Source organism: Protopterus annectens, chromosome 8.part0 (assembly GCF_019279795.1).
Source record: "Protopterus annectens isolate FY-2018-M chromosome 8.part0, PAN1.0, whole genome shotgun sequence".
NCBI lineage: Eukaryota > Metazoa > Chordata > Ceratodontiformes > Protopteridae > Protopterus > Protopterus annectens.
The window spans coordinates 290,009,114-290,153,292 of record NC_056741.1 but is presented as its reverse complement, the minus strand read 5'-3'; positions in this window follow the sequence as shown (position 1 = coordinate 290,153,292).

The following is a 144,179-nucleotide window of genomic DNA, read 5'->3' as shown; positions in this document are numbered from 1 at the left end:
TCCTACCTGACTAATAATAACCTTATTCTTACCTCTTCTCTCTTCCTTAACACCTGGCCGCCTTTGGATCCTCATCTCCTACTGCACACTCTAAGGATTTTTTGAATTGCTAATTGCTCCTGCCATTTTTTAACCAGACTTGTGGCCCTATCTACCTGACCTGAATTTACTCCTCCCTGTTTCTACTATTTTCAACCATCACCTTTCCATCCCTTCTCCCTGAGAGTCCTCACCATTTTTCTGTTCACCTAATTTTTGCCTCCCGATTAGGTAGGTTTCCAGCCTTTTCTTGTCCCTCTTTCTTTTGCTTTCAATACTCCTATTTTGCCCTTAAGGTTTTCTTCACATTTTTTTCTTAGCCCTAGGTTCTTTTCTTTTCTCTTCCTTCCCTTCTTCTTTTTCTTTTCAGGCATACAACCTTCCTATCCCCTCCCTTTTTCTTTCACCTGCCCAGCCTCTCTTCTTTCTTCTGATTTCTTTCCTCCTACCTTACTTCTCCTTCCCCTTTTCGCTCCCCTCCCTCCTCCCTCTGCCCCTACCTGTATCACCCTACCTCTCTACAGTCCATTGCCTCCTCCTACCACTCCTTCCTCTCTGATTCCCACAATCCCTAGCTTTCCCCACCTATACTTCTGTATCCCTAGCCTCCCTCTTACCTTACCACACCCCTTCCCCCCTCATTGCCCTTTTCTACTTAACTAGCCTTCTAGATTACCACTGTCAACTTCCCTACTCTACCAATCAAACCTCCCTCCTTACATTCCCCTAACCCCTCCTCTACTCTCTTCATCCCTTATTCCCCAACCCTCAAATAGCCATCCATATACCTCTACCCACTTACCTTTCCCTCTTAACTTCACTTCACCTAGGCCTATCCTGCTCCTCACCTCAATTCTATCTTCATCCAACAATCCATCTATTCATTAATCAATAATAGAAACATCCTACAATCATACAGCACTGTCACTACTATTATTTTTCACTTCTCTACTCCCCTTTCCTATCTCCCTCCACTCCTCATACCTACATCCCAAACTACCTATATATACTCTCATATCCAAAGATTCTCGTACTCCCATCATATCACCCTCTTTACACAAATCCAATTTAACCCCATCGCCAAAATTCATCTCGATATACATCCAAACCTATGGGCCCCTACCTACCTCTCTACCTAAACCTCTAAAATATGCACCCTTTACCGCACTCCTCCCCCTTAACCATCAATACCCCTTTATCCCCAGACTCACATCTCTTATGGGACACCCCGTGTTATTGACAATTCTCTCCTGACCCATTTAGCCCCTCTTCCTCCTCCCATCCCTCTTTCTCTAATCTTCTGAAAACCCAGTTCACACCTGCAGATAATTAATTGTTCACTCAAAAGTCACACCATTCTAATTCTAGATGTGATCTTCATATTCTTTGTCTCCTGTAGCCCTGAATCAAAAAATACCCTAGACATAACTTAATTCTTATAGCAGGTTATAAACTTTCACAGAAGATCGATCTTGATACTCAGTGGGGCTGTAGCCCAAATGCTATTACTCTTAAAAACTGCACAACCTTGGTAAATCAAACTCCAATACTAACATCAGGACCAAACATCTTTAAACTACTAAATCTTTATAAATCAAAAAATCACCTCTATCATAATTATAATGAAAACTTCAATATTATTGGTCTTCAATAATAAACTCAATAAACTCCGATACCATATTAATCCCCATGGCTATTCTCAATATTAGGAACACATTCACCACCTAATAAACCAACAATACTAGCCAAACCTACTAACCCATATTAATCTACATGGCTACATTAACATACCAACAACACCAATACCTTACCTGACAACACCTATAATGACCACTAAAATTTAAGTGACCACTAACAAACCAATATAACATTACTCCTTACCTCGCCCTACCAACCTCTACATATTAGTGACTACTACCCTCTATATCTCACTACTTGAAACCTCAACTAATAACTGGAACTCTAAACCTCGCCACTTACGGTCACTCTCACATGCAGTAGATTCTTACCATCTTATATCAATCTTATATTCTGCCCAATCATGAAAAACACTCACCATTAAAAAGAAGCGAACTAAAGAAACCAGAAAAATATCACAAAGTTGAAAAAAAAAAATCAGCTGAAATCTAAATGAAAATCAAATAAGCCCTGGCTTGATCTTTAGGCAAAAAGGCATTCTTAGAAAACACCAAACAAAGGTGACCAAAAGAATCAACCTCAAACAAGGCAAATCAACATATCTTAACTAAAGCAATAACAACAATGAAAAACTATTATAAAAAATGGTAAGAAAAAGATAACTATTATCTGAATCAGAATTCAATTATCCAAAACATCTAGCCTAGCTCTGACCTTTAATACAAACTCCTCTCTTACTGGAAATTTACTGAAACTAACTCTCTACCCCAGAAAAAACACAACACCTTTGAGCCTCAACTTGAATTCTACCAATCCCCCTATAAACTACAACTCCTCTCCCCTCTCATCTAAAAAAACTCCTCCCTCCAAACTTCTCTCAAAAACTCAAACCCTCCAAATCCTTTCAAACAATCCTCTCCTTTATCCAATTCAAATCCATGTCTCTACCCTCTGTAGTATCCTTCCACAAACTATACCCGACAACCCCCTCATGATCCTCCATAAATCCCATACTCATACACCATCTCACCGAACAGCCCTATGAGTACTCTTACTCAAACCAACCTTATCATCCATCTTAATAAAGCATCCCTACAACCAATGTATACTATAACATAATTCAAATCAAAAAATCAAACAAATAAAAAATAATTTATCAGATAATAAAAACATAATTTATCAACCAATGAATCACCAATCTTTTACCCTCACTGATCTTATCTTTAAAATCTTTGCCTTTTAACAAGCCTATTTTCCTCTTATCTTTCCCCTTCAAATCTCTTATCTTCAAATTCCCATCTATAACCTCTTGGAATCTGTCTCTCTTTACCTACCTTTCCAACTTGAATCCCTACTTCCACCCTCAACCCTCCTACCTCAACTCTATCAAGTCTCTACTCCCTCTGCTACCACTGGTCCTCCTCTCCTGCTCACAATAGAAAGCAGGTGCTCCCTCTCTCCTTCTATTCTCCTCCTCTCTCTTTGAGTTTCCTCTAGCCTTACAACAAGGCCTTGCACTCCAATGACCTTTCACTCAATTCATTCAATTAATCCTAATTCAAGCAACTTGCAGATGACTTGCTTTCACTCCGTCTTACAAAAAACTCCAACAACTTTCTCAAAACTTCTGAATTGGAGTTCTGAAAACTAAACCACTTAAGTCCTCAACAAACTCTGTCCGCTTGTTTTCTGCAAATTCTTCTAACAAACCACTAATATTTACTTTCTCTCCCTACTTCTGGGCTTCTAGGATTCCTGACTATAGACAACTGCCTCTTCTATATCACTCATATTAACAATACCATTATAATAGTCAACTAAAGACTAAACTATCTTTAGAATAAACTATTTCCTCTACAGAAAAAAAACAGTCTTAACTCCCAATGCCATTCATCTTGTACTCCACTCTCTCCTTCTGCTTCTTCTCTCACTCTCACTCTCTTCTACTTCCTGCTTCATCCTAAATCTGCTCTCTAAACCTTAAACTGAATAACTTACAAAGACTAAAAGGAACCCAAATCCAAATAATTATCTAACTTGAACAACTGTAGAACCTAACAACTTCACTGACCACTCTCAAACATTACCCTTGTCTAGAGAAATTGCATGCTATTACTCTCTCAACTTACCCCTCTCTATACTCTTTCCCTCTCACAAACCTTTCTTCCTACCTCTCTAATCTCTTTCCCCTGGTCCTCTAACAAAATCTTAATACTATACTGGCCTCTAAATACTCAGCTGGTGACTCCTTGACTCAGCCATGCACTCCCTTTCTCTTGGAACTTCCACTGACTCTATTCTCACCAAACCCACTTAAAAACACACTTAACAAAAAAACACTCTTAAACAAACACAAAACACACCTAACACTGGCACTGGCTGTGACTACTCTCACTAGTCCACTCTCTAATCTCAGTCTCACCTTTCTTTCTCCCTACCTCTTTCTTCCTTCCTATACACTTTCCTCTCTCTCTCTTTTTCTATCATCTTCTCTTTTTTGTTCTTTTTTTTCTCCCATTTCTACCATATTTTAGTCCATTTTTGAAAATTTTATAATTTTTTTAATTATTTTTAATTTTTTATACTTACTTTACTTATCCTTATCCCATCAAACTATGTTTTTGTTTTTTATTTTGTGTCTGTACAATTTTGTGGAGCTTTTCTTTTCTCCCTGGCTGAAAAAAAAAAAGGAGTTGTCTCCAGTTAGACTAGCCCGGTTAACAAATGTTAAATAAATAAAATAAAATAAAATAAATATATCTGACTAGATTGAAGCACCAGCTGTCTGCACAGAATCAACAATTATGCAGGACAGAGCCCAAAAATGGTACATAGTAATTTAGGCATGGTAACGGTATTGTTTATTGCTATGCTTGCCTGCAACATAGACCTGCAGATCTAGAGTGTGTAGGTTATGCACCTGTATACCTACAGCTGTGTCAGAATGATGACAGCTCACTGCAACAGTACTGCCACCCCTCCCTCTCCATTCTGTTCTAGGCTGTATTACACTGCTGCCATTTATCTGTGTACCTGTGCATGGGTCTAGGCAATGGTAATACCACTGGATATGCAATAACGTTATTGGTCTGCATTGACATGGCCTGCAACAGACAGCTGCAGACACCCAAAGGACTGCACCCCCAGCCTGCCCTTCACATAGTATAATAAGCTGCCATGGGTACACTTGCAGGGGACAATTATATGCAGTACCCTGCCATTATATCCACTACCACTTTGACGTCCATGTACCTTTGTGAGCCCTTATGCATGCTGGCAGGGAAACCTCATTGTCTACAGCTTCCAGAGAACCCCTATACATTTAATACTCCAGCTATATGCTTGCACAGGTGTGCCCGGCCACATATTGCTAACCACTGGGATACTACAGATTCTAGCATATATGGCACCCACTATCTACCTATCCCTGTCCGGTTCTGTCATGTGCAGAATAACCAGGCCAACATATGTGTGTCAGTGCTACCACACTGTACTCACATGTCACATCACCTGTCTATTAATATGGTTTACTTTCTCCCATATTGTAACCATGCCTTCAAAAGGTGGGAAATGTCAGAGGTTAGAAAAATTCAGTCCTTCCAGCAAAGGAACTCTACTACATGCACACATAATTCATGAACAATGCCAGCTTGATAGAAAGGGTGCCCGCCAGACTCTACTGTACCATATGTGGGACAGAGTCATCCATTAAGTCAACAACATGGGTAAGAGGAACTGCCAAACACAGCAATGGATAAAGCATGTCAACAACATGATAAGATGAGCCTCACAGAAGAAACACAACATAGTGACAGAAATGACTGCAACTGTAAGGGGAGTCATTCACCACTGCTAACTTCACAAATGAGGAGTCATTATTACAAAATGTAAAGAAACAGTAATGGGCTCCAAAAAATCATATACTATGCCAGAGGATTTGGACACAAATTCTATGAGTGGCCAGATGTTGCATATGTCACTCTGAGACCAGGCAGGTTAGCATTCATGCTACATATGCTATACAGTGACTCTGCCCAGGCTGAATCAGGGAATATACAGTGACAACTGCCTATGTAGGAACACTGGGCGTTTAGACTCATAGGAACACCAGTACAAGTAAGTGTCTGATAAATACCAGCATGTGTTGGCAGACCAGAGCACTGCATCTGACATGCTAAGACCCACAGAATGCTAGAATTCAAGTGTTTTGAGATGCCAGCTGCTGTCACAGCAAGCTCCAGACATGAGTGGCAGTAAGCTTTGGTCATTAGATGTGCAGGGCTATATTCTGGGCACAGCTGATAACTACTAATACCAACCTGGAGATTATTGGTATGGTGAATGTCCTCCAGGAAGATGTTGCTCAGTACTGCCAGGCCATGGGAGGCAATGCAGTCCAGGGACTATGCCATGGTTGGACTCCTGTGGTCAAAGGTGGCATATGTTGCATCCAGGGCCACTTCCAAACAGATGTTGGGCAGTGCCACCACAGGCAAACTATAGCTCAGTGCTGCTCATGGCCATTGATGTGTGCTCACCTATGGTGACTGCATAGGACGACCATTATAGGGAACACAAATTGCACCTGCTGCAGTCAGGGTATCACCATACTCCACTCCATGCTGGTTGCATCTACTTCATAGAGCCACTCAGGTTGTGGTACCTTGTGTGAGTACCTCTTCAGGTCCTATTGCACCAGTGTCACCACATATATATGTCTTGGGGGCCCCTCTAGATCAACTATTTCCATGCACCCAAGAGTCTCATTGTACAGGTCCATTGTGGCTCCCCTATCCAGTGTATACAGCCATTTTGTGGCTCCCCTACCCAGTGTAGACAACCATGTGGCCATGTGTTTCTTGGAACCAGGACAGATAATGATGGCTATTATATGAACCACCCAGTACCCTGTAAGTAGAGATGTCTACTGCATAGTGTGACTCAACCATGCGGTGCCCAACATAGCTTATACAGAACACTATATGTGTCATATTTACTTATATTTTGCTGACCAGGATGGAGCACTGATTCCCAAGGGACCCATTTCAGGCTCCTCTCAGGAACAATATATCATGTGACATAAGCTGCGTTGCTTGCAATGCACAAAGAAATTCACAAATGAAAGCAATGAATACAAAGTGGTATTTGATGTATGCAATCAGAGATACAGTCATTAGATGCAAGACATGATACGATGAATAGGTAGTTAACATTTAACAGTGAAAATCTTGAATGTCAGGTGTTGTAGAGGAAGGATAATGTATAGGGGCACAGATTTACTGTTCTCAAAAAAAAAATGAAATTATGTTTTAATGAGATGAAATTTGAGAATTACAGACTTGATTTTTAGATGTAATTTCTGTTAATTACTGTGATTTCATTATAATTTGTAGTGCATTTATATAGGTGCAAAACTGGGACTGATTCTAGGTATAAAATAGACAATAAAGTAAGTTTTCATTACCAAATATGAGAAAAAATAGAGATTGCGGTGAAAGAATGCTATTGCCTAGGATGCCAAATTCCATGGAAGTTCCATATCTATCCAATATGCACACAACCCAGATTTGGGATTTAATATTTTCCTCATCCATCCATCCTCAACAACTTCTTCCCATTTTGTGCATGAGGTTGGGGTGCCAACTCAACAGTAACAATCATCAATTGCCAAGGTTTACACTGGTGAGTGACTATCCCTACCGTGGTTGTTCTTCCACACCACACACTCACGCACTCACACCTATGGCCAAATTAGAGTGTCCATGCTGGTGTGAATGACCTGAGATGTACCTCCCTGGACTACATGAAAAGAGACATAAAGGAGCTCTCTGAGCATGTAGCCCAGGCCGGTATGACCCTAACCTTGAGTAGCATCTTACCCTCACCAAGAATGATGCCACAATATGAAGACAAGATGATCAATTTCAACAATTGGCTTAAGTACTGGTGTCATTCAAAGGGGATCCAATGCCTGTCAGCTTGGGATGATATGCTCAACAAGCCACGATGCTTCGCTAGGGATGGCTTGCACCTGCCACCCCTGGGCTTTTGGATATTGGCAAAGGCTCTTGCTACCACCATAGTGCCTTTTTAGGCAAGGCTCAAAAGACAAACCCACCTCCATAGGTATCACAAGGGATAAGAAACTAAGAGTAATGCTACTCAACGCCAGAAGTCTAAACCTCAAGATGCACGAAACTCTCCTTAGCATGGAGAACATCGATATCTGTGCAGTAACAGAAACCTGGTTCAGGGCTCGAGAGCACCCCAGCACTACCAGGTTATACCTCATACCATGCTTTTCGCCCCAAAACTTAGACCGAACCACAAAAGGAGGGAGTATCGATATTCATCAAAGATACCCACACCTCCAGGTTGGTGGCAAAGCATGAAGCATCAGAGAATATCCATGTGCAACTAACAGTGGGTAAAACTGCCTTCCATTTTATAGCCTGCTACAGACCACCCTCCCAAACCCAGGAACCCCACTCGGCCTTCCTGAGAACACTGGAAAATATGAAGGTCTCTCCAAACACCATTATATTGGGCGACTTCAACTACCCAAACATAGACTGGGAGCATTACTCTAGCTCCAACACCCTAGCCCAAAGGTTCCTAGAATTTATAAATTCAAATGCTATGGAACAACTTGTTACCACTCCCACAAGAGGGGAAAACATACTGGACCTGATCATCACCAACATGGGGACTCTATGCTCCAGACCAGAAGTGTATCCCTCACTGGTAAGATCAGACCATAAACTAATCTCACTGGATATTCACATCCTGACCCCACCTCCTGCCCAGAAAACCACAGTGAAAAACTTCTCTAAAGCAAATTTCACACTCCTCAAAACTGAGGTGGAATCCTTCAAAGCGCCCGGCCTGTGGAAAATACGGCCCAGACCGCAGAATCCTTTATAAACGCATTCTATGAACACCTTCAGGAATGCATGGATCATGCGATCCCAAATAAAACCAAGACCCAATCCTCCAAAGGCAGACGTCCTGTCTGGTGGACCCCAGCCATAAACAAACTATACAATAGAAGGAGGAAGCTACTAAATGATGGAGCAAAATCCCAAAAAGGGAAGGCATCACTGATCAGTATTAGCAAAAAACTACGGGCACACTTAAAATTGTCTAAGGCTAGCTTCGAGAGAAAAATTGCACAGGACACTAAGGATAATCACAAGGCTTTCTTTAGTTATGTTAGGAACCTGGGTGGTAATTCCCAGATATGCTCAGAATTAGTCCAAAATGACAGAAAATAGACCGAACCCACAGACATTGCCAACATCCTAGCTGACAGGTTCAGCGCAAACTTCTCCCCGCGCACCAAAAGGGCAAATATCTATCCCAGCAGAGTGCTGTCCCCCTGACATCTCAGATGCTCAGGTAAGAGCCGCCATCTCCAAAGCAAAAACACAGCATCAATGGGACCAGATGGTGTCCCGGGCCCTACATGAACTCCAAGAAGAGCTAAACCCAAACATAAAACTACTGTTCAATCTCAGCCTTACTACAGGATATGTGCCCAAAGAGTGGCGACAGCAACAGTGGTCCCTCTCCACAAAAGTGGTGCCTCAACGGATCCTGGAAACTATCGCCCATAAGCCTCACTAGCTTGGTCTGCAAAGCTATGGAAAGGATCATCATGGACCTCATAAATAAAGATATTGGGGACCTACAAACACTGGATCCTACCCAGTTCGGCTTTGTTAAGGGCAGATCCTGCCTCTTAAACCTGGTTTATTTCTTTGAAACAGTCACCAAGGCCATTGACGAGGGGAAGGTGGTCCACACAGCCTACCTGGACCTCAAAAGCCTTCGATACAATACCCCACTCGGGCATTATAGATAAGCTCACCAGCTTAAATATAAACCCCTATGTCACTAGATGGATTGCAAACTGGCTCAAGGACAGAACCCACATGGTTAGAATTGCTGGAGCCATGTCAGACTCCAAACCAGTTACAAGTGGTGTCCCACAAGGCTCAGTCCTGGGACCTCTCTTGTTCGGTATATATTTCTCGGAGGTACAGGCCAACACGGAAGGACTGTGGCTGACCAAGTTCGCAGATGACTGCAAGCCATAATCGACTCTTCAGTCGACACAAGCATCCTCCAAAAGGGCCTCATAGAAACAGACAACTGGTGCCAGAGCCATGGCCTCAAGCTAAATGCCAAAAAGTGTATAGTCATCCCCTTTGGCAAAAAATTACCACATAGGTGGTAATCCATTAAGTACGGAAGAAGTAATTAGGGACCTGGGGACCCAAGTTGATAGCAATCTCTCATTTGACAACCATGTGGCCAAAGTGGTTAGAAAACATTTTATATAGCCCACCTAATCATGAAGGGATTCACATCTAGATCAGGGACGCCATCGTGCCACTTTACTCATCCCTCATCAGGCCCATAATTGAGTACAATGCCCCTTTTGGGATGTACCTTACCAGACACCTGCAGCAACTGGAAAGACCCCAAAAGTACCTCACCAAGAGGATCAAAGGGCTCAAACAGATGCCATATGCTGCCGGTTAAAGAAACTCCAGCTCTACTCAGTGGCATACTGACTGTTCAGAGGCGATCTGTGCCTGACGTATAAATCCATGTCCAACCCGGAATTAATGGACATGCTGCACCTCAGAAAATCCAAATCCCATCAGAGACTTGAACCTCAGCACTGAAATAAATAGGACATGCTGGAGGGACAGATTCATAACCCAGAGGCTCCCTTCACTCTGGAATAAAATCCCAGTCCAGGTTAGGCAGAGTCCCTCATTGACTCTCTTCAAGAGGAATCTTGATGAGTGGATGGGAGATCGTAGGTTTACCCCGGGTATCACTTCTGTGTCACTGTTAGACAGAGGCACAGTATACTAACCTCGAAAAAGGGCATAGCAAAATAAATTTAAAATGGGTGGCGAAAGCCAAACACATTCAGGCTAGGCTTATAAATGCCCTAGGGCAGATAGCCTAGTATGAACCTATGAACCTATGAACCCATCTACTGCATGTCTCTGGAATGAGGGAGATAACTGGAGCAGCAAGAGGAAGCCCACATGAACACAGAGTATGTACAGACTCTGCACAGATGGCACCTCAGCCGAGAACTGAACCAGCGAATCTCTTACTGTGAGGTGACAATGCTCTCCAGTGCTGGAAAATCAGTATTCCTGTTTAATGTGGCATAACATATAAAGCAATGAGCTTTGAATAACTGAGTTAAATTTACATCAGGTGTTTCTCAGTAGAAGTCTGCTGAACTTGGAAAGCTGGTGTATTGTGAGCAGATGTTATAGAGGAAGGTTATACGGAGGGGGTAGGAGAAGTCAGTGGATGGACAAGTGGAATGAAAGATGAGGTCTGAAATAGTTACTCATTTGGAGATTCAATGGATGGAAGAGTGGCATTATGAGCTGGGGGAGAAGCTTATTGGAGAATTTAGGTTTTTCTTATGTGGGACTAAAACAATGACATTGGGAGGATTTTAGATGGAATTGTTCAAGCTTTTTCCTAATTCTGAAGTCAAGGGTAATGGACTCCAATAGTCTGGGATCTAGGATAAACAGGCTTTGGATACTGAATTTTTTTTTTTTTGTAAAGGGGGTGTGTTGGCAGGATGTGAGCTGAGGTTGAAAGATGAGGTTATTATGAATTTGTTAATGAATGTAGATGAGTTTTGATTTAGTACTTTAAAGAGGAAGGATCCCAAAGAAATTAACTCTTTGCTGTATTAGTAGCCAGTTTCCTTTAATGATCATTGCACAATGGTATTCATTTCTTGGAAACAGCTAGATAAAGCAGCCAGTCTTGCTTGTACTTGCTTAAAGTACAGAAATTGTTTATTTGGCCTCAGCAGCAAGTATTGAGAGGCTATATTCTTGCTGGGGTTCAATGATACATTTCCCAATGGCTTCTTTACCTGATGATGGCAGAAAGTAGGAGATTTTCCATGTCCCAAAGAGAAATTTGTGGGATTTTTGTTTTTCTTTTCTAGATGAGGAGTTGAAGGATTATGATTAGGTCTAACCAAAAGGTAAGGTGTTTAAAGGATGAAGCAAGTTCTTCAGAGTGGACATGGATGAAGCAGTTTGCTGTTACAGGACATAGTTTTTGATGGGCTACAAAAAATCATGACTTAAGGTTTTGCTGACATATCAATCTGTGTCACAGTGCCCTGTCACTGTGTTTGTGTCAGCACCTAAAGACATGGACCTTACTACATCACCTGCACTGCCACATACTGTATGTAATACTATCATAGGATGTGTGGTGTGGCTGCTGGTTACTCTCTGTCATAGTCAGTGTTGCCACTGGAAGAAGTTGTGCTGGGGATTGTGACAGGTCCTACGTTTGTGGGTGTGGAGGGTCGTGCAAGTGATGGTTGGACTGCTGTCTTCCTCAGAATGATATTATGTATCATGCTACAAACATCTGATAGGCTGTGGTAAGGGTATACCTTAATTCTCCCCTGCCCCTAGCAGACGTGTCTAGGCAGAGGAAATGAGATGTCAGCAGTCCAAGCAGATGCTCTACTATATTCCTGGTTTGGAAATGGACAAAGTAATATTGATACTTGTCTATGATCAGTGGGTTCTGTATGGCTGACATCAACCAGTGCTCTAGGAGGGTATATCTTGTATCATCTGTACACTAGAAACATACAGCAGAGTAGAGATGGGGTGAGAAATGTATATAGTGCTTGGTTCTTTAGACTTGTTGTTGTACCAGTGTGACTGTGTTTACCTACTAGATGGCCTTGTGGGATGTCACCATGCAGAAAGTTGTGATACATCTGAATTTTATGGCATATATGGGGGAGCACTGGCATGGCCAAGTTGCTGTGCAGACACATACATTATGAGTCCCTTTGCATTGCAAACTACCTGGTAGTTAATGGAATGTCAGTCCCACCTGTTGATGTAATGCTGTCTATGGATATCAGGTAGGGCATTCATTGCCACATGGGTGCAATCTATAGCTCCCAGCACTTCAGGAAAAATCCCAGCATGCAGAAATGTGAAACAAATGTGCTCATCCATGGGGACAATTTCTTGAGGACTGTCTTGAGTGCTCTATAGGCCAATACCTGAGATATACTCATTGTGTCTGCTCTGGAAGGACTGGAAGGACCCATTAGCTAGAATGGCAATACCTATACATTGACCTTGACCAGTATGTGGGATGAATGCATTCATTGAACAAGCATCATTTGTAGCCATCACAGAACACACACCATATAATAGATTAAATTGACCCCTATATATATAAAACTGCATAAGAAAAACTATATATAATATAGATACTTTACAGAAGCAAAAAAACATTACAGAGATGCTACTACTACACTTTCCACTACTTATCTCCCTGCACTTCTTTTTGAGGAGCTTCCTACTTACTCTATTTTTTAGGCATCAGAAATTTCCAATGCTACAAACCTGCTAAATCTAAAAAAAGGCAAAGCAAGAACTTTTTAGAAACCCACCACTACTGCATATAAAACTAAACTAAATTGGAAACACTCCCCACCACTAAACGCTACTAAAACAAAACTATACCTCCTATAAATCTACGTAAAATCACTCTCCTGTCTTAAAATAACTATATAACTCTCATGAACTGTGTTCCTAGTCAGTCATTATGATCCATTGATCAAAAACAGTCTGTCCACAAACCTATAAAATTGTGGGGCATAATTCTGCACTCTATATCAATGTTGTTAATCTGGCACTTTCCTTATCTCTATCCATCACATATTATCAAATCCATCTCTCAGTATTCACAACTTGAAAGGCTTCCTAGCCAAATGTGCTGCTGCTCACACCAAGAATCTCTATATCCTGACTTGTGGAACCTCAAACATACTTACTCTCATCTGACTTCTCTCTGCTCTTCACTTCTCTTAACTTCTGTCCCCTGGCTGCCTTCTATACCCTACTTGCTATCTTTCTTCTCCCTATATTTCTTCCTTCATATTCATAATCCTGCTGACTTACTTTGTATTATTTTTTGATTTCTGTATAAACTGGCTAAACTTTCTAACTTTTATCTATTCTATAATTTCTCTTTTCAGTGTTTTCATATAAAAATTTTTCTAATTTATTTAAATTTTTTATGTATGTATTTTTTTTGTTTTTTTGTAATATTTTATTATTTTAATATTTATTATTTATAATTATAATATTTTAATATTATTATTTGAAATTCATAAAAATATTTGTAAATTTTTCTCTTTGGCACTTCTTTGAAAATAGGTCCCTACCCTCCCTACTTCCTCCCCCAATCAAAATCAGCAAAAAAAAAATCAATTTGCTTTAATTTGGGAAGCAGTCTTGGAGCTGCTGGTCTGTCAGCTTGTGCGATCTTATTTTTTCTATTTTTTACTTCTTTTATTTTTCAGCAACTAATTGCCATGAGACAGACATCCCCAACCACTCATGGTGGCAATAAAATGCTGGTTATATGAATGCTGTTGCCCAGCATAGCATATTCACTCAACATGCACACTGCCTACCTGTGATTTTTTGCTTTTATACTTATACACAACCTTGTCACCTCACAGTAAGATGTTCCCCGTTCGATTCTTCAGCTTCTCGCATTCTTCTGTGTGAGATCAATGATCGGTGTCATTGCTTCATGTAGGGTTGGTCAGCAACCGGCAACATAAGCACATAAAATCTTCTGCCAATCATTCAATCATTAGCTGTTCTGAGTTCCCTGTGTGAAAGCTAAAAAAAAACAACAACAACAACAACAACAACACACACACAGCATTTGTGCAACTTTGTACATGATAGCTGTGAGTCATAACCTGCTTTCCCTGAACCTCATTTGAATGTTGTTATACACTCATTAGACTGTGTTTTTTAATTTGCATAACCTTTTTCCACATCTTCTATCTCATTGCCCTGTAGTTCTATATCATCTGTATGGTTCTGTGAATCACCACTTATCTTCACATTCTCAGTTTTAGTACTAGAGAGGAATGTGTACTTTGCTACCTGACTATAAATAAAATACCTAGTTTTTCTACCAGACACTATTTAGAAAGATACATTGAATATAAAAATGCTGGGAATGGTGTTAGACTGACAGTTGCATAAGTTACATAATTAGTAATAATGCATAAAATGTATTATTTGATTTTCAATGTGAAGAAATAGTGCCATTCTAGACAGAAATAAAAAAGTATAAGAAAATCAACAGAGTCTGACATTATAGAAGGGAAATATTTTTAAAGAGAATGCCTTATGTCATTTCAAGAAACCATGTGGAAATTTCTATAATTACTCACCCTCATTAGGGCAGTCATTGAATATAATGCCTTCATTGGCATGTATCTGTCCAGACACAAGCAAAAAATGGAATGCCCACAGAGATGTTGTTGTTTGCCTTTTCGTCTTTTCCTGGTTAGGGGTCGCCACACCGGAACTCCGGTCCGCTAATGATTGGCAGTAGATTTTCATGGTGCCGAGTTGCCAGCCCGATGCCCAACCTTCAGCAAAGGCATGCCCATTCATGCATGTCTTTTGAATGCCACTCGACCGCGGGGAGGACATGCAGACTCCACACTGAAGGCACTCCAGCCGAGAATCAAACAGGAGAACCTCTTGCTGTGAGGTAACAATGCTACCGCTGCACCACCTTACTAAAAAGATACAAGACCTAAAGAATATGTCCTACATGGACTGACACAAAGCATACCTCTCAACCTGGAATCATCAAAAATCTGGACAAAGGCCCATGAAAAGTAGGTATAACTGGCCAAAAATTGGTATGCTAATTAACATAAAATTTGCATAATTGGTCATGTAACCCCACCCATGCCAATGGACTTGTGGGATATCAACATAAAAATTGAATGGTAGGCATTTGAATTTCAGACTTCATATCCCTCAGTAAATACAAAATTATGCAAAACCTGTTATTCTAGCAACTATCTGAGTTTACAAGAGCAATATTTAAAATCTATCCCTATTTTTAGGCTTTTGTCCCACCATTACTTTTGGCTTTGTCCAGATTTCTTGCTCTGAGAGATTGAGATGTATGTATATGGGTAGTACACTGGTTGCCAGGAGTGGAATTTAAAACCCCTCCAGTGCCATCCTGGTCGATTACATATCATTTTTATTTATTTTATTTTATTTTACATTTGTTGACCGGGATTGTCCGACTGGATGCATGTCCATTTTCAGCGGAGGCCTGGGGAGAAAAGCTCCAAGCGTAAGCAGATACAGCATTACATAATACCAGCATTACATATTACAAACAGACTATTTACAGAGATTACATAAGTAAGCAAGTTAAACAAGTTCCACAGGTTACAGTTAATCCTGAGCACAAGTCAGGATTAAATTAAATTACACAGTAAACTGGTTAACAGATTTTTACACATTCTAGAGGGTTAGCCAGGCATGATACATTGACATAGTCAGTTAAGTGACAAATGTTGTTTGAGTCTAGTTTTAAATTGACCTAAGGTGGAAAGTAAGGTAATATCAGCTGGAAGAGAGTTCCAGGATCTACTTACAGAGTTTGCAAAGAGAGAATCACCGGCTGTGCTATTAATTTTGCTAGTCTGAATTAGTAGTTTGTTAGATGATTGAAGCGGTCTAGGATTGTTATAGGGGGTGATAATATTTTTAAGTGCAGGAGTATTGTCCAGATTATAGAGGATTTTATAGGCTATAATCAGTTGGTTATACTGGATTAGGCTGGGTAGTTCAAGCCACCCAAGCTGATTTAGATTGATGCAATGATGTGTACTAAAAGGCAGCCCAGTGGCAAACCTGGCAATGTGTTTGTAGCAAATTGAGAGTTTGTTAAGGACAGTCTTGTTTAAATTCGAGAGTAGAGGGGATGCATACAGAAGGGTTGAAAGAAGGTGAGAGCGAGCTATGGCAATTTTAGCTGGAGGGGTTAGGAAGGCTTTTATTCTGTAAAGTGACCCTAGTTTTTATTGATGGTTTTGATAGTTTGGTTAACGTGTAGGTCAAATTTTAGATTATTGTCTATGATGACACCTAATAGTTTTGTAAAAGGGTCAGGGGAGATTATTGTGCCATAGTTTGATTTTATGGTAAAGGTGAAAGCGGTAGACCTACGTGTTGGTGAAAATAACAGCATTTTAGTTTTTTTGGGATTTAGGATCAGACGATGTTCAGAAAGCCAGTTTTCTATTGTATTAAAGGTGATCTGGGTAGCTGACCATAACTCTGCTGGAGATGTGGCTGAGAAAATCAGAGTAGAGTCATCAGCATATTGGATACAGCTGACTTTTGGGATGACAGTATAAAGGTCGTTAATGAAGATGGGGAACAGCAAGGGCCCTAGTATAGAGCCTTGTGGTACTCCAAGGGTGTTAGGTAGAAGGTTAGAGAGTTTGTTCTGCCAGAGGACAGCCTGCTGTCGACAATTCAGGTAGGAATGAAACCATTGGATGGCTCCAGTATCTAGACAGAATGTTTGCAGGGTGTGGATTAAAAGTTGGTGATCAACCATATCGAATGCCTTGGAAAGATCCAAGAACAGGGCTGAGGATATATAATTAGCAAGGAATATCATCCATTATAATGTACACCCAGGGTAGAACAGAAATGCTACACTGGAATGTGTGGATTAAAGACAGCTAGTTGGCTGGAAAGCCATACATCTTCACTAAATAATCAGTTAAATACACATTTGTGCTGTTATTTTTTGTATTACTGTATTGCCTTTCTATATTTTGAATACTGTAGTTTGTTTACTTTACCTTGTGTTTTGCTTGCATTCTGTTTTAACAGCATATTAAAACTTCAAAAGAGACCACAGCTCTCTCTGTTCTGAGTCAGGCAGAATTTTTTCCCATCCTCCCACCCATTTAAGTTGTCTTGTTAAATACCACTGTCTTTCTAGTTGCCCGCCTCTTATGTTAATCTGACCATATATCTCATTTCTCTCTACTTTCACTGGCTTATGTGAGTAATCACAAAATCATCATTTTTGAAATCCCACCCCTTCAATTATTTAAATTTATTGGCCATCCTACAGTATTTCATAGTACCAAAATGCAAAAGTGACCAACCCTTTCAATCCATCTTGCTGTTTTAAAAATAGTAACTCTCCACTAAACCTTAACTTTTTAAACAGGTAAAACTCAAGTTACCTACTTTCACATCTAACTTCTCTAGTGCACACTGCAGAGTGCATTCTTTTCAATCTTACCTTTAAGCATCCCTGTGACTAGCACTTTCTCTAATACCTGCTGGAAAGCACTAGGAAGCCTTAAACTCATACAAACACTGAACTCTCCTTGTTAACAAGGAGAAATTAATAGTAGGCACTAAACAGCCTATAATTGCAAAGTACCTTGCTAAGGAAACAGCTCCTATACTTTACAAAGAAAAAAAAAAGCCCCAAACCAGGCATGTCCAAGGGTCAGCTTCCAGTGATTTCTCCTGTCCACCTGGTGAATCTGGGCATACTGGGGCAATGCAGCAATTGCCTCATGTACACAGACAACCCTCTCCTCCTACCACCCAACACTACAACCTGTGAGAGATGCACTTACATAGCCAAAATGGAAGCAAAGCTCTCTCCACCCAAGATTGTGCTAAACAGTCAAGAGGAGAAGGTTAACACCCACATTACACCTCAAGCAACACATAGCCCTTCTAAACCCGCACCACCAACACCCACATATAGCAACACTAAATCCACATATGCAGAGGCCCTTAACTGTAACCTGCCCAAGCAACAAAGACCTCTGAAGCTGAAACGCAAACAAACACCAATCACAACCAATGTGTCACATAGTTCACAACACCAGTGTGCCAACCAGCAACACCCCTAAGGCAAGACAATGTACCTAACACTTTAGTCATAGGTGACTCTATAGTCCGGCACACTGATGTCCCTCTCACCAGGTTGAATAAGGAGAAAATTACAGTCAGCTGCCTGTCGGGTGCCAGGATCCGCCACATAACACATGCACTCAAGTCACTCCACAACAAGTACAAATATGACTCTGTCATTGTCCATGTTGGAGTGAATGACTTGAGACGTACCACCCTGGACTACATGAAAAGAGACATGGAAGAACTCTCGGATCATGTGGCCCAGGCAGGTATGACCCTAGCCCTGAGTAGCATCCTGCCTTCGCCCAGAATGATACCACAATATAAGGATAAAATGATTGACTTCAACAATTGGCTAAGCTTATGGTGTCATTCAAAGGGGATCCAGTATCTGTCTGCCTGGGATGACATGATTGACAGACCACGATGCTTTGCCAGAGATGGTCTGCACCTGTCGCCCCTGGGATTCAGATTACTGGCTAAGGCTCTTGCCACCCCTATAGTGCCTTTTTTAGGCAAACTTCAAAGGACAAAACCACCACCGTAACAGGTACAAGCATGCAAAATCTGAAGGTAATGCTACTCAATGCTAGAAGTCTAAACCTCAAAATGCACACTCTTGAGGCACTCAAAAAAATGGAGAACATCGATATCTGTACAGCAACTGAGACCTGGTTCAAGGCTCCAGAGAGCACCCCTGCAATACCAGGCTACAACTCTTACCACATTTTTCAGTCACCAAACCAGGATCGAAACACTAAAGGTGGAGGAGTGTCAATATTCACCAAGGATATTCACACCACCAGGCTAGTTGGCCAACACAATGTGTCTGAAATTCTCCAAGTGCAACTAACACTAGGTAAGACTGCAATCCAAATTGTAGCTTGCTACAGATCCCCACCATACCCCAAGATTCTCACTACACCTTTCTAAACATACTGGAAAATATTAAGATAGAACCAAACACCCTAATACTGGGTGATTTTAACTACCCTGCCATTAACTGGGAAAACTACTCATGTCCCAACACCTTTATGCAACGGTTCTTGGAATTCATAAATTCCAACGCCCTGGATCAACTAATCCATAGTCCCACCAGGGGCTCCAATATCCTAGACCTGGTCATTACCAACATGGGAAATCAATGCTCCATACCTATGGTCACCCCTCGTTAGTCAGGTCTGACCATAAGCTAATCACCCTTAACATCCACATCCCACCCCACCCCCAGTAAAGAAACCACCATAAAAACTTCTCCAAAGCCAACTTCATGCTACTCAAGTCAGAAGTGACAAACTTCATGACACCCATGCAGACGGAACTGAAAGTTCAACTGCTGAATCCTACACTAAGGCACTGTACGAGCACATCCACTCATGCATGAATCGTGCCATCCCAAATAGAACCAAAATGCTCTCATCCAAAAAAGGAAGCCAATCTGGTGGTCCCCTGCCATAAACAAACTTTACAACAAAAGGAAGAAACTTTTGCAGAAAAGAGGAAAATCCCAGGATGCAAAAACTCCCTTACTAGCCTCAGTAAGAAACTGAGATGCCTCATAAAATCCTCCAAAGCTAGTTATGAAAATAAAATTGCCAAAGATTCCAAAGACAACCACAAAGCATTCTATAACTATGTCAAGAATCTAAATGGCAATGCTCAGATCTGCTCTGAGCTAAAACAGAATGGCATTAAATATACTGATCTGAAGGATATTGCCAATATCCTGGCAGATTGATTCAGTGCCAACTTCACCCCTCTCACCCCCTAAATGGCCCATCTCAATACCGGAAGATTGCCAAATTCCAGTAATAACGGCCTCACAGGTACAAAACGCACTCTCTAAAGCCAAGAATACAGCATCCATGGGACCAGATGACATCCCGAGCTGTGTACTACATGAACTACAATATGAACTGGCACCTCACCTAAGTGTCATGTTTAATCATAGCCTCACCTCAGGTTTCGTGCCCATTGAGTGGCGCAGAGCTACAGTTATCCCAATCCACAAGGGGGGATCCACCTTGGATCCCAGAAACTACCGTCCCATCAGTCTGACAAGCCTTATCTGCAAGGCCATGGAGCGTATTATCATGGAACTTATAAACAAAGACATTGGCAACCTTCAAACACTGGACACCACCCAGTTTGGGTTTGTGAAGGGCCGATCTTGTCTCCTGAACTTGATTGACTTCTTTGAATCAGTCTCCAGAGCCATGGACAAGGGTAAGGTGGTCCACACAGCCTATCTAGACCTTGCCAAGGCCTTTGACACCATCCCCACTCTGGAATCATAGATAAACTTACTAAGTTGGGCATTAATCCCTATGTCACCCAATGGGTTGCTAAATGGCTTACTGATAGAACCCACACTGTAAAAGTAGCCGACTCCAAATCCAGCTCCAGACAAGTGACAAGTGGAGTACCTCAGGGTTCAGTCCTGGGGCCGCTCTTGTTTGGCATCTACTTCTCTGAAGTACAGGTCAACAGTAAGGGACTCTAGCTAACAAAGTTTGCAGATGACTGCAAACTGGGAGCCATTATTGAATCCCCAAATGATGTGGATACTCTACAAAAGGGCCTTACAGAAACAGATGCTTGGTGCCAGAGCCATGGGCTCAAGCTCAATGCCAAGAAATGTATTGTTATCCCTTTGGGAAAAACATGTATCCATGAATTACCATATAGGTGGCAGTACACTAAACACAGAAAGTGTGATAAGAGACTTAGGGATACAGGTGGACAGTGGTCTCACCTTCGATAACCACATCGCCACAACAGTCAGGAAATCCTTCTATGTGGCACACCTCATCACGAAGGGCTTTTCATCCAGAAAAAAGGAGGTCATTGTCCCACTGTACTCATCCCTCATTAGACCCATTATAGAATACAATGCCCCATTTGGTATGTACCTCTCAAGACATCTGCAACAACTGGAAAGGCCTCAGAAATACCTCACTAAAAGAATCACAGGCCTAAAGCAGATGCCCTACGCTGACCGCCTTAAAAACTCCAGCTATACTCTGTCGCATATCGTCTACTCAGAGGCGATCTCTGCTTAACATACAAGGCCATGTCAAACCCAGAGCTGTTGGACATGCTACAAAAATCCCAATCCCTCAGAGCTACACGCTCCAGGGATCTAAACCTTGTCATCACAATAAACAAAACATGCTGGAGGGATAGGTTCCTGACCCAGAGACTCCCCAGACTCTGGAATAGATTGCCCATACATGTCAAGCAGAGTGCCTCTTTGGACCTCTTCAAGAGGAACCTTGACGATTGGATGGGAGAAAGGAAATTCACCCCAGGGATCACGTCAGTCACCCTGCTAGACAGGGGTCCAGGAAAGTAAATAATGTGGGAAGAAATAGCCAGGGAATTGTTATGGCTAGGCTTGTATAGGCCCTAGGGCTGATAGCCTAGTACCAACCTATGAACCTATGAACCTATATGCTCCTCCTCCCTACTTTGTTAAATCTGCCACACAAGCATAATGGTAAAGTATTTTTACTGATCATACTTTGACTTAGGAGAAGAAACATACATGAATGAAGAGCTTCTGTTTTCAGTTTTTCACAAATACAATATAAGAATAAAAATATAGTCTGAATGTAGACTTGTTTCAGGGACCTTGAACTTTTCTGCAATACAGAGAAGAGCTTTTGCCCTTGTCCAGTTTTATGACTGTAACCAGAAAAACATATCCTGGATCTTTAAATAACAGCCTCAGCCTCATAACACAGATTCTCTGAAAGTCTGCCAGCTGTTATACCTTTCATTACTGAATACATTTATGTACAAAATAAATACTGAACTACACAACAAGTAAGTACAGGAACTATGAAGAACTCCATTTGCTACTTGCCCTTTTGACTGAGTGCCATTTCTTCATAATGGTGCTACTAACACCTTTAAGTCAATATTTTCAGTCCTGAAGGCAGTACAGTAATTCCATCATCCTCTTCCAGATTCTAATTAATTGGACTTTCCACACTTGTTTAGTGACTAAAACTCTAAATATCAACAAGGGCTGGAAAACATTGAGTAACGTGAAGTGATCATGCACATACTTGTTCCACTGTCCACATTTCAGCAAGCAAGGCACAGAAAATAGTCTCCCCTTCCCCATAAGTGCTAACACACCCTACACTTGTATTTATAAATAAACAAAGATTTGGAACAACCAGGAAGAGGAACATTATCACTGCTATACTTTTATTACTTCCCCTACATGTTCAAACACCACTTGTAAGTTAATAGATGACACTGACTTCCTTGTTGTTGTTGTCTTTCAGCTTTTCTCGGTTAGGGGTCGCCACAGCAGAACTCCGGTCTGCTAATGATTGGCAGTAGATTTTCATGAATGCCGAGGTGCCAGCTCGACATTCAACCAACGCATGCCCATTTACACGTCTTTCGAACACGCCCACCCAACCGCAGGGAGGACATGCAGACTCCACACAGAAGGCACTCCCCGCACTCCAGCCGAGAATCGAACGGGAGAACCTCTTGTTGTGAGGAAACAACACTACCATTGCACCACCGCGTGACTTCCTAACAAGCTAAAACAAAAGTTGGTTTCTAGTTCACAGGTTTATGATCCTCATCCAACCAAACAAAGGAGATGGCTAGTACATCTACAGCTTAGCTTCACACACAGATATTATTGTTCTATAAAATGCACACTGCTTCTGCTGCCATCTTGACCTGACCAGGAACACTTCTTATTGGCACACCACCTCCATCATTTCTGGCATAAAAAGCTACTGATCCAAAGCTCCAAGCATGTACCCACCAGGTCCAGCCAGCAGCTAAGAGTTTCAACTTTCAGGCCCAGTCTACCGGCGTTGTGGCCATAGTTTCTAGGGCCATGGTATGATCCTGTGCCAGGACTCACTAGTCCTTGAACCTTGCTGTTTCCCCTGCTGTTTGCTTGTCTGTAACATGTTTTTCAGTGTGGAATATTGGTAGATTTATGAGAAGGCTAATATGCAAACCAGATTTAATAAACTTGGGCACATGAGGGTTTTGTAATGTGCTCATTTGCTACAAGCTAAAACTCATTTTGGGATACCAGTGACTTGCTGTTCAAATTGAGTAATCTCTTTTATTTAAGCCATTCAGATAGATTTTCTAGGCATATAACATAAAAGGTTCATAGGTAGGTACTAGGCTATCAGCCCAAGGACCTAAGTAAGCCTAGCCAACAAGGTTCCCTGGCTTACGCCATCCAAGAAAGTTATTTTCCTGTGCCCCTGTCGAGCAGAGCCACATCAGTGATCCCCAGGGTGAATTTACTATTTCCCATCCACTTATCAAGATTTTTCTTGAAGAATGCTAATGAGGAACATTGCTTGACATAGATGGGCATCTTGTTCCAGAGTATGGGAAGTCTCTGGGACAGGAATCTATCGCTTCAGCATGACCTGTTTATTGTGGTGACAAGGTTTAGGTGCCTAGAGTGTGTAGCTCAGAGGGATTGGGATTTCTTTAGGTGTAGCATGTCCAACAGCTCTGGGTTTGACATAGCTTTATATGTTAGGCAGAGATCATCTCGGAGTAGGCGATATGCTATGGAGTAAAGCTGGAGTTTTTTGAGATGGTCAGTGTAGGGCATCTATTTGAGGCCAGTAATCCTCTTTGTGAGGTACTTCTGTGGCCTTTCCAGCTGCTGCACTCTATAATGGGTCTAATGAGTGTTGAGTAGAGGGGAACAATGACCTATTTTTTCCTAGATGAGAACCGTTTTGTGATGAGGTGTGCCATGTAGAAGTATTTCCTGACTACTGTGGCAATGTGATTATCAAAGGAGAGACTACTGTCCACCTGGGTCGCCAGGTCTCTTATCACACATTCGGCGTTAAGGAGACTGCTGCCTATGTGGTAGTTCATGGGTACAGAGTTTTTACCAAAGGGGATGACAATGCACTTTTTGGCACTGAGCTTGAGGCCATGGCTCTGACACCAGGCATCTGTCTCAGTGAGGCCCTTCTGCAGGATGTCCACATCATTTGGCGCCTCAACTATGGCTCCTAGTTTGTAGTCATCTATGAAATTCATTAGCCAAAGGCCTTCTGTGTTAGCCTGTACTTCAGAGAAGTAGATACCAAACAGGGGAGGTCCCAGGACTGACCCTGTGGTACTCCACTTGTCACTGGCTTGAAGTCAGATTTGGAGTCTGCAACTTTTACAGTGTGGGTTCTGTCAGTGAGCCAATTGGCAACCCATCTTGTGACGTAGGGATTTATACCTAGTTTAGTGAGTTTAGCTATAATTCCAGAATGGGGAATGGTGTCAAAAGCCTTGGTGAGGTCAAGATAGGCTGTATGAACCACCTTACCCTCGTCTACAGCTTTGGTGACTGCCTCAAAGAAGTCGATCAGGTTCAGGAGGCATGATCTGCCTTTCACAAACCCGAACTGGGTGGAGTCCAGAGCTTAGAAGTTAACAATGTCTTTGTTTATGAGTTCCATGATGATACATTCTATGGCCTTACAGACCAGGCTCATCAGTCTAATACGGTGATAGTTCACGGCATCAGTGGTGGCTCCCCGTTTTTGGAGTGGGATAACTGTTGCTGTGTGCCATTCAGTGGTCACAAAGCCTGATATGAGACTATGATTGAACATGGTGCTTAGGTGGGGAGCCAGTACGTTCTGAAGTTCGTGTAAAACGCAGTCTGGGATGCTGTGTTTTTAGCTTTAGAGAGTGCACCTTTTACCTGCACAGTTGTGATTACAGGGACTCTCCATTCTTCCTGTATAGATATGGGCCTTTTAGGGTGTCAGAGGGTGGTAAAGTTAGCACTGAAGCTATCTGCCAGGACATTGGCAATATCAGTTGGTTCTGTAATTTTCATGCCGTTGTGCTGTAACTCAGAGCAGATCTGGGTGTTGCCATTGAGATTCTTGACATAGCTATAGAATGCTTTGTGGTTGTCCCTAGAATCAGTAGCAATTTTTTTTCGTAGCTATCTTTGGAGGATCTTATAAGGGAACTCACCTTTTTACTGAGGCTGACCAGGGAACTCCTCCACTCATAGGATTTTACTCTCTTTTGCAATAGTTTGTTCCTTCTGTTGTAGAGTTTGTTTATGGCAGGGGACTACCAGATTGGCTTCCTTTTTTTAGAGGATAGCATCTTGGTTCTGTTTGGGATAGCACGATCCATGCACTCGTCTAAGTGCATATAGAGTGCATCTGTGTATGATTCAGCAGTCGTAACTGTATTGTCCATCTGCATGTGTGTCATGAAATTCACCACTTCTGTCTTAAGAAGCATGAAGTTGGCTTTGGAGAAATTTTTTACTGTGATTTCCTTAATGGGGGATGCCGGGATGTGGATATCTAGAGTGATTAGCTTATGGTCTGGTCTGAGAAATGAGGAGTTGACTTTAGGTGTGGAACACCGGTCACTCATGTTGGTAATGACTAGGTCTAGGATATTGTTGCCCCTGGTGGGGGTGTGGATAAGTTGATCCAGGGCATTGGAATTTATGAATTCCAGAAAGTGTTGAGCGAAGGAGTTGGTACATGAGTAGTTTTCCCAGTTAATGGTGGTGTAGTTGAAACTGCCCATTATTAGGATGTTAGGTTGAACCCTAATATTTTCCAGTATATCAGGAAAACAGGAGTGAGAATCCTGGGCCATGGTGGGGGATCTGTAGCAAGCTACAATTTAGAATGCAGTTTTGCCCAGAGTTAGTTGCACTTGGATAACCTCAGATGCATTATGCTGAGGAACTAGTCTGGAGGTGTGGATATCCTTAATGAATATGGACACACCTCCACCTTTGGTGTTCCGGTCCAGGTTAGGTGGCTGAAAAGTGTGGTATGAGTTATAGCCTGGTAAAGCAGGGGTGCTTTCTGGAGCCTTGATCCAAGTCTCAGTCACTGCACAGATGTCGATGTTCTCCATTTTAAGGAGTGCCTCGAGGGAGTCCATTTTGAGATTTAGACTTCTAGCATTGAGTAGCATTACCCTCAGTTTTTGCTTGCCTGTTCCTGTTACGGTGGTGAATTTGTCATTTGAACCTTGCCTAAAAAAGGCACTATAGGGGCAGCAAGAGCCTTAGCTAGTATCCGGAATCCCCAGGGGTGACAGGTGCAGGCCATCTCTGGCAAAGCATCGTGGTCTGTCGACCATGTCATCCCAGGCAAACAGATACTGGATGCCCTTAGAATGACACCAGAAGCTTAGCCAATTGTTGAAGTCAATCATTTTGTCCTTGTACTGTGGTATCATTCTGGGCGATAGCAGGATGCTACTCAAGGCTAGGGTCATACCTGCCTGGGCTACAAGATCGGAGAGCTCTTCCATGTGACTTTTCATGTAGTCCAGGGAGGTACGTCTCAGGTCACTCACACCAACATGGATAATGACAGAGTCATATTTGTACTTGTTGTGGAGTGACCTGAGTGCGTGGGTTATGTGGCGGATCCTGGCACCCAAAAGGCAGCTGACAGTAACCTTCTCCTTGTTTAGCCTGGTGAGTGGGACATCAGTGTGCCTGACTATAGAGTCACTTATGACTAGTGTGTTGGGTATGTTGTTTTGTCTTTTGGGCTGTGGTTGAGTGGCACACTGAGTCTGTGGGCTATGTGTCATTTGGGTTGTGTTGGGGGGGTGGTGGTTGCTTGCGTTTCTGCTTTGGAGGTCTCTGTTGCTTGAGCAGATTATTATTGAGAGTCTCTGTGAATGTTTTTGTGTTTCTATGTGTGGATTTTGGTGCTGTAGGTTTAGTGGGACTATGTGATGAGTGTGGTGTGGTGCAAGTGTTTACCTTCTCCTCTTGACTGTCAAGTTCAGTCTTGGTTGGAGAGAGCTTTACCTCCAGTTTGGCTAGATAAGTGCATCTCTCACAGGTTGTGTTGTTGGGTGGTAGAAGGAGAGGGTTGTCTGTGTACATGAGGCAATTGCTACATTGACCCCAGATGCCCAGATTCATCAGATAGACAGGAGAGAACACTGGGAGCTGACCCTTGGAAATGCCTGAATAAAAACTACTTTCCTCTAGACAAGTGAGGAAAGTGAGTATAAGAGCTGTTTTTCTCTAAGCAAGTGAGGAAACTAAGTACAAAAACTGTTTTCCTCTAGGTAAAGAGGAAGGTTGGGTGCTGTAGTAATTTGTAGCTTATTTAGTGCTTCAATACAGTACTAAATTTTCTAGGGTAGCACTGAATTAAGTTATTCCTATTTACTTTCTCAGCATTAGGCTAGAGTAGATGATTGAATGTAATGTTACCATAAATCCACCTCAGTACGGTACTTAAAATAAGTACAGTATTTCACCACCATGATAAAAGAAAAAAAAATACAACAAATGTATTGTATAAACAATAAAACACTATTAAAACCTTAGTGTGTTGTGCCCAAAAGTTCACAAACTTCATCAGAGTGATTTACAAGCCTACGAAGACTACAAAGTACATTAAGCCATCACTTAAAGACACACTAACTTATTTTAATGAACTACAAAATGCAATGAAAGCTAAACATTGTCCCTACAATAAATTTGCTGTTTTCCTTTATTACGTTGGAACATTGTACATATTTTAAGTACCGTATTGAAGTGGATTTATGGCGGTGGCATAATACTTTCAATCAATTCTGCACAATTGTCTTGTTGGTTTGTCATTAGTTCCAGTTCAGTGGGGTACATATTCTGATCTATAGACATTCACTTGATAATAAATAGCCGTTACCATCCAGTTACATTCAGAGTTGTTAGATGAATGTCAATAGTTCCAGTCCCAGGCATCAGGGTCTTATTCAGTGGGGTACATATTCTGATCTGAAGACATTCGCTTGATAATAAATCACCATTACCATCCAGTTACATTCAGAGTTTTTAGATGAATGTTCACTTTTGTCCTCATTGCCTCATGCAAATAAAAAAAAAAAGATCAGGATTTAAAAGGGCCACTCAGGAATTCGTGGCATCCTATTATTTGTACCCCAAAAATGGTAAATGCCAAGTAATTTGGTATCGTTGAGAGGTATGACTCAAAGCCGTGTTACTATACTTGGTATCCTACAGACTACTAAGAGGTAACTTGTGCCTAGCATAAAAGGCCTCCTCAGACCCATTACTGATGGATACAATGGACATCAGCAAGTCAAGTGGCATCATACATATTCAGTATTGGGATCTAAACCTGTTATGCAACATCTACAGAACAGTTTGGAGAGACAGTTATATCTTGCAGAGGATGCTGTTGCTCTGAAACAGACTCCCCATCCACATAAAACACAGCTCATCCCAGTCCATATTCAAGCACAAGTTAGATATATAGATGGGAAATAGAATATTTACCCCAGGACTATCCCTGTGCTACTAATGGACAGAGGCAGCTCCTAAATTCATTATCCCATGCATGGGTCTCCTCAAATTATCAGTAATATGATCCAAATTATTCTCATTATTATCAACCATGGGGTGGGTTAGGCCAGTCTATAACCAAATGAGTTATTTTTATCACAAAAAAGAGAAACTGGCTAGGTATAAAATAGCCCATAAATGGCAGCTAACCTAGTATTTACCTGTGATTTATAAAATGTGAAGTAATAATAGCAGATTCATTACTCAGAGGGGATGATATATTTGTCTGTAGGTATGAGGTAAAAATAAATGCTCTGTGTTGCCATGATTAATGCTTATGACTTAAAAGGAAAAAGAAAATATGGAAACAGAAATGCATATGGACGTGTGCATTCCATATGGGATACAATATACAAGACATGCACATAAAAAAGACATGTTTAACTCAGGGTATATTAAGATACTTAGAGGACAAAAGTAGCTGATAAATGGATAATGTTTGGACTACAACAGGCATTGAATGCTACCCCTCCAAAAAAAATATTAGAAAATTAAACATGAGAATAACAAATATGTGAAATAAGTGGTCATATATAGATATACTGATATGCAACAGGAATTAATTCCATGTTAAATTTATGTCAGAGATTAAAGATACTGATTTTATTCTCAAATTGCTAGCTATCTGTGCATCAAAACTGTTCCATGCACTGGAAAATGCTAATGCAGGTCACATGGACCTCACATTCACTCATACATCCCTACTCCATTATAGGCTTCAAAATCCAGCACAATATGCCACTATCTTGAAAAGTTATTTAGCATGGAAAACTGTCAAATACAAAAATGCTTGGAAAAGAAAAGAAAAGAAAAGACACCATTAATACACATCCCCTACTCAAATACTGCATAAAAATAATAAAAATAAACATAACAAAACACAAATCAAGACTGTGTCATAAACTAAGCACACTTTGCACTAAAAAAGCACTAAAATCATAAATTTAAGTACATAACCTAATCAAAAGAGTAAAAGACATTTGACAGTGTAAAAATAATCTCAAGAAACTGAAAGCAATAACTCCAAATCATTTGTAAAAAGACGCACTGAAGAGACAAGAAAACAAAGCAAAAATAATCATCATAGCAACAAAATACGGCCACTTTAAGTCAAAAGTCAAACTACACACACACACACACACACACACACACACACACACACACTAGAAAAAAACAGCCAGGTATTGTTTGATATTAGAGATAATTTTGAAGATAAAGTACACAAAAGTAGAACACTGCATGACTAAAAACGAGTATTAAATATAAATAAAACACACATAAAAAGTACAGCAGAAACCCATTTAAATAAAGGCAATAATGCTACTCTCAGCTAAACTAAATCAAGAAAAATTACATGGGTTGGTGCAGCATTACCATTTGCAGACATTTTTTTCAGTTCCTGAGAGATGTCACCAAACGAGTAATAAATATTGTAATGATAATATAGTATAATATAGTAATAAATATTGCAGTTTAGATTCTCAGCTAGAGCGTCTTCTGTGTGGAGGCATACATGAATGGGGCATGCTTTCGTTGAAGGCTGTGCATCATCAGGGCTAAACGGTGTGTAAAAATCCACACTATCAATCATTAGACCAGAGTTCCATGAGACTAACCTAACCGGGAAAAGCCGAAAGACACAAACAAAATGTAAATAGTTCCTCTGCCTGTTTTAACTAAGTGATAGTTGTTCAGGCATATAACTTTTTAACTCTATGAAATGTGGTCTAAATTTCAAGGACATTTCTACCAAAGTATTGTGTGCAATTGCATAGTGGCTAGTAGTACAACATCCTGCAAATGAGTTCAGGCAGGTGAGTTGAGTCCAGTTGAGGATATTAGCACAGTGCTTCAAAAACATATATATATATATATATATATATATATATATATATATATATATATATATATATATATATATATATATATATATATATATATACTTCAAAAATATTCACAAGAGTAAATCATTCTGGTGGCAATTCCAAGAAAAGAATGATACATATAATGCAAGCAGCAATGCATCCCTATCAATTTTTAAGTTGGATCTAGCTGTTATTGTGCTTGTTACCATACATGGACTACTAAATGTAAAAGTCAAACTGGAAAACAAATACAGATGCCCATTTTAGAAATGCAATAATGCAGTTAGTTGTGTATATTGTACAGACAGATATTACCACATGATCAGGGAATGTAAATCAATAGCCCTTCGGGCTCATGTCTCACAATACCCCTGGGTATGTAATAATATCTATAACACACACCGTCTTACATTATTGTATATACACACACACACACACACACACACACACATGGGTGCTTTTAGCTTTGTCAAAAAATGGCTTTGTCAGATTGTGCTGTACAAATTTTTGATGTTGAAATGACTGAATTATGTTACAGCCATGTTATAGATTGTTAACTATAACATAATTCATAGTGATTTCGCTTTGGTCTCAGTTGTGTGGCCCTGGAGTTAGTGGGTGAAGCCCCCACTTGTGAAATAGTGTTTTACTTATCTTCATGGTGTAGTTTTAGCTATGTGAAACAGTGACAGCATTTTTCATATTTAATAATATGATGAGGTCTTTATTGAACTGTTGTGATTACAAATGCCATGACTAATTCATTTTCATCATCAGACACAGCCTCTCAATCTTAGTTACTGCTGCTTTGTTAGGAAAGGAAATGACATCATATTCTTACTTCTGCATAGCAGCATTGTAAAACAAAAGCAAGACAAAAAGCAAACAAGCAAACAAAATAAAACATACTTAGTGTCTCATTTGAAACATAAAATATCTAATTTTTATATAGCTTTTACATCTGTAATGGGATATGAAAAGATAAAAGTGCTATAATGGCAAAATTCCTTAAAAATAAAAACATTAAATGAATAAATCACATCTCTTCAATGGCAAAAAATAATGCCCCATATTTTATGCAGGTTTATATCTCTGAAAAATAAACACTGCGCTGGAATTTGTATAAAAGGTACAAAATATAGCCTTCACAAAACTATATAGATACAGTTCCTCAACTTACTAAGGAGGCAACTAAATGGGACACTAAAACAAAAATAAATAACTATATAAATATGTAATAAATAAACAATTAGCTAATATTACTGTGAAAAAGCAACATTTTCTCATGTAATCAACCAAAAATGTAAAGAGCTTTAAAGAGTAAATGTAAACAGTTTAGTTTTGCCAGACAAGTGGTGGGACAACAAGTAATGAACATTATACTGTCGAAGGAAAAAAAAAGCAGAAGACATTAGCAATTTATTCATTTATTGCAGGCCATTGGTTAACAGACTTATTGTCAACATGTGGGCTTTTCTAGAATATATGCAACTTCCAGTTCAGCTTGTTTCTTTATTTATTATTTATTTATTTATTTAGCATTTGTTTACCGGGAAAGTCTGACTGGACACAGGTTGTTTTTCAGCAGAGGCCTGGGGAGAAAAACTCCATGAGTAACAGTAAATTTTTATGCACGCATTACAATAATCAATAAAGTATAAAGTAAACAAAATGTAGTATACACAAGAACATACAAATTTGTTACATCTTGACAACAAAACCTGGTCTTTGAACATAGCTAGAACTATTTGTAGGTATGACTTATGTCAAGATATAAGGTTAAGACAGGTCAGTAGGAACAAAGGATTAAACACCAGGGGAGAAGTTGGATATACTTTGGCTATACTGTGATGTATCAGAACACTCATGAGGGGTTAGTACAGGAACATAACCACTTATTTTTTTAGATAAGCTTTACATGATGGCTTAAAGTAGTTAGTGGATGAGATTGAGAGAATGGCGTTAGGAAGTGAGTTCCATATAATAGTTGGAAAATAGTTGGAAAATAAGGATTCTCCTGCAGTATTGTTGGCCTTGGAGCTCGTGAGTAAATTCTTGCTGTTAGAGTGAAGTGGTCTGCTGGAACTGTAAGGAAGGATGAGATTTTGTAGTGCAGGGGTACTAGTTGGTTGTGTTTCAATTTTGTGAATTAGATAAAGTTGGTTGTAAAGAATAATGTTGGGAAGCTCAAGCCAGTCTAGTATCCTTAAAGTTGTACAATGATATGTTCTATATGGGCAGTCAGATGCAAACTTAGCAATTTTATTACAACATGCTTCTAGCTTAGTTGTCAGTTTTCCTTAAATTAATTAAAATTGGAGAGGCATATAGTAGAGTGGAGAGCAGATGGGTTTGCGCTAATGTAATTTCAGCCATTGTGGTCAGGAACCTTTTATGCCTATATAGACTTCCACGTTTCTTGTGAACTTTTTTTATAGTTAGGGAGACATGCAAGTCAAATTTTAGGGTAATGTCTATTTCCACTCCAAGAAGCTTTGTATGGGTTGTTCTGGAGAAATTAGTATTGTCTTTGGCTATTATGTTAAATGTTGGGCATGAGATAGATGTCTTGTTAGGCTGGAAGAGTAATAATTTAGTTTTGTTTGGGTTCAGGATTAGATGGGCATTGGCTAACCATGTTTCAACAGAAGTGAAAGATTCCTGTGTTTGAGAATGAAGAGTTAATAGAGAAGTGGCAGCACAGATAAGTGTTGAATCATCTGCATACTCTATTATAGAACCACCTGGAGTAGCTGTGTGTAAATTATTAGTAAAGAGGGAGAAAAGGAGAGGGCCCAAGGTAGATCCTTGGGGGACACCAGTGGATAAAGGAAGGCGTGGAGATAGGTCACGCTGCCATAGAACAGATTGTTGATGGCCAGAGAAATAGTTATGAAGCCATGCTGTGGCAGATGGCGAGAAGGATAGTTCAGTTAGTACATCTATTAGTTTGGAATAGGAGACCATATCAAAAGCTTTTGATAGGTCTAGAATGATGGCAGATACAAAGTTGTTGTTATTCCTGTGATGGTTTACGGTATTAGTGAAGGATAAGAGAGCTGTAGTGGTACTATGTGATGGGCGAAACCCATGCTGAGTGTTTGTGAGAAGGTTATTTGTTAGTAAGAATTTCATGACCTGAAGATGAATAAACCTTTCGAGCTTAGATGGTGGTGAAAGAATAGCAATTGGCTGATAGCTTGTCAGTTCTTTAGAAGGTCCCCCTTTATGAAGTGAGATTACACGGGAAGTTTTCCACAATTTCCTGGTAAAATCTTTATTAAAATTTAAACAGAATGGGGAGAGGAGGACTAAGAAGGGAATTAAACAGGAGGGAGAAGAAATCCAAATTAGGCAGTTTAAGCAATTATAGCAGAGTTCCATTACAGTCATCATAGTCATATACCATGCTATACAAGATAAATAAAGCAAATGCTATTTTCAGAGGCTGTCTTCAAAATTATTTATAATAGCTAAAGTTTATACAGTAGCATAGCTACATACAATTTTCAAACCTCCTACATGGACGAAATTCCCTTTTTTGAAATTTCTTATTTTGCTTTGTTATCCATATCCATTTGCTCTGATACATTGTCTAACAATGCAACTTACCTAAGCAAATAGTTAAAATTCACATTTTCAAAATCATGTAACTTTAATAAAGTGTGAATTTTATCATTATATATTTAATCATCCAAATGTAGCCACTCCTGCCTTCTTGGGACATGTACACTTTTCCTTGCCCTGCTAATATATTCCCTTTCAGCTGCCAGTTCAATCCAGTGTAAGGGGCAATGGTTGTTATTAACATACATCCTGGGATGAGGAAATTACAAAGTACTATTTGGGTTGATACAATCATGTTATCCGACCACAGGGTTTGAAAACAGTACTGAATCTGTAACTTGAAGTTATTCAGTGAAAATTAGTCAAAATCAAATGACTTCATGTACCATGTACCATACTGGCAAATCTACAACACATACTGTAACAAGTCAGGGGGAACCCCTGTATACATTTTGCAGTCTATAAAATACTCTCCATAAGAGATTTCATGAAACCTTTCTCCAAAATAAGAAGCAGGTTTGTGACATGGCTCAGTAAAGTCCTGGCTATCACTAACACTACTCAAGGCTGATTATGATTTCTAGTGATAAGGGAGCTGGGCATGGCAGGATGAGAAGGAGTGGCTGACATTCACCATTTGGGGGGGGGGTGTAGAAAATTAGGATTACTGTTGGGTATATTAGCAGTACATGAGCATATCAACAGCAACAGGGCCCTGACAGGGTGTACACATCAAACAGTGCAAACTGTAGCTGGAGCCAGGGAGCACATTAATGTACATTTATCAAGAACAGTGCTGTGGGGCAAACACATTACCTGTCATAGTGATCAGGATCGCCATATGGACAGTTGGCATATATACATACATATATATATATATATATATATATATATATATATATATATCTGTTACTGAATTGCTAATGAACATTCAGAGTTAATGAAGCTACACTGTTTCTCAAAGGCTGCAGAGAAAAGGACAGAGGAAGGGTGGGAAAGAGAGAGCGAGAGGAGAGAGATAGTGAGAGACAATGGTTTCATGGGGTAATTGTTTGGGAAAAGCTGTCCAGGAGGTATACATAAAACAATAACCTCTGTGTAAGTAGATTTCTGCCTCCCCAAAGTACAGAGAGGATTAGTTGCAAGGTCTCAGGGAAATCAGGAAAGAAGTAGGATGGGACCTGGGAAAAGTGGCAGATTAAGTATACCTTGGGCCCTAGGCGCTTTCCATCCTATGAGGCCTCATTCTCAATTCCCAGCTCTTTGCCCTACCTGACTTGTTTCTGGGGACCGCACACATGCTCTGCTGGAGTCACCTTCCTTATTATTTTAAATTTATACTAAGGTATGTGATTGTTTTTATTGTGGAAGTTCATAGGTGTTTACTAGATTAACAACCACAAGGACCTTTTTAAGCCTGGCCATGCATCCCAAATGTCTAACAAGTTCTGGTACCCTTGATAAGTGTAAGCAGTGGCTTGAGAGGTAAAACATTTACAAGCAGGGGCCTTGGAGATTAACCATTTACAGGCTGCCTGTGTCCACTAGGAAGGAACAAGGGCTCTTCTCTCATGTCCTCTCTAAGATGACTGTCATTGGCTGTTTTTCCTCTGTTGTAAGATTCAGTTTAGAAAGTGGAGTGGTATATAATGCAGCACAGAAAAGGAAGCATTAAAATTAGAAAAAAAACAAAATAAGTAGGAAGATAGAGAAAAGACATGGTACAGAGACAGTACCTTCTGAAATGGACAGCAATTAGGAGACAGTCTTTGTGAACAGGGCACGATTTGCAATCTTTTTTTTTTCTGACTCAGTGCTATTCTAATCTACTCAACCAGATTAAATTCATAACAGCTCAGTTTATTTATTTTTTTCTCTGCTCCTTTACAGGTTGTTTTTTTTCTGTCCTGATCACTGTTGGTTTCATTACAGCTTTGACTCTTTTTTGCATTTTCAGGAAATCTGCTGTAGTCAATTCATCCAACACCGAGTCTGTGAAATAATATTTCTTTCTGTCCAGGGTCTGCCTTAGAAGCTCCATGGTACCTTTCCTGCTCCCCATTGCTCCCCACCTACATACATGTCTCCAAGGACTCCCAGTTCCCACCATCCTGGCTACCCCACACCATCCATATTACATTTTCCCCTTTTCTCATACTTTGCCTTACTCTTTATCTTTTTTCTGCATCCTTTCAACACACTCTAACTAGCCATGACTGCACGGTAATAACTGAGTAGGAAGTAAATGAATTACGAAGGTCTCTAGACTTACAGAAGTCATGGAGTAAGTATCCTCTGTGTGTTTTAGAGCATTTTTAAACTTTTGATCCAATGATTTGCCTGAACAACAATCATAAGGAAAGAAATTCAGTCATATTCTTTTCATTTCAATGAAAAATAGGCTGACAAAACAGTATTTCACAATAAACTGAAAAGACAAGTGTTTGTGGGGATACCTGCCTGGGAATAGTGCCTGCCTCCTTACCACCCCCCAAAAAAAAAAAAAAAAGATAGACACCCTCTGTGTATCCCACTGTTGTAGATTTGGAAAGTGAAGGCACAAGTGGCCACAGTCATATATTTCAGGTCCCTGTTGTCATATCTATACTTCAGCTTTGAAGGTCCACACCTTACACTCTTAAAGCTTGATTTAGCTTCTGTTTCATACCATTTCATGCAGTAAATACTCACTGAAAATTTTAGAGTATTACTCTGTTTTTTTTCCATTGCCTTCGTTGAAGGTTAGGTGTCGAGCTGGCACCCGTAAAAAAATCTACCGCCAATCATTAGCGGACCGGAGTTCCGCTGTGGCGATCCCTAACCGGGAAAAGCCGAAAGAAGAACTCAGTTTTTTCCAACTTGTTTTCAAAATTTGTAACTTTTTGGACTAGGCTACCAATCACTGGTGATCCTAAAAACTGCTTCTTAGGAATCAGCTTGGGATTATTGCTTCTGTTTTGCTCCTGATGACAGAAGGAGCACAGGGACACTATTTTCTAGCATTCCTAGAGATTACCAATCACTGGAAAGCCTGAAATTGCTTATTAGGTGACATCTTGGGATTAATGCTGCTACTTTGCTTTTGGTGAGAGAAGGAGGGATGCTGGTTCCTGCTGGCCTCGGGTAGGGCAGTGTGTATGGGATTTCACCGAGTAGTCTTTTTACAAATTTGTTGATAATCTCTTCAGGGTCTTTGTGCAGCTTGGCTTTCTGTTGCATATAACTAAGAGAAGACAATAGCAAGTAACCTATAAACATCTGTGATTAGTGTAACTTCTCAGGAAGCAACTTGGGACGATTGCTACTTGTACTGTTGTTTTTGGTACTGCATTTAAATTATTGAATTCTGCATTCCTGCTTATTTTAAGTGTTTGCTGTCTGAGCTACTATGTAAACTGATGATTTCTTGCACTTTCATCTTAGATTACTGTTTAACTTTCAGTGATTTAAAGTTAGAAGGGTTAGAGCTGCATTGCAGTAGCAGTGAAGAGTAGCCTGGTCTCATTAAGGGCTGAAAATCACTGTGGAAACATTAGAGTGTCCTTATTGTGATTGTCAAGTGGGCAATTTTGTTTGAGTGCTGGTTTTCCAAGCCTGTATAAAGGAGACATGTTTGAGCAAGGCTTGGCTTTGAGCAGCAGTGGTTAGCAGTGCCTTGTATCGAAGCAGAAACTTTGAAATTAAATTTTTGTTAAACTACCTCTTACTGTTTCTCGGTACTTTATGTATTTATTCATTGCATTTGCCTGGGAAAGTCCAACTGGCCATGACACCTGTTTTCTGCAAAGGCCTAGAAAGAAAATCACCGCACAAAATTGCAATGATTGCTTACATTGGCAATAACAAGTATAGCAGATAATACAATGCAATATCTACATGAGAAACATTAGGAATACAAATATGATTACTACAGTAGTATACAAATGTGAGTATGAAATTATTGTGCGATAATCTAATATAATACAAAGAAGCAGATACAATTTCATACTATGCACACAGGTTTGTTCATATACTTTGTCATAGACAAGTGGTGGATTAGTTTGCATTTTATAATTAGAATAATTTAGGAGATTCCTGGAATAGAATAAGAATGGAACAGTAGGCTTGGTGTGCTCAGGGATTATTAGCTGTGTGGAAGGATTCATCAGGTGTCAGGAATGACTAATAAGAGGAGGTGGACTCTAAAATGCTAATGCAAGAGTTTAAGTACCGTAGTATGGTAGCCAAGGTGAGGGCTACGGAGCATATAAGTAGTAGTAGTTAGATGTGAAGATTAGGTTAGATATATACATAAAGATGAAGGGGGGACAAAGAAGACAGCTGTAACTCATTTTTTAAATATTTTAAGTCCATGTTTGCCTTAAGCAGGGAGGAATCGAGTTCTACTTGTTTGAGATACAGCTGGAGTTCAATGAGTCTCTTGCTGTGTTGTTGGATTTAGTTATATCGAGTAACATTTTATCACCAGAATGCAAGGGTCTGCTGGGGGACTAGGGATATATTAGAGACTATAATGAGATGGGTATTGCCCTGGTTTGTTAGTTTATTATTCACAGTATGTGAGCACAAGAGAGAGTTCAAGCTAGTCCAGTTGTTTCAGACCCAGGCAGCAATGGGTTCAGTTTGCTAGGGAAGCTGAAAATTTGGCTATTTTATTATAGCACTGTTGCAGTTCCAGTGATACTGAGGAAGACAGATTCACCAGAACAGGAGAAATATACGGTGGGCTTGGTAGGAGATAAGTTGAAGCGATCTTGTGTTTAGAACTGTTGGTAAAGAATGGTTTTGCTCTGTACAGTTTTCACAGTTATTGTGTCTTCTTTATCACTTGCATGATATGGTGGTCAGATTTAAATTAGTCATTTATGGTGATTGCGAGTAGTTTAGTATGAGAAACTAATTCTATTTTTGTATTATTTGTTGAAGTAATGGTGAAGAGACACTTTTTGCAGTATATTGTTTTGGTGTGACCTGCTCTCTTGAGATAATAGAGTGAGGAATGGTGGCAGGCTTACTTTGGGCGATAACTGGAGGGGACAGGAGGGTGAAGTTTACTCCAAATATGTCAGATAGCAGGTTGGCTATTACCTCAGGTTGAGTATGGGTGGTACTATCCACAACCAGTTCTGAGCATAGCTGGGTATTCCTTTTTAGATTTCGGATGTAGTTAAACAATGCCTTGTGATTATTCTTAGCTAGGGAGGCTACTTTTGCTTTGTAATTAGTTTTTCAGGAATTAACAAGATCTCAAATTTGTCTGTTTAAACTAGACAATGATTTCTTCCTCTGTTGAGCCAGTTCCCTCTTGTTCTTGGACATTAGTTTCTTTCTCTTGTTGTATAGCCTGTTTATACTAGGGGCCCAGCAGGGTGGCTTGTTTCTTTGACAAGACCTAGTTTTAATCTGGTCAGGTACAGCTGATTCTATACAACTGTTTAAGTGGTTATACAGGACATTAGTGTGCGGCTCTTCATAAGAGTCTGGGTTATCTGTGTTAGAGGGGGCTCTGAAACTTCTTATACCATCACTTAGTAGGAAGTAATTTGTGTTTGAAAAATTCTTAAGTGTTTTTGACCTTGATGGGGTATCTGGTCTTATAAGTACATTGAACAAGACTGATTTAAGGTCCAATCTTCTGATCTTACCGGGGAAGACATCATACAGTGGGGGGGTGCAATGCTTTCCCATGTTAGTCAGTACTATATCCAGGACATTTGAGCCACTTCTGGGTGTGTTGACTAGCTGTTCCAGATCATTTGCATTGAAAGAGTCCAAGAACCTCTGAGTCAATATGTTTGTGGTCATGTATGCTTCCTGGTTGATGGTAGGATAACTAAAATCACCCATGAGTAAGGTGTTGGGCTGTATGGCAAGTGACTCCAGTAAGTCCAGGTATGCGGTATGCTTTTCCTGTTTCATAGCTGGGGACCTATAGCAACTATGATGTAAGTGGGCTTTGCCTATAATTAATTGGACATGGAGTAGCTCAAGAGAGTCATACTGTCTGACCAATCTCAAGGTGTACTTATTGTTAATAAAGTTGGATGCACCTCCTCCTTTGGCTCTCTCACACTCAGTTTGCAGTCGGAATGTATGAAAGGCATTGTAGCTTTCCACACTTTTGAGCCATGTCTCTGTGATTGCACAGATGTCAGCATCTTCCAAGTGAGGAGTGCTTCTAGGGAGTGCAGTTTCTTATTTAGACCCCTAGTATTAAGGGGTAGTACTTTGAGTTTATCTAGAGAGGATTTTGATATGTTGGGAGGTTGGTTATTTTGCAACTGCCTAAAAAAGGTACAATTGGGGTGGTGAATGCCTTTACCAGTATCTATATCCTAAATGAGGCAGGTGTAGACCATCTTGGTCAAAGCAGCGTGGCTCGTCAGCCATGTCTTCCCAGGCTGAAAGATACTGGATCCCCTGGACTGACACCAGAAGTTAAGCCAATTATTAAAGTCAATCATTTTTTGTTTGTATTGTGGCATCATCCTTGGAGAAGATAGAATGCTGCTTAAGGCTAGGTGTGATGCCTTTTCTACCCTGGTCCAGTAAAGGAGCCTCAATCCCCACCACTGATACTGGTGAGAGATGGTCACTAAAAACAGGAATGGATTTACTCAGTATTTTTCAGATGCAGCTCTCTGCATCAGCAGAATTTCTCCCAAGAGCACATAGGGAACATAATCCAGAACTGGGGCTGGACTCTCTCTCTCTCTCTCTCTCCAGATCCCAAACATGACTCACTTTGGAGCACTGTGTCTGAGTTCCAAGTAGCTGACACAACCACACCCGAGTATTTATGATTTTCACACACACACACACACACACACACACACACACACACACACACACACACACACACTTATGCCCAGACTATAAGGTAACCACGCTGCCACCAGTCAACCAGTCTAAGGCTCTTACAAGGGTATCCAATTATACTGAGTAAAGTCAATACTAATATAAATGGTAGAGAGTAACCAAAGCAGCAAGGCTTTTTGGAGTGGCCAATGCAACACTAGAATAACCACCAGTACTCGTAAGATGTTAAAAGTATTCCCTAAAAGACCAGCAACAATGAAATGTATAAAAATATTTAATAATAATTAATACAATAGAAAACATGTGAATAATTAATATAAATATCTAAGTACAATGAACACCAGAGTTTAAATCACAGGAGAAATAAAAATAACACAGTTGGACAGATTGACATAGATGCAGAAAAACAATACTTAACTAATCTCACTGTATTTCCTGACTGTCTAAAGAATAACTGTTCCCTAGCTAACTTAATTAATACAACAAGGCAATATAGGATGCTGAGATAATTACTTCTACAAGACAAGGTGATGAGCTTCTAACTAACTGAACTAAACTCAGCTAACTGACTGTGATAACTGACATAGATATTTTATATCAGATTCCAAAGAAAACAAAACAGATTGCTGTGTGAGTTCAATCATCTCAGTGCTGGTTATAGAATGACATCAAATTTGATCACCTGACTCTGGTACAAAACACACTCAGAGCTTTGTTAAGATCTGTTGCAGTATCTGAAAGCTATAGAACAATTTCAAAAACTTTTACTGTTCCCTTCCAGAATTATTTATTTAAACATATATTTAATCAGACCTCTTGATACATTTTTAACACAAGGATCTCTACAAATCATGTGATAGTCAAATGACACAAAATTCTTTACAAACCTCCAGCTAACTATGCTGGCATATTTTACATATACACTGCTCTATTCTCCCTGGCACAGATGGCAATACCTCACATCATCACATCAGGCTTATACCTGCCTGTGACACATAATCTGAGAGCTCAGTCTTGTCTCTCTTCACACAGTCCAGTCAGGTATGTCTCAAGTTACTCATCCCCACATGGACTATGAAGGAGTCATACCAGTACTTGTGGTGGAGTGATTTGACTGCTTGAGTGACTTGACAGATTGTTGCACCTGACTGGCAGCTAACTGTAACCAGCTTCTTATCTAGCCTGATGAGAGGAACATCCTTGTGTCTCACAATGGAGTCACCTATGACCAATACATTAGGTTTTGTCGTATTATGCCTTATAGACTTATTTGTTGAGTCACTGGTGTGTGTGTTATTATGTGTTATAGCTGTTTTTTGTATTGCTATGTGTTCAAGTGGTTTCCATTTGGGAGGCCACTGATCTTTTGATAGGTTACTAGTGTATACCTCCACATACGTGGGTTTATGTGTCATGTCCTTATTTAGTGTGGGAAGTGTATGTGTGCTGACAACCTGTTTAGGATTTGATATGTCCTTATGCGAAAGTTTTGCTTCCAATTTCATAGTGTAACTACATCTCTCACATAAAATATTTGTTTGTTTCAGGAATAAGTTGTTGTCAGTACTCATTGCCTTAGGATATCAATGTCTATCAGGCTGGCCAGAGAGATCGTGGGAAACTGCCTGCCCATGACACCAGGCTCTTACTGTATGTTTAATTAGGGAATGGAATGGGTTAGTTTGACAGGACTGTGTTGGTAATGTTAAGAATTCAAGAAGAACCTATACTTTGTGTAGGCTAAGGTTGATCAATAAACCTGAGTTGCTCCTAGAACAGCAGAAAAGCTTGGAAGGGTTTAACTGACAGATGTTTCAGAAAAAAAACTGAGCTAGTAGGATTTTATGTCTATACATGGCACTGCTAACTGCTGCTGTGTGAAGAGCAGCATCTCACAAATGCTAGGATTACATATGAGCAAAGAGAAACAAGTTTTAAGCTAACTATCTATCAGGAAAGCACACAATAAACCTTCCACCAGCAATCCCCAACTCAGACAGGTTAGATCAGCAGACTTCTGTCACAAGGTTACAGAAAAACACCTTCTTAATGTAGAATAGCTGGTCTGGATCCCAAGTGTAACAAGAAAACACAAACTACCCACAACAGCCCTACAACTAACAGATACAATGTAATACAATATAATAAAGTTCAGTTAACTACTTAAAGCGACAGTAGACAGTACAGTTTTTCTTTTTTGCTATAAAGTGCAAATATAACAGCAAATAACTTAAGGAACTGTTAAAGTATAGTCACGGTATATAAAAGTGCAAAAGATATTTATTTTTTGTCTTTACAGTAGTGGATTGCTCCAGGTGAAAGCAAATTCTCAGCAATCAGTAGTAAAGTCACCAAATGATGAGCAGCTCTGAGTATCTATACCAAAAGCCTGTGCAAATGTGAGGCTTAAATAAGAGCAAAGAGAAACAAGTTTTAAGCTAACTACCAATCAGGAAAGTACACAATAAGCCTTCCACCAACAATTCCCAACTCAGACAGGTTAGATCAGCACACTTCAACGTAACACAATTTTACTACTTAAAGCAGCAGCAGACAGTACAGTTTTTGAAACTGCTAAAATACAGTCACAGTGTACAAGAGAAGTGCAAAAAATGCTTAGAGCCCTTGTATGTGCTTTTCAGCTCAGTTCAGAAGGATCAGGTAAACACCTACTGCCACTAGATAAATAATCCCAGCCATCCTAATGTACAAGCAGAGTAAAGGAGCATCTGGAGGGAAATGCTACCACAAACAAACTTAAAGACATATACAGCAATGTACTTTAAAGAGCTTATAAAAGCGATTATTTGATAAAAGTATTTTGTTTTCTATAAATGAGCCAAGATCCACTCAATTGCATAGAATTTATAAAGGAACTAAAATCAAGATAAGCTGATTAATAAGCGTCAAGTGTTTCCACAAGCTAAATAGGTCAGGCTACCTCCCAGTGCAGTAGGTGGAAAATCCACTGACCTCTTGATGTAAAAAGTGCTTAATAGAGTGTAAAAATATACTACTTGCCCAAAAGCTAGTTAGATTATCAATTCAGAGCAAGTGAATCAGTAGAACAGACAATGAGAGGCAAAATGCATTTTTTCAATATAAGCACAAGGAAATGGAAATAAATAATTCAATATATCAACAGCAGTGTAGAAAGGGAGGAGATTATTAATCTCAATTTACAGTAGAGGTGGGCAGCTTAAAATCACCAGGTTTAAAAAGCAGATCACTGAAGGGGAGAGTGGATGGGAAAAATAACTAGCAGGGAATCAACAGCAGTCATTTTAGTTTGTGCAGGGTTGAAGTATTTTCAGTAAAAGATAGAGACCCAGAAATTCACTGTGTATTTAAATATCACTCAGGAAGTAATTCAACCAATGAAAAAACATGTGAAATATGCAGCATAAATAATTTAAGTGTCTATCTCTCACATAGAACAAAAACACCAGGCCAAGCAGATTTATTTAAACAGAAAACAAAATGGAGACGGTAAAACAGAAAGCAGCTCTATCACTCACAGACAAAAAGAAACAAAAATAGATTTACTTTCCTCACCCAGAAGGGAATCACTGGCTCATCATTGTTATGAGTAGGACACATTTTCCAGCAGTACTTCCTATTTCCATTCCAGGAGCAGAGTTGCCATGGAGAAACAGGGAGGCAGATGGAGTGAGAAGGAGGTAATGGTGTGTTAAGAGAAATAAATAACGATCTTTGGTCTGGTTCCAAACAAATGTATTCCTCATCACCAGTGCTCGCTCTTGGTCTAACAAAACTTTCCTCCTTTTCCAACCCTGTATCTGAGATCATTGCCCTCAGTGCATTGTTAATGGTTTCACCGATACTAGTAAATCTGGGAAATGATGCATAGAAAATGGGACAACTGCTATACAATTCTTGCTACTTGCCCCTGAAGCAGGAGCTGAAATCTCCCTGGAGGCTGCATTAGATTTAGAAGCCTCTGGCTCAGGGCATGCATGCCAGGACACACAAGGAGCAAAGCTATCATTAGATGTTATTAATCCACTGCTAGTGTTATTCTGGTTAACCCACAACTATCGTTCAATGTAGCAACATTCATTGAAACATGGCCGAACTGATTACTGCTCTGAACATTATTACATGGCAATACAAAACTGCTAAGAAGTCTGTCTTAAGTTTTTTCTTCTTTTGCAGTTGCAATCTATTATCGTAGGCAACAACACTATCATATAAAGCACTGATCTTAGAGCGACAGAAATCAGACACAAACTTACTGGATATTCTACTCTGCATTCTCTCAATATAAATGAACAGTTCCATTTCAGTTGGTTTAAAGAAATCTAGCAGCAGTTTCATATAGTGAAAATTAAGTTCCAGGTTCAACTCCTGCCACCATTTAAGTAAATCAGTATAAAGCTCACCATATGTGAGCATTCTCAGAATTTGAAACCCTCTTGGTTTCACCTTGTAATGTAGGCAGGCTTCTAAATGAAGGTGCTGCCATTGAAACCTCTTCACTCCGAACATTTTGCCTTCCAATTTTTTAACAAGAGGTATAAAGGCTTCCACAGCTAATTGTACATTGTCCACATCTACCAAGGCATCCATCAAATCCATATGCAATAAAGGGTTGCCTACTATTTTCATCACCTGGTTTAAACGATCCATATTGATGGATCAACCCGAGGGAGCTGGATTGTAGTCGAGCTCAATAGTAAACCCTTCAGCCATGCACCATGGCAATATTACAACACAACAGATAAAAAAAAAAAACACTTAGCCACTGAGCTTCAACCTAAGATCACTCTGACATACTCTAGTGAAATTAATCTTGTCTGTGAGGCCATCAAGAAGAATTGGTTGATTTTGAAAGCTGATGACAGTATTAGACAGATTGCTGGAGAACAGCAGAGCTTTTGTTTTAGGAATGCACTTTCTTTAAAAAGGCAGCTTTGTTATGGCCCCAGGTGTTTAGGGAATTTAACAGCATCTATGAGAATTGGGACTTTTCCTGGTCAAATGTGTAGTGCATGCAGTGTGATTTCTTCTGAGAATTTTTTATCTATCTGTTGACTAGCAAGCGATATCTACATAAACTTTATGCTGACTGCAAGAACATTAATTTAGTCGACTTAGCTGTTTGTAATGTATATATTCATTTTTATGTTGGTAACACCAATTGCTCATTGAAAGAGTGCATTTTGGAGCATCTTTGAGACATGCACAGTGCTAATGTTAGCAATGCTTTACCTAAGTATGCTGTTGCCTTTTCAAGCCACTCTTTTAGATTTTTAAAATTGCAATTAATTAAGAAAAGTTTGAGAAATGGTGATATTAAAAATGCAATTGAGGCTGCTGAAACTAAATAGATTGTTAAGTTACAAACAGACAGACTGTGGGCTTAATGGCATGGTCCCTTTAAATCCGCTTTTAAAAGCTAGGACACTGTTGCACTGATATTTTGCATTTGTTTTAATTGTTTTTTTGATTGTTCACTGTGATTGGCCATTTTGGTATAGGTGATGAGTTTTAAGCTTTTGATGTTGACATAGTTTTTATGATCTGATGAAGGGCCTAGAGCCTGAAAGTGCTTATCAATAAATTGTATATCTGATAACCTTGCAAGTTGGCTTTTCCTTTAATTTTCTGCTACATTTTGTTTTGTGTTGAACTGACTTTTAACCACAGTGTATATATATATATATATATATATATATATATATATATATATATATATATATATATATATGGGTCTACTTCAGTAGGCCAAACTCCCACTTACCTGACCTTTATAGTGTCAAGACGAAAAGGCTGACAACCTCATATCACCGATGTCCCGGAACACTGACTTTCCAGTCCAGGTAAGTAAAAGCTTGGCCTATCTGAAAAATAAATTAAAACTAAAGAAAAGTAAGCCCGCCCATGCTTTGTCTCCCACACCCCCTATGTGGGGAGCTGCACCCCCCCATACCCCCCTAGCTAAATATACCATCTCCAAGATTGCACTACCTTGGGAGTAAGGGGCAACTTTCTATGTGGACTGCTTCAAAGCTCTATCCCTGTACTTTTTCTCCTACAGACTACTGAAAGAAAATCAATCCCTAACCTGTAGGCATACTCTGATTCTACTCTGATGGACCTATTGCACATCCACAAAACAAATACCATCAAAATTAGTCAATCTGGGGACCTAAACTACATCTGCAACATAAATAGATATGTTAGAGGGACTGGTATGTATCTCAGGGACTACCCCTTCTCTGGAATAGGCTTCCCATCCATGTGAAGCAGAGGTCTTCCCTAACCCACTTCAAGTGTAATTTTGACCAGTAGATAGGGGACTGGAAATTTACCCCTGGTCTGACATCTATGTTTCTTTTAGACAGAGGCAGCCTGTAAAGGCTTGATCATTCATGCCCATGCTTACATATACCCCTTAAAATAACCCTAGGGTATCAAAACTTGTCAGATTTGGGAATCATGGCTAGGTTTAAAAGGGGCTCCTAGGCTTGTTAGCCTAAAAATCACCTATGACTATACAGCGTGCCTCTTCACCCCCACCTCCAAAAGGCAGACATTTGCTATGTACCTCACTGATACTCGGCTGGATCAAAACTGAAAGAATAACTAGAATACAATGACATATTACAACCTGTTGTTGTCAGATGTATGTAAACAGAATTGCCCTCTAACCCCCTAACCTCTAAATCACCACCTGTGTATGTATCTAATCTGTGTGAGGAAAGTGGGGAAAATGACTTTTACAATATGGTATTCCAGGTTATATTGCCCCTATACAATCTGTAGTGACCTTCTGTGTTGACCTCTGATTTTTTGTTTTAAATAATGCTATAATGCTGCTTTATTGTCTCAGTTACATATACAGGAAGCCCAGCCCTCATGCATGGTGTGCTAGTGTAGTTCTGGCAGTCGGTATGTATACCAAAGTTCTTCCACATTCTAGAAATGCATTAACCAACTCTACATAGGATCCAACCTGGTTCCAGAACTTACATTATCTTCAGTATCATATAGTTCAGAAACCCATAAATATATATATATATATATATATATATATATATATATATATATATATATATATAAGCGCTACAGAATCCTGAAAGCCCAAAATTCTGAAGATCAAAATCCTGAGACCAAAATCTCGAAAGTTCAAAATACTGAAAACTCAAAATACTGCAAACACACAGGATACCAACACTTACTATATTCCAGCAGATGTACATACAGAAACAAATAAAACACAAACCATATTACTCTTCTCAAAGTATAAGCAGGAGGGGCAAGCCCCCTGCACCCCCCAAATGAGGGGTACAGGGAGGCTTTCCCCCTTCATATAGTTGAAAGATAATATGTTTCTGTGTGTACTTATGCTGGAATATAGTAAGTATTGGTATCCTGCGTGTTTTCAGTATTTTGAGTTTTCAGTATTTTTAAGTTTCGAGATTGCGCTCCTATATATATATATATATATATATATATATATATATATATATATATATATGTGTGTGTGTATATATATATATATATATATATATATATATATATATATCTATGGGATCACTAAGGAATATCGAAATTCCACAGTTCCGAGACTCGAAATCCCGAGGACCAGAATCTTGAGATTGTGGAATCTCAAAAGTAGTGAATGGGAATTGCCATACAGTGCGGAATGGGAACTTTGCCATTCACTCCACTGTAGTGCGATCTCAGAGTTGGTATATTTAAGTAGCAGGGGGAGTGGGCGGGTGCAGGGGGGCTTGCCCTCCTGCATACAGGTTAGAATAGTTTGTTGGATGTTTTACTTTTTTTTTAATGTTCGAGATTCTGCAGTCTTGAGATTCTGGTCCTCGGGATTTCGAGTCTCAGGATTGCGGAATTTCGATATTCTGTAGTGATCCATATATATATATATATATATATATATATATATATATATATAAAATGTTCCACTGAAACAGCTTTATAATGTTCTTATCTGTTGGTTATTTGAGGCCATACCCCATTCCTAACAGATGTCTCCCTGATTTTCTCATTTCTCTTTAACTCTTTTCCAGTAATCCCATTTGTTGTTATGTAATTTACTTGGACTACTTTTTCAGAACTTCTCTTTCAAGCCCTTCAAGCTCACTCGTCATATAATTATATCCTGTATCAAAGGCTCCTGAGATGTTTTTAATCTTCATCTTATCCCTTTCTTAGGCAGTAGCAACCAGTAAGAAAATTAAGATGGCTACTGGTTTAATTTGTTTACTAAGCCTCCCTCCCTCAGTCCAGTTTAGGTAGAAATTTGCAGTAGTCAACACAAAGTCCCCTCCTATCATAATTTTCAGTAATTTGTTCAAATCTTTCTGATATGTTTCTAATTTTCTACACCCCAAGAAAACATGTTCCCAATCTTCTTTTTCATTTTCCCTCCATCTCCAATGATTTCATCCTGTTTCTGGAAACATTTTATTTAATCTTATTGGCAGTCCCTCACAGCACTCCTCACTTTGGAAGATGCTGATGCCTCTGCAGTCTCTGAAACATTGTTCAAGGCCTTGGAAAGCATCACATCTTTGCAAGGCTACAGTGCCTTCCACACATTCAGAACTCAGAATGAGCATGAAAGAACTGAAGGTGGAGGTGTATTCAGCTTCATTAAAGCCAAGGACACCTCAAGATTAGTCATACAGCGTCACTGTCTTGAACTACTTTATGTCCAATTAATTATAGGCAAAACACCATACCACATCATTGCTAGCTCTAGGCCCCCCTCCATGAACTAAGAAAAGCACAATGCCTACCTTGACGTACTGTAGTCACTTGCCGTACAGCCCAACACCTTAGTCATGGGAGATTTCAATTATCCCTCCATCAACTGGGTAACATACACAAGCTCAAACATGCTTGTCCAGAGGATTCTGGACTTTGTTAATGCAAATCCTCTGGAACAGACAGTCTGTATGCCCACAAAGGGCTCTAATGTCCTTGACATAATACTCACCAACATGGGTGGTCACTGCATTGCCCGCTGTGTGATGCCCTACTGAGTAAGGTTGCACCATAAAATAGGTCTTGTTTGAAGTAACTATTGGTCCCCACACCCCCAAAGGAGAAAAAAAAAAAAAAAACTAAGGAACTTCTCCAAAGCAAACTACAGCCTGTATAAAAAGTTTTATAGCCCCTGCAATCACAGGTAATAATTACTCCTATGCAAAGATGTACACAAATGCCCTGTATAAGCATCTTAGCAATTGTAAAGATTTGGCTGTACCTGTCTGGATTAAAACCAGGCTCTCACAAAAAAAACAAGTCACCTTGGTGTACATCTTGTAGAAACAGATTGCATAACAAAAGGGAAAAAAAATGATGTTCAAGAACAAGAGGCAACTGCTTCTGCAGAGGAAGAATTCCCTCCACAGATTGATCAAGCAAGTCAGAAGTCTTGTAAAATCCTCTAAAGCTAATTATGAAGCTAAAAGAGCATCCCATGCCAAGGACAATCATAAGGCATTCTTTAACTACATCTGAAATCTAAAAGGGAGCGCCCAGCTATGTGTCGAATTGGTAGTAGATGGTACCACTCACACTAAACCGGAGGAAATTGCCAACCTGCCAGCTGACAGATTTGGCGCAAGCTTCACCCCCCCCCCCTCTGACCACCAGCCATACCCCAAAGCATACCTGACACCAGTTTTCTACGGTTTACTATCATTTCAGTGATCACACTTTGAGTAAATTATCATTTCTCCAAACCAGCGAAATGAAAGCAAAAACAGCGACCAACAAAAAAGTAGAACGCAGAAGTGGAGAATGTTCGAATTCGATGAAATTCAAACATTCAGCACACTTCCACAACAACTATTACTGTACAACACACAGCAAAGAATGTTTTTGCAGGGGGGGGCAAGCCCCTCCTGCACCCCCCATGTGAGGGGCTGCACCTCCACACCCCCTGCTATTTATATATACAGACTCCGAGATCACACTACAGTGAGAGAAAGGGTACATTTCCCGATCCCCACTATAGTGTGATCTGCATGAAAATGTAGAAATTCACAACAGTGAATGCTGTAGTGCAGTCGCTGTTGTGCATTTCTACATTCATTTATTCGTTCTTTCGATACTATCAAATTGGGTGTTCAGACTAACGTAAATCGAACAAAGTCCGATTGCCCATTTGATAGTAAAGCATGCTCTACCTAGTATCTCTAGAGAGCAAGTCCTGTCTGCACTCTCCATGGTCAAAAACATGACCTGAATGGGACCAAATAACATCCCAGGTTGCTTACTAAGCAATCTAAAACAGGACCTAGCTGACCCACTTGGTGTTTTCTTTAACCATAGCCTGAGAACTGGCTTTATACCAGCAGAATGGAGAACAGTAACAGTAATGCCCTTGCATAAAGCGGGACCATCAACCAACCCTGTGAACTATAGACCCATAAGCTACCCAGCCTTATCTGCAAGGCTATGGAAAGGATCATCATGAACCTTATCAACAAGGGCATAGGTGATCTTCAAACTCTAAACCCAACCCAGTTTGGCTTTGTTAAGGGTAGACTGTTCTTACTGAACCTGGTAGACTTATTCGAGAAAGTCACCAAAGCCCTGGATGAAGGTAAGACAGTGCATAGTGCCTATCTGGAGCTAGCCAAAGCCTTTGACACACTCCCCTACTCAGGTATCACTGAAAAACTCTCCCAAGTAGGTGTTAACCCTAACATCACTAGATAGGTAGCTAACTGGCTCATCAACAGAACACATACTGTCATAGTTCGTAACTCCACCTTTACAAGTAGACCCATCACCAGTGGCGTACAGCAATGGTCTGTACTAGGCCCTTTACTATTTGGAAACTATTTGTCGGAAGTCCAAGCTAAAGCAGATGGCCTTTGACTAACTAAGTTCACTGATGATTGTAAATTAGACACAATCACTGAGTCCACCAACTGATGTTAACATATTGTAGCAGGGGCTAACACAAACAAATAACTGGTGCCAAATTCACGATCTAAAACTAAATGCAAAAAAGTACACTATTATCCCATTTGGCAAAGTGGAATTCCCCACTAATTACAATATTGACAGCACTCCTCTATGTTCAAACCCAGTGGTGTGAGATCTGGGAACACAGTTCGACATCAGTCTGAACTTTGATCACCAGGTTCCACTGTGGTAAGGAAATCCTTCTACATTGCACATCTCATAAGTAAAGGCATTGCATCTAGGTCTAAGGATGTTCTAACCTCACTTTACTTAACTCTAGTCAGAAAATTAATAGAATATAATGTGCCCTTCTGCATGTGTCTCACCAGACACCTGCAGCAATTGGAGAGACCACAGAGGTTTCTCACTAAGAAGATACAGATCCTCCAAACCATGACCTATGTGGATAGACTAAAAGCCCTGTCACTGTACTCTGTATCATATAGGCTACTGATAGGCAACTTGTGCCTAGCCTACAGGGCAGTCTCTGACCCCGACCTGATGGAAATGCTGCACATTCGCAAATCAAATGGCACTAGAGCCACTCGCTCTAGGGATCTCAACCTTGCCAGTGACATTAACAGAACATGCTGGGGAGACAGGTATGTCTTCCAGAAGTTACTGCTGCTCTGGAATAACCTTACAGTTCATGTGAAGCAGAGCTCCTCAATGACTCTATGTAAGTGCAACCTGGACAAATGGATGGGTGACCACAAATTCACCCCGGGGGTGGCTCCCATGTCCCACATGGACAAGGGTAGTTGGTGCTGATTTGTAAAGAACATCCCTCTAACCAAGGACAATTGGCGCAACCTTGGATTAATGTGGCCAGGCTTATAAAGACTCTAGGGCCACTAGCCTAGTAACCTCCTATGAACATATTTGTGCAGACACTTTCATCCAAATATTCTAAATTTCCTAGACTTAGTCACTATTTTAATTATATTTTAAATTTCTCTCTCCACTTTTCTCCTGTCATATTTCCATCTAGTATTTCTTGTCAGACCTTTTTCTGACTCTTTTTCTGAGTCCACTTGCCTGCAAATAATGTACATTTTGCTGACTAGTCCCTTATTATTCAATATCTTCATCCTAGATTCTATTGATACTTTTACCATAATTGTTTTTTCCTGGTAATTTTAACTATCTCCCTTTCAAATTTCCCATATATAGTTACTACTGCTTTGTAACTGAGGAATTCCTGCTTTTCCATTTGAAACTTTTCCCTTACTGTGTCCCATTTCATCTTGTTTTCTCCATTTCACAAGATTTCCTGGAAAAATAATTTTCCATTACCTTCTTCCCATTTTTGATCCCTCTAAATTTGATTTAATTGGAGTTGATATTGCTCCTATAGGGAGTATCTCAAATCTCCAGTCTTAAAATTATTTCATCTTTAAAGCTTCTTTAAGATTTTGTCTCACCTCTGTTAAATATACATCCTCTCATCCTTCTCCCATCATTTTTTTTCCACATAAAGACCAGCCTCTTTTCAGGACTCATTCAATCCTGACCTGCAACTAAACATTTCCAATGTGTGTTTTTATTTTGTGATAAATATACAAATTTTAACTGGGAAGCTCAGTTGTATTCCTGTACATTGGGAACTGCTATGTCCCTACTTCAACTGGTCAAATCATCTGCTGCCACTGGATCCTGGAGCGTTGCCCATTTCAAATGTATGTCATGATTGCCTTCTTCAGCTTTTCCTAAATACACCATGGCTTCAATACTTTGATCCATGTTATTCAGGATCAAAGACCATTTTTTTAAGCATTTCCTGTATTTCACCACAGACATGATGCCATAATCCCCTCACTGTTTCCTGTGCCATCCTGGCTACCCAAATTCCAAACTATCTGACCTAATAATGCCCCTTGAGATATGAACAAGTCTAAATGAGATTCCAGGACAGTACATAATTTGTCCACATTGCCTTAATTTTCTTTTTATTTATCTTCTTCTTCTTTCTGCTTTTCCCGGTTAGGGGTCGCCACAGCAGATCACCTGTCCGCTCATGACTGGCAGTAGAGTTTTATGGTGTTGAGTTGCCGGCCCAGTGCCCAACCTTCCAAGGAAGGCACAGACATGCTCACTCTCATGCCTAGGGCCAATTTAGAGTGCCCAATCCACCTACAGCATGTCTTTGAGATGTGGGAGGAAACCGGAGCATCCGGAGGAAACACACGCGACCACAGGGAGGACATGTAGACACCGCACAGAAGGCAACCCAGCCGAGGATCAAACCGGAGAACCTGTTGCTGTGAGGTGACAACTCTAACTGCTGCACTACCGTGGCCGCCCTTTCTTTTTATTTATCTGATACCCTGAAATGTCCTTGGACTCCACTAATATTTTAAACCTCCTTTCAATGTTTCTATCAGGGTTTGTTAAATATAAAATGATATTGTCTGCAAATTAGCAATCTTTTCTAGACCTCCTTGCCATGGTCACTCTTTTATGTTATATTGCCTGATCTTGAGTGCCAGAGGTTATAATAAAGTGCAAAAGATTAGAGATGACAAAGAACATCACTGGCGGGTTTCTCGTTTTATATGAATCACATCTGTTAGACTAGTATTTACCTTAATAGCTGTTGTTGAGCAGTGATAAAATTCCTGAAGCAGTGCAATAAAATCCTCCCTGAATTCCATTCCCCTCAGAATATCCCACAGATATTCCGAATGGAGCCTATCAAATGCTTTCTCTGCACCTAGTTTTAAAAATGCCATCTGGTCTTTTCTCCTTTCTGCTCCACTCTGCAAAATATGAATTATTAATGTATTATCAAATGTTTGTCTGCCTTTCATAAAAAACACATTGCTCTCCTTTTATTAGCCTTGGGAGACTCTTAGCCAGTCTATTCACTAGAATGCCAACAAAAACTTTATATTCATGTTGTAGGATAGAAATAAACCAATATGGACCAGGTGTACTTGGATCTTTTCCTTCTTTAGGTATTAATGAAATGATTGTCTTATGACATGAGTAAGAAACCTGTGTAATCTGCATTATTTCCCTAACCATAACATGCCATCTCGGCAATATTTATGTTTTAGCAATCTCCGTTGCTCTGTTGGGTACCCATCCCCCTGGGGGGAGGGGGGTTACCCATTGCCAAGCAGTGTGAAAGCTTGCAGTAGCTGATTATTTTTTTCCTCTGTAAGCCTCGGCAGCTCTAACCCCCTTAAAAATGCTTCCATCAGTCCGTGACAATCTGCTATGTTCATGCTCTCACTGAATCACTTAATGTAAAATTCTTTTATTATCCTATGTAAATCCTTTATAGATCCTGTCACTCTGCTGGTTCCTGGACAATGTAGTTTGAATATCATCCCTTCTGCTTTCATTTGTCGCAGTCTACCTGCCTGCACTCTCTGATATCTGGGTGAGTTGTCATAGAATAGGCATGTTACTACTGTCTCTTCTATTCTTTCCTGACAGCAGTCCTCTAAATCCATTAATTCATGTTTTTCTCTCTCTTTATCTCCATTAGATTTTTTTGCCCTATTTTGGACGTCTTTCTTAGTTACTTTGTTATCTCACAACTTTTCTTTTCCCACCAGACTCGAGAGTCCATTCCCTTAAACATATACTTAAGTTTCTTTTTCATTAAATGTCACTCTCGCATTTTTGATAGGGAACTACTTTGTGTTTTTTTCACACTGCCTTCAAAAAATTTCTTAGCCTATCTTTTTTGACTGGATAGTTCTGAAGTTGCCTGGGTGTAGTCTGAGAGTATTAGGGGATATGTTACTGCTCCCTTCAGAAGATTTGTATGCACCATTGTAATATAGAGATGGTCAAGTCTTGCCATGGTACTGTGCTAGAGCGATTTGTATGTCACTAGTTTTGACTCAGGTAAATGCATTCTTACATCACGAAAAGCATATTTTTTCATCATTTTTTTAAAACTAAAATCTGCCCTCCTATAATAACCTGTGTTGTCTTGGTCCTCATGATACACCATGACAATCTGTGATCAGATTCCAATTCCCCCAAACAAAATTATTCCTTTCATGAATTCTAGTGTCTGTAGTAACAATTGCTTCATTTTGTTTATATTAATTTTTGTGGGCAAATAAACATTTTGTAATGTTAATCTCTTATCTCCCCAGTCACCTCTCAACAACACAAACCTTCCATGCTTATTTTGCTTAAACTTCCTCTATTTTAAATGGACTTTCCTTTCTAATTAGAATAATCACTCCTCTTTCCAGCCTTCCATGGCTTCAACCTCATACTAATCCATAAATTCCCTCTCTACCAGTCCTTCATGTTCTGCTTTGAACAAATGAGTCTCCTGCAAAAACATTATATTAGCCTCATTTCCTGCTACAGACTGTAATACCTGTTGTCTTTTTTTCTCCACTAACCCACCCATTCTTAATTGTTCATCTCAAATCTGTTTCTCACTTCTTGTATGATGTCTTTCTGTTGTCAATTTTTGTTGAATAACTCGTACACTCCTGCAGCTCTATGGTGTCTCCCACTTATCGCAGCCTCAGCACAAACTGTAAAAAAACATATAACCCAATCCAAAAAAAATAACCAATTTTTTGAAATTATATACAATCTCTTTCTACTCCTCTCCATGCACCCAGTTGAACCTGAGTATTTTCTGAGCTCCCTCTCAACTAAAGCTTCTACACAAGTTTACATATATTTGAGAAACTCTACCTTCCTATTACCCCACCCCGCACTAATCAGTTCTTTAGTTGTGCCCTTCTGATCGTCTGGCTTTACATTCTGTCTTTCCTTGTCTTCCCTGTTAGTTCTGACCTAGTGAAGTTGACAACCTCCCTTAATGCATTAGAACAAGACCTCAGCATCATTCCCTATCAGGGATTGCCATTGGAAACGGTCCACAAGAACTAAAGCAGGCTATTCCAACTCCTCTTAAGTTTTCTGTTCCCCTCTTGCCACAAACCCTCTTTTCCACTTCCTATACTTATCTATAGTTTTCAGGGAGTCCAATTCAAGAATTGTATAAGCATTTACAAGTTTTCTTTCCTGCTATTCAAATCGATTTTTTGGCCTGTGTCTTCTAAAGTAATGCAGCATTAGCATCTACTGGTCAATTAATGTGTGATCTGTGAGTTATTGTTAAATGGAATCACCACACTTTTTTTCCCCTTGGACCTCATCTTTACTGCTCTGGCCTCCAGTACCTAGTGTCCACACTGAGTCTACCAGCTAGTCTTCAGTCCTCCCCAGGACCTACACCATTTTACCTGGGGCCTGTTGTGGATCTTGATGGTGTCTTGGGGGCTCGGCTCTTTATGTCACCACATTGTTGAGTCATTATTCTCTGTATAACGAAAATGAATGTAACCCTTGATGACTATGACTCTGTCTAATCATCTAGGTCTTTCTGATGCTTAACTCATGAGACACCCCTTCTGCAAGCATTTGGGGACCACACTAGTACATCATTCTGTCTTTTATACTAAGATACTTTTTCCTTACCTTTTAACCCTAGTAACAACCTACATAATTCTCAATAAGGAGTGAATCCTGTTCCCTGAAATACAGGCATCAATGGCTTGACACACTGTATTCCAGATTAATTGTATGGTACACTTACTCTTGATTGAGGTCCTCTTCCACTGTTGTGACCAGTTGCATAACCAAATACAAGCCCCAAATGATCTGTTAAAAGTAGACTGAAGCCTATTCCTGCTGTGTTTCTAAACTTCATTTTGACCAACCACTTGTCTAATCATGTACAAGTATTTCCTGTGTTAACTGGGTTTGGCAGGTGGCACCTACTTTTGTCTGCCACCCTTTAACACCTCTGAGGTTTGTGCTGTAACATAAGCAATAGTGACATTCTGTGTACACCCTGGAATTTTTTTGAGGAAAGTTATTGCATCCCACACAGACTGCAGACCCCACACAATCTATAATGTCACACCATCCTCTCTGTGATATAGCAATTTTCTGTGCACATCTGATATAGGTCTAAGTTAGGATAGAAGAAGTTTAGAGCAGAAGCTTCCACTAAACCTTTGTCAAAATCCAGTTGTACAGTTTGGGATATGAGAGTTGCTAGAAAATTAGAAGCTTTAATTCTCTGGATGTTCTGTCAGACATACTATGCCATATTTTGTAGGTCCCATGACTGACACCAAGCATTTAAATGACGATGTTGTCAAATACAGAAAACTAATCTTGAAACATAAAAGGATGAAAAATCTGATCTTTAAGCATTTTTTTCATGGGAGAAGCCCTCCTGCACCCTTTCTCATTTGGGGGTCAAATCTCCACAAGATCCTCAACTTGTATATACCAACTCCATGGATGCACCAACCTGAAGAAGTGAGAAATCTCCTACCTTTAGGTGCACATTTAAAAATCACATGGACAATGATTTTCTATAGCAAAAGGCAATTAATGTTGTTTTCTTGGCAGCTTGTGTCGAACATCTAACACTCAAAGAATAAAAACTCAATGATGTGAAGATATTTGAAAGCTAATGATTTGTTATTTATTTATGTTTTTTACTGCAACCCAGAAAAGTGATGTATGTGCCAGGCAATACTGTGTCCAAAAATAAAAAAAATAGTGATAATATTTTTTTGCACGCACACACACACACACACACACACACACACACACACACTGACAAACCAGATTTATCACAAGATGCATTGGTTTTTCACATAGCACAGACACTCACACACACACACACACACACACACACACACACACACACACACACACACACACACACACACACACACACACACTGACACTACCCATGACAAGCAAGGTCTATCACAAGATGCACAATCACACACACACACACACACACACACACACACACACACACACACACACACACACACACACACACACACACAAACACACACACACACAGGCAAACACACACACACACACACACACACACACACACACACACACACACACACACACACACACACACACACACACACACACACACACACACACACACACACACACACACACACACACACACACACACACACACACACACACACACACACACACACACACACACATTCTTACCCATGGGAAAACTGGACGAATGCCAATTCAGCTACAGCATATCCTTTTAATGTTGGGGCAATCAGAGCACATAGATGAAACCAAACACACAGATAGAGGAGGGCATGCAAGTGCACATAGAAGAAGCCACAAACAAAACTCAACCAGAGATGAGTGCTGTGAAATGGCAATGCTACTCATTGATCTATTGTGCTAATGAGCAGTTGCATTCACACACATCTTAATCCTGCAAAAACCACCAAAGATAACCACCTGTGTAAAATGCTGCTGATTGCTATTGAAAGTGAAACAGATTAGGGCTAACTTGTTATTCTTAAGTGCATTGTAACTCTCTCCTTCCACATTCCATTTTACACACACTCTCACACACACACACACACACACACACACACACACACACACACACACACACACACACACACACACACACACACACACACACACACACACACACACACACACACACACACACACACACACACACACACACACACTCACACACACACACACACACACACACACACACTATCGCAAGCCATAGCAATGCTAGTTTTACACTGACTTCAGGAAATACAATGTATCGTTTGACACTGCTTCTAGTGCCAGATCAATGGCTGTAATAATGATTAAACAGCAGGGGTAACTCATCTCACTTTTATCCACAACTGGCCATGGTGGCAATCAGTTACAGCCACTTTACTGTCTACACCTCTGATGTGTGATCATTAACAAAATTAGTAATAACAGTCACATTTATCCAAAACTTGTTTGACACAAACACATAGTAAAGTAATCCTTTTCACTTCATACAAATGTACACTAGTCATGCAAAGGCAGATCAGTGCATATTTAAACTGAGCAAATGACAAAAAGGTCTGTTACTTTCTTCCACAGATAGCCGCCACTGAGCAATTACTGTCACTTCTGTGTACACTTCACATATCTGATTGTGACAAAAAGTGATGGCCATGTAATGCACTACATCTATGTTCCACACAAACAGTAGCCACACCTTAAAGCATTGCAAGTTGATTCACACAAACCACGTTAGTGTCAAAATCAGAATAATAATTAAGCAGCAGTTTGTCATTTTACTCAACACACAGCCACAGCAATTATAGCTATTTTGCATGTGTACACCTCAAATGTGCAACTCTTATAAAATTAAAAAATAAAAAATTAAAAGAAGGGCCACACAATAATGTCTCCAATATCTGTCACCCATTTAGCACAAGAATTTGATACAAAGGCTGATATTCAGCGACATTTTTTAAATATTGCTATTGTATATTTAGAAAGTTGCTAGAATAACAGATCTTGTATTAGCATGTACTTTCTGAAGGATATAAAGTCTGAATCTCAATAATCTGTCATTACTTAGTAAAAGCACCTTTCTGTGATTACCAGATAACCATAGACTTTACTAGAAACCTTCCAACAATGAGGCAAACTCAAGGATGGCTTGTGAAATCAGGGACAGTTGAGAACTACTTCTTTACTCAACTTTTCGAGAGAGACAGCTTGCACCTGTCACCCCTAGGCTTTTGAATACTGGCCAAGGCTCTTACTACCCCCATAGTGCCTTTTTTAGGCAAGGCTCAAAAGTCAAGCCCACCTCCGTAAACAGCACAATTAACAAAAAACTGAGAGTTATGCTACTCAATGCTAGGAGTTTAAATCTCAAAATGCACGCGCTAGAAGCACTCCTCAGTATGGAGAACGTTGACATCTGTGCAGTAACTGAAACCTGGTTCAAGGCTCCAGAGAGCACCCCAGCACTACTGGGCTACAACTCATACCACACGTTTCGGCCACAGAACACAGACTGAAACACAAAAGTAGGGGGTGTATCCATATTCATCAATGATACCTACACCTCCAGGTTAGTGGTGCAGCATGATACCTCTGAGATCATTCATGTGCAATTAACATTGGGCAAATCTGCAATGCAAATTGTGGCTTATTACAGATCACCCTCCATGACCCAGGACCACCACTCCACCATTCTGGAGACACTGGAAAACATGAAGGTCCTACCAAACACCCTGATATTGGGTGATTTCAATTACCCTACCATTAACTGGGAAAACTACTTGAGTACAAACTTCCAGGCCCAGCACTTCCTGGAATTCATCAACTCAAATGCCCTGGATCAGTTGGTAAACTCCCCTACCAGAGGTGAAAACATATTGGACCTGGTCATCACCAACATGGGCGACAGGTGTTCCACACTGGAGGTCAACCCATCACTGGTTAGATCAGACCATAAACTAATCACTCTGGATGTCCACACCCCACCACCACCCCCAACTAAGGAAACCACAGTAACAAACTTTTCTAAAGCAAACTTCACCTTACTTAAGACAGAGGCGTAAGTTTCACAGCCCTCACGGTAAAGGATAATGCTGCCCAAGATGCAGAAACATTTACAAATGCACTCTATGAGCACCTACAAGGATGCATGGATCGTACTATCTCTAACAAAACCAAGACTCACTCCTCTAAGAGAAGGAAACCAGTCTGGTGGACCCCTGTCATAAACAGGCTATACAATAGAAGGAGGAAACTAGTTCAGAAAAAAAGCAAATGCCAAGAAGGAAAGACATCCCTAATCAGTATCAGTAAGAAATTAAGGTCCCCTCATAAAATCATCCAAGGCTAACTTCAAAAGAAAAATAGCCAAGGATTCAAAAGATAACCACAAAGCCTTCTTTAGCTATGTTAAGAATCTAAGTGGCAACTCACAGATATGCACTGAACTAGTCCAAAATAGCACAAAATATACTGAACCTACTGATATTGCCAACATCATGGCAGATAGATTCAGTGTAATCTTCACCCCCCTCTCACCCCCAAAAAGGCCCACAACAATACCGGAAAAGTGTAGTGTCCCAGACATCACAGACGCACAGATGAAAACAGCCCTTTCAAAAGCCAAAAACACAGCATTGATGGGGACAGATGGTGTCCCAGGCTGCATCTTGCATGAACTACAGAACTAACTAACCCCCACCTAAACACGCTGTTCAACCTCAGCCTGTCCACAGGCTATGTGTCCATAAAATGGCGCACAGCAATGGTTATTCCACTCCACAAAGGAGGGGCCATAAATTACCCTGGTAACTATCACCCCATAAGCCTGACTAGCCTGGTCTGCAAGGCTATGGAGCGCATCATCATGGAACTCATTAACAAAGACATTGGGAACCTCCAAACACTTGACCTGACCCAGTCCAGCTTTGTTAAGGGCAGATCATGCCTACTAAACCTGGTTGACTTCTTCAAGACAGTCACCAAGGCCATAGATGAGGGAAAGTTGTTTACACAGCCTACCTTGACCTCGCCAAAGCTTTCGACACCATTCCCCACTTGGGTATTACAGAAAAACTCACCAGCCTGAACATAAACCCCAATGTCACAAGATGGGTTGCTAACTGGCTTACAGACAGAACTCACACGGTAAGAATAGCGGGCTACAGATCCAACTCTAAACCAGTCACAAGTGGTGTCCCGCAAGGCTCGGTCCTGGGACCCCTACTCTCCGGCATATACTTCTCAGAAGTACAGGCAAACACAGGACTATGGCTAACCAAGTTTGCCGATGACTGTAAACTGGGAGCCATAATTGACTCTCTGGCTGACACGGACATCCTCCAAAAGGGCCTTACTGAGACAGACACCAGGTGTCAAAGTCATGGCCTCAAGCTAAATGCCAAAAAATGCATGGTCATCCCATTTGGGAAAAACAAAACACCCACGAATTACCACATAGGTGGCAGCCCCCTTAATACAGAAGAGGTAATAAGAGATCTGGGGACCCAGGTAGATAGTAATCTCTCCTTTGACAATCATATTGCCAAAGTAGTTAGGAAATCTTTCTATGTGGCCCATCTAATTACTAAAGGGTTTGCATCTAGAAATAAAGAGGTTATAGTGCCCCTCTACTCGTCACTTATCAGACCCATCATAGAGTACAATGCCCCATTTGGGATGTACCTCACAAGACACTTCCAACAGCTGCAAAGACCACAAAAGTACCTCACCAAGAGGGTTACTGGCCTCAAACATATGTCCTATGCAGCCCGGCTGAAAAAACTCCTGCTGTACTCAGTGGCATATCGCTTACTCAGAGGTGATCTCTGCCTGAGTTACAAAGCCATGTCCAACTCAGAATTGATGGACAGCTCCACCTAAAGAAATCCAAGTCACTGAGAGCCACACGCTCTAGTGAGCTAAACCTCGCCACAACAATAAATAGAACATGCTGGAGGGATAGATTCCTGTCACAGAAACTCCCCATGCTTTGGAACAAAATTCCAAACTACATTAGGCAGAGCCCCTCACTAACACTCTTCAAGAGAAACCTTGACGAGTGGATGGGTAACAGAAAATACACCCGTGGGACCACTTCATTGGCTCTGCTTGACAGAGGATCAGTTAATTAATCAATGAGGCAGTGAAAGCCAACACACTCTGGCTAGGCTTATAAATGCCCTCGGGCAGATAGCCTAGTACCTACCTATGAACCTATGAATCTAAGATGCAGGACAAAGACAGACATAACGAAGAAACAAAGGCCCAGCCTAATGTTAGGATAGTATTCATAATTTCAGCCTATGCTTCATAGCAGTGTTGTGACAGTAAGGAAAAGAATACATTCAGACAGCAGTTGCATGACCTACTAGATAAAGCAGGACAACATGGATTGGTGTTAATAATGGGTGACTTGAATGCACATATTGGGACAGACAGAACAGGACATGAGGACTGCCTGGGTTCACATGTGTGGGGCAACAGGAATAATGAACGAGAGGCCATTCTAGACTTCTGTCTTGCAAATGACTTGATAGTAGCCAGCACATGTCTCAGAAACTGAGACTGTCACAAGATCACATACTAAAGTGGCCAACATGCAACTGAGGTAGACTTCTTCCTAGTAAGGAAAGGGCACTAGGGTAGAATCAGTGATTGCAAAGTCGTCCCCAGTAAAACAGTCAACCCATAGCATAAACCATTGGTTGCCACAATCAGTTTCAAGCAGTGGTTAGAGAAGACTAAGGTCAACAGAGCCCAGGCTGAAGACCTGGACGTTAACTGTAGGGGAAAGTATAACAGTTTAAGGAATTGCTCAGAGCTCTAGTACTTCAAGAAGAAGAGGAAATAGGTGGAGTTGAAAAATAATGGCAGCATCTCTAAACAGCAGGACTACAGAACAGATATGTGGCCAAGCCAGGTATGGAAATAAGATTCATACGGATAACTGGTGGTAGAAAGCAGAAGTCCAGGAAGTCATCAAAAGAAAGAAGGAGTGCAGAAAAAAGTGGGAGATAGAAAAGATGGACCAGGCTAGGAAGGATTACTGGTTTGGCTAGCAAAGAAACTAAGAAAGGAGATGCAGTAGCAAAGAACAAGCCATCAGAGAAATTCTACCAGCTTCTGGAAAGTAAGTCAGTAAATGGCATAAAGAAACTATATCAGGTTGCAAGGCAAAGACAGAAAGATAAAGAAAATAGTCAAAATAGTCAGACACCCTTCATAATGGATGCCAGAAACAACCTTCTGATTAGTCTACAAGACATTAAAGTCAGATGGAAAGAGTACTTCCAGCAGCTTATGAATGAAGAAAACTCCACAGAAGCTGTACTACTGACCCAGACACAGCCTACGATGAGAGCAGATGAGGAGCCCACCATTAAAGAATTAAGAACAGCACTATGGAAAATCAACTCAGGGAAAGCAACAGGCTCAGATGAGGTCACAGCACATATAATTAAAGATGCTGGCTCCTGAGGGTACTCATAGCAGTGTGGAGAGAAAGGCATATCGCAGATGACTGGAGAATAAGTATAGTAGTGCCAGTGCTGAATAACAAAGGGGACATTCACAACTGTGGCCAGTACAGAGGATCAAACCCCCTGTCACACTGCATGAAAGTTCTGGAGAAGGAGAGTGATACATGAATGCACAGAATAGTAGAAAGTAAGATGGGAGATGACCAGTTTGGATTCAGATCAGGATGCACCACAACTGATCCAATGTTTGCAGTGAGGCAGATAGTTGAGAAGAAGCTAGAGATGAGGAATGAATCCAACTGTGGATTCTTAGACTTGGAGAAAGCATATGACAAGGTCCCAAGAAAGCTGATTTGGGCAGTCCTGCAGTGATTTGAAGTCCCATAGGCATTGGTAGAATTAGTGCAGTCTATGTACAAGGACCTAATGACTCAAACAAAAACAGTGTTGAATCTCACAGAAGGGTTCCCACTGAGTGTGAGTGTGCACCAGGGTTCACCTGTGAGCTTACTGCTGTTTATATGGGTGATGAACTACATTAGCAAACAGCTCAGAGGGGATAGATAAGAAAATTGCTGTATCCAGACAATGTGGCATTACAGGCAGACTCTGAGCAATAACTTCAACAAAGGATAGGGGAACAGAATGCAAAACTAAAGACACTTGGGAGGAAATTGAGTACGGATAAGACAGTTATTATGGCAGCAAATAGAGGAGTTCAAAAGAAACTGAGAAATGAGATAGAAGGGAAAATTCTGGAATAGGTTAACAGCTTCAAGTATCTGGGAGGGGCGGTGAAGAGAAGAGAAGTCTGAATGAGGAGGTCAAAGCTAGAGTCAGAGGGGCTGCAGCCAACTGGCACAGAGTGTCAGAGGTAGTGTATGACAGAAGGATGCCAAAGAAGCTGAAAAGTAAGGTGTACAAAACAGTGGTGCAATCAGTACTACTATATAGTACAGAAACCTGGGCAGTAAAGGCAGAACAGTTGAGGAAGATACAGATGATGGAGATGAAGTGCCTGACACAGGTGGTAGGATGCACACTGTGGGACAGATGAAGAAATGAGGACATCAGAGCAGAAGCCTAAGTAGCTGCAACTGCAGAAAAGGTCAAACAGAACAGGTTATGGTGGTTCAGGCTCATGTGCAGAAAAGCAGAAGACAATCTGGTGAAGAAGATTTGTGACAGACAGGAAGAAGGCAAGAGGAAACAAGGGTGTCCAGCAAAGAGGTGGGCAGATAATGTGAGAGAAGACCTGTGACAGGCATAAGTATCAAAGAAGGCAGGAAAGTGGCACTGAATATGGAGAGATGGTGACAATTGACTTAACACCCCGACCCCAATGATGAAAATGGGAAAAAGAGGATTGATGATGATGATGATGAAAGACCCAAAATCAGGCAAAAACTAAATATTAGCTTGTTAATTAATTAAGTTTCTAATTGTTTTTTGTTATAAAATACCCTGTTTTGGAGTCATTTTTTTATACTCTGTGAAGGTGTTCAAGGTGCTAGAGTGAGAAGATTAAACATTTGTGGATATATTTTACTGCAGTTGGTGGTTTTGTGGATCTGTACCAGTTGTTGGGAAAAACTAAATATTATTCTAATTTGCTTAAAAAGTGAAAAAAAAAAACAGTTTTTGCATTACACCATGTATACTGATGGGTGTGCAGTGAGCAGTTATGAGGGAGCCATCTCCTCTTTCATGATGAGGTACTTCTCTTTGCTTTGCCAAACATGTTAACTGGTGAACATATTATTTGCCTGACTCCTGATCTTTGCCAGAGACTATGTTGTGTCAATCCCTACATCACCCCACCCCTAAACAGGTGAGCAGGATAGTCAGGACCTCATCCTATGTGACAGAGCTGACGCAGTGTATATACTGTTAGCCTGTAGTCACTGTGTTTTAAAATTAACCACTTGAATAACTAAATAAACTGCAAAAAGAGTTTACCTTTTTTTAAAACCGTCAAAAATGCTTAATGGTAATATTACCAATTAAAAAAAATCACTCATTACCCGAAAGTGTGCTGTCAACTGACTGAGATAGTTATGTTATCTCTGTTGCGCTATGTCTGTGTTCCACACAGTGCTGCCAGTAGATGCTGCATGAATTCTGTATTGTGCTGTTTGTTGCTAATTATGTTTGTAGACTGATAACATTCAGTGGGCCAGATTCCAAAAGAGTTATTCTCAGTGTGAGTTACTGCAGTGTAAGCCTGCCTCGATTCCAATTCCAAAATACTTGCTTTCGATGTAAGTGACTTATTTCAGTCTAAAGCTTATCTATAAACAGCCTTACATTAGGGATCACATTCTGGAGTAAGTCACTTACACTGAAAGCAAGTTTTCTCATTTGGGCCCATTGTTTACATCTGAAGTATTCTCAATGGGACTGAACTGAAAATAGGCTTTGCCAAGGTAGACATTTCCTGGTACACAAAACAACAAAATAAAGAAGGGACAGTGGCACATGCTTCTTTCGCTTGAGCTGTTACATCATAACAACTATTACACAGATAAGCTACACTCCTAAACAGGTATGATACAGCAAACACATTTAAACATACTGTTTAAAATCACATTATGGCCATTCTCAGTGAGGGGAAGCCTCTCACACGTCATACATTGTGCCTTGCAGAAAGGGCAGAATATCATTGCAGTCATCTCAGTCAGCAATTGTGCAGCTTCAACCAGCTGCTTATATCTCAAGATGATCTCCTTGATTTATTTTTTTTGTAAAGATGTATGAGTTTGAAAAATGCAGAACTACAGGAAATAACACAGTTATCAACTTGGAAGAGAATGCAGAATGCAGTATAGGGTTCTCACTACAGCATGTACTTCGCAGAATATGAGTTAGCAGAACAGAGACTGTTAGTGAAAATAGCATGCAACCAGCACTGGAATCACCAAGACACAAGTCCGAAGGAGCTTTAAATGTTTCACTAGGAAGGATAGGTTGTTTTCTGACCTCTTTATTCTTCTTTTCCCCTTATTTTTTCTATTATGTTTTTCTTTTCTGTCTCCATTCTTTATAGGTTCATAGGTAGGTACTAGGCTATTGGCCCTGGGGCCTATACAAGCCCAGCCAAAAAGGTACCCTGGCTTTTGCCATCCAAGAAAATTATTTTCCTGTGCCACTGTTGAGCAGAGCCACAGAGGTGATCCCCGGGGTGAATTTCCTATTTCCCATCCAATCATCAAGATTTTTCTTGAAGAGTGCTAATGAGGAGCTTTGTTTGATATAGATAGGTAGTTTATTCCAGAGTATGGGAAGTCTCTGGGACAGGAATCTATCCCTCCGGCATGTTCTGTTTATTGTGGTGACAAGGTTTAGGTCCCTAGATCGTGTAGCTTGGAGGGATTGGGATTTCTTTAAGTGGAGCATGTCCAAAAGCTCTGGGTTTGACATAGCTTTGTATGTTAGGCAGTGATCACCTCTGAGTAGGCGATATGCGATGGAGTAAAGCTGGAGTTTTTTGAGAAGGTCTGCGTAGGGCATCTGTTTGAGGCCAGTAATCCTCTTTGTGAGGTATTTCTGTGGCCTTTCTAGTTGTTGTAGATGTCTTGTGAGGTACATACCAAAAGGGGCGTTGTACTCTATAATGGGTCTAATGAGTGATGAGTAGAGGGGAACAATGACCTCTTTTTTTCTGGATGAGAAACTTTTTGTGATGAGGTGTGCCATGTAGAAGGATTTCCTGACTACTGTGGTGATGTGATTATCAAAGGAGAGACTACTGTCCACCTGTGTCCTGGAATGAGAATAAGAACAAAGAGAAGGGAACCAGCAAAGAAGAGGCAGGAAGAAACCCCTTCAACACCAACTTGACCAGGTGATGAGCCAGCGCCCTAGCCTTGAAAGAGGCACAGGCCTGACAATCTGAATCTAAGCAGACTTCCAAAAAGCAATACATACAATGATCATGGGAGTCTTGTGGATGCAGTTTATGACCACAATAAAGACACTTATAAAACACCAAAGTTCTTTTTGCTTTTGTACATGAGAAGGAAGAAACCCAAACAGTAGTACGGCACTATACCTACAACGATAATAATATAGCACTATGAAAAAATTGTATCTTGACTGGCACAATTCTAATGGTAATTTAACAAATTCATTAAACCAGCTAGACTAGAAATCACAGAAAGGGAGAATGGAAAAGGTGGCCCAGGCCTACAGCAGAGTTCATTCACTCAGAGGACAACTATTTAATATAATCACACAGGAAAAGCACACAACAGAACTTTTTTAAGGGACAGCCAAAAGACCCTTAAAGATGACTATCTATCAGAAACAAACTTTTACAAAACAGCTGAAAGAAGCACAAAAATCATTTATTTTCTGCAGAACTTTGGAGAATGTGTCCGACACTGAAGAGCAGCAAACAGGATCTGAGGTGACATAGGAATGCAAAGCATTATGGGAGGACAATTTAAGCTATGGCGACAAGATTCTGAAGTGCCAACCTCAGGTTCAATCAGATCCAATAATCCACAGGTTGAGGCCAATGTAAAAGACATCAGCGGCTCTATTATATGTCATCAGCTTTTACGCTTCTCAAGAGATGTGTAGTTAGTAACTGCTTTTATTAGATTAGTGCAAGTACAAGGCATTACCCATTTGCAATGCGATTGACTTTTTGTGGTGTTTGGACTGGGGACATAGAAACTTCAGTCACACAGCTATACTGTCTTGGCAGCAGACTGGCTTAATGTCTCCCACCTTAGACTTTGGCTTTCTGCCTCTCCGTTAAGTGTTAAGCCAAGAGTTTGTAATCCTCCTTGATGCTCCCACCCTACAGTGCTAATTTGTTTTCTAAGATAAAATTACTGATCCGCAACTGCAATGAGCATATGACTACCAGCACTGCCTCCTATCCTGTCAAAGTCATTAATCCTGATGTTTGTACTGATTTCCTGCACACATTTTCTCTTGTATAATTCTATAGATTCTCTCATGTTTGCATCCCACTGGCTGAAATTTCCTGCCCACTGTCCATTGACACTAGTGTGAGGTTGCATAACAGAAATAAAGCTGTAGCCTGCACAGAAATGACAGCAATCATGTTTAAAGGGGTACTAACTGGTATTTCTCGACAGCTTATAAATCATGAATGAAATAGTTATTTACCACCAAAAGTGGTACAGTTGAGAGCTACACTAACTATATACAAGTGTCTGTTCTCTGTTGAATCAGTGAATAGTCACTTGTAAATGGTCATTCTGCCATACTTTACAAAATTAAGATGATTTAGTATTACATTTTGGTCAACCCAGTGGACCCCTCTGAAAGCATGGGTCCGAGCTGCTGCCCGGAACTTCCCTATTATAATCTGCTACTGCATAGCTAGGAAGTAATGTCAGACAGAACAGACCAAGAGGAGGCTGGAATCAGTGAAGAAAATGTGGGAAAATGTGGAGAACCAGTATTAGACTTCAGAACTTGGAAGTTTTTATGGAAGTGTTGGAAGTCTCATTTATATCCACAACTTAACTATTGAAGTCAAACAAGAAGATGCTGTTGTCCAGTGAGTCATTTAATTCCAAAAAACTCTTACTATTAAAACAGAAAGGCATCTTGAGACTGTTCAGTAATACAGGACAACATCCAGTCTAAACTATTGCAGGAAGGACTGTGAACCTAAGAGACTGAACTGTTTTTCTGTTGTTAATTCTATTTTTGAAAAAGTATGCTTTATAAACTAGTCTGGTGAGACAATTTACTTTAAGTTAAAGAACAGATATTGTTAGTCTACATTTTTGAAGCTTGCATTTTTTTGCAAAGGTGAATGAACATACTTTTAATGGTTATGAATGTATAAAATATGTGTTACTTGAGCTAATAATGTTTATCAAGACTTTGTTCAGAAAAAAAGCACTATATATATATATATATATATATATATATATATATATATATTTTGAAATCGAATTTCAAAAGCTCGAGACCATGTAGCCAAAATCAAATGTCAAAAAGGAGGAGGGATGAGTTAAGCGCTTTTGTGGTGTTCTGGTTCAGGCATGTATGTGTGTAAGTGTGTTGTTGAGGGCTTTTAGTGTGTGTGTGTGTGTGTGTGTGTGTGTGTGTGTGTGTGTGTGTGTGTGAGGGGTTGGAATATTAAGTCAGGGGGGGGGGGGGGCCCCCACATGGGGGGCAGGGGGTGCAGCCCCCCATATCTTTTAGTGGGGGTGGTTTGTTGGTTATGGGGGAGGCTGTGTAGTGATTCCATATATATATATATATATATATATATATATATATATATATATATTTTTTTTTTTAAGTATATGTCGCATAGTAAAGTGAAGATTAAGATGCTTTATGCAACTGATGTCCCTTTACCTGTCAATGAAGGTCTTTGAATTGCTTTCATAATGACTCTCTTGAGTATGTTTGTTGCATTTGATGTCCAACCTTAACCTTCAGAATACTTCCTGCTAGTTGTTGGGTTGACTATGTTGCTAAGGTGAGCTATAAGAGGGGTTTAGCTCATAAAACACATTTCTTTTAATGAAAGTAGAGGTTTCTTAGGATAAGAAATTAATTTAAGAAGAATGATCTCAACAAAAGCTGCATGAAACCACTGTTTTATATGGCACCATACTATTTGTGTACTCATGTTTGTTAATCATTCAGTGAAGAGCACTTGTGCACAAGGACCGTTTACAGACTCAGCCAGGCAGCACTGTTTGGTTAAGTGATTTGATCTGTGGGCTCCTCCATTATGGCTACAAGATTAAGTGTCATTAATTCTTGCAAACTAGTAGATAAGGAGATCCCTAAATAATGTATTACTTACTGATACCAATTAATATCCTAACATAAGGATGTATTTAAATAATTAATTAATACTGAGAATACTTATAGATAAGTAAAGTAAATAATAATGTAATATATTTATTAATACCTGTTAATACTAGTAGTAGATAGATCCCTAAATAATGTATTACTTACTGATACCAATTAATACTAGTAGATAAGGAGATCCCTAAATAATGTATTACTTACTGATACCAATTAATACTAGTAGATAAGGAGATCCCTAAATAATGTATTACTTACTGATACCAATTAATACTAGCATGAGTATAAGATTACCTGAGGGTGAGAAAGCAATGATTAAGGTTACATTTCTAATTATTGAAATGAAGACCTTACAGCTTAGAAAAAGAAGATAGTGTTTCAGAAAGTGTATTAAACTATGTTTCAGAGTAAACTACAAAATGGGTATATCATCTGCAAATAATGAGGATTTATTTTTATTTTCTTTAATCATGTCTGGCAGTTGTCTTAGAATGCCTGGCAGATGACTTAGATGATTAAAGAGCTACTAACGAGCTGCTTCCTGTGGCCCACTTGTGCAAGGATTGATTCCGTCAGCCTTAATTGTCTAACTGTGTGACTGTGAGCAAGTCACTTAACCAGACACTGCTCTCGAGCCAAGTCTGAAAAAGAGGTCCATGGAAATCAGTGCTGTACTCCAGAAAACAAATGTAAAATAAATACATAAATAAAATGTTCAGTAAGCACCTATATAGCCTCATTTCCTAAGTACTTACTGCTAGTGGTTTTAATGACTGATGCAAAAAAAACAAATAAACAAAAAACAAAAATGGGGACAGTGAATAACTGCACCTCTGCTGATAAAAAGGACACTTGTTGTTCTGTTTAACCAGCACAGAATCATAAAAGACAGAGCCATGGCAATACTTTATTTCCACTTTAAATACATTTGTTTTAACAAGAATGAGGATACAACTTTCACTCCTTAAATACAGGGACGAAATGCTATACAGCAGTAGCAGATTTCAGGAATCCATGCTGTTATTGTTCCTGAAAGACATTTTGGTGAACACTGTCTTATGCCTTCTCTGAATCCACAGAACAGATGTAGATGGCATTGGCAGACTCCTATAACCCCTTCAACATATGTGTAAGGACAAAGAGTTAATACTGAGTTCCATGGCCAGGACATAAATCTGCATTAATTCTCCTGAATAAGAGGTTTTTGTCACCCTAGCATATGCTTTTCCAGGTAAGCTGATGAGTATTATCTCTCTATAACTGGAAAGTAGCCTCCTGTCTCTTTTTTTCAAAATGAGGCCATTAACATAAATTTTCCAATGAAGAGGTACATTAAAAAGACATGTTCAGGAAGAAAACTTAAAACTGATACGTGTCTTTCAGATTTAAGGCTAGATTGCATCCACTCCTGCAGCCTTAAGGCAACAGAACTGTTTAGAAGGAATTTATATGCTTTTCCATATTTCCAGATGGTAAATTCTTAGTGAATGATCTCTACTTAATAAATGATCCATTGAGTGAGTATTGCTGAGTTTTAATTTTTTATTGTCACAGCAAACACATTGATGACTTAGAAATCACATCATGGCTAACTACAGGATCCCCTCTATGTCACTCTCAGCCTACCTAACTAGTATGGAATCACTTTGCACTATTAGGTTTTACACCACACACAAAAAAGGGGGTGGTCCATATTTCATAAAGATACCCACACCTCCAGGAGAATATAGACTGGGATTACTCAAGCCCTAACTTTCTAGCCCAGCGGTTTCCTGGAGTTCATAAATTCAAATGCCATGGAACAGCTAGTCCAGCCATAACAAACTTTTACAATAAGAGAGAAAAGCTATTACATGATAGAACAAAATCCATAAAGGAAGTCACCCCTGATCACGCTGTTTAATCTCAGCCTTTAAGCCTAACACCACTCTCCAAGGGGACTTCAACTACTCCAAAGTTAACTGGGAAATGTATACATCCTCTAAGATATATGCCCAAAGATTTCTGGACATCAGGAATTCAAATCTGCACCCTAACCGGGGTGATAAAGTCCTGGACTTGGTTCTGACCAGTATGTAACAGATCTGCTCACTGCCAAGTGTAACTCCCTCCCTGGTCAAATCAGGCCGCATATGAGTCAAATTCAGCTTAAGAGTGAGCCCAGATGAATCCTTCAATACCTCAGTATTCAGAGATTTTGCTATGGCTCATCTACTGAAACTGACTGATGACCTCGCTAAATTCAGCATCCCCTTACAACTTGTTGACCTGGCTGCTTATGCAGAATCCTTTACTGCCAAATTATTTGCACATGTGAATAGTTGCAAAGATGTATCTGCCCCCTTCAAAGAAAAATACAACAATAGATTCAAAAATATATCCTTTTGGTGGAATCCAAATATAAACAGCCTCTATAACAAAAAAAAAAAAAACTCTTTACACATAAAAGTAAATGTAACTTTCAAGATGCAAAAAAGCTATGTCTAAACTTAACAGGAATCTGGACCCCTGTCAAATCAACCCAACGCCAGTTATCAGGTAAACACTGCCCCAGTTATCAGGTACACACTGCAATCCAGGCAAAGGACAACTGCAAAGCCTTTTCTAACTATGTTATAAACATAATAAACAATGTCTAGTACTATGCAGTGTTAATCTTTTGACAATTGCTACCCTCTATATTCCAACCACTCAAATGCACCCATATATAAAATCTTCTAGGTCCATAGGAGATTACTAGGCTAATGCTCAAAAGCCCTCACAAGCCTACCAAGTTTTACCCAGATTTTACCCAATTTTCTATCCCTAGGAGAAAGATAACAAGGGTTAACAAGTGGGGTTTTGTCTATTTTTATAGACTGCCTGTGTCCATAAGGGACATAGGCATCACGCTGGGAGTGAATTTGCAATTTCCCATCCATTGGTCCAAATTGCACTTGAATCTCTGGGACACATATCTGTCTCTCCAGCATGATCTATTCATGTCAGAGATCACATTTAGATCTTTGGAGTGGTTAACCCTCATGCAGTTAGTTTTGCGAATATGCAGCATTTCCATCAGAGCTGGGTCAGAGACTACCTTCAAGGTCAGGCACAGATCACCCCTCAGTAACTGGTAGAAAACTGAATACAGTGATAGTTTTTTTAATCAGTCCAATATGACATGTTGCCTGTACCCTGTATTTTTTGGTGTGCAACCCTTGAGGATGGCTGCAGGTGCCTGGCAAGGTACATGCCAAAGGGTGCACTGTACTCAATTATTGGTCTGATGAGGATCAAGTACAGTGGTACTATGACATCCTTAGATCTGGTTGCCATGCCCTTACTTATAAGCTGAGCCACATAGTAGGGTTTCCTCACCAGCATGGATACATGGTGGTCGAAGTTTGGATTACTGTTCATCTGAGTACCCTGATCTCTCAGCACTGGGTCCACTCTTATGGGGGAGCTATCAATGTTGTAATTTGCAGGGGTATTTGATTTCTCAAGGGTATTATTATGCACTTCTTCACATTTAGTTTGAGGCCATGGGTCTGACACCAGTCATTGGTCTGCATGAGACCATTCTGTAGGATATCAACATCATCTGGGGATTCAGTGATTGCCACCAACTTACAGTTATCAGCAAACTTGGTCATCCAAGGGTCATGTACATTTGCCTTGACATCTGAGAAATATATCACAAGCAGGAGTGGGCCAAGCATTGAGCCCTGTGGTACTCCACTGGTGACTGTCCTCATGCTGGATGTGAATTTCCCCCCTCTAACAACATGTCCCATCTGTGAGCCATTTGGCTTTCCTTCTGTGACGTAGAGATTTATGTCCAATTTTGTGAGTTTATCTGCAGCACCCAGGAGGGGTATTGTTCATAGGTTCATAGGTTCATACTAGGCTATCTGCCCTAGGGCATGTATAAGCCTAGCCAGAGTGTGTTTGGCTTTCGCCATCCATTTTAAATTAATTTTGCTATGTCCTTTTTTGAGGTTAGTATACTGTGCCTCTGTCTAACAGTGACACAGAAGTGATACCCGGGGTAAACCTACGATCTCCCATCCACTCATCAAGATTCCTCTTGAAGAGAGTCAATGAGGGACTCTGCCTAACCTGGACTGGGATTTTATTCCAGAGTGAAGGGAGCCTCTGGGTTATGAATCTGTCCCACCAGCATGTCCTATTTATTTCAGTGCTGAGGTTCAAGTCTCTTGAGTGTGTAGCTCGATGGGATTTGGATTTTCTGAGGTGCAGCATGTCCATTAATTCCGGGTTGGACATGGCTTTATACGTCAGGCACAGATCGCCTCTGAGCAGGCGGTATGCCACTGAGTAGAGCTGGAGTTTCTTTAACCGGGCAGCATATGGCATCTGTTTGAGCCCTTTGATCCTCTTGGTGAGGTACTTTTGGGGTCTTTCCAGTTGCTGCAGGTGTCTGGTAAGGTACATCCCAAAAGGGCATTGTACTCAATTATGGGCCTGATGAGGGATGAGTAAAGAGGCACGATGACCTCCCCTGATCTAGATGTGAATCCCTTCATGACTAGGTGGGCTATATAAAATGTTTTTCTAACCACTTTGGCCACGTGGTTGTCAAATGAGAGATTGCTATCAACTTGGGTCCCCAGGTCCCTAATTACTTCTTCTGTACTTAATGGATTACCACCTATGTGGTAATTTGTGGGCACTTTGTTTTTGCCAAAGGGGATGACTATACACTTTTGTCGTTTAGCTGGAGGCCATGGGGGGAGGAATGGTTATGGTTAAGGTGTTTGCCTTACAAACAAGCAGGTTACAAGCACAAGAAGGAGGGGATAATAGCTAGGCTTGTAATGGCTAGTAAGGGTAGGTAGCCTAGTACTACATAAAAAAAAAAAAAAAAAAAAAAAAAATATGGCTCTGGCACCAGTTGTCTGTTTCTATGAGGCCCTTTTGGAGGATGCTTGTGTCGGCTGGAGAGTCAATTATGGCACCCAGTTTGCAGTCATCTGCGAACTTGGTCAGCCACAGTCCTTCCGTGTTGGCCTGTACCTCCGAGAAATATATACCAAACAAGAGAGGTCCCAGGACTGAGCCTTGTGGGATGCCACTTGTAACTGGTTTGGAGTCTGACATGTCTCCAGCAATTCTAACCATGTGGGTTTTATCCTTGAGCCAGTTTGCAACCCATCTAGTGACATAGGGGTTTATATTTAAGCTGGTGGGCTTATCTATAATGCCCGAGTGGGGTATTGTATCAAAGGCTTTTCCAAGGTCCAGGTAGGCTGTGTGGACCACCTTACCCTCGTCAATGGCCTTGGTGACTGTTTCAAAGAAATCAACCAGGTTTAAGAGGCAGGATCTGCCCTTAACAAAGCCGAACTGGGTAGGATCCAGTGTCTGTAGGTCCCCGATATCTTTATTTATGAGGTCCATGATGATCCTTTCCATAACTTTGCAGACCAAGCTAGTCAGGCTTATGGGGCGATAGTTTCCAGGATCCGTTGAGGCACCACCTTTGTGGAGGGGGACCACTGTTGCTGCACGCCACTCTTTGGGTACATATCCTGTAGTAAGGCTGAGATTGAACATTAGTTTTATGTTTGGATTTAGCTCTTCTTGGAGTTCATGTAGGATGCAGCCCAGAACACCGTCTGGTCCCATTGATGCTGTGTTTTTGCTTTGGAGAGGGCAGCTCTTACCTGAGCATCTGAGACGTCAGGGGGGCAGCACTCTGCTGGGATAGATATTTGCCCTTTTGGTGGGGAGGGGGGGGGAGAAGTTTGCGCTGAACATGTCAGCTAGGATGTTGGCAATGTCTGTGGGTTCGGTGTATTTTTTGTCATTTTAGGATAATTCTGAGCATATCTGGGAATTCCCACCCAGGTTCCTGACATAACTAAAGAAAGCCTTGTGATTATCCTTAGTGTCCTGTGCAATTTTTCTCTCGAAGCTGGCCTTAGACAATTTTATGAGTGCCCATAGGTTTTTGCTAATACTGATCAGAGATGCCTTCCCTTTTTGGGATTTTGCTCTATCATGTAGTAGCTTCCTCCTTCTATTCTATAGTTTGTTTATGGCTGGGGTCCACCAGACAGGACGTCTGCCTTTGGAGGATTGGGTCTTGGTTTTATTTGGGATTGCATGATCCATGCATTCCTGAAGGTATTCATAGAATACGTTTATAAAGGATTCTGCGGTCTGGGCCATATTTTCCACAGGCCCGGGGACTTTGAAGGATTCCACCTTGGTTTTGAGGAGTGTGAAATTTGCTTTAGAGAAGTTTTTCACTGTGGTTTTCAGGGCAGGGGGTGGAGTCGGGATGTGAATATTCAGTGAGATTAGTTTATGGTCTGATCTTACCAGTGAGGGATACACTTCTGGTCTGGAGCATAGAGTCCCCATGTTGGTGATGATCAGGTCCAGTATGTTTTCCCCTCTTGTGGGAGTGGTAACAAGTTGTTCCATAGCATTTGAGTTTATAAATTCTAGGAACCTTTGGGCTAGGGTGTTGGAGCTAGAGTAATGCTCCCAGTCTATGTTTGGGTAGTTGAAGTCGCCCAATATAATGGTGTTTGGAGAGACCTTCATATTTTCCAGTGTTCTCAGGAAGGCCGAGTGGGGTTCCTGGGTTTGGGAGGGTGATCTGTAGCAGGCTATAAACTGGAAGGCAGTTTTACCCACTGTTAGTTGCACATGGATAGTCTCTGATGCTTCGTGCTGTGCCACCAACCTGGAGGTGTGGGTATCTTTGAGTAATATTGATACTCCCCCTCCTTTTGTGGTTCGGGCCAAGTTTTGGGGCCAAAAAGCATGGTATGAGGTATAACCTGGTAGTGCTGGGGTGCACTCGGGAGCCTTGAACCATGTTTCTGTTACTACACAGATATCGATGTTCTCCATGCTAAGGAGAGTTTTGAGTGCGTGCATCTTGAGGTTTAGACTTCTGGCGTTGAGTAGCATTACTCTTAGTTTCTTATCCCTTGTGATATACCTATGGAGGTGGGTTTGTCTTTTGATCCTTGCCTAAAAAAGGCACTATGGGGGTAGCAAGAGCCTTTGCCAATATCCGAAAACCCAGGGGTGACAGGTGCAAGCCATCCCTAGTAGCATCGTGGCTTGTCGAGGATGTCATCCCAGGCTGACAGGCATTGGATCCCCTTTGAATGACACCAATACATAAGCCAATTGTTGAAATTGATCATCTTGTCTTCATATTGCGGCATCATTCTTGGTGAGGGTAAGATGCTACTCAAGGTCAGGGTCATACCGGCCATGGCTACATGCTCAGAGAGCTCCTCTATATCTCTTTTCATGTAGTCCAGGGAGGTACATCTCAGGTCATTCACACCAGCATGGACAATGACTGAGTCATATTTGTACTTGCGTTGGAATGACCTGAGTGCTTGTGTTATGTGGCAGATCCTAGCGCCCGACAGGCATCTCACCGTGACCTTCTCCTTGTTCAGCCTGGTGAGCGGGACGTCAATGTGCCTGATGATAGAGTCACCTATTACAAGTGTATCAGGTGTGTTGTTTAGCCTTAAGGGCTGTGACTGTTCGGCACACTGGCTTTGTGAGCTATGTGTTGCACATGTTTTTGTTTTGGGGTAGCAGTTGCTTGGGTGCCTGCTTTGGAGATCTCTTCTGCTTAGGCAGATTTTTATTTAGAGCCTCCGAGTATGTTTTTGTGTGTATGTGTTTGGTTTGCTGTCGTGGTATTTCTATGTGAGACTGGAATTGTAGTGAGTGTGGTTTCCTTATCCTCCTGACTGGTTACGCCAGTACTGAGTTGAGAGAGCTTAGCCTCCAGTATGGCTATATGGTTGCATCTCTCACATGTGTTGGAATTTGTTGGGAGGAGGAGAGGGTTGTCTGTGTACATGAGGCAGTTGTAACATTGCCTCAAGATTCCCAGATTCACCAGTTGGACCAGAGAGGAGATTGACAACTGACCTTTGGACATGCTAGAATAATATTGGGAAATCATTTATAATTGAAAAAAAAGGGCCAATGTGGAACAAGGTACTCAAGGGGAGTTTGTGAGGGTGTAGTGCTTTTAATTTTTTAGTGCTGACTTATATAATTGCTTTAGTGAGCAAGTGTCAGGTAACTTAAATGCAACGTGTTACAGGTAACTTAAATGCAAAAATGACAAACAGTACCTTTCTTTCAAGTGAAACAAGGAAATAAGTACAGTAAGCAATGCAGATATCACTAGGGATCCACAGAAGCATTTTTGGTGGAATTAGCGTTTCAGGGAAATAACAAGCAAACAAACAACAAGCATACAAACAAAGCTAGATTCAGCAGGCCTGGATCTAGTCTATGCTACAGCAAACAAGGTGTACCAATTTCAGTAAGAAACAGTTCAAATATGCAGGCACTATAAGCCTTTAACCAGAAATTCCCATCTCAGAAGGGCAGAGTCCAGCCTCTCCTCCCACAAGAGTGCAGACCACGAACCTTCTTAATGTAAAATAACTGGCCTGAAGCCCAAGTGCTTAAACCAGAACTAATACACTTTTAGAATAACAGACACTGAGCCCTCAGTCAGCAGTTCCCAACTTAGAAGGATGTAAGCTACCTGTCCTGCCACCACAGTGCAGGCCACAAACCTTCCTAATGTAAAACAACTAGATGAAGCCCAAGTGCTTAATCCAAAAGACTTATAATGATAGCTACACTTTAATCAAGTTACTACCAAGCAGTAATAAATACAATTGAATACCTTAAAGAATGCCTGGATTAGTGCTCAAGTTATACAAACAAAGCTTGATTCAGCAGGCCTGGATCTAGTCTATGCTACAGCAAACAAGGTGTACCAATTTCAGTAAGAAGCAGTTCAAATATGCAGGCACTATAAGCCTTTAACCAGAAATTCCCAGCTCAGAAGGGCAGAGTCCAGCCTCTCCTCCCACAAGAGTGCAGATCACAAACCCTTTTAATGTAAAATAACTGGCCTGAAGCCCAAGTGCTTAAACCAGAATTAATACACTTTTAGAATAACAGACACTGAGCCCTCAATCAGCAGTTCCCAACATAGAAGGATGTAAGCTACCTGTCCTGCCACCACAGTGCAGGCCACAAACCTTCCTAATGTAAAACAACTGGTCTGAAGCCCAAGTGCTTAATCCAAAAGACCTAGAATGATAGCTACACTTTAATCAAGTTACTACCAAGCAGTAATAAATACAATTGAATACTTTAAAGAATGCCTGGATTAGTGCTCAAGTTATACAAACAAAGCTAGATTCAGCAGGCCTGGATCTAGTCTATGCTACAGCAAACAAGGTGTACCAATTTCAGTAAGAAGCAGTTTAAATATGCAGGCACTATAAGCCTTTAACCAAAAATTCCCAGCTCAGAAGGGCAGAGTCCAGCCTCTCCTCCCACAAGAGTGCAGACCACGAACCCTTTTAATGAAAATAACTGGCCTGAAGCCCAAGTGCTTAAACCAGAATTAATACACTTTTAGAATTGTGTCAAATGGCTTAGCCATATCAATGTAGGCAGTATGCACTGTCCTACTCTCATCCATGGTCTTGGTGTCCCTTGATGAAGCCGAACTTTTTTGGGTCTAGAGTCTAGAGATTTCCTATGCCATTGTTAATCAGGTCCATGGTTATCCTTCCCATAGCCTTGCATATGAGACCAGTCAGACTTGTGGGTCGGTAGTTTCCTGGGTCCATTGATGGTCTCCCCCTTGTGCAGAAGGATGACTGTTGCTGTCCTCCACTGTACTTGGACAAAGCCTGTCTGGAGACTGTGGTTAAACAGAGATCCAAGTGTGTCTGCTAGGTCATGTTTGAAGCTTTTTAATAGACACCCTTGGATTTTGTCAGGGCCCATTGGTGCCATGTTCATAGATAGATAGGTTCATAGATTAGTACTAAGCTAACTGCCCTTGCGAGCCATTTTAAGCTTAGCCAATTATCCCTTGTGAGACTCAAACCCTGCACCTTGTGTTTGTAAGGCAAACACCTTAACCATTAGGCCATCCTCCCAAGCTTTAGAGAATGGAGTGATGACCAGTTCTGTTGTGATAACAGGCTAAGGAACAGTAGGAGTATTTCATATGTAGTGAACAAAGGTGACGAGGGGGTGAAATTCGAGCTGAATTTATCAGCCAGCAGGTTTGCTATTTCTTCTGGCTGAGTACAGGCAGTGCCATCTATAGCCAACTCAGCACATTATTGAGGGTTTCCCTTAAGATTTTGGACATAACTAAAAAATGTTTTGTCATTATCCTTTGCTTCAGAGGCTATTTTAGTCTTGTGTTTAGCTTTTGCAGACTTGAATAGTTTCCTGATTTTCCTGTTGAGACTAATAAGGGATTTTTTTCTCTGTTGTGCACCTTCCCTCTTACTTCTAGACAGGAATTTCTTCCTTCTGTTGTATAGTCTGTTTATGCCAGAGGTCCACCAGGGTGACTTGTTTTTCCGGCTAGACTTGGGTTTAGTTCGGTCAGATACTGCCATTTCTATGCAGTTGTTTAAGTGGTTGCACAGGGCATTTGTGTATACTTCTGCATATGCCTCTGTGTTTTAGGGTTAGAGGGAGCTTTAATATTACCTATGCTATCATTTAATAGAAGGTAATTTGCATTGGACAAGTTCTTTAGAGTTTTAGGGTTTGATGGAGGTTTTACCATTACATTTATTTCAAAGGAGACTGATTTATGTTCCAGACTTACTAATGAGGACATTACAATGAGTGCGTGTGTGTGTGTGTGTGTGTGTGTGTGTGTGTGTGTGTGTGTGTGTGTGTGTGTGTGTGTGTGTAATGCTTCCCCCATGTTTGTAAGTACTATGCTAAGGATATTTGAGTCCCTAGTGGGAGTGCATAACAGTTGTTCCAGAGCATTTGCATTGACAAAATTCAGGAATCTCTGTGCCTGCATATTAGTGGTCGTGTATGTTTCCTTATGTATGGAGGGTTAGTTAAAATCACCTATACATAGTGTGTTGGGTTGAATGGCAAGTGATTATAGTAACTTCAGGTAGGCATAGTGGTTTTCATGGTTCATGGTTGGGAACCTGTAGCTAGCAATGATATGGTGGGGGATTTTGCCTATGGTGAGCTAAACATGGAGTAGCTCAAGTACATTATACTGCTTAACCAATCTGGAGGTGTGATTATATTTTATGCATTTTCTTCTTTTTCAGAGAGTGGTCTGAATGTGTGATAGGCATTGTAGCCTTGCAGTGCTGGGGTGCTTTTCACAGCTGTGAACCTTGTCTCTGTAACTGCACAGATGTCAGTTTTCTCCAAGGTAAGGAGACCTTCCAGGGAGTGCATTTTCTTGTTAGAGTTATAGCCTGCTAGTGCAGGGGTGCTTTCTGCTGCCTTGAACCAGGTCTCTGTTACAGCACAAATGTCAATGTTCTCCATTTTAAGGGGTGCTTCGATCGAGTGCATTTTGAGATTTAGACTTCTAGCGTTGAGCAGCATGATCCTCACATTGCGTTTGTTTATAGCTGTTATGGCAGTAATTTTGTCTTTGGAACACTGCCTAAGAAAGGAACTATAGGGGTGGCAAGAGCCTTGGCCAGTATCCGGAAGCCCAGGGGTGAAAGATGCAGGCCATCTCTGGCAAAGCATCGAGGTCTGTCAATCATGTCTCCCCAGACAGACAGATACTGGATCTCCTTAGAATGACACCAGAAACTTAGCCAATTGTTGAAATCAATCATTTTCTGCTTGTACTGTGGTATCATTCTGGGTGATGGTAGGATGCTGCTCAGGGCTAGGGTTGTACCCGCCTGAGCTACATAATCCAAGATCTCCTCCATGTCTCTTTTCATGTAGTCCAGGGAGTACTATCTTTAACACAATATTCAATGAAACAAATAAATAAGCAGAAAAAATAAAATGCAGTACTATCTTATAACACTGCAAGTTTGTACTTATCTCAGCTTGTAATAAAGTTGATGTAGGTATATAACAGTTAGCCAAACAGCTCAAATATTCAGCTATTCAGCAGAAATAAATTCAGAGATAAGTGACTAAGACTTATAAGCACAGAGAAACCCTATAGGCTAAGAGTTCAACACCGAATATCAATGAAGTGAGAACAATAAACCCCATTTACAGCAGAGAGACAGATACACACACATACACACACACACACACACACACACACACACACACACACACACACACACACACACACACATACACCAGGTGGTGTAGGAACATAGCCCATCATGTAGGACTGAAAGGCAACTTGCCTGAAAAATGTTTACATTTCTTATTTTTCTTTCTTTTTTTTAATTAACTGTGGTGATTAATTTTTAACATGAATACTCTACTCAAGTTGTGTAACTACATGATGAATGCATCTTTTGAAGTGTATATAGCTAGTTGATGAGCAGTTTTCATTAAATGTGGAATTGATGTAAATTCTGTCAATGTGGTACCCCAGCTCCATTTAGAAATAAATTAATATACTTTCAGCTAACAGAGCTAAGCACTTTTCCTGAAGAAAAAACAAGTAAAATTCTTCTCTGAGGGAATTAGTTTACTCAGTCAATTAGCAGTGAGGCACTGTTAGTCTAATCTTGAGTTTACCCTTCCAGATGAATCTACTTTTTTGTGTTGAATCACTCCTGAAATAAAATGTTTTAATTTGTTAAGTTTTAATTTGTTCATTTATTCTCATGAACAATTTGTTGTCAATATTTATAAGTGCTATTGGTCTTTGTAAGGATCATATGTTTTGGTCATTGTTTGGTTGGATAAAAATAATGACATGAATTAGGGATATATTTAGGTGATAAAATAGGTCTGTGATGATGCAATGAATCCTAAATCACACAATGCAATAATATATAAATTAACACAAACTGACTACTTAATAAAGCTTAAAATAGAATACCATAAATACATACTAAAAAATATGATGTGGTCATTCCACTGTCTTACCTTTGTAAGGCTTTGTCTTATACTCTGTTTCTTAAATATACTAAAACATGGTTGCACAACTGTAGAGAAAGGTCATACTACCGAAGTGAAAAAAAAACACTTCCCACTCCAAGCATGAGACATTCTGCCACGGAAAGAAATACCACTGTACTGCAACAGTAGATCAAAGAAGCTACCAAAAACTAAATTCCCACATCCATATATACATTCCCCCTAAATCAAAGGAATATACAAGAATTACACACACTGAATGACAATCTTCCACAAGACATAATAATAGGGGCAGGATAGGTGTGCAAAATAAAAACATTAAGCATCACAGCAACACTTGCTTGTTATTCCTATGCAATATGTATGATCCATTAACGATGAATTCAATAGACAGGCTGTTACAAAATGAACATGATCTCAATGAAATATGTTTAAATATTGTCAAAAGCTAATATTATCAAAAGCATATTCAGTGAAGAGAGTGATACATTCATACATTGTTCAGCTAGAATATCTCTAATATTATTAATATTGTAATAGGTCATAAGAATTGAGTTATCTGCACTCAATGCATTTCTTATAGAAATTCTACCAATATTTTTAGTAAGTCTAGAAGCAAAATTAGATTTACAATGCAGCCAACATGTGAAGTCAATTTACTAGACAGCATGAAGATTACAATTTATATTTAATATATTTATCTATTTTCATTTGTTTTACAGGAAAGTCCAACTGATTAGTGCCATTTTTTGAGTGGAGGCCTGGGGCAAAAAATCTCCACTATACAGACATTATGGACATCATTTACATTGTTCCATCTTTTGCAATCAGTTTCATTCATGAACAACAGTTCAGTTATTCAGACATCCTTAACATCACGTATGTCAGTTACAAACAATTTCAATTAAAAAAGTAACAGTCATATGGGTTGTATAGGAATATTTTTATGTACAGGAAGGTACATGAAGGGTAGTATCATCAGTATACATAGATCATCAGGTTTTATGTAAGAATATTTCTTACTATGAAGACTTGTTAGAAATCAGGGACATAGGAATATAAGATAAAAGAGTTAGAGCAGCCCAAGGAAAGGAAAAAGAGGAGCAAACATAAGGAAGATAAAGAAGACAAGACAGTACACGAGGGTATAGTTGTGATAACAGTGCAACCTGTTTTGTGCAGCAGAGAGTTAGGCACAAATTGATATAGCTATATTAGTACCAGTTTAATCAGGGATGGTATATCAGTTTGATAACATACACATGCAGAGTTTTATACAAATTGAGAGTCTTTGTTATCTAAATGCAGAACTGTATACAAAATTACCACTGGAATATCATTAAAGGCAGGCCAGAAAGTCACTTGAGGGTAAGTTATCTGCAGGAATCAATTTTAGTTCTGTTTCAGGAAAACATTTTGCTCTGCTCATAAGGAAGGAGAATGCTCTGAAAATGTAAGCACTTCATTATTTTTTGAAGAACAATAAGAAGAGGAATATACCAGGGAACAACGTTCTGTTGTACTGATGTTTCTCAACCAGTGCTATATGATAAGTTTCATAATAAGGTCACCACTCTTCCAGTACTCCATCTTCCAGTATCCCACTTAATGCTTGATTGCTGGGCTCTAAAGATACGATTGCATATAAAGCAATCTCTGACCCTTTTATTGGAAATGCTGCATATCCGCAAATAAAATAGTACACAGCTTACTCACTCTAAAGCTCTTAACCTCATATGTGACATTAATAGAACCTGCTGGAGAGACAAATTTGTCTCCCAGGGGTTACCAAACCTTTGGGATAGACTCCCACTTCATGTCAAACAGAGCACTCCATTGGTCCTCTTCAAACGCAATCTGGATGATTGGACGGGTTACCATAACATTCACCCCAGGGTTCCACCTGTGTCCCTCTTGGACAGGGGTAATAGGTGCTGATCGTGGAAACAAGGGTAGAACTTGCCTAGCCTTGTAAGGGCCCTAGGGCCACTAGCCTAGTAACTTCCTATGATCCTATGAAAATAACTCTTTAGTCAAATAAAGGAATAAGAAGAGCTTGGAAAGGGAGGAAGGAGTGAAGAAAGAATCAAGATAAAATAGGTGAAGGTAGGAAAGAATGGTGAAGGAGGGGGGTGGTAGGGTGTGGCATAATTAAGCAAGCCTGCCATCTCCAGAAGAAAATTCCCATCAGAGTAGTATGATCTATAAGTTTTACACACTAAGCTAGGAGTTCTGATCTCCCATCTAAAAGTGGTATGCCTCTGAACTGGGTTTTCTAACATACTTGTATAAATTGTATTTTTCGTTGAAAATAAAGTGTTATGACGAAGCATAACCACTGAACAATTGAGATCTAACAGAACCGATTATCAGTTTTGTGCTCAATACTGTCCTTAAACGTATTCTTCTAACTTGGAGATATTCTTACTTCATCACCTAATTAGTCATTGCTGTTAAAAAGTAAGAATACATGCTCACCTCAGGCAATAATGTAATATAGTGACATGAGTGTACAGAAAGGATGCTTGTTTCAGGACATCGTTAAAGTCTACAACTCAAATTTGTCTGGCATCCTTATAAAAATAGGTTAATGAGTAACAGAGCACCTCTAATTGCTGATAGTAAAATCTAAAGAAATTAATTTGGTATATCACGAGAAGAAACATAAGTGTCTCAAAAATTTCTGAATACCTTTCCATTTCTTTTTCCCCCTCATCCCTCAATATCAGTGGTATCATTCCTGAAATCAATATTGTCACTAATGATTAGACCATAAGTTTTTAACAGTTCTACTACTAAATATGAGGCTAAGCCCCTGAGATGATGCTATGTTTCATTGTTAATTTAAAGTTATAAAAATAATGGAATCAGTTAATTTATTTTAAATGTCCATACATTCCCAGAGAACAGCACACGTTAACAGTCTATGTGGTAGTTCATCAGGCTGTCTTAAACACCTCTAATTCCTAGGGTAGGTGCAACTTTTGTTACATTAATGTTTCATACTTCCCATCCAGTGTGTGTGTGTGTGTGTGTGTGTGTGTGTGTGTGTGTGTGTGTGTGTGTGTGTGTGTGTGTGTGTTTGTGTGTGGGTGTGTGTGGTTTTGTGTGTGTGTGTGGTTGGTATGGGGAAGGAATTCATATCTTAAGCAGAAATTATAATCCCTGTATTGGTAATACTCCATTGCAAATAAACTAACCCAGTAGCTTTTATTCAAATGCATTTATAGCTTTATCTTCATAAGTAAAATGGCAAAAGTTATATAGACAGTGGTTAATAAGAATTATATTGTACCTGCTTACATTTTTATGAATAAGCCAGCATTTCAATATGTTGGCTTACATCACAGTCACCTTCAGTAAACATGATGTAATCTGATTTAGATCCAGATGTAGTTTATATCAGCCAGGAAGTGTTACAAATCATAATTTAGATTCATCTGTAATCAGTTTTATTTTTGCTTAAAAATGTACTTCTTGAGATACCCCAATAACAGGAAAGATGCCTACAGGAGAACCAATAGTAATGCCCCCAGCAAGCATTCATGCAAATTAATGAACTTAAAATGCAAAGAACTGTACTATCATTACTTTTAAATGCTGTACTACAAAACCGAAGCTCTCTCATTTCCAGATTGCGTTATTATGTTCACTGATAAAAATACATCCATTTTCAGCAATTGCTAAGTTTGTGTAAACTTGCTGCAAGCAAAAGATGCATTAATATGCATCAGTCTACCATCAAAGAAGAGACATTTGTTGCAAGTTGAAATTTGCTGTGTAACTGCAGTCTAGTCAGAAAAGATTGCTGCAACCAGGCTCTCACTGGAATGCAAGAAAAAGGCTTTATTTCTAAAAGTAATTTACAAAACAATAAAGTTGAAAATTAACTTTCAGAGCATGGTAGTATGTTACTTAAAATAACTACAGCTGTGACTGGCTGATTTCAGACATAGAATTTTTACAAGGCAATCAGCTGTATGTTCAGGTCTGAGTATAGTTAACACTACAATACATGGTCACAATATAACGCATCAGTGGATTGTCCTCTATCAGTAGTATATGATCTGCACAAAGCATGACTCTGCATTCATCTGCACTGTTTAGCCTGACCATTATTGCATAAATCACAGTTAACACAGTAGTTCATTTTTTTTGTGTTCCATTGCTCAATGGCAATGCTTACTATATCTTAATGATTAAATCATCTTTTAGTATCTAGTCTACCCTTCTGCTAGTAGGGACATATTACAGTTAACACAGTAATCAGTTTTTGTGTTCCATTGCTCAAATACTTCAGTGCTTACTATATCTAAATGACTGCCATATTTTATTGTCTAATTTACTCTTCAGTTAGTAGGGATCTCTTGTATATTCTGCAGACTCTAAGTTTGTGACTTCAGATCCATATTGAGATAGCCTGGGATTCTTAATCAATTTTGCCTAGGTTGAGAAATAACTCTAGACATATGTACTCTGGAATTTGAAAACTAAAATATTTGCGCACTTTTGCAGTTGTACAGCTACAGGCCATTCTACAAATCTGTGAATCATAAGCTTTATTCTCAAACAGGAGCATGTTTAGCCAGTAATATTAAGTAACTGCTTGTCACAAGTAATATTCCAATTATGAATCTAGTTATTTTATTCAGCAGTGCTGTTATGTAGTTAACTTCTCTGCAGTAAATTTTGAAATTTCTAATCAAGCTCTGTAAATCAGCACTCTTGTTTCCACGGATGCTTTAACTGCACAGAGTACATCAAATATACACATTTGATCTCACTTGACCCAATCTGAAGATTTAACAAATTAATTAAAAAAAATCTTAAATGTTTATCTCATAAGCTTGATCTGGGGAAGGAAAGCCTTCATAAAGATTTTGAAATCTTCCTCTAAATGATTTAGAACAGTGGCTCTTAATTGATGGGGCTAGCTTCACTGGGGAGGCCCAGGCTTGTTCTCAGGGAAGTCCACACATGTGTAAAAATGTTGTATACTTGCAAAGTTAATGTTTCAGCATTCATTTGATAATAAATCAGTTAATTACAGAAGTATAACAATCAATGCATATCTGAATTTGAGACTGCAGCTGCATAGTACAAGAATAATGTGCTAAACCAAACCTTGATTATTTTAAGTGAATATATTTGGAGAAGATTCAGTTTGCTTCTGTACAGTGCAATATACATACATACAGTAAATGATATACAATGTTCACAGATATTTTTTTGGAAAGAATAATATATTTCTTCTTCAGAGTTTTAAACCCCATCTCACTGCCAAAGGGGCAGGCTATAGTTTTTTTTTATTATTTTATTTTAAGTTTTTTTAAATGTTGTAGAGCAATATATATATATATATATATATATATATATATATATATATATATATATATATATATATATATATATATATATATATACTCAAAAGACTGCTGGGGGAACACAATACACAGGAAGCTAATAGAGGGGATCTAAATATTCAGAAGTTATGAACATCCTTTCACAACTTGAACTTGCACGAGTGACAGTATGCGGCAATAACTATAAGGAGGCATTTAAGAATAAAATAATAGTTTTTACACAAAACGTTTTTAAGAGTAAAAATTAAGGAAGTATAAGGGATGGATTTTTGTCACAATATCAAAATATAATCTTTATCTCAATTACATAAGGATTATATGAGTATGCATATATATTAGTATAGCACTGTTTCCAGAGAAGGTTTACTCTGTGAATAAAACACAACCAATTTCTGAGGTAAAACATAAATTTGCAATGCTTCCTTCTCTCGTGAATATGTTTATAGTAACAAGGTACTGCACAACTGATGACTTTAAGTCATGAAGGAATTGCAGCCTATAAAAAAGAAAAGTTATTAATAAATATTTTGAGTTAACAGGGAAGGAAGGATGTCAGGGATGAATAGGAGTTAGAAGAGTTCTGAAAATTATGTATTCCTTTTTCTTATGACCTGGCACATTTTGCCAGCTATCACTAATAGCCACTTGAATTTCATTGTTTAGCACTCCATTAGCATCTTCTGTGGAGAATTTTCTCTCTTTTGCTGTCATGAATAGCTGCTTCAAGACTGTCACAAATAAAACATTCAGTTTTCAGTGTGAGTTTGATTTTAGTTGGCTATAAAAATTGAGCTTTGATATCCTTGGACAGAAAGATTACTAAAAGCCAACACTCTTCTGCAAAAGCATTGTTGCGCCACTTACAGGCTTACCATCTACCAAATAGAGGAATGGTCCCAAGCTATTCCCATCATCATTGTTATCATCATCTTCATCAACATCCCCCATTTTCCCACTTTCTACACTGGGGTTGGGGTGTGGAGTCAATTGTTGCCATCACTCTCTCTCTCTCTTTTCAGTGACCCTCCTACCTTTTTCAGCACTCATGCCTGACTGTTGCAGGTCTTCTCTCACATGATCCATCCACCTCTTTGCTGGATGTCCTTGTTTCCTCTTGCTTTCCTCCTATCTGTTCCAAAACTTCTTCACCAGGTTATCTTCTGCCTTTCTGCACATGAGCCTACACCACCATAATCTGTTCTCTTTGACCTTTTCTTGAATTGGAGGTACTCTGACTTCTGCTCTTATGTCCTCATTTCTTCATCTGTCCCATAGTGTGCATCCTACCACCCATCTCAGGCACTTCATCTCCATCAATCTCCATCATCTCAAGCCTTCTCGACTGCTCTGCTTTACTGTCCTGCTTTCTGTACCATAAAATAGTATTGGTCACACCACTGTTTTGTACATCTTACTTTTCAGCTTATTTGGCATTCTTCTATCACATACTACCCCTTATGCTCTGTGCCAGTTGGCTACAGCCCCCTCTGATTCTAACTCTGACATGCTTATGCAGGCTTTCCTTCTTCTCAACCACCCCTCCCAGATACTTGAACCTGTTAACCTGTTCCACTAATTTCCTTCTATCTCAATTTTCAGCTTCTTCTCATGTCTCCCATTTGCTGCCATTACAACTGTCTTATCTGTACTCAGTTTACGTTTTGCATTCCATTCCCCTACCCTTTGCTGACGTTCTTGCTCAGAGTCTGCCTGTAATCCCACATCATCTGCATACAGCAACTTTGTTGATCTGACCCCTCAGACATATTTGCTAATTAAGTCCATCACCAGTATGAACAACAGTTGTCACAGAATTGAACTCTGATGCATGCCCGCTCCCTCTGTAGGTCCGAGAACTGTTCATACTTGAGTCATTGGGTTCTTATACATAGATTTCACAAATTTTGCCAATGTTTCTGGGACTTCGAACCACTGCAGGACTGAACAAGTCAGCTTTCTTGGGACCTTATCATATGCTTTCTCCAAATCTAGGAATGCCCATTTGGACTGATTCCTCATTTGTAGCTTCTTCTTAAATATCTGTCTCACTGTAAACATTGGGTCGGTTTTGTTGCATCCTGATCTGAATCCAAACTTCTCATTTGCAGTCTTACTGCCTACTACTCTGTGCATTCATTTATCAGTAACCCTCTCCAGAACTTTCATGCAGTGTGATAGGAGTTTGATACCTCTACACTGCTCAAAGTTGTAAATGTCCCCTTTATTCTTGATTATTCTACAGTCATTTGGGATATGCCTTTCTCTTCATACAACTTTGAGTACCCTCAAGAGACATTTTTCCCTGTCTCACCCAGCATCTTTATCATATCTGCTGTGACCTCATCTGCACCTGCTGTTTTCCCTGACTTCATTTTCCTTAGTGCTGTTCTTACTTCTAGGGTGAGCTCCTCCTCTTCTCTCACTGTAGGCTGTATCTGGGGCAATGCAGCTTCTCTGGGGTTTTCTTCATTCAGAAGCTGCTGGAAGTACTCCTTCATTCTACTTTTGATGTTCTGTGGACTGGTGAGCAGGTTGTTGCTGGCATCCCTTATGAAGGGTGTTTGACTATCTTCTTTATCTTTCTGTCTTTGCCTTGCAACTTAATAGAGTTTCTTTGTACCATCCACTGAGTCATTTTCCAGAAGTTGGTAGACGTCTTGTGATGCCTTTTTTTTTGCTAGTTTAGCCAAGCAACATTCCTTACTAGCCTGGTCTGTCTTTTCTAGTGCCCACTTTTCCTGTACTCCTTCTTTCTTTTGATGACTTTCTGGACTTCTGCATTTCACCACCATCTTTTCTTATATACCTTATTTCCATACCTGGCCCAAATGCATATCTATTCTGTAGCTCTTACACATGCTGTTTGAGGCGCTGCCATTCTTCTTCATCTCCACCTACTTCCTGATGGTGTTAGTCATTTTCATTCACAGACTACAACAGTACCCACTCATTATAGCTACTCTATGGCCTATATGCACATCAACAATGCCAGCTGTAGACGAAATGGAATAAATAAAGGATTCCATGCCCTGTTGCACACCGGTCTGCCATGCACCTCTCCAGTTCTCCTTCTCTGTTTTCCCTCCATCCTGGACATACACATTCTTGTTATACTATTTCTTTCTGTTTTTTTTTTGATTTTATAAATGCAAGGAAGTAACTGAATTAAGCTGGGAGCCTGGGGCTCCTAGGATCCTAGAAATCATGCATTTCTTGATTCTTTGAGGTACAATCTTATAACTTTGTTTTAAACAACATCTTGATTCAATGATGGCCTGAATGAAAATCACAAGTAAGGAAAGAAATTTAGTCTTTTTTCTTTTAAGAAAAAAATAAGTTATAGTTAAAGCTTAATGTTAACATTAACACAACAGTAGTTCCCAATAAAATGGGATAATAAATGTTTGTAAAGATGTAAAAATCTTATATGGAAGAAGTGTCCACATGCAAACCCCTCCAAAACAAGATACTTACCTTTTGTGATCCCTCTAATGTTAAACTGGGATGAAAATAGAAGCAATATTGTCCACTGTCATACATTATATTGCTGATGGTCTGGGGGCGACCAGAGCACCAAGATGAATCCCACATAGACAGGGTGTGCATGCAGACTACATGAAGAAGGAATCACAGACAAAAACCCAGTCACAGAACCAAACCCTCAGAGCTGGCATTGCTACTAACTGTGCACCACTGTGCCAATGTTCAGTCACTTTCACACACACCCTACCCAGACCATCATTTATTGTGTTCAATGCTGATGTTTATGATAGAAAGTTAAAAGATATGTATGCCCAGTTTGTTACTTTTGGATATATTGCAATCCATCTTCCACTTGAATATAGTCTTTTTTATTAGTGACAACCCCCAAACCCATCAGTCGTAACAGCCTTACTCACAATGCAGAACTTGAGACTTCAGAATGTGTTAAAAAACAAGATGCAGTAAAGTATTCCAGCTGTCTTCATGTAAAAGCACACTAGAGCTGCAAAGCCAGAATAAGAACTACTTAAATTTAACAAATAAAAGCAGGGTCAGTGACTTTTATTCACCAACAGCTTCAGGGCCCAGCAATTACAGCCAAAGGAACTGATTGTATACACCTCATATATGACATTATAATACAATAAAAATAACAATTGGCTGCAATAGTTTATTTTAGCACACACACACACACACACACACACACACACACACACACACACACACACACACACACACACACACACACACACGTGACCAACAATTACATCCCTACAGCCACTCAGATTATTATGACTGTAAACCACAAAGGACTGCAATCAAATTAATGACTAATTGCATAAACCCCTACCAAACAGGAATGTGTCTGTTCAAGCCATTGTGACCTCATCCTCTTGTACAGATCTTAGCCCAAGTATTATGAAGAAATCTATGAAATAATGGGGACAAATTACTGAAATCATGGGCAAATATTAGATAGGTACTTAGAAAGTCAGTAGAATAATAGGCTTTACATTGCTATGTTTTTTCTAAGGGCTACTAAATCTGAAATTCAAATGTCTGACTTTATTTAGTGACTCAAAATTAATTTTCCAGATAAACCTTAAATATTACAGGGAATAGACCAAATATGAGGCAAAACCAGACAAATTATGTGAAAATCAGAAACATTTAATAGAATCTATGCCTTCCCACACATGCATATATTAAATACACACACACACATACACACACACACACACACACACACACACACACACACACACACACACACACACACACACACATACACACACACACTCCCACTCACACATATGCAACAAATGCAACTACCATCAGTTGAGGCTACTTGTATGACTTTGATTGCACACCCTGGATGTTCGACTGTCAACAAAAGAATTAATAACTGCATAAATTAACTGCCATACAGGAATGTGTCTTATCAGCTTACTGAGAATACAAGTTGCAACCCACTGCCTGTAACTTTTCTTCTCTTCTACATACTTGACAACCTATTAGCTAAATAATCAGTCAGAAAGCTAAAAAAATAATGAGTGACAAATGACCAAACATAGAAAGTTGCTAGAATAATAGGATTTGTATTAATGTACTTTTTTGTCTGAAACCCAAGTGTGTCATTAGTTAGTAATGACTGCATTCCATACTGATTATCCAGAAAAACACAAAATTTAAAAGTAGACAAAATATGAGGCTAAGAAGTTAAGGACAACTCAGGACATTTATGCTTCTGTCTCAGCCTATAGAATTGTTCTTTGCTGCTTCACTCAGCAACCCCATGAGGTGCTTTTTTCTGAAGATTTTGACTTCTGTATAAGGTAGGAAGAACTGTATAAGGGATGATCACCTTTTCCTAGTGTGGAGTAGACATAGTACTGGGTACAAAGTAAACTGTTTCTTTGTTTGTTTGTTTTAAGAGGATGATGGCAATAAAATAAAATAGTAAGCTATCCGACACAAAGCCAGGGTAAATAAATAAAAATGAGAATCTATTAATGAAAGGTAAGTGTTTTCGCCACTAATGTCGCTTCATCAAATCATTAAAATAATAAAACATCAGTTATAATTTAAATACAATTCTTAAAACAATTAGCCAATCATCCATTTCAATAAATGGCAAAGCAATCACAAAACAGCTTGAAATGTTTCATTTACATAATTATAGCAACAGAGCATCATAGTAAACCAATGAAAATCTTCTACAGACAGTTCTACAAGCTTCTCCTCTTATTAGATATATATTATTATAATAAGTATTTCATCATAAACTCATTGTTTATGCCTTTCAACTGCAATGTATCAAATGCAAAAATATACCAAGCTTCTTTCCTTAACACAAACTGTAAAAAAACAATTCAGGGTTCTGGCAGATGAGCTTAATAAAATATTTTACCAAATCTGGGTCCTGATGTATTTATTTTTTATTTGCTTTTGCTTACCAGGAAAGTCCATCTGAGAAATGAAATGCCTGGGGAGAAAAGCTGCAAAACAAGGATAATAATACATTTTTGATAATTCAAAACAAAAAGAGTCAATAAACATTATTTGCAAAGTATTTTAACACAAGCATTCAAAAAACATTATTTACAAAGAATATCAGATTAAGGAAACACATGTTTTCAAGATATTGCGAGTTAAATAAAAATACTATACTAATATACTTGTGTAGTATCCATAGCATTCAGAGTTAGGATTGCAAAGTTCAAACTGTATGTGTGCTGATTGCGATACTCCTTACTAATAAGATGTCCATTTGAATATCGCTTATGTGCTCCTGAACTGTCTTTCTTACTTGACATGAGGTTTGCACTATATAAATCTTCTCACATGGACATTAAAACCCATACACCACCCCTTTCTGATAACAATTTCTTTTATCCCCAATTCTAAAGTATTGACCATTAATATAAACTACATCACTGTCCAAAACTATGGACATGTAGTACAACCCTTTGACTTAGTACTCACTTGCTTAGGTTCATAGGTTCATAGGTGTGTACTAGGCTAATGGCCCTGGAGCCTTTACAAGCCTAGCCCATAGGATTACTCTGGCATCGTGCCACCTGACCTTAGTTCCCAGTGCCTCTGTCAAGTAGAGTTACTGGAGTGATCCCCGGGGTGAATTTTCTATTTCCCATCCAGTCATCAAGATTTCTCTTGAAGAGGGCCAGTGAGGCACTCCACTTGACATGTATGGGAAGTCTATTCCATAGCATGGGCAGTCTCTGGGTTATGAACATGTCCCTCCAGCTTGTTCTGATGATTGTGGTAATATGGTTGAGGTCTCTGGAGCATGTAGTGTGGAGAGATCGGGATTTCTTTAGATGTAGCATTTCTAACAGAGCTGGGTCAGATATGACTTTATAAGTCAAGCAGAGATCGCCTTTAAGTAGGCGATATAAGACAGAGAATAGTTGGAGTTTTTTGAGTCTGTCTATACAGGACAAGTGTTTAAGGCCTAAGATCCTCTTTGTGCAGTATTTTTGCGGCCTCTCCAGTTGTTGTAGGTGTCTAGTGAGGTACATGCCAAATGGGGCAATGTACTTGATGATTGGCCTAATGAGGGAAGAGTAGAGGGAGACAATGACCTCTTTCTTCCTGGATGCAAAACTCTTAGTAATGAGATGTGCCACACAGAAGGACTTTCTGACCACAGTGGCAATGTGGTGGTCAAAAGAGAGGTTCCTGTCAACCTGTGTTCCCAGATCTCTTATGACGCCTTCTGTGTTCAGTGGACTACCATCGATATGGTAATTCATGGGAACCAGTTTTTTTCCAAAGGGGATGACGACACATTTTTTGGCATTGAGCTTAAGGCCATGGTTCTGACACCAGTCATTGGTCTTAGTGAGGCCTTTCTTTAGGATGTCAACATCACTTGGGGTTAATTATGGCTCCCAACTTGCAAGCGTCTGCGAACTTTGTCAGCCAGAGTCCCTTCGTGTTGGCCTGGACTTCAGAGAAGTAGATACCAAACAGGAGAGGACCCAGGACTGAAGCCTGTGGGACTCCACTCGTGAATGGTCGACAGTCTGACTTGGAGTCAGCTACTTTCACACTGTGGGTTCTCTCTGTCAGCCAGTTTGCAGCCCACCTAGTGATATAGGGGTTGATGCTTAGCTTAGTGAGTTTTTCTATGATTCCTGAGTGGGGAATGGTATCAAAGGCCTTGGCCAGATCAAGGTAGGCTGTATGAACCACCTTGCCTTCATTCACAGCTCTGGTGACTGACTCAAAGAAGTCAACTAGGATGAGCAGGCATGATCTACCCTTCACAAAAACAAACTGTGTAGGATCCAGAGTTTGGAGGTTCCCTATATCTCTGTTTATTAGGTCCATGATGATGTGTTCCATAGCTTTGCATATCAGACTTGTCAGGCTAATTGGGCGATAGTTCCCAGGGTCTGTAGTCACTCCTCCTTTGTGGAGAGGAATGACTGTAGCAGTGTGACATTCAGTAAGGACAAAGCCTGAGGTGAGGCTGTGACTGAACAGGGCACACAGGTGAGGTGCCAGTTCACTCTGGAGTTCAGGTAGAACACAGCCAGGGATATTGTCAGGTCCTATAGAAGCTGTATTCTTGGCCTTGGACAATGCTTCCCTCCACTTCTAAGGAACGAGTCACATGATCTCCTATACTTTGCACATTCCAATAAGAAATCTTTAAGTTTAAGGGCCACAAATATTCTTCTGGGTTACTATATATCACTTTTTTTAAAATAACTGCTACCCCTTCAACAAAGGGTGCATACCATGTTACAAAATAAAGTTCTTCCTCATTTAGGAGCGGAGCTATGGCGCAGTGGTGCAGTGGTAGCATTGTCACCTCACAGCAAGTGGTTCTCTGGTTTGATTCTTGGCTGGAGTGCCTTCTGTGTGGAGTCTGCATGTCCTCCCTGCGTTCATGTGGGTTTCCTCCGGGTGCTCTGATTTCCTCCCACATTACAAAGACATGCATCTGGAGTGTTTCTCCCACTGGCCTCCGCTGAAAATTGGCTTTGTTCCAAGTCGGACTTTCCTGGTTAACAAATAATAAATACATTTATTAATTTCCTCAATCTTATAACATGACCCAATTTCAATATCTTAGTCCCCTTGTCTTTAACGTACTGTAACGAGGAAGACAATTACAAATTACTATAATCACTTGCCCCAGTCCACACATTGTATCATATGCTATATCTTGGAAAACAAAATCATCTGAACATAATGTCCGTGTTCTAAAAAAAATACCAATATGAAAATGAACTAGATGGTGAGGGATGGTTAGAAGGGTAGGGCTGAGCACTCATGACATGTAAAAATATATTTGCAGACATGGACTTTCTGTGTAATGTGGAATGTATGCTATTATCTGGTAAATGAAGACACACTAAATATTTAATCTGCACATACAAAACTCAAAAGTAAATGATAATCCAAAATTATTCCCTTGAAGACGATCTAGAAAATCTCAAAATTCCAGTTCTATACCTTAACTATAAAACACAAATCATCTCTGAAATGGTTATAAAATCTCACATTAGTATGAAATTAAACATCAGAATAAATACTCCCCCGGTCTACTCCTTCCATAAAAATATTTGCTTAAGCAGCAACAAACTTTCTGTCCATGACAGTACCTAATAACTGCCTAAAATATCTCATTAAAATAAAAACATTTATTAAACAAACAAAATTTGACTGAATCCAAAATATTATCAAACACTGCCATATCTTTTAAAATGCCTTTTAAGGCCATTATACCCAAATCATGTTTCATCATAGGTTCATAGGTCGGTACTAGGTTATCGGCCCAATGGCCCAAGTAAGCCTAGCCAACAAGGTTACCCTACACCACCCAAGAAAGTTATTTTCCTGTGCCCCTATAGAGCAGAGCCACAGAAATGATCCCCAAGGTGTATTTCTTATTTGCCATCCACTCATCAAGATTTTTCTTGAAGAGTGCTAATGAGGAACGTTGCTTGACATAGATGTGTAGCTTGTTCCAGAGTACAGGAAGTCTCTGGGACAGGAATCTATCCCTCCAGCATGTCCTGTTTATTGTGGTGACAAAGTTTAGGTCCCTAGAGCATGTAGCTCAGACGGATTGGGATTTCTTTAGGTGTAGCATGTCCAACAGCTCTGGGTTTGACATAGCTTTATATGTTAGGCAGAGATCACCTCGGAGTAGGCAATATGCTATGGAGAAAAGCTGGAATTTTTTGAGACGGTCAGTGGAGGGCATCTATTTGGGGCCAGTAATCCTCTTTGTGAGGTACTTCTGTGGCCTTTCCAGCTGCTGCAGATGTCTGGTGAGGTACATTCCAAAAGGAGTGTTGTACTCTACATGACCATCCAATCCTTCTCGGTCTAACTACTTTTCACTCCCTTTGCCATGTAGAAGGATTTCCTGACTACTGTGGCAATGTGATTATCAAATCTGTAGCAAGCTACAATTTGGATTACAGTTTTGCCCAGAGTTAGTTGCACTTGGATAACCTTGGATGCATTATGCTGAGCAACTAGCCTGGAGGTGTGAATATCCTTAACGAATATGAACACACCTCCGCCTTTTGTGTTCCAGTCCAGGTTAGATGGGTCTAATGAGTGTCGAGAAGAGGAGAACAATGACCTCTTTTTTCCTGGATGAGAACCCTTTTGTGATGAGGTGTGCCATGTAGAAGGATTTCCTGACTACTGTGGCAATGTGATTATCAAAGAAGAGACTACTGTCCACCTGGGTCCCAAGGTCTCTTATCACACATCCGGCATTAAGTAGACTGCCACCTATGTGGTAGTTCATGGGTACAGAGTTTTTACCAAAGAAGATGACAATGCACTTTTTGGCATTAAGCTTAACACCATGGCTTTGACACCAGGCATCTGTCTCAGTGAGGCCCTTCTGTAGGATGTCCACATCATTTGGGTACTCAACTATGGCTCCTAGTTTGCAGTCATCTGTGAGCTTTATTAACCAAAGGCCTTCTGTGTTAGCCTGTACTTCAGAGAAGTAGATACCAAACAGGAGAGGTCCCAGGACTGAACCCTGTGGTACTCCACTTGTCACTGGTTTGAAGTCAGATTTGGAGTCTGCAACTTTTACAGTGTGGGTTCTGTCAGTGAGCCAGTTGGCAACCCATTTTGTAATGTAGGGATTTATACCTAGTTTAGTGAGTTTAGCTATAATTCCAGAATGAGGGATGGTGTCAAAAGCCTTGGCGAGGTCAAGATAGGCTGTGTGAACCACCTTACCCTCATCTACGGCTTTGGTGACTATCTCAAAGAAGTCAATCAGGTTCAGAAGGCATGACCTGCCTTTCACAAATACGAACTGGGTGGGGTCCAGAGTTTGGAGGTTACCAATGTCTTTGTTTATGAGTTCCATGATAATACGTTCCATAGCCTTACAGACCAGGCTCATCAGGCTAATAGGGCGATAGTTCCTGGGATCAGTGGTGGCTCCCTCTTTGTGGAGTGGGATAACTGTTGCTGTGCACCATTCAGTGGGCACAAAACCTGATGTGAGCCTATGATTGAACATGGTGCTTAGGTGGGGAGGCAATTTGTTCTGAAGTTCATGTAAAACACAGCCAAGAATGTTGTCCGGTCCCATGGATGCTCCATTTTTGGGTTTAGAGAGTGCAGCTTTTACCTGCGTAGTTGTGATTACAGGGAATCTGCATTCTTCCTGTATAGATATGGACCCTTTAGGGGGTGAGAGGGGAGTAAAGTTAGCACTGAATCTATCTGCCAGGATGTTGGCAATATCAGTTGGTTCTGTTATTTTTGTGCTGTTGTGCTGTAACTCAGAGCAGATCTGGGTGTTGCCATTGAGATTCTTGACATAGCTATAGAATGATTTGTGGTTCTCCCTAGAATCAGTGGCAATTTTTTTTTCGTAGCTAGCTTTGGCGGATCTTATAAAGGATCTCAGCTTCTTACTGAGGCTGACCAGGGAGCTTCTCTGCCCATGGGATTTTACTCTCTTTTGCAACAGTTTCTTCCTTCTGTTGTAGAGTTTGTTTATGGAAGGGGACCATCAGATTGGCTTCCTTTTTTTGGAGGATAGCATTTTGGTTCTGTTTGGGATAGCATGATCCATGCACTCATGTAAGTACTTATACAGTGCATTTGTGTAGGATTCAGCAGTCATAACTGTATTGTCCATCTGCATGGGTGTCATGAAGTTCGCCACTTCTGTCTTAAGAAGCATGAAGTTGGCTTTGGAGAAATTTTTTACCATGGTTTCCTTAATGGGGGGTGGGGTCGGGATGTGGATATCTTGGGTAATTAGCTTATGTTTGGATGTGACCAACGAGGAGCTGACCTCAGGTGTGGAACACCGGTCACTCATGCTGGTAAGTATTAGGTCTAGGATATTATTGCCTCTGGTGGGGGTGTGGATAAGTTGATCCAGGGCATTGGAATTTATGCAGAAAGCGTTGAGCGAAAGAGTTGGTGCATGAGTAGTTTTCCCAGTTAATGGTTGAAATTGCCCATTATTAGGGTGTTTATTTGAACCCTAATATTTTCCAGTATATCAAGAAAAGAGGAGTGGGAATCCTGGGGTATGGTGGGGAATCTGTAGCAAGCTACAATTTGGATTACAGTTTTGCCCAGAGTTAGTTGCACTTGGATAACCTCGAATGCATTATGCTGAGCAACTAGCCTGGAGGTGTGGATATCCTTAATGAATATGGACACACCTCCGCCTTTTGTGTTCCAGTCCAGGTTAGATGGATGAAAAATGTGATATGAGTTATAGCCTGGTAATGCAGGGGTGCTCTCTGGAGCCTTGAACCAGGTCTCAGTCACTACACAGCTAACGATGTTCTCCATTTTAAGGAGTGCCTCGAGGGAGTGCATTTTGAGGTTTAGACTTCTAGCATTTACTAGCATTGCCCTCAGTTTTTGCTTGCCTGTTCCTGTTATGGTGGTGAATTTGTCATTTGAACCTTGCCTAAAAAAAGGAACTGTAGGGGCGGCAAGAGCCTTAGCCAGTTTCCGGAATCCCAGGGGTGACAGGTGAAGCCATCTCTGGCAAAGCATCATGGTCTGTCAACCATGTCGTCCCAGCCAGACAAATACTGGATCCCCTTAGAATGACACCAGAAGCTTAGCCAATTGTTGAAGTCAATCATTTTGTCTTTGCGGTATCATTCTGGGCGATGGCAGGATGCTACTCAGAGCTAGGGTCATACCTGCTGGGGCTACAAGATCGGAGAGCTCTTCCATGTTTCTTTTCATGTAGTCCAGGGAGGTACGTCTCAGGTCATTAACACCAACATAGATAATGACAAAGTCATATTTGTACTTATTGTGGAGTGACTTGAGTGCATGGGTTATATGGCGGATCCTGGCACCCGACAGACAGCTGACAATAACTTTCTCCTTGTTTACCCTGGTGAGTGGGACATCAGTATGCCTGACTACAGAGTCACCTATGACTAGTGTGTTGCGTATGTTGTTTTGCCTTATGGGCTGTGGTTGAGTGACACACTGAGTCTGTGGGCTGTGTGTCATTTGGGTTGTGTTGGGGGGTGGAAGTTGCTTGCAATTCTGCTTTGGTGGTCTCTCTTGCTTGAGCAGATTATTATTAAGAGCTTCCATGAATGTTTTTATGTTTCTATGTGTGGATTTTGGTGGTGTAGGTTTACTGGGACTATGTGATGAGTGTGGTGTGGTGCAAGTGTTTACCTTCTGCTCTTGACTGTCAAGTTCAGTCTTGGTTGGAGAGAGCTTTACCTCCAGTTTGGCTAGATAAGTGCATCTCTCACAGGTTGTAGTGTTGGGTGGTAGGAGGAGAGGGTTGTCTGTTTAAATGAGGCAATTGCTACATTGTCTCAAGATGCCCAGATTCATCAGATAGACAGGAGAGAACACTGGGAGCTAACCCTTGGACATGCCTGAATAAAAAAAATATTTTCCTCTAGACAAGTGAGGGAAGTGAGTACAAGAGCTGTTTTTTTTCTAAGCAAGTGAGGAAAGTAAGTACAAAAACTGTTTTCCTCTAGGTAATGAGGAAGTTGAGTGCTGTAGTAAATTGTAGTTTATTTAGTGCTTACAACAAGTTCTGAACAAATGCTAAGCATGAATAAGCAAATTCAAGTGCTAAAACTAAGAATCTGTATCTGAACTATACTAGTTGCAGGAAAGAAACAAGTGCAAATGCGGGCATTTAAATCAGAAAGTTGAGAGAGATAGAAAAACTGCCCAAATGGCAAATAACTACAATTTCTGGGCCAGAACCACTCCTTCTGGTATAGATAGGTTACCTAGTGTTTACCATTCCCACTGATAAACTAGAAGGCTTCCCTCTAACACAGAAAGACTTGGGGGGCTCAGAAGCTTACAAACAGTCCTGGATACAGCAAATCTGTATCTGGACTAGACTAGTTACAGGAAGGGGGGCAAGTGCAAATGCAGGCTTTTAAATCAGGAAGTTGAGAGAGATGGAAAAACTGCCCAAACAGCCAATAACTACAATTTCTGGGCCAAAAACCACCCCTTATGTGGTAGATAGGATACCTAGTGCTTACCACTCCCACTGGTAAGCTAGCAGGCTTCCCTCCAACACAGGCAGGCTTGGGGAGCTCAGAAGCTTACAAACGGGGGGATTATGGCTGGCAAAGTTTGTAGATGACTGCAAACTGGGGGTATAATCAACTCTCCAGCGGACATAAGCATCCTCCAAAAGGGCCTCACGGAGACGGATGCCTGGTGCCAGAGCCACGCCCTCAAGCTAAATGCGAAAAAGTGCATATTCAACCCATTTGGGAAAAACAAAGTGCCCGCAAACTACCACATAGGGGGAAATCCATTATGTACAGAAGAAGTAATTAGAGATTTGGGGACCATAGCAATCTCTCCTTTGATAATCACGTTGCCAAAGTGGTTAGAAAGACCTTCTATATAGCCCACCTTATCACGAAAGGGTTCGCATCTAGATCAAGAGAGGTCATTGTGCCCCTCTACTCATCACTCATCAGGCCCATAATTGAATACAATGCCCCTTTTGGGATGTAACTTACCCGACACCTGCAGCAACTGGAGAGACCCCAAAAGTACCTCACCAAGAGGATCATGGGCTACAAACAGATGTCCTATGCAGCTCGACTAAAGAAACTCCAGCTCTACTCAGTTGCTTACCGCCTACTCAGATGCGATCTATGCCTGACATACAAATCCATGTCAAACTCAGAATTAATGGACATGCTCCACCTCAAGAAATCCAAGTCCCTTAGAGCTACACGCTCCAGGGACCTAAACCTCAGCACAAAAATAAATAGGACATGCTGGAGGGACAGATTCATTTCCCAGAGGCTCCCCTCACTCTGGAATAGAATCCCAATTCATGTTAGACATAGTCCCTCGCTGACCCTCTTCAAGCGAAATTTGGACGCGTGGATGGGAAATAGCAAATTCATCCCTGGGATCTCTCCTGTGTCCCTGCTAGACAGAGGCACAGTAAACTAATCTTAAAAGGGTACCTTCTGTGACCTACTTTACAGAGGCACAGTAGGCTAATCTAATAGGGAGGCGGAAGCCAAATAAACTCTGGCTAGGCTTATAAATGCCCTAGGGCAGATAGCCTAGTATCTACCTATGAGCCTATGAACCTAAACAGTCCTGGATATAGCAAGTCTGTATCTGGACTAGACTAATTACAGGAAAGGCAGGAAACAAGCGTAATTTCTTGTTACAGTTAAGCACAACACAGGGAGATTCTAGCAAAGTTGTTTTTTTGTAAAGGAAAGGGAGAGAGGAGAAGCAAAAGATAATTCAAGGTTAGGAAACTAAGTGGGTTGGCCTTCTCAAATGTTCTCTCTGTATTAGGTAGAATGAGCTAATAACACTAGACTGGGAGGAGTGTCCCAGATCAAATTTACAGTAGGGGCAGGCAACTGCAAATCCACCAAGTATTACAGCAAGACACCAACAGGGAAGGAGGGTGGGGAACAATACTGCAGCTATTAGCCTACACTCTTTTAGACAGTAAACACTACAGAAATGTTTATTACAGAGGAAGAACAGCAGTGAGCCACAAAATGAAAGTTTTTAAACAGATAAAGGAGCAAGGAGACGCTACAGAATGCTTTTAACTGCAACCAAATCAGTTATATGATACACTCCTTGAAAGGAAATCAGAACAAACAAACAGGTGCTTAACAAGTAGAGAACATTTCCCGTTAATACCTTTCATACAGTGAAACTAGCTAAAAAAGCTTTACAAACAGTGTGACAGTAAAAACCTTATTTATCAGGCCCTGTAAGGTAGACAATTTTAGTTTAACCATGTAGATTAGTTATTAGCAATAAAATACAGTAGAAAGTATGCAGCAGGCAATAAAAAGTGCTATATATAAATTGCTAGAAGCAATAACTAGTAAAAGTAAGCAAAAAAAGGATACTTATTGTTATATATCTCAGATCAGAGCTGTAGTCAGTGCCCCTCCTCCACCCAGCTCAGTGTGTATAGACATGCAGACTCCACACAGAAGGCACCACAGCTGAGAATTGAACCAGAGAACCTCTTGCTGTGAGGTGACATTGCTACTACTGCACCAGTGAATAATCAGCCCTTGCAAGGCTTGAACCCATGACCTTTCACAAAATGAAACCTTCATCCCACTTTACTGTTTTCACTTACTGCAAAAAATGTGTGCAATCCCTATGTAAAAACATGTTTTCTTAGTGTTTAATAGTTTCACTTGTAGGAACGTAAGAGATATCACACCCATTCTCTCCAAATGTTCCCTTACTTATGACACATTTGGCCTTCCTGGTGGATCATCCTTATTTTTATGAACCTTGGGATGAGAATGAAAGACTGGTAACTGAGGATTATTTAAAATGAGCTGCTCATCCATTCTATCTGTAATAATTCATTTTCCAAACCAAGAATCAATTACATCATGTAAAATCCTTTGTATATCATCTAATGTGTTAGACTATAACTTTTCATATTCCTGAGAATTATCTGATACTCTATAATACATTTTCAATAATAACTCTCTGAACATAACTGTAATATAACCACCCTTATCAGCAGGGTAATCATTATTCATCCCTCCTTAAATTTTTCAAAACCTGCCATTTCCCTTTTATCAAAATTATATTTAATACAAAACTTAGAACATTTGTTAATATATTTAGATACTTCTTCCTTAATAGCTTCATTAAATAATACTGTTGTTTGCTGTTGACAGGTGATATAAACTTTTGCTGACCTTTCAACTGTACTGCCATAATACATCTTTCTAAAGGGGGTTTCTGTAAAGGGGTAGTCCTTACTTCTGACTTCTATGAAAAATAATACTTCAACTGTATTTTACTAATGAGATACCAAATGTCCAACAAAACTTCCTCAACTGAAACTTTCTGCATTGGAATAAATGTCAACACAATAATTTCGATATAGCTGGAGAAATTATGGTAACCCCAAAAGTCAAAACTTGCATTTCTACTTTCATTACCTTTAGCATAGCCTTTATTTTCCAAACAACCAACACTTTCCCTTGTTTCGAATTTGAAACTTCCAGTTATTCAATTGTACAACCTTATACATTTCCAAGTTCATATCATCCTCCAAATTCATCACTGAATCACTCTGTTTTATATATCTCACATTCTTCTTTTCAAGGAAATGATTTCCATGCTGAATAAGACTGCCATATTGAAAACTCTGTTTTTTAAAATCATCCTACCCATGATGCCTAAAATGCAATCATTTATGTTGCCAAGGGAACCAAGAGTGTTGTTCAAAGGTTCTCATATCTCTTTTCAGATTACATCACATTTGCTGTAACTGACCATGTTCAAACTGCTTGAAACTTACAACAAATCATCATAGCTTCCTCCAATTGTTTTACGCAGTCACCAGAAAATAAGGACTTCACATCCATCAAACTTTCAGTCTTTGTGTTAAACAGTTCCATCTGACAGTTATCATAATTAATGAGAATTTTGATAACATCTAAGGAACATGCCAATACTGTTTGCTTCCAGTGTGTTTACAAGTCCTGACAGCTATGACAAAGGAAAAATGTTTGACAGTCACACAAAAAATCTTGAGGTATCACCCCATGAAGAAAACATTATTGCAAAAGACTAACATTTATGGTATAGTGTACTCTCTACTCCGGGCCAGTAAACAAGGAGCCTCAATCCTCACCAATGGCACCGGTGTGAGACAACCGCTAAGAACAGGAATGGATTTATACAATATTTTTCAGACAGCCCTTTCTGCATCAAGCACAGTTTCTCCCAAGAGCACACAGGGAACATGCTCCAGATCTGGGGCTGGACTTTCTATCTGTCCAGATCTCAAACAAGACTCACTTGGAGCACTGTGTCCCATTTACAAGTAGCTGACACATCCACACCTGGATATTTGACTTTCACACATAGACATACACACACACACACACACACACACACACACACACACACACACACACACACACACACACACACACATGGGAAAGGCTGGCACAGATGTACTAGCTGTACACACTCTGCCCACACCAAAAGATAACCATACTGCCATCAGTCAGCCACTCTAAGGCTCTTACAAGGGTATCCAATTGTACTGAGTAAAATCAATACTAATATAAATGGTAGAGTGTAACCAAAGCAGCAAGGTTTTTCAGAGTGGCCATGGCATCACTAAAATAAGCATAAGTACTCTCAAGATGTTAAAAATTATTCTCTGAAAGACCAGCCACAATCAAATGTATAAAAATATTTAATAATAAATAATAAAATAAAAACATGAGAATACTAAATATCTAAGTACAATAAACACCAGCGTTTCAATCACAGGAGAAATAAAAATACAGTTGGACAGATTCATACATATGCAGAAAAACAATACTTAACTAATCTGACTGTATTTCCTGACTGTCTAAAGAATAACTCTTTCCTAGTTAACTTAATACAGCAAGGCAAGATGAGATGCTGAGATGTTTACTTCCACAAGGCAAGGTAATGAGCTTCAAACTAACTGAACTGAATGGAAATAACTGACATAGATCTTTTAGACTAGGTTCAAAAGAAAACTAAACTAAATAAACTTCTGTGTGAGTTTCAGCCTCTCAGTACTGGTTATAGAATGACATCACATTTAATCACCTAACTCTGATGCAATGAACACTCAGAGCTTTGTTAAGATCTGTTGCAGTATCTGAAACCTATAGAACAATTTCAAAAACTTCTACTCTTCCCTTCCAGAATTCTTTGTTTAAACATAAACATTTAATCAGTTGTATTGTAGGATGTCAAAATGTGGTAGATGTAATTATTGTGCATATATATATTAGAAGGGGATAAGATTAATCTATGAGTTAAGGATTTTGTTATGCAAGGTAGATTTAATTGTTAAACAATAGGGGTTATATATGGGGCTAGATGTCAGCTATGTGAAGGGTTCTATATGGGAAAGATGGAACGTAAATTATGTAATCGAATTTCCGAACATATGTATGAAATCAAGAAAAACAAGTCTACAAATGTTTTATTTAGGCATTTCAAAGAATACCCTGGGCATAGTTTTAAATTCAGCATCTTAGAACAAATAGAGAAGGATGCTAGAGGGGGACCATGGTCAATAATTTTGAAGCAACAGGAATTAAAATGGCAATTATGACTGGAAGCACATATATTCCTGGGACTTAATGACATGGTCAATATAGCCCCAATGTTAAAGTTAAAATCATGGAAAAGATAGGAATATCACAATAACACATGATGTTTAATCATTAAATTATTATCATAATAATGTAGTTTGTTATTCATGTATTTTATGTGTAACATTTAAACATTTTAACAGTAACAAACATTTTATATGTAAAGGGGGTGTGGATGTTTAAGGAGAGTGATTTCACTTTAAGAATTAATTTAACAATGTCATATGACTGAATTTTAGAACATAAAATGAATGACCTCATGATTTTTATGTTGTATCTGAAGAAGTTTTAAAGGCTTTAAAATGAAAGTGGTCATACAGTTCATTGTGGAATCAATTTCTTAACATAAATTGTGGTACAGATTTTCCTTTCTCCAGTTTGCCTTTGGATTTTCACACTCATAGCTTTGCTAAAATCTGTTGCAGTATCTGAAAGCTATAGAACAATTTCAAAACCTTCAACTCTTCCCTTCTTATTCTCTGTTTAAACATATACATTTAACCAGTTATAATAACACTGTTGATACATTTTTAACACAAGCATCTGTACAAACCAGTATGATAGTCAAAATGGCACAAAACTGTTTACAAAACTTCAGCTAGTTATGCTCAAACTTTTGAGGTTCTAGTATATTACATGAAACACCAACTTATATAATCTAAATGACTTAGTAATTAACTAACTAACTTACTAAATAATCTTTCTTAAAGAAACATTCCACATTTGCCATTTTTATAAAGAGATATTCTACTTTTTAAAATACCTTATCCAATACATAAATCAATATTTAAAAAATAGTTGCAAAGTATCAAATGCAAAACTATACCATGCTTCTCTCTTTAACAGTAAGGTGATTCTTTGATGTTTCTTTTTGTTATATTTGGCACTTCTAGTGAATGAGTGAAACTGTAGTAAGTAAATGTTCCCACTATTGTTTGAGGTGGGCTATGACTTGTTCTGGGGGATCCAGTTCTGTATAGTAGAAACTACTGATCTTCAGTCTAGCTAATCTCACTGGGTTTCTGGTTGTATGGTCAGAGCTGTCTAGTTTATTCCAGAAATAAGTTAGATTACTAGATATTTGAACATGTTACTATCAGCTTGGGTTGTCTAAAGAGTATGTACCCTGACAGTCTGTAAAAGGTGGTATTAGGCCCATCTTGTCATCTAGTAAATGTTTTACATAAAATATTCCTGCCCTTGTCCAGTTTGCCAGGATAATATTATCTATTTTAATCAACTTATTAAACTATAGACATGTATCCCTAGAGGTGGCTGTTACACTAGTTTTTCCTGACCTTTGAGTGTAATATCACACCTCCACCTGATCCCATTTGTATGCTGGTGTTCTAGAAACCAATGATTCTATTCTGGCATTAAGGAAGATTTCGGGTAGTAACCAGATCATCTCAGTGGATTTCCTTGCTCTATGGGAGAACCAACCAAGTGAGGCTTTCCCTTATGTAGAAAGACTGGGGAAACCAAAGCACCCATCCTGTTTTTCCTAAAAAGAGCTTCAATATACTCATTCTAGGTGTTGTCCAGTCCCATAAGAAATTACCTATTAGCCTCTGACACTTTGATGCAAATTTGGAAAAACTTACATTGTGGACGTGCTACAATAAAACATTTATTCTATGTAGTTAGTACAACTTAATTACTAGGAGTTTATTAGAAAAAAACAGTTTCTGCCTGTTATGGTGAGAAATTTTGCATTGTATTATTTGTAATAAGGGTTCTGTATTACATCCAGTAAAACCATGTAGCAACCACCTCCAAAAGCAAATGCACAGATGTACACCACAAATCCTTTATTATAAAATGTCAGTTAAGCACTTTCATCCGTAGAACTGGACTTCATCCGAACTGCTATAATTCCAAAAGGCAGAGTTTAAATAAAAAACAGCAACCAATCAGAAACAAGAATTGCAAGCATGATTGAACTCTTAAAGACATAGTTACTAATGTTAAGAAAACTATATGAAAGGAAACAAAATGCAACTTTACAATTTCGCTGTTCTCATTTTTAGTAGTGAGACAATACAAATACATTTGTTAATACTAGGATGATTGTGGGCATTTAAATGAAACTGTCAAACAATTTCCTTGTATTCAAAAGAGTTTTCCCATGCTCCACCTCTAGGATTGTAATCAACAATTTCCAAAATTCCAAAAACAAATTTATTAAAGTTGTGACATACTACTGAATGACAAAATAAGGCATTACACTCTCTTAATATCATATAAATGCTCATAGATACATTTTTTTAAGTAGACACTTGTTTTTTTCCCACATAAAATGCAGAGCATGATGTGTACTTTGCCAAATACACTAACCCCTTAGATAAACAGTTATCACTTTGCAAGTAAATTTTAAAACTAGCATAATTATCAAGGAGACATATTTCTAAGGTATAAATATAGGAACACTGAGCACAGGAACCACATTGATGAGTACCTTGTTTATTTAAAATAAAACCTACCTTATCATGCTCAAATAATTGTTTAAAATTCTGAGAAATCTTATAAACAAAATATGGTTTGTCACTTAGTTGCTAAAAATAGGATTGTTAGCCCTAAAAGTTCACCAATTGGTAATGAAAATGTCCATTACTTTCTAGGTATCATAACCATGAACTAAAATCATAGAATCTGTAAACTGGTAGTTAGGTTAGCATTAACATTTTCCACAGAAACATTATCAGTATTGTAGTTTCAGATGAGAGGGAAATATCTACTGTGGCGATGTGTTATAACATATTTAAAAACTTCATTTAATAACTTCATTGGGTATTTTCTTTGTAATAATATATCTTTAGGTTTAGCAAGTTCATCAAGAAAGACCGAGTTACTAGAAATCATTAGTGAAAGCCTAACAGCCTGCCCTCCCACTACACAATGTTTCTGGTGAGAGTGGTGAGTACTCGTAAAATGATGGTACAAGTTGCTAAAAGTTGATTTCCTGTAAGTATTAGATGCAAAAGCTTCATCTTCATTAGTGATGGTAATGTTTATAGGATAATTATTTGCATTAGTAAAATGTGAAAAACTAGTAGCCCCTTTTATGTAAAAAATAAATTCTTCTATTTCTTCTTCAGAGCCTTCCCACAAAAAAAAAATGTCATCAAGAAAATGTAAATATAATTTACAAAGTGGAAAAACTTACTAAAAAAGACATATTTTCCTCCCACATTTTCATGACTAAATTAGCATATATGGGGTCACAAGCTGCCCCATGGCCAAATCCCTAATTTGTCTATATAACTCTCCTTCAAACAAAAAAATATTTATTGTTTTCCAATACTAATACCATAAAATCTTCTTCTAAATGGACATAGAACTAAACAGATCAAAATTGATGGCTAAAAATATTAAATTAGGATTCCACAGGCCAACACGTAGCCTCTTCAAAAATTCTTACGAATCACACAAAATGTGGGGAATGTATTGATAAGCAGGTTTTAAAAGTCTCTGTATAATAGTAGCCAAAGGATGAGTTTTAGATGATTCTGCTGCTACTATTAGCTTTAAGGGCAAGTATAAATCTTCTTTATGAACTTTAGGTATACCAAAGATACTAGGCATTCGTGGGTGAGGGTTGTGTATTGAAAAGTTCTCAATCAAACATATGTTGTAAAATACAATCTTCCAAAAATAAATAGATTTTTCAGTAAACTATATGGATCTCATTCCTGGAAACAGATAAATAAGTAGAAGTGTCCTGTAATAAAGTGAACATACCGGAAAAGTACATAATACTATCATATAAAACAGTACCTCCACCCTTATCAGGTTTCATGGTACTTAATGACTTGTCCATGGTAAGCTGACACAAAATATCTCTCTTAGATGCTGATAAGTTATACCAAGAGAATGGCTTAGATGATATTGCTAGTTCATAAAGGTCAGCTTCACATGCTTTTTCAAAAGCTGAAACTAAAGGGTGTAAAGGGGATTAAAACAACTTTGTTTCCTGAAAACCTTAGTGTCACAGTCCAAAAATGAATGGTCAAATAATATACTCAAGTTTAACCTCCTTGAAAATAACCTAAGCCTCTTGGAAGCAAAAGGGAACAAATGTGAACCCTTTTGAAAATAAAGTGTTTTGGAGTCAAAGAAATATTACTGTAATTAAAGAGATAGTATCCAAAACAAGTATTTAAAATTTCATCATGACTATTCTGAATGACCACTCCTAAATGCTCTTCATTCCCTGAGGTCAATAGCATTGAGTTCTCTAAACTGGAGGGGAGGAAATGTAGGACTGGTCCATTTGGGTCACCTAGAATTGATGATGTCTTGTCACAGTGGCTGTCGTATTGTGAGCTCTCTGGGCTAGTCTCTCAGACCTCTGTAAAAAAATGGGGCTAGAACAATGTATTACACTACACTAATTTCCTCATATCAATGTCCATCTTCCTAAGTATTTGAAGAGAGATCCTCTTTTCTTTCTAAGTACTCCCAGTAATAGCGGTTTAGTTGAAAGATACATTTTTGGATGTTTTGATACAAGCCCAAAAACTGGGATATTTCTTGGGTTCAGCAGTGTTGGAAGGATCTTTGACCCATTGTACGCAATCATTAGTGAAGCATGTGGAAAGTAAGCATTTGATATTTAAGAGCAGACTTTTCTTATCCTGATATATTTGACATAGAATAGTATATATTGTGTATACAATCAATGCAAATAGGTGGAAGAATAGTGGGTATCTCTGTCTAGTGCCACATTTAATATCAATTGCCTGTGGCAATTTCCAAACTAGACCAAATGAAATTCCATTTGATTGAGTCAAATGTTTTCTTAAAGTCCAACATTACTGCAGCTCCTAGTTTGGACCTTTCATATATAACCTTTGGATGTGAAGCAATAGCCTGACCAAATCTGCTCCACTTTAACTTCCTTTAATAAAACCAAAATGATTGGGCTCCGCTATTTCTGACATGATGTTGTCCAATCTGGTGGCTAATAATTTACTGTGCATTTTGTACTCTAACTTCAAGCATGAGATGGGCATATGTCTGTTTGGATTTAATTGATGTTTGTTTGGCTTTGGCAGCATGATTATCTTGTTGAATTTAGGAGGGAAATAAATTGTACTTGGTAGAAAAAAATGTTATCATATATAAAAAGAGTACAACATTATCTCTGTGGCACAGTGGAATAAAGCCCTAATAATGATAAAGATAACCTGGATTTGATTAGTGGTCCTGATGATGAAAGAGCCAACTTAGACAAGGAGGCAAGTGAAGGGCTGGGCTCACAGATGGACTCATGCCCAAAAACACATATTTTGCTGTGCTGTTCTGTGGGGACCAGAGAACCAATGCAATTGACTCAAGAAGGGTGGGAGGGTACTGGTACTTCCAAGATGCCTACACATTGAGTAACAGCTCAGTTTCAGACCTCACAGTGTGAAAACAGAAACCCAGAAATGAATGTGAATTCATCTTTTTGGGTAAATTTCAGTTACTGGCTAGTAAGTGCACTGACTGGATGCCAGCAAAGTAGAAGTTTAGAGAACCTTAAAGAAAATCAAACATAAAAGGTGAGGGAAAATATTGGCTGGGAATAATCTTGTGGCTATTCAGCAAAGAGCAGTGTAAGTTCCAGTTTTGGTGCAAATTTAGCCCACTCGACAAGAGGGGATCCACCTTGGATCCCGGGAACTACCGCCCTAGTCATCTGACGAGTGTGATCTGCAAGGCCATGGAACGTATTATCATGGGACTTATAAACAAAGACATTGGCAACCTTCAAACACTGGACCCCACACAGTTTGGGTTCATGAAGGGATGATGTTGACTCCTGAACCTGACTGACTTCTTCGAATCAGTCTCCAGAGCTGTGGACAAGGGTAAGGTGGTCCTTACAGCCTATCTGGAACTTGCCAAGACCTTTGACACTATCCCCCACTCTGGAATCATAGATAAACTTACTAAGCTGGGCATTAATCCCTATGTCACTCTATGGGTTGCCAACTGACTTACTGACAGAACCCACTCTGTAAAAGTAGCCGACTCCAAATCCAGCTCCAGAGAAGTGACAAGTGGAGTACCTCAGGGTTCAGTCCTGGGACTTCTCTTGTTTGGCATCTACTTCTCTGAAGTACAGCCCAACACTAAGGGATTCTGGCTAACAAAGTTTGCAGATGACTGCAAACTGGGAGCCATTATTGAATCCCCAAATGATGTGGATATTCTACAAAAGGGCCTTACAGAAACTGATGCTTGGTGCCAGAGCCATGGGCTCAAGCTCAATGCCAAGAAATGTATAGTTATCCCCTTTGGGAGAAACATGTACCCATGAATTACCACATAGGTGGCAGTACACTAAACACTCAAAGTGTGATAAGAGTCTTAGGGACACAGGTAGACAGTGGTCTCACCTTCGATAACCACATTGCCACAACAGTCAGAAAATCCTTCTATGTGGCACACCTCATCACTAAGGGCTTTTCATCCAGAAAAAAAGGAGGTCATTGTCCCACTGTAGTCATCCCTCATTAGACCCATTATAGAATACAATGCCCTGTTTGGTATGTACCCCTCAAGACATCTGCAACAACTGGAAAGGCTGCAGAAATACCTCACTAAAAGAATCACAGGCCTAAAGCAGATGCCCTATACTGACCATCTAAAAAAACTCCACCTATACTCTGTCGCATATCATCTACCGAGAGGCGATCTCTGCTTAACATACAAGGCCATGTCAAACCCAGAGCTGTTGGACATGCTACACTTAAAGAAATCCCAATCCCTCAGAGCCACATGCTCTAGGGATCTAAACCTTGTCATCACAATGAACAAAACATGCTGGAGGGATAGGTTCCTGACCCAGAGACTCCCCAGACTCTGGAATAGACTGGCCATACATGTCAAGCAGAGCACCTATTTGGCCTTTTTCAAAAGGAACCTTGATGACTGGATGGGAGATAGGAAAGTCACCCCGGGGAATCATGTCAGTCACCCTGCTAGACAGGGGTCCAGGGAAGTAAATACTGTGGGAAGAAATAGCCAAGGAAATGTTATGGCTAGGCTTGTATAGGGCCGATAGCCTAGTACCAGCTTATGATCCTATGAGCTTAAATCATGACTTCCAGTAATCTAAAGAACAAAAAAATAAGTTGAATGTGCTCAGAGCTGATTAGAATAAAACATTAAAGGAGTATATCCAAACAAAAGACTAGAAAAAAGTGAAAGAAGGTTTAAACAGATATTCAGATGTGCTGATAAAATTGCAAAAATCAGAGCTCAAAATGATGAAAAGGCTGGCTGAGTACAAGACTGCTCAAGAAGAGATGTCTCAAAATGGTAGAATTAGAGGACAGAGGATGCAGGGCAAACTTGAGATTTTCTTCTGCACCAGAGAAACTGGAAGGAACAGACTGTATTAATTTTGTGAAAGCACACATAAGCAAATAGGCTGATATTCTACACGTTGTTAATTGAAAGGACATATTATGTGTATGCTCTAAACTTGGCCATGAGAAAGCAGCCAAGACCTCTAATAGCAAAGATGCAATCCTACCAGCAGAATTAGTTGATTCTGATAAAACTGTGTCAGAAGGACAAAATAGTAAAAGTTGGAGACAGTGGAATGTTGACAGAAGAGCAGTAAATTTATTCTAGCAATCAGGGACTATCAAGAGACAGGTGTGAGATTCAAAATGCTGTATCTAGCTATCTTCAGAACATTTTTTCCCTTGAGGGTCAAAGTCATTTTTTGATGCAGAACATGCTAAGGATGACATGCAAAAGCTTGTCCAGCACAAAGTGAGTTATCAAACAGATGGGGACTCTGTGTATTATTCTTCTGATAATAAAGTGCACATAGAGAGACTATGTCAGTGAAACCTTTTCCAATGTTCCAAAGGAAAATGCTTAAGAGACAGAGAAAAGCACAGAAGTTGACTAGAAGAACGAGGAGTATGTTGGAAATGAACCAGAAACTAGAGTTGGGAGACGAAGATCAACAGGGTGAAAACTAGCAACTCAGAAATGAATGAATAAATGTGTGATTACAAATGATCAATCACATTTGTGAATTATGGTGGAGCAAGAAAACCTGGAAATATTGGACTTTTTTTACTTTGTTAAACTTGTAGGGGACTCCGTAGCATATGCCCTACTTCATGTCATTAACATTTGGAAGAACATTAAGGAAAGGGGAAGGAATTAGGTAACTGTAAGTAAAGTGATTTTTTTTTTGTTCTTAACAGTATTTTTATAAAACATGATGTACTGCATGTTATATAGTAAAGCATTTTCAGTTATTTTTGTGTCTTATAAGGATATTAAAGTGAGCATATGGCTTTTTCCTTCTTCTCTCTTTCTTCTTGTTTAGTTTTAAGAAATGTAAGGACTGCAATGTATAAAAAGAAGAAAGGCTGGACAAAAGTATAATAGGCTATAAGCTTATGTTGTTGAGGTGAGGGATGGATTCTAAAAGTATACTGAGCATGGTATAAGTAAAATTGCTATGTTTTTTCTTACTTTTGCATAGGGGAATGACTCAATTAATGCCCTTGGCTTAATCTAATATGTTTTAAGTGGAAATAAGAGAACATTGAATGTAATGAAACGTTTTCCTTTAGAAAATAAATGTTCACAAGGAAACATGAACAGCTTGTAGCTGTAGGTGAATGTCTATCTGATTCTCATATGTCTATGGAGGCAAGCTGATAAGAGGGCAATAAAAATAGAATGCGTTTTATTTTAATGTCTGAAAAATAATGTTTTCTAAAAGTAGTCAAGCTGCTTTCTACATGTGGGACAGGAATAAAGACAAGACAAAACCAGACAGCACTTAGTGTAATTAGAAGCACATGTCATACCATGCATTATAGCATGCATTATAGCATGGATAACCCTCAGTGTAGGTCAATTAAAGCCTGTGTAACTGTTAGTCTGGGACAATTGTTCCTATTAGGAGGGTTAAACTTCATTATTTGAAGATATACATATTTTGTGTATTTGGGTTAAATTAATAGTTTCTGGGAGTGTTCTGGAGGCATTTTTATGTGTTTTTGTTTGAGGGTTTTCTTTAAAATAAGAAGTTGTGTAAAATGTGACATAGGATCAAATGGATATGACAAGAAACAGCTGTATAAAGGATCAACCTGCCAGACATTAGCGTATGTATTTAACACATAATCTGAAACTAGACATGTAAAAAATGCTGTTATACATAACAGTTGGGAATGATACATTCTTATCATAATGGTAGCACTTTTCATATTATCTTTGAATTTGAATAGTATTATAGGCATATACATAAAATAAAGAATAGTGAACTATATTAAAGAATGTATAGTACAAATAGCTATGCTACAGGAGACACATTCAGAAAGAAATGAGCATGTGAATTTGATAAAGAAAGGATTTTCAGATGTTTGTCAGCAGAATATCTGAGAAAAATGAAAAAGGGAGTACTTATATTAATTGCTAGAGGAGCAGAAGAGGATAAAAAAGATAATAATGATAGAGTTGTAGTAGTAAGGGGCTACTAGCAAGGGAGGAGGATTACAATGACATGTATTTATATTCCACCTAAAACTGCTACAATGGAGCTTAAGAAAATTCTGGGAGAGATAGCTTACAGCAGGGAATACTGGAATTTGATTTGCAGCAGTGAGGATGTATCTGGGGGCCTAGAAGGGAAGATATAACAAAAAAGGGTAGACTTGTGAAGAAATGTGTGAAATTATTTGGTATGGAAGATGTAAATTCAGTAGTAGAAGCTTGGAGAGAATTTGAATATTGTTCTCCAAGGTTCAAAAACTTGGCTGGACTAGACAGAAATTATATTTCACAGGAACATGTATATTTAATTGAAAATTTTGCTACACATCCAATATCCATTTCAGATCACACACCAATAACTAAAATAAAAATGCAGTGTAATGACAATGAGACACTGGCACTTCCCCACACATCTCATAAACAGAGAGGAATTTAAGGAATGGGTAGTGAAAATTATTTGGGATTTATTAGGGAAGATACAAATTTCTTCAGAAAATATAGCTACAGAATAGGATAAAATGAACGTGGTGTTTAAAATGGTATAGAAATAAAAAATGAGATATGGTTAACAAGTAACATGAATTATTTAGAGGGACTGACAAAAGTTAAAACACTGCAGAACAAGGGGAATCCCACAGAACAAGAAGAGGTGCAACTGTAGAGTGCTAAAGAGAAAATAAGGACCTACCTGAATAATATGCATGAGTTTAGAAAGACTGTTGTTAAGCAATTGTTTTCTTCAAAATAACCTTTTAGCACAATGGCTCAGGCAACAGAAGGTAGAAAGTGTTGTTGCCAAGCTTAGGAAGCCTATTACAAGGAACATAACCAGGGATTCCATAGCGGTATTAGAAATATTTTGAAAATGTTATAAAAATCTGTATAAAGCAGAGAGATTTGGAAATCAAGAAAAAGTACAAATGGAAATGTTTATAGAAGAATTAAATATGGGAAGGTTAGATGTAAATGATGCACAATTATTAACAGTTAGGATAGGAGGAGATGAGCTAAAAATGGTTATGCTTAATGAATCTACAAAAACGTCTCTAGGAAGAGATGGAATTTCTGTGGAATTTTGGAAGCTATGAGAGAAAAAAGTGATAAAGATCAAGGAGGTTTCGTTTAGCGGTATTTTAAAAGGAGGAAAGGCACCAGCATCCTGGAAGAAAGGTGTGGTGGCTGTAATACATAAAGATGGTAAAGAGTGATAAAATCTATTTTCATACAGGCCCATTTTGATCCTAAGCCATGATTATAAAGTGTTTATGTCTAAAATGCCTAAAAGAATGGCAAAGGTAATGCCAAAACTGATAGATATGGATCAATGTGGTTTTATGGAAGGGAGGCAAACACTTGACAACATTAATAGAACAATAATGATTTAGAGGAAAGCAGATGGTAAGAAAATGCCACTGTTGGTAGGTCTTGATGCAGAAAAAGGGCAATGGAAGCACTTGCATTTAATGACACAATAATAAGGTTAATTAGGGGGACATATGAGGGATTGCAGGTGATACTTAAATTGGGGGGAGAGTCCTCTATGATAAGTTCTGTTTGAAGAATGGAACCAGGCAGGGTATTCTCTTTCCCTTTTGTTATTTGCATTATATTTAAAGCCATTGGCAAAGAAAATAAGTGACTCAGAAATTCAAGGATATAATTGGTATGATAATCAAGAAAAGTTGGCTATATTAGCAGATGATATTATTTTGTACCTGATAAAACCAGAAAAGGATATTTCAGTGTTGTGGAACATTCTAATACAGTTTCAAATCTTTTTGGGATACAAAACTAAGGAAGATAAAGTAAAGGCAATAGCTATAAACTATGCACCCATGCACAAATTGGTTCAGCAATACCTACATATTATAGTGACATAATAAAATAAAGTATTTTGGAGTATGAGTTAAAAAAAAATTCTGTTATGGCAGCTAATGATATGTGGGAAAAGACTAAACAAAAGATAATAGAAAAACTGAGAAACTGGAAGCTCTGTTTTATGGATACTGATAGTCAGATACAAGCAGTGAAAATGTTTTTAGCCCTTCTAGTTTTATACAAAGGTTAGGCATATTTTTATTAATGAGAGGAAAATGTGTAGATAGCAATTAATAAAGATTTGAAGGATTTTACCTGGGAGGGGAAGAGGGCAATAGTCAAATGGTATAAGCTGATCCTTCCAGTAGAACAAAGTGGTTTGGGATTACCTGATTTAAGGGGTATTTCACAGCTGCACAGTGAAGGTTCATGTGCATAGCACAAGGAGAAATATAATTCAAAGTGGAAAGAGATGAGGATGAAACACAGGGAAGCTTTAGAAATAAGGAAAGACTTGGATTTTGGATGCAGATCCTTAAGGGGTATAACAATCTTCTTCTTCTTCTTCTTTGTCTTTGGGATGTGAGGAAACCGAGCACCCGGAGGAAAAAGGGGTATAACAATAACCAAATAAAATATTATATTCATAAAGTAGGAGAAAGTATGCTAAGAACTAAACCAGTATGAGAATGGAGAAAGGAGATTCTGCCAAAAAGAATGACTGCAATTAAGAGTACAGAGAATACGCTGGAGGGGACTGGAATTTACTGGAGAAAACTGGCAAAGGAACCAAGATACTGGGAGCAAATATTCAGAGAAGGAAAGGTACTAGAAAGAGGCCAAGAATACATTTGGACTGCAGGCTAGACACTGCCTTCCTTATCTAGGATAAATATTGAACTATAGACAAAGAGAAAGGGATAGGGGGTCCAAATTAAGGACCAGAACTGGTAGAGTTTTTAGTAGAATCAAGAACAGAAGCTGCTGTTAAAAAGGGATAATTAGTAGGGCATATAAAATACTGCATGATAACTATAGGAATCAATCAGAAGAGTAGAAATGGTTAGGAAGACAGATTTGATAAGCAATTCACAAAAACACAATCAGAAGATATGTGCTTGTCACCCAAATATGCAACAAAGTCTAGAAGATTTAGGATTTTTGCTTTGAAGTGTTTGCATAGTTATTTTTATACCCCAAGCAGACTCCAGGGACTTTTTCTTTGGTAGATTGCAGCTGTTAGTGGTATGATGGGGAAGAAAGAGATAATTATAAACATATTTGTGGGAGTTTAATGAGTTGGCAGACTTTAAAAATTCCATGCAGAATACTCTGTCAGAAATACTGGATGAGCAAATTGGTGTAACTATGGAAATTATTTTTTGAGCTCTGATACAGAATCAGAATTGTCTACACATAGTAAGGCCTTGCTGAATTTAATTCTGGTGGCTGCCAAAAAAGCAATCACTAGAAAATGGAAATCAACATCTAAACCAACCATATTAGAAGTAGTGAATATAGTAACAGAGATAAAATGTGGGGTCTTTAGGAAATGGCAGGAGCAAATTTGGGAATTGTGGGAACAATAGTTGCAGGATAATGTTTTGGAGGAGGAATGAGGTTTAAGGGAAGGCAGGAACTGAATGAGCTATATGATGATCAATTGACAATGACTGTATAGAAGATTTTATGTGCTGTATAATGTTTGAAGTGAAAATATGTCAATATGGTTTATTTTCATTTATATAAATGTATGATTGCCTATGTCAAAAGTGATAATTCAATAAAAATGTTTCTTGTTTAAAAAAAAAAGGGAGGTACCTGTGGGCTTATATACTCACAGAAGCAAATGACAGTCCCATTCAATGCCCCTTGCAATGTCCAAACCCAGATATTTCACTGAGCGTGTGTGGAGAAAGCAGTAAGATGGAAGTGAAAACCCAGTCCTCAATGTGGATGACAGCCTTGCTTCTGTTATGCTCGCTCCTAGGGGAATGAATGGTCTGTAGAGCTCTCCCGGTGGGATTAATGGGTCATTACAGAAATCCGGTGGGATGGAGGATCAATGGTTAGGGATGTAACAGGGTAATAAATAAATATATAAGATCTAACAAGCAAACAATAAATAAGGTAAAAAGGAGCATGGAACAGAGTCAATAGTATATCAAGAATACAGCAGATATTTTTGGAAAACACTATGAAAACCCTGGATCTTATATTCTGGTTTTAGTGATCTTTATACAGCTTCATGTAGTTCAAACAAAGCTATCAATAAAGGACATGTGATTTTTTTTATAGCAGTAAGGGCTGTACACAGTCAACAAATTAGCAATAACTGCTGGTGGGGGCTTTCTGTGGATCAAAGTACCTTATGTTCTTATCATTTCATTATTTGTAAATATTCTTCAATTTGCTTTGCAGGACTAGTATGAGTGTGTGAACGTGTGTGTCTGTGTGTGTGTGTGCCTGTGTGTGTGTGTGTGTGTGTGTGTGTGTGTGTGTGTGTGTGTGTGTGTGTGTGTGTGTGTGTGTGTGTGTGTGTGAATTAAGCTGGAATACTTTGGTTACAGTGTGTTTGTGTGAAACATATTTGAAATATATGACTATGGTCATTATTATTGTTATTACTTTTTTTGTCACAGACATCTGAGAAGAATGCAGCCAGCAACGTAATTATAATTGCTGTGTTTAGGGGATGTCTGTGGTTAAAAATGACCATGCTGAGCTGATAAAGTTAAAATGTCATTGTCTTCTCTTTACAGGACTAGTGTGCATTTATGTAAAGGAAGCTGGAATACTTTACCATGGCTACTTCATCATGATGAGACATGTGATGTATACATAGTTGATAGAGTGGCCATACTTCTTGAGAATGGGTACTGGTGGATTATAATTATCAGCAGCTTGATTGGCCTTTTATGGTTGAAATATTCTGAAATGGGTAGTTTTGTCATTGTTGGTGTGCATACATTTTGTTTCAGTGCTTACAGGAAAAATGTTCAGAATTACAAATTTAAGGCGCATGTTAACAGCTATTGCTGTATTAAACAAAAGATATAACTGAAAATGGGTCTATATTAGATGAACGAAGGTTCATCTTAGCGAACGCTCACATGAGTGAAAATCCAGGAACTTGAAAGTGCAATATATATTCCAACTCCAAGATCGGACTACAGTGAGGAAAGGGCAAATATTCCCATCTTCACTGTACCGCGATCTCACAATTGCAGTTTTGAGTTCCACAATTTTCACTCATGTGAGTGTTCTCTAAGATGAACTTTCATTCATCTAATATAGACCCTCTGAAAATAATTAAGAAGATGAATAAAAAAAAACACGTATTAATGCATAGTTCCAAAAATGTGTGAGGTGGCCCACAGTTTGAAAACAGCTCCAGTCTCAAGGTACACTGAAAATTGGCCAGAGTAATTTTCAATGAATGTGAGTTTCAATGCATTTTGAATGAATGTGAGTTTCAATGCATTTTGAATGAATGTGAATTTCATTGCATTTTCAAGGAATGTAAGTTTCAAGAGAAGATAATGGCCATCAGTGTTTGTGCTATAAAAAATATGAAATAAAAGTTTTAAATTAAATCCAAATCTCTGTAATCATTGCAAAAGTAAAGAAGAAATTAGTATGTACACTGACAGGTTTGAACAGTGTTTATGGTAACTGCAGGGAGACAACCAAGTAATGGGACACTGTAATGGCTGGTTGGCTGGCTCATTACTCTGTCTAGGACCCCATCTGGCCATGATCCAGCTCTGTTGTGGATGGAGTTGTAAGCAGTTACACAGGGTTTGTTCCTGATGCTACAGCGGGTTCATTTTTCTTTGTCTCCTTCAAAGCTAAGAGCTATGCATTTAGGAGATAACAAAACTCCTGAGTATGCACTAACTTTTTTTTTTTTTCTTACAGGTGCATGTTTCTCCTGGTGGATAAAAAACACTTCTGGAAATTGGAAGCTGTCTGATTAACATCAGAGGAATCAGTTACATGTATTCTGTTTATATTTGCAAGTGCATGTGAGATGCCCTGGTGTTGGCTGTAAATTTGCCTAGATATAATAATACAAGGAGGAGCTCCTGAAAGTTTGGATTTCCAAATGCACCACATTGGACAGTGATCGTTAATGGTTTCAGATAAGATATAAGCTGTTGGTAATTTATCTGGATGGCTGGCTGGCTGCCAAGCAGTCCAGTATGCTGTAAGTATTTCCTGCTGGAGCAATCCTAATTGGGAAGAATATGAAAGTGGTGAAGTCCCTTTGCCAAATAAAGTGACTCTGCTTGGTGAAACCATTAAGATGGCAAAGCCGCTACTGAGATCAGTCAGTAATATCATGCTTGATATTGTATATTTTCCATGAGGTAAACTTTGCTATGTTGTTAGGGTAACATAGGAACATGAGCCAGGCATACAAAAGGCATACCAGATGGCCGATTAATTTGATCTTTGAAATAGGCTCTGAATAAAAAGACTCTCTCAGGCCTTCAAAGCAGGGACAAAAATGCTAGTCCTGAGGCCTGAAGTGAGACCTTTACATACTGAAGTTACAATCACAAATTTTCTGTAGCCTATCATCTGCCAGTAGAGTATAAATAGAGACTCAGACATTATGGTTGAACACTGAAAGTTTCAGCTAAGTTTCTATTACTATGTAGAAATAAGGAGTATACAATGCGAGCAACAATTCTGATTAAGCAGTTTATCAGCAATAGTCCTAGCATTAATGTGTAGCAGTTTAAACAATTTAGTCTCAGTACATACTTTACCTGAGTGGGTGAGGAGTTTGTAGGTTTTGGTATACTTTTTAGGTAGACCAGGAACGGAGTGGATGTGCCCATGCAAACCAAGCATTTTAGTGTGATCAAAGGTCCTGTAAACCTAAGCTCATGATGGCAGAAAGGCTAAGCAAGTTTTCTGTCTGCTGGGATTAAGTAGGGAAAGATGAAGAAACTAGATTTCATCATGCTAGATGAGGCCAGGGTGCTTGCACTGGTACGCTGAGATTGCAGGCACGATATAGATGTAGCAAAAGAACAGAAGAAAAACTAGTGTGAAAGATGAGGCCTTTAACAGCATTGTGTGTCCACAAATATGGTGAATGAGATAAAGGGAATTAGTTTCCATACAAATCATTGTGGGCCATTTGGCTGGGCTGTAACTGCATGAGCACAATTTATTTAAACTGAATGCTAACTATGTAGCTTGTGTGTGATTGCTCTTTCTACAAGATTGCTGTGTACTTTTATATGCCTTGTCTGCTTTTCCCACAGTTATGGCACAATGGAGTTAATACACATAGCTTTGTACTAAGGGGACAGTTAGTGCGTTCCCCATAAACAAGCTTATTTAGGTGTTCATTATAGTCTTTTAAGGGAAACATAATTTCAGTCTGGTTTAGTGAGTTGTATTTTTCAAGGGATTGTGCTTCTACCATTAATGCAGAAACAAGGAAAGTGTTTTTTTGGGGGGGTGGTCCCCCTCTGCTTCATCCTTTCTGGCTTACCACACTCTTGCCATCCATTGCTGGGTATTACAGCCTCTCCTAAAACTCCTGGACTATCTACACTGTAAGACCGAGTCCAGCATGGAACATAAAGATGTGCTGGGGGTGTGGGTGGAGTGGTAATGCCATTCACTTCTTTCACTTTGGTAATTTTTTCAGTATATGTATACCCCTTGCCCTCCCTCCTTGGTTTAATTGTTATATTCAATGGTTACTTCACTCTATGGACCTCCCTGCAGGAGACACCTAGATGAATGCCCTCCCAGGTGGGATGAGCATGGACATCCCTCCCTGTCAGTGCCTCAGATGGCCAGATCTGCTAATTGAGCGTGGATTGCCTAGGCCATTGTTAGGGCTTTACCCTGTATGCAACAGTGCTGGCTACAAGAGAAACACTTGTTAAGAGAGATGATAATTGCTGGTTTTATATTCTTCAACATGAAAAGGATGAAAGGGGTTTAATTTATGGGCAAGACATTGAACAGTGAATATATGAATGAAATGGCATTTTTAAGAAGTGAATATAGGCAGGATAATAATAAACTGAAGTGATGTGTGATTAGAGAAGGAAAGCTGTAGTGAGGTCATAGGAAGAGCAGACTGGATGGGGATGTTAATCCAGGATCTAAGAGGTAGGGAGCATCGATGGTGAAAAATGTCTATTTTTTAATTATAAACTGTGATTTTTTTTTAACTTCTCTGTTCCTTTGACCATTTGTAAAGGCAGTAATCCCTGCCTTCCCACTGCTTCCTGTTCATAACCTAGCAGGTCTCCCTCTTGCTCTTAAGTGGTCCTCATTTGGCAAAGTGCTTGTATTTAAGCAGTTTCCAGAGCTGCTGTTTTGTTTCAGCTCATGGCCACTCTGCTATCTGTGATTTAATTGGTTGAGCTACAGAGCACAAATTTAATCAGCACTCAGGTCTGGTGTTTCAGGAGGGCTAAAAGCTCTCTTTCATCAGAATACCCTTACTTTCAGTTTTCAAATGCTAGTGGGAGAAAGCAAGAGACGAAGATAAAAGGTACTTGTATATCTACTGTGCTGCCCAATGTTACTGTAATACAGACAAAGCACAAAGCAAAAACATAATTAATCATGTTTAGCATTTCAGTATTCTCAACTTCCTAGTCTGCATTCACTCTGTATAGTTTCACTTCCCCTGTTCTTTGCTGCTGCCTTCTTTTTGGCCTTCAATTTTCCATGTCTCAATGCGACAAAAGACAAGCAATGGATATTTTGTATGATAGTTTCAGTATAAATAATGTTTATCATCTTCCAAACAGTACATTTGAGTAATACTTAATTTTGCTTTGATAAAAGATGTGCTGACAGAGTGCACTATGTATAAACCAGAGAAAATACATAAAAAATGTCAAGCTTGCTGATTTGAAATTCTTAATGCTTGCTACATTTTAATGTGGGAGTGTAAGGATTTATTTTTACTACACCTACCCCCTAAAACAATGTAACTTAAAAAGGTTGGGTTACATGTCACTGCAGCCATACTGGCAATTTTCTTTTCACTTAATTCCCTTAGTATGGTGGTGCCAGGCCCCTTTATCCCTTACTTAATAAGTTTTAAAGGTAGAGGGATGTTAAGTGGGTATCAGCCCTGTTTTCTAATGAAATTAATGGAGAAATGTACCTTGCTAATTTGGTTAATTACGAACGAAAGTCGTGAAGCATAAGTACTTCATTGCAAAAGCCATCCAGCTGGCACGGTGATCCTATTCACAACCACTGTCTGAGTAGGGGGCAGACATTTTTAAATACCTATATCTATTGTAAATTTCTACACATTGTCATAGGGATAAGCTGTATGTATTAAAAAATACTTATTTTTGCAACATTCAACGTCTTTTTAAGTATCTTCTGCTTTTAATTTATTTTTCATCCCCAACAGAGCTTTCATTTATACCATCCTTTTCACAAGGCACTAATTTGCATATGTGGTATTACTTTGGCTCTCCTTATGATTTTGGATGGCTACTTCTATGTTTTTTCATGGCTTACAGGTTGAGAGGTATGCTCTTACTTTATATATGGAGTAAGAAAAGGGGCAACATGTGGGGTGGTAATCTCTATTCTCACTAGAAAGGCTCACTCAGACTCTGCTACACTTTGCTGTGAGGGAAAGGTTAGTTTGCTTTTTATTTGTTGTATTTTGTATTACTTCATTGCCTTTTTCTATTTTGAATACTGTGATTTGTTTTCTTTACCTTGTGTTTTACTTGTATTCTGCTTTTAACTGCATATTAAAACTTGAATAGAGACCAGAGCTCTGTCTCTTGTGAGTCAGGCAGAAATCCCCACCCTCACACCGTTTACTGTTGTGTTCTTAAACACTACTGTCTTTCTAATTGCCTGCCACTTATGTTAATTTGACCGTATATCTCATTTCCTCTCTGCTTTTACTGGTTTGTGTGATTTTGTGAAATCACTCCCCTTCAACTATTTAAATTTATTGACCATCCTACTGTACTCCAAAGTACCAGAATACAAAAGTGACCACCCCCTTTCAATCTATCTTGCTGTTTTAAAAATAGTGACTCCCCACTAAAACATAACCTTTTAGACAGGTAAAACTTAAGTTACCTACTTTCACATCTAACTCCTCTAGTGAACACTGCAGTGTTTAGGATAAACCGTTTTTTCATCTTACCTTTAAGCATCCCTGTGACTAGCAATTGCTCTAAAACATGCTGGAAAGCACTGGGAAGCCTTAAACTGATACAAGCACTCAAGTCTCCTTGTTAATAAGGAGAAATTAATCATACTCACTAAACAGCCTATAACTGCAAAGTAGCTTGCTAAGGTAAGGGAAAACAGCTCTTGTACTATAAAAAAGCACCAAACCAGGCATGTCCAAGGGTCAGTTTCCGGTGATTTCTCCTGTCCACCTGGTGAATCTGGGCATGCTGGGGCAATGCAACAATTGCATCATGTACACAGACAACACTCTCCTCCTACCACACAACACTACAACCTGTGAGAGATGCAACTACATAGCTAAACTGGAAGCAAAGCTCTCTCCACCCAAGACTGTGCTAGACAGTCAAGAGAAGAAGGTTAACACCCACACTACACCTCAGGCAACACATAGGCCTTCTAAACTCAGACGACCAACACCCTCACTTAGCAACACTAAACCCTCATATGCAGAGGCCCTCAACAGTAACCTGTCCAAGCAACAAGGACCTCCAAAGTTGAAACAGAAACACCAATCACAACCAAAGTGTCACATAGCTCACAGCATAAGTGTGCCACCCAGCAAGAGCCCCTAAGGCAAGACAACGTACGGAACACTTTAGTCATAGGTGACTCTATAGTCAGACACACTGATGTCCCACTCACCAGGCTGAACACGGAGAAAATTACAGTCAGCTGCCTGTTGGGTGCCAGGATCCGCCACATAATGCATGCACTCAAGTCACTCCACAACAAGTGCAAATATGACTCGTCATTGTCCATGTTGGAGTGAATGACTTGAGATGTACCTCCCTGGACTACATGAAAAGAAACATGGAAGAGATCTCGGATCATGTGGCCCAGGCAGGTATGACCCTAGCTCTGAGTAGCATCCTATCTTTGCCTAGAATTATACCACAGTATAAGGACAAAATGATTGACTTCAACAATTGGCTAAGCTTCTGGTGTCATTCAAAGGGGATCCAGTATCTGTCTGCCTGGGAAGACATGATCGACAGACCACGATGCTTTTCCAGAGATGGTCTGCACCTGTCGCCCCTGGGATTCAGGATACTGGCTAAGGCTCTTGCCACCCCTATAGTGTCTTTTTTAGGCAAAGTTCAAAGGACAAAACCACCACCATAACAGGTACAAGCATGCAAATTCTGAAGGCAATGCTACTCAATGCTAGAAGTCTAAACCTCAAAATACACTTTCTCAAGGCACTCCTAAAAATGGAGAACATTGATATCTGTGCAGTAACTGAGACCTGGTTCAAGGCTCCAGAGATCACCCCTGCAATATCAGGCTACAACTCTTACCACACTTTTCGGCCACCAAACCTGGACCGAAACACTAAAGGTGGAGGAGTGTCCATATTCACCAAGGATATTCACACCATCAGGCTAGTTGCCCAACACAATGCATCTGAAATTCTCCAGGTGCAACTAACACTAGGTAAAACTGCAATCCAAATTGTAGGTTGATACAGATCCCCCACCATGCCCCAAGATTCTCACTACACCTTTCTAAACATACTGGAAAATATTAAGATACAACCAAACACCCTAATACTGGGTGATTTCAACTATCCTGCCATTAACAGGGAAAACTACTCATGTACCAACATCTTTTCCCAATAGTTCTTGGAATTCACAAATTCCAATGCCCTGTATCAACTAATCCATAGTCCCACTGGGGCTCCAATATCCTAGACCTGGTCATTACCAACATCGGAAACTGATGCTCCACACCTATGGTCACCCCCTCGTTGGTCAGGTCTTATCATAAGCTATTCACCCTTGACATCCACATCTCCCCCCCCCCCAGTAAGGAAACCTCCATAAAAACCTTCTCCAAAGCCAACTTCATGACACCCATGCAGAAGGGAACTGAAAGTTTGACTGCTGAATCCTACACTAGGGCACTGTATGAGCACATCCACTCGTGTATGAATTGTGCCATTCCAAATAGAACCAAGATGGTCTCCTCCAAAAAAAGGAAGCCAATCTGGTGGTCCCCTGCCATAAACAAACTTTACAACAAAAGGAAGAAACTGTTCCAGAAAAGAGGAGAATCCCAGGATGCAAAAAACTCCCTTACCAGCCTCAGTAAGAAGCTGAGATCCCTCATAAAATCCTCCAAAGCTAGTTACGGAAATAAAATTGCCAAAGATTCCAAAGACAGCTGTTAGAAAACTTTTGAAAACTGCATGATGCCCTCTGACCTAGTACTGCTAAGCACAAAAAAATTCATGTTTATGCCTTTGGAAATGTACTTGAAACTGTTAAAAAACTGCAATACTGCTTTGTGATTCAAATTTCCGTATCTACGCAGAATGGTAATGGTAACATTGCATATATCTACCAGTGGTAGCCACGTCACGTTGTTTTTTTTAGAGTTTTTTCTCAAAAAAATTGATAGTACAAGCAAAAAAAAAAAAAAAAAAAAATGATGATAATGATGATGTTAAAACTTGTGATCTAGCTACGTCAGCTTGCAAAAATGTCTTATTAGAAAATGTATAAAAATGCTGGGTATTTCCTGATTAGTTAGACAAACTCTGTATTAGCACGTTTTTGTCGTGTATTGATAATTTTTAAAGTATATTTTTCCTTTGACAACAACCACAAAGCATTCTATAGCTATGTCAAGAATCTAAATGGCTATAACAGATTGGCATTAAATATACTGATCCCAAGGATATTGCCAATATCCTAGCAGATCGATTCAGTGCCAACTTCGCCCCCCTCTCACCCCCTAAACGGCCCATCTCAATACTGAAAGATTGCCAAATTCCAGTAATAATGGCCACACAGGTAAAAACTGCACTCTCCAAAGCTAAGAATACAGCATCCATGGGACCAGATGACATCCCGGGCTGTGTACTACATGAAATACAAAATTAACTGGCACCTCACCTAAGTGTCATGTTTAATCATAGCCTCGCCTCAGGCTTCGTGCCCACTGAGTGGCGCACAGCTACAGTTATCTCACTCCACAGGGGGGGATCCACCTTGGATCCTGGGAACTACCACCCCATCAGTCTGATGAGCCTGATCTGTAAGGCCGTGGAACATATTATCATGAAACTTATAAACAAAGACATTGGCAACCTTCAAACACTGGACCCCACCCAGTTTGGGTTCGTGAAGGGCCGATCTTGTCTCCTGAACCTGATTGACTTCTTTGAATCAGTCTCCAGAGCTGTGGACGATGGTAAGGTGGCCCACATAGCCTATCTGGACCTCACCAAGGCCTTCAACACCATCCCCTACTCTGGAATCATAGATGAACTTACTAAGCTGGGCATTAATCCCTACATCACTCGATGGGTTGCCAACTGGCTTACTGACAGAACCCACACTGTAAAAGTAGCTGACTCCAAATCCAGCTACAGACAAGTGATAAGTGGAGTACCTCAGGGTTCAGTCCTGGAACTGCTCTTGTTTGGCATCTACTTCTCTGAAGTATAGGCCAACACTAAGGGACTCTGGCTAAGAAATTTCGCAGATGACTGCAAACTGGGAGCCATTACTGAATCCCCAAATGATGTGGATATTCTGCAAAAGGGCCATACAGAAACAGTTGCTTGGAGCTACAGCCATGGGCTCAAGCTCAGTGCCAAGAAATGTATAGTTATCCCCTTTAGGAAAAAACATAATGCACCCATGAATTATCACATAGGTGGCAGTACACTAAACACTGAAAGTGTGATAAGAGACTTCACACAGGTGGACAGTGGTCTCACCTTCAATAACCACATCACCACAACAGTCACAAAATCCTTCTATGTGGCACACCTCATCACTAAGGAGTTTTCTTCAGAAAAAAGGAGGTTATTGTCCCACTTTACTCATCCCTAATTAGACCCATTATAGAATACAACGCTCTGTTTTGTATGTACCTCTCAAGACATCTCCAACAACTGGAAAGGCCGCTGAAATACCTCACTAAAAAAATCACAGGCCTAAAGCAGGTGCCCTAAGCTGACCATCTAAAAAAACTCCAGCTATACTCTGCTGCATATCATCTACTCAGAGGCGATCTTTGCTTAACATACAAGGCCATGTCAAACCCAGAGCTGTTGGACATGCTACACTTAAAGAAATCCCAATCCCTCAGAGCCACACGCTCCAAGGTTCTAAACCTTGTCATCACAATAAACACAACATGCTGGAGGAATAGGTTCCTGACCCAGAGACTTCCCAAACTGTGGAACAGACTGCTCATACATGTCAAGCAGAGTGCCTCTTTGGCCCTTTTCAAAAGGAACCTTGATGGTTGGATGGGAGAAAGGAAATTCACCTTGGGGATCATGTCAGATGCCCTGCTAGACTGGGGTCCAGGGAAGTAAATATTGTAGGAAGAAATAGCCAGGGAATTCTTATGGCTAGGTTTGTATAGGCCCTAGGGCCGATAGACTTGTACCAATCTATGAACCTATGAACAATACATGGGTAGTGGCAGGCTGTGCAGGTGTGAACATTTGTTTTTTTTTTCCATTACAAGGGGCATCATGGCAATAGTCTGATTAATCTGTGGAGGATTGGCCTTACTGCTGGGAGAGCAGGGGTCAGAGTGTTCTGGGTGTCAGGGAATAAGAAGGGGCTGGAGATACAACACTGATATGTTGCCCCAGGCAGCAAACTGCATTGTTTCAGCTCTGGACAGTGAAAAAATGGTTTAACCAGTAGGTCAGGACATAATAGAAAAGTGCTATGAATAAAAAAAAAGGTGTAGTAGTACAAAAAAATCTTTTAGATGGAGTCATAAATGTAGCTGAAGGAATGATATATGAATGTTGGCAGATCTTCATGGTCCTTTAACACTGAAAACAATGCCAAATTGCATACTGCATGCTCTTTATGTTTCCTTTGCTAGACTTGCTGACAAAACACTTATTATGGGCCTGTCCCTCTCAGCTGTCCCTGATTTTGCATAATGTCCTTGATTCTGCCTCAGCTTTTTTTCTTGGCCCATTTACACATTTTGATTTTTCAGGTAAATGTTGGGCTGTTGTTAAGGCTGTGAGCTGTACTTCCTGTGATATAGGGTTTGATTCCCTCAGCCATCATTTTCCCATTGTGTGACCTTAAGCAAGTCATCTTAATCAGTACTTAGGGGTTGCCTGGGGATTTGGGCTAGGTTCCTCAATGGGCTACTGAACTTCAAGCCTAATAACTAACTATAAAATCACCGTGGATTACAGTCAGTCAGTCAGTAATACCAGACATTAACGTTTCATACTTGTTATTGTTCAGTAACTCCATGCTGATTCACAACCAATGGTTCTATTTCATTTTTGCTTGAATTAGAGTAATTAAAAAATGTCCTTGATTTTGGGCTATTGACCCCCAGTTATTTTTGACTTTGTCCCTGACGCTTGAACAAGGGCAAGATGGGGTGGGTGGGGGATATTATTTCAAAGGATCCCTGTAATTTTGTTGACAAATCACTTTCACTGTTCTGAAGTAATATGAGTACACGGACTTGTACTACATATTTTCTAATCCATGCCCAGTGGTTTTGATAATATTCCTGTTTGTCTTGGCCATGCACTTGCATTTCTCAGATGTATCTTTGAATTTTTCAAAAAATGCCAGCACTTGCCATAACTATTTTAGTAAACTGCAAAACAAAAATCTATGCAGCCATTTAGGCAACTGTTCATAGGTGATTACTAGGCTAATGACCCCAGGAGGCCTTTTTAAGCCTAGCCATGCTTTCCAAAAGCTGAAACTCAAAACCTGGATCTTGTCCTTGTGAGGAAAATAACTTAGCCATTAAGCCAGCCACCCCTTTGGCACAAGGATCTTATTTTAGTTGCACTCTCTGGTAAATTGGCCTTATAATTGGCTTTATAACAACAAAATAATGAACAAACCACGACTGAAGGAAGAAAACAAACAAAATTTAATGAGAAGTTTGTGCTTTCACAATCCAAACTGATCACTTCTTCAGACTTAAATCATACTGTTTAGTTTAATTTTTGTAGAATTGTTTACTTTAAATTTTGTAGAATTGTTTAGTTTAATTTTTGAAAATGGACATATATCTAAATAAATAAATAATAAAATACTACTGAACATCCAAATTTAAATTAAAATGGTCTGGCCAGACCACTGAAACATTAAAATTATGTGTCAATTTTTTTTTGTATTGATATGTACTATTTATACATTTTACTAATAGCTGTACATTTTTAAAATATTTTTTAGCGTTTAAGTAATTAAAGCTTTTAGATAAATGCACTTTCCACTTTAATTGGTAAATTTTCCACTGTGATAGGCTGTCTTTTAATTTAAATTTGGATGTTCAGCAGTATGATTTAAGTTTGAAGAAACAATCAGTTTGGATCGTGAAAGTGCTAACGTCTCATTAAATTTTTTCTTCCTTCAGTCGTGGTTTGTTCATTATTTTGTTGTTATTTTTCACTTTGAGGTGCATACCGAGCATTTTACCCAGTATCTGTGCCCTTTTTACTAAATTGGCTTTATGCCTTCTCAGGAATACTGACACACTCCATCATATGCCAGTCCTTTTATTAAAAACAAGCCTATTGAATCAAATAATAAATAAAATTGCATAACGTTTTAAAGATCTACACATATTTTTATATCCTGTTTGTGCACTTACTTAATTGCATGACATACTTCTTGAGCCCTTAGGATTTACCAATAGTTGCTTCAGCATTTTTAATATCCTTCAGGAACTCCAGTTCATCAAAGCTGAAATGTAGACAAATGTACATACTTGAAGACTGTCCCGAACATCAATGAGGCTAGTCAAAGTTATGGCCCATGGAGGGGGTTGATGGTCCCCTTTGCACAGAGGGATTATTGTTCCTATCTTCCATTCTGCTTGAACATAGCCAGTTCACAAACTGTGGTTAAACAGGAATCCAACTGGGTCTGCTAGCTCATGTTTTAAGTTGTTTAAAAGGCAACCCAGGATGTTGTCTGACCCTACTAATGCTGTATTTTTGGCCTTGGACAGCCTCAAGATGACCTGCTTTCTTGGGATAATAAGCTGAGGAATGGTGGCAGGTATACTTTGGGGGATGACTGGAGGGGACAGGGGGGTGAAATTTGCTCCAAATCTGTTAGCAAGCAGGTTGGCTATTTCCTCTGGTTGAGTATGGATGGTGCCATTTGTGATGATGTGAGATATTGCCAGCTAGGCCAGGAGAAGTAGGGCAGTGAATGTGTAACATATGGCAGCATAGACAGCTGGAGTTTTGTAAAGAATTATATGTCATTTGCATATCAAACTGATTTGTACAGATGCTGTGTTGACAATATATTTGTAAAGCTGCTTGTGGTAAAAATGTACAGTGGGTCCTGCTGGACAGAAAGGCAATACACCTATATGTCAGACTGTATTGTAACTGTTAAAATGCACATATTGTAACAGTGGATACTGGAAGAGAAGACGTTAATCTCAGTCCAGCTAACTTTGAAAAATAGTCTGAAATTAAATTACCTGGTTTAGGCCATAAAGATTGTATCTTACAGTTCTGATTGCAGCCAGAGATGAAATGTCTGTGTAAACCAAGACTAGGAATCCTACTGTATTGTTCTGTGGGGGTAAACTAATTGCTCCCCTGGAAGTGTGGAAGTTTTGAAATGGTTTTATAGCTTTCAGATGCTATAACACATCTCAGCAAAGCTCTGTATGTGGGTATGGTAACAATATGTGCTAAATTCTGCTCAGTTTCCAGCAAATGAGGTAGTGTGGGAACCAGAGTCAGAAGACCAGATGTATGTTATGTCATTCTATAATCCAGCACTGAAATCATGTTTTAATACTAGATGAGACAGAAGTCTCAGGGTGGTCTGTTTTTGAAACCTGACAAAGAAAGACCACTCACCCACTTCATCTTACCTTGCTTTAGTCTCACCCACTTCATCTTACCTTGCTTTAGTAAGTAACTAGAGAATAATAATTCTTTATATCAGTTAGGAAAATATAATGAAATTAGTTTAGTACTGTTTTTTCTGTATCTGTGTGCATCTATACATCTGTGTTATTTTTAATATTTGCTGTGACTGAAACTCTGGTGTTTATTGTAAATAGATATTTAGTATTTTAATGATCTTTTATTATTTATTATTAAATATATTTAAGCTTTAAGCTGTGGGTGGTCTTTTAGAGAATATTTTAACCTTTGAGAGTACTTATATTAATTTGGTGACACTGTGGCTGCTTCTGAAAGCCTTGCTGCATTGGTCAAACACTTCCATTTCTATCAGTATTAGTTTTACTCATTGTAATTGAGTACCCTTGTAAGACCCTTAGAGTAGCTGGCTGTAGATAAGAGTGTGTGGATGTACCTTTAAGAAGCATTTCCAGATGTAAGCACATGCATATAAATGTGCATATAAACAGTGAGCATGTGGAGGCAGCAGTGCCATTTTGAGAAACAGAGTGTTGACACGTATGAGTGTGGTAGTCAGTCTGTTTATAAGTTTATTTAACTTTAAGTTACAAAGCCTCATTTCTGAGTGTTAGTGTGTAATAAAGCTGCTTGAACTAAACCTATGAATGTTCATCTGTTTTATGCTGACCAGATGAGTGACACTGGCTTTTGAGTGTTCTGGTAGTACCTACCTTATAGTCTGGGCAGAAGAGGCATGGCTGGTAAATCTGTGGCACCCTTTCCCAGGTGTGTGTGTGTGTGTGTGTGTGTGTGTGTGTGTGTGTGTGTGTGTGTGTGTGTGTGTGTGTGTGTGTGAAAATCAAATTTCAGAGAATGTCTGGGTCAGTTACTTGGAACAAGGACACAGAGCACTGGTTTCACAGAGAGGTTGGTGGATGACTTGGCTTGGAACACTTGACTGAGGACTTAACTCTATAGCTATGCCAGTGGGGAATCTTACTGGGGGCCTGGAGAGAGAGAAGGAAACCCAGCCCCCAGCTGAGTGTATTCCCTGTGTGCTCTTAAGGGAAATTGTGCTTGATGAAGAGAGTTGCATCTGGAAATAAGGTGTGTATCCATTTTTGTTGATAGGGTCATAGGTTCATAGATCTGTACTAGGTTAATGGCCCTGGAGCCTTTACAAGCCTAGCCCATAGGATTACCCTGGCATTGTGCTGCCCGACCTTAGTTTTCAGTGCCTCTGTTGAGTAGAGCCACTGGAGCAATCCCCGGGGTGAATTTTCTATTTTCCATCCCCTCATCAAGATTTCTCTTGAAGAGGGTCAGTGAGGTGCTCTGTTTGACATGTATGGGAAGTCTAATCCATAGCATGGGCAGTTTCTGAGTCATGAACCTGTCCCTCCAGCACATTCTATGTATTGTGGTAATGAGGTTGAGGCCTCTGGAGGTTTTGGTGTGGAGGGATTGGGATTTCTTTAGATGTAGCATTTCTAACAGAGCTGGGTCAGACATGGCTTTGAAGTCAAGCAGAGATCGCCTCTAAGTAGGCAATATGAGACAGAGAATAGTTGGAATTTTTTGAGTCTGTCCCTATAGGACAAGTGTTTAAGGCCTAGGATCTTCTTTGTGAGGTACTTTTGCATCCTCTCTAGTTTTTGCAGGTGTCTAGTAAGGTACATGTCAACTGGGGCATTGTACTCGATGACTGGCCTAATAAGGGAAGAGTAGAGGGAGACAATGACCTCTTTCTTCCTGGATGCAAAACCCTTAGTAATGAGATGTGCCACATAGAAGGACTTTCTGACCACAGTGGCAGTGTGGTGGTCAAAAGAGAGGTTGCTGTCAACCTGTGTTCCCAGATCTCTTATAACGCCTTCTGTGTTCAGTGGACTACCATTGATATGGTAGTTCATGGGAACTGGGTTTTTCCTAAAGGGGATGATGACACAATTTTTGGCATTGAGCTTAAGACCATGGTTCTGACACCAGTCATTGGTCTCAGTGAGGCCTTTCTGTAGGATGGCAACATCACTTGGGGAGTTAATATTAGCTTACAACTTGCAATTGTCTGTGAACTTTGTCAGCCAGAGTCCCTTCGTGTTGTCCTGTACTTTTGAGAAGTAGATACCAAACAGGAGATGACCCAGGACCGATCCCTGTGGGACTTCACTCTTGACTGGTCAGCAGTCTGACTTCGAGTCAGCTACTTTCACACTGTGGGTTCTATCTGTGAGCCAGTTTGCAACCCACCTAGTGATATAGAGGTTGATTAGTGATTTTTTTTATAATTCTTGAGTGGGGGATGGTATCAAAGGCCTTGGCCAGATCAAGGTAGGCTGTATGAACCACCTTGCCTTCATCCAGAGATCTGGTGACTGACTCAAAGAAGTCAATCAAGTTGAGCAGTCTTGATCTACCCTTCACAAAACCAAATTCTGTAGGATCCAGAGTTTGGAGATTCTCTATATCCTTGTTTATTAGGTCTATGATGATGGGTTCCATTGCCTTGCATATCAGACTTGTCAGGCTAATGGGGCAATAGTTCCCAGGGTCTGTAGTCATTCCTCCTTTATGGAGAGGGATGATTATAGCAGTGCACCATTTGGTAGGGACAAAGCCTGAGCTGAGGCTGTGATTGAACAGGCCACACAGGTGAGGTGCCAGCTCACTCTGTAGCTCATGTAGAATACAGGCAGAGATATTGTCAGGTCCCATAGAAGCTGTATTCTTGGCCTTGAACAGTGCAGTTTTAACCTATGCAGCAGTCATACTGGGTGCCTGGCAATCTACTGGTATTGTGATTGGTCTTTTTGGCGGGGAGAGGGGTAAGGTTGGCACTGAAGCTGTTGGCCAGTATATTGTCAATATCTGTTGGCTCAGTATAGGAGGTACCAGTGTGCAGTAGCTCAGAGTAAATCTGGGTATTGCCGTTGAGGTTCTTTACATAACTATAGAAGGCCTTGTGGTTGTCTTTACTATCTGCGCAATTCTGTTTTCATAGCTAGCTTTAGAGGATTTGATGAAAAATCTTAACTTTTTGTTGAGGCTGATAAGGGAGTTTTTCCTGTCTTGGGCTTCACCTTATTCTGCATCTGTTTCCTCCTTCTGTTGTAGAGTTTGTTTATGGTAGGGGACCACCAGATTGGCTTCCTTTTTTTGGAGGAGAGCATCTTGGTTCTATTGGGTATGGTGAGATCCATGCATTTGTGTACATGTGCGTACAGTGCATTGGTGTATGATTTGACAGCCATGCAACTATTCTACATTTGCATGGGTGCCATGAAGTTACCCACCTCTGTTCTTTGGAGCCCAAAGTTAGCTTTGGAGAAGTTTTTCATGGTGGTTACCTTTGTGGGGGGGGAGGTTGGGTGGGATGTGGATTTACAAGGTGATTAATTTGTGGTCGGATCTAACCAGGGAAGATTGACTACTGGCGTAGAGCAACGGTCGCCCATGTTAGTAATGACCAGGTCAAGGATGTTGCTACCTCTAGTGCGGGTTAGACTAAGCTGGTTCAGGGCATTGGAATTAATGAATTCCAGGAAACGTTGGGCAAATGTATTGGTACATGAGTAGTTTTCCCAGTTAATGGAGGGGTTGTTCAAGTCGCCCAGTATGAGCATATTAAGTTGGACCCTAATATTCTCCACAGTGCTTAGGAACATGGAGTGATTGTCTTGGGGCATGGTTGGGGACCTATAATAGGCTACTACCTGAATTGCTGTCTTACCCAATGTTAGCTGCACCTGAAGTATCTCTGATGCATTATGTTGAGCTACCAGTCTGGAGGTGTGCGCATCCTTTATGAATATGGAAACACTACCACCTTTGGAGCGTCAGTCCAAGTTCTGTCACCGAAAGGTGTGGAATGAGTTATAGCCTGGTAGTGCAGGGGTGCTTTCTGCTGCCTTGAACCAGGTCTCTGTTACAGCACAAATATCGATGTTCTCCATTTTAAGGAGTGCTTCGACCGAGTGCAATTTGAGATTTAGACTTTTAGCGTTGAGCAGCATGACCCTCAGATTGCATTTGTTTGTAGCTGTTATGGTGGTAATTTGGTCTTTGGAACACCACCTAAAAAAGGCACTATAGGGGTGGCAAGAGCCTTGGCCAATATCCAGAAGCCTAGGGGTGACTAATGCAGGCCATCTCTGGAAAAGCATTGAGGTCTGCTAATCATGCCATTCCAGGCAGACAGATACTGGATCCCCTTAGAATGACACCAGAAACTTAGTTGTTGAAATCAATCATTTTCTGCTTGTACTCCCTCACGGGTGTCCATGGTAAGGACTGAGACTCCTTGATCTCTGGCCAGAGAAGGGGCATCACACCATCTACAACCAGTTCAGTGAATAGCTGGCTATTCCCCTTTAGATTTCAGATGTAGTTAAATAATGTCTTGTGAGTATCCTTAGCTAGGGAGGCTATTTATGCTTCATAATTGGCTTTGGAGGATTTTGAAAAGATCTCAGATGTGTTTGTTAATACTAGAGAAGGATTTCTTCCTCTGCTGAGCCAGTTCCCTCTTGTTCTTGGACATTAGTTTCTTTATCTTGTAGTGTAGCCTGTTTATACTAGGTGTCCACCCGAGTGGCTTGCATTTTTGGCAAGACCTGGTTTTAATCGGGTCAGATACAGCCAAATTTATACAACTGCTTAAGTGGTTTTAGAGGGCATTGGTGGCTTTGAAACTTCTTTTACCATCACTTAGTAGGAGGTAATTTGTCTTTAAACATTTCTTAAGCATTTTTGAGCTTGATGGGATATCTGGTCTTATAATTACATCAAACAAGATTGATTCATGGTATCATCTTACCAGGGAGGACATCACATGGGGAGGGGGTGCAATGCTCTCCCATGTTAGTAAGTACTGTATCCTGAACATTTGAGCCTCTTGTGGGTGTGCTGACTTTCTGTTTGAGAGAATTTGCATTGAAAAAGTCCAAGAACCTCTGAACCAGCATGTTTGTGGTCATGTATGTTTCCCAGTATATGGTAGGATAATTAAAATCACCTATGAGTAAGGTGATGGGCTGTCTGACAAGTGACTCCAGTAAGTCCAGGTATGCATTTCTTGTTTCATGGTGGGGGACTTATAGCTAGCTATGATGTGGAAGGGGGCTTTACCTATAGTTAATTGGACATGGAGTAACTCATGAGAATCATAATCCCTGACCAGTCTTGAGGTGTACTTATCCTTAATGAAAATGGATCCTCCTCCTCCTCCTCCTTTGGTTACTTCATGCTTAGTTTGTGATCTGAATGTATAGAATGCATTTTATCCCTGCACAGCCAGGGTGCTTTATGTGCCATTGAACCATGTCTTGTTCAGCCACCATCTTACAAAGTGAGCTGACTGAGTGCAGGAGTGCAGTTTATTGTTTATGCCCCTAGCATTAGCACAGTAATACTGAGTTTATCTAGATCTTTTTGTTTTGTGGGTTGGTTATTTTGACACTGCCTAAAAAAAGCACAATATGGGTGGATAATGCCTTTGGCAGTATCTGAAAGCCTAGAGGAGACAGGTGCTGACCATCTTTGGCAAAGCAGAGTGATCTGTTGACCATGTCTTCCCAAGCTGACAGATATTGGATCCCCCTCCCTTGGGCCTGAAGCTAACCCTATTGTTAAAGTCAATTAATTTTTTTTTGTTTTGTGGGCATCCATCTTGAAGATAGAGAATGCTGCTTAAGGTTAGGCTTATACCTTCCTGTAACACATAACCTGAAAGCTCAGCCATGTTTCTCTTCATATAGTCTCGTGAGGTATGTCTCAGGTCATTCACCCCAACATGGACTATGATGGCGATGAGTGACTTGACAGATCTTGTCACCGGACAGGCAGCTAACTGTAACCCGCTGCTTAACCAGCCAGTCTCACAATGGAATCACCCATGACCAATACATTAGATTTTGTGGTGTTACACCTTATAGACTTATTTGTTGATACATCAATGTGTGTGTTATTATGTGTGCGTTTGTTTTTTCCATTGCTATGTGTGTAAGGGGTTTCCATTTGGGAGGCCTCTGATCTTTTGGTAAGTTGCTAGTGTGTACCTCCACATATGTGGGTTTAAGTGTGATGACTTATTTAGTTTGGAAGTGTGTGTGCTGACAACCTGTTTGGGCATTTGATTTGTCCTTATCTGAGAGTCTTGTCTCCAATCTCATAGTGTAGCTACATCTCTCACAAAAAGTATTTGTTTTTTTTGGGGAGTAATTGGCTGTCAGTATACATGAGAAAATTGTTACATTGCCTCAGAATATTGATCATTCTATATTCAGTTTCAAGTGTTGCATTTTAGCCTGTGCACTTGCCACACTTTGTTGTATTTCATACAATCAAAGCTTTTAGTATTCAGTAAACCAAAAGTAAATGTTTTTCTGGTAATTCACTGCTTTCTGTACTATGCAGCAGATGATGGTTGATTGATCTCACATACATCTACCCAGTGGCATATTAAGTGTACTTTGGGCCCTGGGCTGTTTTCAATCCATGGGTCCCCCTACCCCTCATCCTCACCCTCTCCACTCACCTTAATGCCCCAACCCACAGCACCATCCATGGGCACTCCTACACCATAGTCTCATATCCTCCCAACCACCTACCTCCCCCAGCCCTTTCCAACTTTATGTGTTTTGGAGGAGGGAATCCTCCACGCAAACAGTGTTCCTCTGGACTTGCCTTCTTTATTATCTTAAGCTTAATAGTAACCTGTTTGACTGAGCATCTTTGCCTTTTTCAAAACCTAAAAATGTACCATGTTATTATTATACAGAATTCCTGACTTTAGATCATTTCAAAAACAAAGCCCTCATTAAATAGAGAGGCACTTAATTTCTTTTTCTTCTGTTAGGTAGTATATATGTAATTTAAAAAGCCAAAATGTGCTTTAAAAATTTACTGAAAATTCAAAATACAAATTAGTTTTTAATAATAAAACAGTGAAACTGGAACCTGCAGTATGCAGACACATATGAAGAAAATGTCCGATATACTCTTATTAATATATAACAATATCCTCCCTGAGAATGAGTACCATACTGTGTTCATTTTCATGCAGCAGCAAAGATCCTTAGACAGTGTAAATTACTTTATGCAGACATATACAATTTTAACAAACATTTTAGTGAGTCGTATGTAGCCACGTACTTTACCTATATAAAACCAATGGAAAAAATAAATAACCAAATGCTTTATGTATTCTTCATTCAAACGTACAAGTATTGCAGATTATACAAAATTCCTGTATATTATATCGATTCACTACATCAGATATACCATGCACAGTTTTGGTAAATAGGTAACATTATATGCTCAAGTATTACTGCATCATTCTAAGCAAAAAAAAAGGGAGGGTGCTAATTGGTTTCCCGCTTGTATCTCAGCTGTCCCCAGTTTTCAAGATGCCCCCAATTTAGCTCTGTCCCTCCTAAAAACTTTTATTTTAGGCGAAAAGGTGGAGTGAAAAATAACTATAGATTTAATTTTACTTCAGAAAATGCATGTTACTTCACATTTTCATATACCATTAAAGTCTGAAG